The sequence below is a fragment of the Oculina patagonica genome, chromosome 10 (genome assembly GCF_052425735.1).
Source record: "Oculina patagonica isolate OP01 chromosome 10, crgOcupat, whole genome shotgun sequence".
In the NCBI taxonomy this organism is placed as follows: domain Eukaryota; kingdom Metazoa; phylum Cnidaria; class Anthozoa; order Scleractinia; family Oculinidae; genus Oculina; species Oculina patagonica.
In genome coordinates this window covers 7,140,302-7,271,616 of record NC_135767.1, presented here as the reverse complement: position 1 = coordinate 7,271,616, position 131,315 = coordinate 7,140,302, and the positions used below count along the sequence as shown (strand labels likewise).

Sequence of the window (131,315 nt, the reverse complement as noted above, 5' to 3'; positions counted from 1 at the left end):
TCTTAAAAACGTTCTTTTAAAGCTTGTCAGAAAATGCTAACTCAGAGTTTCAAAGGTAAGTGCAGAATGCAATATGGCAAATCAATTGACAGAATAATAATAATTTCGTTTGAGAATAAGTCAAATGAGTTTACTTTTCAGTTTGAAACGCTGTTTTTATGTTAACTTGCGTCATTTTATTTCCTCCAAACCTGATGTACGCAGGATGACGGTTGTTGGTGAAAGAACACACTGTCCACAAATGGGTCGTCTGAGAAACAGTTGCTGATTGTTTTTGGAGCCTCTCTCCTTCGCAGAGGCCTCTTTAGTTTCGTACGGGCTGGGAAATGGGGAGAGGTGAAAAGTAAGCGTGTGGAGCCTGGGGAGAATGGCAACAAAAGCCCCCCTATTTTTTCATTTTTCGTGTTTTTTGCCTTCCCCACTGAAGGAGCCTCTACGGATGAGAGAGTTTTGGAAGGGTAGTTGTTTTTTTGTGTGTGTGTGTGTGGGGGGGGGGGGGGGAGCGAAAGGGGGTTATGTTTCATTCGTGATCAGACTAAATACGTTTCAGCCTAGATAGTAAAAAGACCTCTGTCAAAGTGGACCATACACTAGTTTACAAATAATCTTTGGAGCGTGTGTATTTCCATTTTAGACGCAAAACTAACTTAAGACAAAACACATTTCAACAGAAAAATATTTATATTTCTAACTCCTCATGTTTAAGAAACCTTGTTGATTACAAAAGAACTGCAAAGCACACTACGCAGTAGTTCTTGGACCGAGTAGCCCAGACCTCAGTTACATCAGCAATGGCAGTAACTTGGTCACTTGGGTCTATTCTGATGTCCATATTGTTAACTGTATATGCATTTACATTGTATATGTACAACTACAAGTTTATAAACGTCGTTTAAAGGTGACTATGGCAACATTTTTGAGTAACATCTTTGGTGTTTTTATAAGTCCTTGAAGGGTCACTTTACATGAACATAGTTGCACATGTATATCCAGAGTACCATCTGTAGTGTCTCTAGAATTGTTTTAAAGCAAACCATGGGCTTCTGATTTACATACATGTATCTTTTGGAATGAGTAGTCCAGACCTCAGTCAAATCAGCAACTGGCAGTAACTTGGTCACTTGGGTCTGTTCTTATGTCCATATTGTTAACTGTATATGCATGTACATTGTATATGTACTACTAGAAGTTTATAAACGTTGGTGACTATGGCAAAATTTATGTGTAACATCTTTGGTGTTTTTATAAGCCCTTTAAGGACCTTGAAGGGTCACATAATCATAGATGCACATATATATCCTGAGTACCATCTGTAGTGTCTCTAGAATTGTTTTGAAGCAGACCATGGGCTTTTGATTGCACATGCATGTATCTTTTTCAGTGACATATTTAGACCAGCTGGAACTCAGTTTAGTGCAATTGTAGACTCCCATGAGCAAAACTTTTTTCAGGCGTCTTCAGTGGGATATTTGCAGCACCATCTAGTACTGTTGGAAACGAGTTGATCTTGTGTATACCATAAAGTATCCTAAGATCGATTATATGGAATATCTTCATATGAAACATGTAGTACATGTAAGAAGAATGTCCATTACCGTTCTTCAGTATCTTTAAACAAGTAGAAAGTATTAAGGTTCGCATCTGCTGTACTTTAAGATGTCTTGAAAGTACACTACGTCCTTTGAAATTAAATGTTTCTGGAAACCATCACCATTCTGTCTACTTTCAAACAGCAGTCTGCAATGACATGCAGAAACAAAAATAATAACTTAACCACATTCTATCAAGTCAACATTAAAAAACAAATTTCACTTTCTAACACTTAAGATGAAAGTAAATACAACTTACATTTAACTGTGACAGCCTTCGGGGAGGGACAACAGGTAGTGACCTGTGTCACTACCTGACCACTGTACCTCACTCTTTTAAGAGTGAGGTAAAACATTTTACTCGACAACAACAACAACAACAACAGCAGCAACAGCTATATTTCTCCTTCGGTCTTATGGGTCCTGATAATCCTTATTATCCGTATGGTCCTTATGGGTCCTTATGAGGGTGGTAAAAAGACAAAAAAATAACTTAAGGCAGAAAAATCTAAACAAAAACAAATTGAGCTATGCCTAACAACCTCATCATCCCTGTATCCTGAGAAAATAACAAACTGCAATGGAAAATCATTTGTTTTAAAGCTAACTGCTTATAGGCTAAGACAAACAAAAATGGGTTTATGGTCACTATAATATGACTCTAATGTACCAGAACTTTGAACTTGTTGTGGAATATTTGTATATATGTGGTCTATCTGAGTTTTGTAATCTGTTGTGTACTGTTTTACCAGCTGAGTGTAACCTTTCTGCTCGATCATATATCTCACAAGTGCTTTTTGTTCAGAAGAGGGTTCCATTAAATTGACATTAAAGTCACCCAGAATTATGACTGGAGTCTGTGGCTCAGTAAGAATAGTCTGATGTAAGTGTTCTAACGCTTCGATTAATTTGGAATGTACAACTTTAGCCATGATTTTGAGCGATAGATACCAACAACATGTACTTGACAAACAGGGAACTTTATAATGGCAACAGTCATTTCTGTATTGTTGTAGTTCCATCTAAAGGGATTGCAGGCACACTCTATATCATTTCTGACATACACAGCTGTTCCGTATGTTGTTCTAGTGCTACTCTTTGGATCATGGCCATTTCGGTAGAGGCGAAAATTAGCCATGTTATATGCTTCATCATTGTCTCTTGAGCATAAAGCTGATTCAACAAAAATATTCAAATGAGCTGCTTGAACACTATAATCACAGACTACATCTTCAATATGGAGATGCAAAGATCTTACATTCTGGAACAAAATCTTCAAGTTACTTTTACTATTTGATATTTCATAAAGAAAAGGGATGCATGGTTTTAAAGATGCTTTCGACCTTAGTCTATTCATTTCATCTGAAACTTTTTTGCTCACTGCAATTTTTTTCTCATTCAAATTTAAGACATGCAAACCTGAAATATTTCTAAGTCTGCTGAGACCAACGTAATGCATGTGCTCTCTTGTTGAAGCTGGCAAATCAACAACGGCTTCGTTAAGTGTATCACCTTGACAACGATGTATCGTTTTTGCTGCTGCTGGTCGTAAAGGAAATTGTCTACGAAGAACTTGAACTTGATTTCGTTTGTAAATTCGAAACTGTCTTGTGATTTCTAAGATTGGTGTCCAAGTGCTCTGTATTTGTACATCATATAAATGTGCATATTCTCTTCGGAAATGACGGCCAATGTGAGGATCCCGAAACAACACCCATATAATACTTGGTCTGGTCGAATCAGGTACTCTGTAGTCTATTTTTTCAACGGTACATTCAGCTCCATTGGTCATGCCATCAAGAACCGAAATATTTGTTGTTAGGTCATACTTCCCTGCAACATGAACAGAACAGACAGGATACAATCCCATGGTTTTGGTTGGATCATTTGGGATTTTTTGTTTCATTTTTTCCTTAAGTTCATCAGACAAATCTCCAATTATAACATCAATTGCAGAGATGTGAGCTTTTGGGTTTTTCGAATTATTGAATATTTCAATGTTATGATTGTCCACTGCTTTGTTAGTACTAAATAAGTGAGTGACGTCCACAGGATAATCACTACTATCTGTTGGCTTTACTTTTAAAATCCTTCTTTTTAGGACCTCTACGTCTTGCTTTGTGTGTTTCCCTTCTCTCAATCGATTTAAAAGCTCTGCAAATTCTTTGTCATCTTTTTGTCTCATGATTTCCGATAGTTCAAACATCTTAAAATGTTCTTGCCAAATATTTGTGGCTAATGCACTATAGGAATCTGTTGAATTCTCAAAAATCCATTTATCAAATACTGGCTTCAATTGAAACAGGTCACCAACAGTTACCAAATTCACTCCTCCAAATAGTTTTTCTGTACCCATGATCTGTTGCAAGCGTAAATTCAGAAATGTAAACATGCCACTGCCTACCATACTAATCTCGTCAATAAAAATAACTTCAAGTCTTCTTAACTGTGCTCTAATAGTGTTAAGTCTGTCTCTATCAAGTGTACAATACTGAAAACCTCGGTTGGCAGGTATCTTAAAGGCAGAGTGGAGAGTGTTGCCGCTAATATTAAATGCCGCTTTCCCAGTCGGAGCTACTTTAAGTACTCTGACTTCATCGGGATTTTCACCTGGTACACTATTCAAGTATCTGATCAAGGCTTCATACAGAGCATTAGTAACCGTAGTCTTTCCAACGCCAGCTCCACCACTTAAAAACAGTCTTAGTGCCTCATCGCTAGTTTTGATGGAATGCAAGACATGATAGAAAAATTCCATTTGTTTAATGTTAAGTGAACGAACAAGTTTTCTGAAATCATCATCAGTCATGCGTTTAAGCACAAGGTCTTCAGCGTCATTTGTTCTTGGAAAAATACCAATATCATCCATTAAATCATATTGATTGTGTTGTTTATTTGTGCCTGGATCAAAGCATCCAAAGAATGCACTTGGTTTTGCCCCTATTTCTCGATCCTGTTTGTCAATATGTTGTGTATTTGGCGCAACATCTGGAAATTCTTCAAGTTCATCATCGTCATTATTCTCTAAAGCATTGTCGAGCACTTCTGTGTGACATTCATATCGTTTTCTGTTCTGGGCTATGGTGTTCTTAAATTGCTCATATCGTTCTTGGTAAGTTTTACAGTTTTCGATAAGATCTTTGCTTTCATTTCTCCAACAAGTGTATAACATCAACTGCTCTCTGCTGTAATTCTCAGGGTCCTTGTTTTTGTTAAATCGTACTGAACGAATAATTTTTGGCTTGTGTCTTTTGATAAGTTTAAATCCACCTTTTAGTTCAAATTCAATACACATTTCTTTTCCATCGTCACTGAAATCGTCATCAACATTATCATCAAAAACATTTTCAGGTAGACAGTCATCAGAAGTAGAAGTTTCAATTTGACTCCTATGTTCTATTTGGCTTTTATTTTGCTTTTTACAATTGTACCACGCCGCAAAATCAGCTAGACATAATTCTTCCATTTGTTTTGGTCGTCTTTGATATCTTTTGATCAAGTTATCAGATTCAATATCTTCGGAATTATCTGGTAGTTCTTGAAGCTTATCCATTGTTTTCAGTAGGAACGTTCTTTCCTCTGGGTCGGATGTGTTAATAAACTGAAATTCACGAGATGACCTTCTTAAAGGCATTTGTAAAACCAAATACACTGCTTTTTGCGCACTAATCTCAACAGCATTGAGAAATTTGTTTCCAATATGTCTGACTTTGTTCATGATATCTTTATTACCAGAGCTTGCTTCTTCAGATGCTCTTCTCAGTAACTTGCTCATTCCTCTTTGTCCTTTAGTAATATATGACAAAATATACACAGCGCAAGCGTAAGGATCTAAGATGTACTGAATGTCCATATTAGCTTGCCAAGCTTTCAACAAGTTAGAATTGTAGTTATTAATTCTTATTTCAGATGGAGATCTTTTCAGCAAAAGTGTGTCACGCTTTAGTGAATATCTTAGAGCCATGATATATTCTTCTTCTGTAAAACCAAGTTTCTGAAGAAATTCTTCAAAATTCATTTCCTCAACGTATTTTAAGTTATCTAATAATTCGCTTACTTTTTCATAATTTTTCTTTTCTGAGCACTTCTCATTCTCGTCATAAAGGGGTTCTAAAATCATCGTTCTTGGCATTGGTGGTAATGGAAAATTAAATCTGCAAATCTTATGACCCTGTTTTTTGCAAGTCTTTGAGTGCCGATGTCTCTGCAAATTAACCAGATCACCCAGTTCATTTGAATCAACCTTACATGCAACATTACTTACTTACTTACTTAGGCCCATCGCTCCAGGTGGAGCATAGGCCATTGACAACAGCTCGCCAGCGAGCTCGAACTTGGGCTTTCCGCACAACATCTTGCCAAGCGAAACCCATAAACTTTAGCTCTGCTTCCGTGTCGCGACGCCAGCTGTTTTTGGGGCGACCTCTCCTTCTTTTTCCCTGGGGGTTCCAAGTCAAGGACTGGCGCGTGATGTTGCTTGGTTCTTTCCGCAGGGTATGGCCAATCCAGCCCCATTTTCTCTTTAGAATCTGCCTGCCAATTGGTTCTTGATCTCCTCGCTGCCACAGCTCCTCGTTGCGAATTTTCTCTGCAAATTAACCAGATCACCCAGTTCATTTGAATCAACCTTACATGCAACATAACTATCAACAAATTTAACAATATCGTTATTTGCGTTTTCTCCATATTGAGGAGCATTTTTCACCCAGAACAAAGAATGTATGTGTGGAGAACCACGTTGCTGGAATTCAACTCTATAGAAAAAATCAACTACTTCACCAATAGGCTTCAGTTGACTTTTTATAATGTCACGTAGAAATAATTGGACCATGTGTTCAAAGTTCCTCGCACATGTGACAGGATCACTTTTAATCAGGTCTGATTTCTTTTGCCAAGTCATATCTTGGATTTCATTGTCAGTATAATCTCTTTTATCGACAAGCCGTCCTAATATTTTTAGCAAATGAGTCCACCTTGTCTCTGCTGCTGAAAATGAACAGAACCACGTAGGTTTGCCAAGTTGACGGATCATTGCAAACAAGTCTCGTTTGCATCTCTCGAAGTACGGAGGTGACGCCCTAAGATTTCCAAATACTCTGAAGCCTTCATCAAGATGTATCAATTTTTCCAAAGACCCTGCTGATTTCAAATCACCTGCTGTATATTTTTTACCCTTCTTTTTGCACTTCCGAAGAGAGAGTGATGCACTCCCTTGAATTTGCTTGACTTGCAACTTCTTTAGCTTATAGAAAATGTTTGGTACACTTTGTGCAACCCTTCTGTCTTGACTTCGTAGCTCCCATTTGCAGATTGTACTATAATGCACAGGAACTAATCTGTCATTATTATCTGCTCTACGTTTTCCACAATATATAGTTGGAAATGATAGAAATTCAGAATCTCTATCAATAAACAGTCCTAATGGTCTGTTTCCTTCAGCAGGTGCAAAGCTCATTATGTTATCCCCATGTTCATTCATGTCTGGTTCTTAAAGCAAAGTATCCATAACTCCTGATGGACGTTCTCTTTCTTCAGACCAGTCATCATCACTATCACTGTCGTCATTGCAATCATTTTTGTTCACAAATGTATTTTCTTCATCCTGGTTCTTATCTGAATGATTCATCTCTTCAACCGTATTTGAGGTTTTGCTGTTTGGCTTTTCAAGAAATTCTGACCACTCCTCGTTAGTTTCATTCAATGTTTTCAGCCAACCATCGGAAACTTGTATACCTTCATTTTGAAATAATTGACTGGTCTGAACTAAATATTTTGCAGCTTCTAAAACTTTGCTAGGTCTGATATTTTGAAATTAATAGTGATGTTTGTACATGAGACGTCTCTTTAGTTTAATTGGAATAGTCTGTGATTCGTTTACTGGTCTTGGTAAAACATTAACTGTAGAGTTGACATTGGCTGGTACATTAACAACATTACCATGAATGCTCAACTGACCACCACTAGGTAATTCCCTTATCTGCATAAATGGTATCCGTGGTGATACAAGTCTTTCTTCAAGAACAGTCAGATTTAATACTTTCGGTTTATCGGGAAAGGTCATGTTGTTAGCTTTGGCACAACTTGGTAATTTGCCTTCTTTTAGGTTAGAATGACACGTAGAACAAATCCATTCAATATCATTTAAACTTTTGACTCCAGTTAGTGATATTGTAAGGATGTTTTGTGGACACACTTTATAAACATTTGGATTACATTTTGTCACAGATGATCTGTACCATAACTGGTCACAGCAAGTGCAGATATATTCTGGGCCACATTTGATATTCTTATGAAAAGTTTCAATTCGTTCAGTCATTGTTTGGTCGAGCGAACATTGACATTTTTGTTTCTTATTTTCCTGCACGAATTTATCAGTTCTTTTTCGTTTACAAGTCTCTTGTTGGAATTCTTTGTTGCCTGAACCCTTTGTTCGTTTTCTATTTTGACCAGGGTCTTTGCACTTGTTTTCGATGTTTATTTCAACGTCTTGACTATCTTTCACATTTTGGAGGCGAGCTTTGTATTTTGTGTAGTTTAGTTGCGCTTTTTCTGGGTACGTTTGCTTATACTTCTTGAAACCTCGTCTTTGGCATTCTTTCACTTTCTCTGGATTATTCTCCCGTCGTTTTCTTATTTTATTCATGTCCATTTCTTTGACTTTCTCTGGATTTGCTTCTTTATATTTAACAAAACCTCTTCTTTGGCAGTCCTTAACTTTTTCTGGATTATTTTCTCTTCGTTTTGTTATTGATTTTACACCCATTCCTTTGACTTTCTCTGGGTTTGCTTCTTTATATTTTAGGAAACCTTTTCTTTGGCACTCTTTAACTTTCTCTAAATTATTTTCTCTTCGTTTTGTTGTCGATTTTACACCCATTTCTTTAACTTTCTCTGGGTTTGCTTCTTTATATTTTAGGAAACCTTTTCTTTGGCACTCTTTAACTTTTTCCAAATTTTTTTCTCGTCTTTTTGTTATTGATTTTACACCCATTTCTTTAACTTTCTCTGGGTTTGCTTCTTTATATTTTAGGAAACCTTTTCGTTGGCACTCTTTTACTTTCTCTAAATTATTTTCTCTTCGTTTTGTTGTCGATTTTACATTCACTTCTTTAACTTTCTCTGGGTTTGCTTCTTTGTATTTTAGGAAACCTCTTTTTTGGCACTCTTTAACTTTCTCTAAACTATTTTGACGTCGTTTTGTTATTGTTTTTTTGTCCCTCTGTTTGACTTTCTCTGGATTTGCTTCTTTATATTTAAGAAAACGCCGTCTTTGGCATTCTCTACCTTTCTCTAGATTACTTTCTCGTCCTCTTCTTTTTGTTTTCTTGTCTCTTTGTTTGACTTTCTCTGGACTTGCTTGTTCATAACTTGTGAAAGCTTCAAGGTTTTCTCTCCTTTTTTGTTGTGTCTGCTTATTCTCTCTTTCTCTGAATTGCCTATCAGCCCGTTTCTTTTGCATATATTGCCTAATATACGTTCTACGTTTTTCCGCTTTATCATTAATAGGAGGAGTATCAGAATACTTTTGAAGTATTGGACTGTCTATTTGTGTAATACAAGCCTGTGTTTTATCATTAAATAAGGTTCTCTCTTCAGTTTCTACAGCTGGTAATTTACTTGGAGTAGCCATTTGACTCTGCTGTCCGTGAAATAAGTTGCATTCTTCATTCTCCATGGGAGCAGTTGAAACATAATGAACTTCATCCAAGTGTCCTATATAAATTGTTGCCCCGGGTCTTTCATGTGTATCGGCAGGATGTATAACATTACTCTCCGCAAAGTTTTCAGCACTTTCCGCGATATAAATTGTACAGTTTAATGCATTAGCTACAGCCTGTATAACGAGATTATCACACCAAGTTCCCTGTCTAGACATGTTATTTAAATTCTCCAACCAAGAATATTCAACATTGCTTTCAATAAAATGTTCAGGGTGATTTCTAAGATGCTCAATACCTACGGCTCGCACCTGTGAATGATAAGCTGCAGTACCATATAACTGATGTGAAACAGCTCTGAAAAAACAATCTCCAGCACCACCAACATCCAGGGGTCTTAATCCCAGCTGAGATAATCTGAATGCTAACACCATCATGGAAGTACTATGAACAGTTTTAACTGTTTTTGACGTGTCCACAGAAAAGAAAGGTCCAGGATTCGTTTCAACATCGTTAGCTAATCTAATTACCATTGGAAGGTAAAAGCGATACAACCACATTTGAGTGAACCAAAACCCGACATAATAATTCATTTGCCATAAACGTGCTTGTCTCTGTAATGCAGGCAAGTATATCGCCTCCACATAAAACATAAACAACAAAGTCGACCAAAACTGCCCTTTTACACAACGGGATATTTCTCTGGCTTTCAGAAAAGTATAGTGCAAACCCACGGCCACTCTATACTGCATGAGTGAAATCATGGTAAGATATTCACGTTACCTATCAACTGCTTCCAAATAACAAGATCAAGATATGAGCTTTAAGCTGAACTGAAATATGTCTTACCTTTACAGTGCGAATACTCGAACCGGGACAGTTGGAACAAAGTTAACCAATCACAACGCTAATTGAGAACAAAGGATGGCGACCATTTTTAGAAATGGACCAATAACCTCCAAGAACGCAAACAATAGATTTGCAACAAAATTTAAACAGACAACAACGTTTGAAACAGTTGCGAACCTCTCAGGAAACTTGCCTTGTATTTGATTGGATAGTTTCGATCCTAAATTTTCACTGACTGCACCGAATTTTCAGTAGCGCTCGTAAAACCGTAATCAAAAGTTGGCCTTCACAGGCTGAAAAATTCTTCAAAAGAAATTTTCTGATAAAATTGTATTGCTCTTCGTTGGTGATAGCACAGTAAAGAATAACGAAGGACGCTTTTATTCACGACAAGCGCGAAGACGCGAAACGGGATGGAATTGTTTCAAAGGACGTCTCAAGTGCCTATTCCGTCGTATGCAGTGTCTTGTGTCGCATGTGAGCAGAAAGTGAATAGAAACGTTCTAGATTTCATGTTTGAAAAGTCAGTTGTTTTCACTCTTCTAAGTTACATACTCGTGTTTGTTGTGATTATTTTTTGTTTCTGTCGAAAGACAAGGCAAGAAAGATTTGGGATGCCGCCACAGCGACAACTGACTGCATATTTTATTAATGGCAATTTTGCTTTCGCCGCTTGAAATGAATTTTCTCCCATAAAAGTTTCAGTGACTTTAGCCTGTGGTAATTTTTTAAAACCACAGAAAGATTGAAGACTAATTGAAGAAACGGAACAAATTCCTCTTTTACGAAAACCGTGAGTTTACAAAGTTGTAACAGTAGATAACCGACAGAAAATGAGTCCGTGAACAAACAAGCGAAAACAACATTCGACCTGATGTTTACATTTCACGTGGCCTCAAATCGTGTCAAAAAATGTAAAGTGGTAACTTGTGGACAGTTATACGGCATTGACCGACGATATAAGTATTCTGTTTTCGTGAATTTCAAAGTCATATGAAGGTGTAAAAGCAATTTGTTAACATTGGCGAGGAAGTGACTCGCATCGATTTCAAGGCAACAGCCTGGCGAAGCAAAGCTAGAGCGAAATGAAAATAATTACGGCGTGATTTTGATTTCACAGTCTTCATTTTATTCCCGGAGTGAAAATTTTTCAAACAAGAGCGAACACAGTGTGGAATATTCAATTCACAACTCCTGGCCGTGAAGAGAAAATTCATGGTTCGTAGTTTGATTTGTAAACTTTTCGCGAAGATGATATTGTAACATGTACATCTTGTAGAACTCTATCTATCTACGATCTCTATCTACGACCTCTTGAAAATTAAGGATCGAAACTAACCAATCAAAAACAAGGCGAGTTTCCTGAGAGGTCCGCAACTATTTGCAACGTTGTTGAGTTTTCAAATTTTTCTGTAAATCTATTGTTTGCGTTCTTGAACGTCATTGGTCTGTTAACGAAAAAGGTCGACATCCTTTGTTCTCAATTAACGTTGTGATTGGTTAACTTTGTTCCAACTGTCCCGGTTCGAGTATTCGCACTGTAATTTGTTACGAATTCTCACGCAAGTCACGTCTTTCTCCAAACTGGACAGTCTTCTCAACAGTCAAACTTCAAATACTATTTAGGTCCAACAATTACCACTCAAATACTACTCAAATACTTCGGTTAGCAAGCTTTTGCCCGGCCAAAAGAAACGCTCACGTACACGAAGCTTCAATTTAGTGTGGGCGCTTGCTAACGCGTAGTGCGTATTGTAAGTAAGTGAGCTTAGATGCAGATAAGCAGTGTTCAGCATAAACGTGAACACTGCAACACTCGTTAATGTTTCTTGTACACGAACTAATCAGCAGATCAGTCGAGCTTTCCTACCTCCTTCCACTTTCCAAAATGGCGGATCGTAAGAAATGTAGCAAACAACTAAATCACGTGACAACCTACATCCGGGAAAAAGATTGCCGTAATTGAAACGTCACACAAGCGGGCGATTAGTTGACATTCTAAGAGCACAATTTTTTAGTAAAGAAAGTTTTCAATAATTTAAACACTTTGTTTCTTATGTCAACTTTCGCTAACTTGATTTTATAAAAGACTATTGAAGCAGCAAACGTGATATTTGTGCTTTTCGTGCAAAGGTTTGTAACATGATACCTTTGTTTTTCTCTTAGACTGCTATAAGTCTAATTAAATTAACGCCACGTATTCTACAAGAATCATACCGCATTATCCCCTTCAGCATTTAGAAAAACAACTAAAAAATTACAAATTTTCAGAACAGTGCACGAGCAGAGCACAAACTATGAATTACAAAGCATAAAATGTCGAAATTGCGACTTTTCCCCACGAAATTGTCGCTAAAAATTGCGGCTTTTTCCCCGAAATTGTCGCCAAAACATTTCGTGCGCCAGATCATGCTCTCGCCACGGTCTGGTGAACACGTCACACGCTCACTCAAGCATGAAGCCGAGAAGCACGTAGTGTGAAGATTTCTTTCAAGAAATGTCGGAACCGTCACGAAACCATGTTCAAACACTAAAGAGGCAGAGGTTTTACAAAATAAAACGGAGGTTAGTTCAACCGATGGAGAACAAATCAAAGGAAAGGAAGTGACGGATGTAACATGAGACTGTTGTTTTTCTCGCAGATCGCTGCGATGTCTTTTAAGTCTAATTAAATTAACGCCACGGATTCTACAGGAATTCTACCGCATTGAAAAGCACACCACGTTAGGCTTTAATACAAAATTTCTAAACACGTCCCTGTTATTTTAATTTCCGATAGCTTGAATTTCAGTTTGATATTGAAACAGCGAACGAGATACTTTCGTTTTTGTCAAAAACATGTAACATTATACTTTTGATTTGTCGAAAACGGATGTAACATGATGATGTGGTAACGTGATTTATTTTCTGCAAACAAGGCGACATTGATTATAACACAGATATTATCAATTAATTATGAGATGCTAGATCACCTTTTCTAAGAAAACAGCGTTGCCATATCAAGAATTATTTCACATGAACTGCTATGACGCCTAGTTGTCTAATTCAATTAATTGTGGTTTTAACTTGACGCCACGGAGTCTACACGAATCCTTCTGCAGAAGAAACACGCAATGTTCGTGATGTAGACTGATCTGCGCATGCGTTTAGCACAAAGTATTTTGTTCCAGAAAGAATTGTACCACAAGGAGAGCATAGTGCTTTCTGAAACAAATATATACCTTGAGTTCTTCAATTGTAAGTATCGTAAATATACTCCCCGTTTTACCAAGGGCACACGGTCAGGTGCTCCCCATCCCCTACCCCCTTTACAGAAATAATTAATTAATTGATATTAATTAATTAATTAATTGGTGATTAAAAGTTTACACCGCGTTAGCGGTTTAGTGGTTTAGTGGTTTAGTAGTTTAGTGGTTTAGGGGTTTAGCAGACGCCAACCCACCAAACCATCACAATAGTGCATTCTGCACTAAAAAGGGTACTGAAAGGGGGGTATAATATCCCATTTCCCAGCCCAAACTTTGCCCAAATCCCATTTGCCAGCCTATTGTTTTCCATATTTTCCAAACCCCAGTCCTAGTTCTATCGTTTATTTATTTGTGATTCTCAGTCCCAGTAACCCAAATCCCATTTCCCAGTGAAAACTTGCCGAAATCTCAGTTCCCATTTTACCTTCAGGTCTCTCTCCAAAGAAGTCTCCGTTGAGGAGAGTCGCAGAGCACCCGATAGCATGTCCCCTAATCTTGCTCTCTGTGACAGCTACTGTCTACGTTTTTCATGCAATGCGTAGCAATGCGCAGGGTTCTTTAGGCGTCTTCGCGAAGGTCAACAGTGGGGAAATCACAAGGAAAATGTGTGTCCATCGATTGGCGAGGTTTTCTTTTCTTTCCATTTTCTCTTTAACAATTTTTTTTTAGACTGCTTGCACTTGGTCTCTTCTCTTAAGGCCCGACGAGCGTTTTTCCCCTGTTAACGCGAACGCAAAAAGGCCGCGTACGCCCGTCCAGATTTCGAGAAAAACAAACAAACAAACTGCAAGCAGTATAAATTGTTTTCAGTATGAACTTCTCCCACTTAAAAGCACTTAATGACGACTGTGATATCGATCGCAAAAAACGTCACATTTTAAATTTGTACAAACATTGTTAATGAGTTCGCGCTTGGATGAATGAAAGTAAGAGGTATGCTTTGCTGTATATTGTTTTGCTATAATTTTATATCGAACCGGGTATATATCGCTCAGTGCGGCCCTTTCGTTAGTGACAAAATAGTAAATATCTTTTAGTAATTCTTATTAATCATGTTTAGGAATTTTGTAAATCCGCCGGCAGGCATAGTGTTCAGAAAACAAATCTGAAGCAACAAAGAATTCACGATAACTCTTTTATTTTCAAGCCGCTGTTTCTTCTACACCCCTCAGTTCTTTTACAATTATTTGTTTTACATTACATTTTAAAATGGCCTGGACCATCGATAGACAGTGCGGCTTTTCGTTGTTGAAGCGTGGTGACTAGAAAGCCAACATCTTGCAGACAAAGCCTTTCTTATGGTGACAACGTAAATCATTCCAGCCACCATTGAGATTGTAATTGGCTATCTTAGTGCGCATCTCTCCACACGGCTCATTGGCATTTCCATTAGGTTCATTTTGCCACCAATTCGTGAAGAAAGGTTTCGAGTCATCACTCCAGGCCCAACTCTGGGTGTTTGTGTTCCAGAGCAGTCCGATCCAAACACTTGTCGCCCATGGAGCTTTCTTTCTCACGAGTTGCAGGACGAACTCGTTTTCTTCAACGCTGTTGATCTTCACTAGTTCTACGCCGTGGCCAAGGGAACGGCAGTACTGTTTAGCAGCGTGTCCATTCTGACCGTTACTATACACTCGGTAACAGTATGCCTGAAACTGCAACCAGCCACCCGGACAGGCACCTGGGAACAATTGAAAAGTTTTATTGGTTAAAAATAAATAAGGCAAAATGAAATGCCTGCGACGATCGCTTTAAGTCATCTATATAGGATAATAATATGAAGTACCGGTAATTGCGATTTTGAAAACAGGCAATACCGCATCCCATTGGCGACTCATTTCCAAACATTAAAGTTGCTTTGAGCACTTTCATTTAGTTAAAGTTTTTTACACTTTAGTAAACAGTATCAATATATTGGGGGTCACTGGGCTCGTGAGCGAAAAGCACCTAGAGCTGAAATTAGTTTTTTTTGATAGGTTGTATCGGTTCTATTTTAAGCAAATGAAAGATCATCGCAGTAATGTACTCAACCTAAGCAGTTGAGAAAAGCAAGCTTGAAAAAAATTCAGGCTTAAACGGGAATCGAACCCATGACCTCTGCGATACTAGTGCAGCGCTCTAACCAACTGAGCTATCAAGCCAACTGGGAGCTGGTCTCTTGTGGATTTCATATATTATTCATTTCATATCTTCTCCATCCACGGGTATATTACGAATCCTAGTTCTCACTATATAATATTAGTATAAATCTACTAGCGTTCTATCACGAATGCTGTTCTCTGATTGGCTACGCTACTCACTATCTATTCTGTTGTAGAAGGTGAGTAGCGAAACAGCGTGCGGTTGTCAACAGAATGGTCGCCGCTTTTTCGCTTTTAAATTGACCGTAAAGAAGGACTTGGATTATTCACTATTCCAGGCGATGTTGGAGAAGATAAAGACTGTAACGAAATATGTAATGAAGATTTAACACGGTAAGAAAAGCAATTAATATTCATTTACGCTTTTAAAAGCGGGCGAATCTATAATTTTATAACATTCAGAGATGCGTTTCACCGAGACATTTTGTGGAAATAAAGTTTAAAATGTCTTTGCAAACTAACACAGTTTCATCGTCCCATCGAGGAGCAGTAAAAGAAAGGCTAAACAGATTCGACCTGCGAGTTTTTTTATGCATCAACAAAATTGAAAGCGAATTCAAGGTTGCGGGCGACTCGTTCAACTTTTCATAAATTTCTTATCGTTCACGTTTCCTACATTTAAAACAACTTGACTTCCAAAGGGCCTTTGTAAGTCAGTCTATCTTTAAATTGTCATTTTACAATGAAAATCCGGCTTTTAGTTCAATTTCGAGCAAACGACGGTTTAAATAAATCGTGAATGAAATGCAAAGGCGCACACAGAAGCTAAACAGTGCAATGTGGTTTCTTCCTTGCGAACAACTCGCTTAACTTTTTTTAATCTTTTACGTTTTCGAATTTTAAAAAAAACTTGACTTCCAAGGGCCCTTGTACGTCAGTACATCTTTCAATCGTCATTTCACAATAAAAAACTTGGCTTTTCCTTCAGTTTCGGGCATATAACGGTTTCAATAAATCGTGAATGAAATGCAAACGCGCACACAGAAGCCAATGCAATGTGGTGCAGTTGTCAATTATCCGCGTGTTGTGTGACTTATTTACATCATTATTCAATAAAAACGAAAGCCTGTCTTGTTGTTAAGTTTTGAACGTCTAGTAGATTTATACTAAAACAATTAGATTATTCGCTCTCGATTTCTATGTGTGGTAGTTGATGAGGGCTTCGCCCTCATCAACTATCACACGATAGAAATCTCGAACTCATAATCTAATTGTTAAGTAGCTTTATCACCGCTTTTACTCCTGTACATAGGTTAATTATCTTCTTACCTGATGCACATCCCATAAAGCATAAAGCCACAATAAACAGTGGTACAACTGCAAGCATCTTCATCTTGGTTTTGATCTGCGAAAAAAATGTATATTAAGTAAATGGCCGGCCCCGAGGCTGTTCTAGGTAATGGTTATAACGTCATATGACGTTATTAAGTCAGCCATCTTGGATTTCACTTTTTTCACTATTTTTCTGCTTATTCCGACAAAAATCGTCCGTAAAAACCGGTTTATGGGTTTAAGGGCTTTTCTCGAACTGTAAACTTATCTGAAAGATCACGTTTTGCTACTAGGTCATTGGAAGGTAAATTATTGGCAACTGAGCTAATCATTTAAAGCTCATTCTCTTCAATGATATAGTTTTAAATACCTTATTACATGAAATTTTCGCGACACGTTAATTTCGCGATTCCAAAAAAATCGCGAAATTAAAGTGACGCGAGCAATTAGTGTCGCGAAAATAACATGACGCGAAAATAAAGTGACTCACATTTAATATGTCAATAACCAAGAAAGAATAAGTTCAGCACAACTGAAGATATTTTCAATGAAAATGGATGTTGTCGTCAATTGACTCAAGAACCATAACTCATGCACTTACAACCATGACCTAATTGTAGACATTGTGAGAACTGCTCTGTTGTTGCTATTGCCGAGATTTAGTCCCGCCCTTGCGTTTTTGTTATTTTCGACTGCCTTTTTTTGAAAACGTTTTGTTTGGTTGAGGCATGTTAAATAATATTGCCAAGAAAATGTTAATTGTGTCTTACGCAAAAACGCGAAATTAGAGTGATTCAAAATCCAAAATTTTCGAAAAATCGCAAAATTTAAGTGTCGCGTAATATGCGCACCTCAAAATCGCGAAATTAACGTGTCGCGAAAATTTCAAGTAAGGTACGTGATTCGTGAAATAGTCTAAACAATGTACCTGATTCGTGATTTGAAGGAAAATAGTCTCGTGATTCGTGAATGGAGATCCCCTTTTACCACCCTGCTCCTAGAGACACAGAAACCTGCGATGGAGAAAACACAGTTTAAATGTAGATAATAAACAACCACAGGGCACCTAGGTTCCTCAACTCGATCCACTTGTGTTTATATTATTCCGTAGAGAGGTGAACAATGACAAAGACAAAAGGACTTAAATGACGCTCTGTCACAACGACGCAATCACCGATATTAAAGCCAAAGAAAATTTGATAAAAGACTAAACTTTTATGGTTGTAATGAAATTTTTTTGGTTTCTACAACTAGTGGACTGCATTAAGGAGCTTAGGCATCTTGTCGACAAAGTAGGCGACACCAGACCACACCAGCATCTATCACTCTACGCACTCAATGAGCTGTGATTATTTCCAGAATATATTTTACATCGAAAACTGCAACCTACTGCTCATTACGAGGTTTTTGACGATTTTCCGAAGATTTCCGACCATTTTTCGAAGATTTCCGAAGAATTTCAAAATGTTTCCGAATGTGATACGAATATTTTCGAACATTTTCTGAACTTTTCCGAAAATGTTCTAAGATTGCCGTAGAAGATCCGAAGATGTTTCCATCTTAATATCGATAACCTTTGGCTCATTAGCTCTCATTCAGTATTGAAACATCGAGTGACGTGTCAGCACGTGCTTGGTGATATCAAACACACGTAAAAAATTATCGTAATTTTACACACGTTCAGGTACTGTTATTCTCGGTGGTCAAAATCCCAATCAACAACCGCAGTTTAAATAATAAAATAACTTTAGCTGATGTTAGCTTGTGAGCGAATGTAAGTTACCTGATTTTAGCGTGTTTAATTCACTTGAAGGCTGCCAATTTTTCAACATCGCTCGGCTTATTTTTAACACTGAGTTGATTTATTGCACTTGCAAAAACTGGTACGATTGCGATCGTTATAAAGAAGAAGACAGAAATCGAACACGTTCGAAGAATGATTGAAGAATACAATTTTCTGTAGCTACTAGACCTACTACTTTGCTTCAGTACAGTAAACACTTTTGATACGGTCTTCGTACTTCCTAATTTTGGTTATTTTACTTCATAGCATTTAAAAAAGAAAAACTAATAACTAAAAATAATTATACTTCAGAAAGTAAAGTGATTTTTACTTTTGCAATAAAAGGTGTTCTCATGAACCGAAATCGGCTTTGTCCGAGTAAAAGGTTTCAAATTGTGTCCAAATCCAGAATAAAATCAATTGTTATTTAATTTACACTTTCAGCAAAACAAAAGAAAATGCTTCGTTACATTGGCTAACGACAACAATAACAACACATATTATCAAGCGAATGAAATAATTTAAGGGAAACAAACTACTTGAAGCCTAGTTAGCAATAGTGCAACTTTACCTGAAAGCTATTTGTCCTGTCTGAACTTCTCAACAACTCGAGAAACTGTTCATCCGACGTTCCTCGCTAATGCTTAAGAACATGCATTCTACAACCTGATTGGTTTACACACCAAATATTGATTGTAAATAATATCTGTCGGAACATGACAGAGCATTGATTAATGTTTTAGGAGAGCTCCACAAAACTGCAGGTGTTAAATCAAGTCATCACGAGCGCTTGTTTCCACTGTTGTTTCGTGTTTAATATCACGAACTTGTTAACAAGCTATTAGCTTTGTTATTACAGTTGTTTCGTGGTATCATAAACTTTTTATTGAGCTTTTAGTTCTGAGGATAAATGTGAAAGACTGACAATCAAACATGCTTTTTTTGAAGATTCACAATCGTCCCTGTTTCCACACGAATGATATAAAGATAATCGTAGAAATTGACAATCCGACATTTTTTTCTAAAAACTTGGTACTAACAAGCGTTTAGTCAGTATGAGGATAGTCTTGCGAGACTGACAAACAAACATAACTGTTTTTACATTTACTATCTGCTATTGTGTCCACCCTTGTTTCGTGTTATCACAAGCTTGTTAACAAGCTTTTAGTTCTGTTATCACATTTGTTTCAACAGTTGTTGTTAAACATTTTAACAAGCTTTTAGATTCAAGGATAATCGTGAGAGATATGACAATCAAATATACTTGTTTTACCATGCACGTTCGGTCGTTTGTTCTCACAGTTGCTTCGTGTAATCACAAACCTCTTAACAAGTTGTTAGATATGACGACAGTTTTGAAAGAAAAACAATCGAACAGAACTGTTCTAACATTTAAGAACCTGTTAGGCTAAAATTTTCATTTTAAACCCTCTCTTTGTAAGAACCTATTAAGCCTAAAATTTTCAATAGGTTCTTATTTTACAAAAATTAAGGCCCAGAAGAAAATACAGAAAACAAATTTTAGTCTAGACATGCATGCTAGTACTTGGGAAAGATAAATTTACTGTATGGTTAATCTAAACTGTATTCAAGAAAATTATTTAATACAGCAATATACTCCATATCCCATATGCCCTGTAGTAGTCCGGCGGCATAGCTCAAAATTTCGGCTGAATTGTGCACTTCTTGTTACCAGCTTGAAATTTGGCACCCAGCGAGAGACTATCGAAGTAAACATTTTAAGCTATAGAACCACCTCGACAGAGACGCTGTTTCCATGGAAACTACATTTAAATGAGCTACCTGTGGAAAGCGATTTCTGCATGTTTAAGGGGAGATATGAATATGTCGGCGTGTAGGGATGGCCAGGAGCGGCCCTGCCGAGATGTACAACGGAATAAAATGCAATTGCCATGGTTACCGCATCTTAATTATGCAAGTTATACATCGTTTGCAAGTTCAGATCAGGAAATTGAACAACAAATCACTCATCATTCACACTTAGTTAATCTGTCCATAATTATACTCCATTTTCCAGCTTATTTTTACTAAATTATATTATAAGCAAACTCCTTATTTTTGTCTGTGTGTCTCTGTGTTGCTGTATTTTGTTATCTTAGTCCTATCTAATTTTTATTCATCTTGTATTAAAATTTTAATTTAATTTAGGGTGCAAATGAAGTGTTGTGTTTTTTTTTGTGTTTAATACTTCTCTTTAGAGGTACAATGTTGAAATTTGCCATGTGTTAATATGCCAACCTAGATAACTGCTGAGTTGATATAGCTTATCACCGTTAGCGGCTCTAGTGACATACACATAGCTATAGATATTGTGTCTTTCTAGATCAAAATGATGTCTGGAAACTATTATCTTAAACATTTTTTATGACACGCACAGACACACAGTGAAGTCCAAGGCAAATTAGCCTTTTACTGCACTCGCATTTATTGTTGCTACAGCTGGTCTTGCAGCCACAAAGGACGAACTCGTGACAGAACATTGCAGCGTCAGGAAGTGTGCACTGTATCCGTCGCCATGTTTTCTCGCTGAACGTCCAGTCCCATTCTTCTTGGTTCCTCTATCAGGTAAAGATGTTGATTATCGAGGTTGCCTCCGCGATTCTGGCAACAACTATTGCCTTTAGTTTGGTAAACAATGGACAATCTGCTCGGGAGGGGACTTTAATTTCGGCTGTTTCTTTCCTAGATCAAATTGACTGGTCTCCTCAAAAGATTGCCCAGCCCCTCTATTATATTTTTGACACCAGGGGTCTGAAATGATCCTTGAACCTTGTTTAACTTGCATTGAAAGTACTCTAGCCTGCGTCGCAGCCGGACGTGTCACAAAACCTCGGTATAGCATACTGAGGTTTAGTTTCGTCTGCAACGCTAAACGGCTAGGCTAAACGGGGTCGACCGCGCGAGACTTGGAGAAGGACTGTCGAAAGGGAGCTGGAAAAGAAAGGTTTAAGAACATGGGCAGCAGCAGCATCGGCTGCGGAGGACAGAACAGCCTGGAGGCAGAGAGCTTACGGCCCAATTCTCCACTTGGAGAACGGATAAATGATGATGATGCAACGCAGGCTAAAAGTACTCGTGATGGGGCAGCATGTGGGTGCTTGTCTTCATCACTATGTTCAAACTGTCTGAGGACCAACCTCGCTAGTTCAGGTCCAGATACCATCCACTTTAGCAACACACTTGGATTCTCTGTCAGGCCTATCGCCCCGCCGTCCTCTTTGATAAGTTTAATTTGTATAGGGATCGCGGTTTCTTTCATACTTCTCCACGTGCAAATCGAATCAGCTTCTTCTCCCTTCTGAACAGATTTCACATACTTCCTGCATTCCTGTTTCTGAAGAATAAAAAAAACTTGCTGCAATTTCCTTAAGAGTGTACCTAGTGCGCGTAATATGCGCACAGTTGAGAAGCGATTCCGCTTTTTTCCTGCTGTAGTGATCTTAGCTTGTGACAGAACTTCAACCCATCCACTGCCAGCGAGCCAGGTCCCGAAAGCCTTTAATGCCGCCTGCTCGATGTGAAGACAACCAAGCATGACTTGCAGCTTATCTTCCTATGTACGATTCTTCTGAGCCCACTCGACTGTTTTTGCTAAAGCAAAGAGCGGCTGATCGCAAGCAATAACCACAGTTTGATCCCCGGACTTACGTACTCTACGGCTTTGCCAATAGCAGTTATAGTGTCAGTTATCATCGCCTCGGAATGAGTGCAATCTAAAAAAGGCAGTAGAGAGCTTTTACACTTTTAACACTTGGGGGTACTAGCTCTATGGTGCTTGCACGAAATATTCGTATCCCCTAAGTGGCTTGTCCCTCCTAAAAGAAACAGCATTTTCTGTCCTACAGTCGTACTAGCAATACCACATCTCGAGTGCTTTTCTGGTTATGCGATGCATTTCCTTCAATTTGTTTTTTTTCCTACTGAAGCGTTTTCAATTTGGTAGTATTTTACTACCTTATTGATACTTATGTTTGCAGGACTTAATTTTCGCGATTTTCGCAAATTGCGAAATTAAAGTTCCCGCGACCCGCGAAAAATTTATTTTAAAGATTTTTATTGTATTTTTATGTTTTTAACGCATTTTTTGGCCAAAGTGCGAATAGTAAGTCCGGCGAATCGAAATATTCCCTTTCCATTTTCGCGAAATTAAGTTCTCGCAATATAGTACGTGGTATGACTTAGCCCATGAGGCATTGTGCCTCAAACGCGTCTCGGCAATTCTCTCTCCTGCATCTGGCTCTGGTAAGTCTATGTGAAGTTCTTTAGTCTCATAAAACTCTGCAAATCCACGGTTGCTCCGTTTCGAGTTTGCTGGAAATTCACTATTCTCGCTTGTATGTTCTTGGCAAAATACGCATTTGCTTCAGCATTTTGGCCTGATGATTTCTTCATATTTGACCTAAAAAGTTTAAACAACGGCCCAGTAATACCAGCTGGTCACTGAAAATCCGTTAACAATTTTCCCTTTTGCTGTGCTAAAATGCCACTGCGAAAATAATATTGCCAAAACACGGGCAAAGGAAGACAATTAACCGGCAAGTAACAAATTTGCATATAATTTTTGCACGCATAATTATCCACTAGTTTTTGTATTTGTTTGTATGAATGGCTCATTAATACATCAAAATTTATTTTTTTAGAAGTAAATGTTTAAATTGATACCAAATTTTTACTTTTTTGCACAAATGATTGAGTCATTCCTGAGTTACTAAAAGATGACGAACGTCTTCGCGGGGGGTCTCAGTGAGGAAAAACTTGAACACCATTTACAGGCAATACGGTGAAAACTGAGAGTGGTTCTATAGCAGAAGTTAATCACCCTGCATGTCTCTATTGATCTGCAAAATATGAGGTTAGTAACAAAAATGACACAATTTTTCAGCTATGCCGCCGGACTATAGTAGGTATTTGAGCTGATCGCTGGTGCCTCTATTAAATTAAGAACCAATTTAAGAACTTAAGGCCCGGGTAAAAAGTCGCACTTCACACGAGTCGAACCTAATGCAAATAACCAAAAACAATAAGTTTTGCTCATTTGCATTAGGCTCGACTCATGTGAAGTTCGACGTTTGGCCCGGGCCTAAGTAGCCTAAAATCCCAATAAATACCATTTCTATAAGAGCCTATTTAGGCTAAGTTGGAAAAATCTGGGTTCGATCTCATACGTTGGTTTTGACTGTATCAGAAACTTTTCAACGGTTTTTTTTTTCAAGACAATCGTCCTATGAAATTAACAATCCGAGAAAGCCTGCATTAGCATTCGCGTCTGGCGCTTCACTGTTTACAGTTGTTTCTATTCATCGTGGACGGGTTTTAACAAGATTATAGATATGAAGATAATTGTGAGAGACTGCCGGACAATCCAACACAGTTGTTTTGATATTCACATTCGACCGTTGTTTTCACAGTTGTTTCGTGGTATCATAAACTTTTCAAAAAGCTTTTAGATATGAAGATAATTGTGAGGGGGTGACAATCAAACATAACTGTTTTAATATTCACAATCTGCTATTGACTTTGCACAGTTATTTCGTGTTATCACGAGCTTGTCAACAAGCTTTTAGCTATGAAGATATTCTTAAGAGACTAAAAAAACAAACGTTACTGATTTAAAATTCACAATCTAAAGAAAATTTATTTTATTTTGGACATTTAATTTCCGCACACTTTTTATTTGATTTCGGACAAATTGTTTCTAAATTCACAATCTGCAATTGTTTTCAAAGTTGTACCGTGTTATCACGAACTTGTTAACAAGCTTTTAGCTTAGAAGATATTGTCGAGAAACTGACAATCAAACATAACTGTTTTAAATTCGCAATTTGCTATTGTTTGCTCAGTTGTTTCGTGTTATCACGAACTTGTTAACAAGCTTTTAGCTATGAAGATACCGTAAAATGCCGGTTATAGGCGCTGGGCTTATACAACTTCGTAAGGGTTTTTGGATGGGCTTATAAGTGGAGGGGCTTATGAAACGGGCCACGGGAGTGTTGATCGAAATACGTTAAGTTAGCCCTGTTTAGTACTGTCGTCCTCCAGAGGGGGGCTTATATCCGGGGGGGGCTTATAATCGGATGTTTTTTTTGTTTCCAGGTAGATGGGTCTAAAACAGAGGGGGGGGGGCTTATAAGTGGAGGGGCTTATAACCGGAATTTTACGGTATTCTTGAGAGACTGACAATCAAACATTAACTGTTTTAAATTCGCAATTTACTGTTGTTTACTCAGTTGTTTCGTGTTATCACGAACTTTTTAACAAGCTTTTAGCTACGAGGATATTCTTGAGAGACTGACAATCAAACATAACTGTTTTAAGATTCACAATCTACAATTGTTTTCACAGTTGTTTCGTGTTATCACGAACTTTTTAACAAGCTTTTAGCTATGAGGATATTCTTGAGAGACTGACAATCAAACATAACTGTTTTAAAATTCACAATCTGCAACTGTTTCAACTGTCGTTTCGTGTTATCATACTTGTTTTACCATGCACGTTCGGTCGTTTGTTCCAACAGTTGCTTCGTGTAATCACAAACCTCTTAACAAGTTGTTAGATATGACGACAGTTTTGAAAGAAAAACAATCGAACAGAACTGTTCTAACATTTAAGAACCTGTTAGGCTAAAAATTTTCATTTTAAACCCTCTCTTTGTAAGAACCTATTAAGCCTAAAATTTTCAATAGGTTCTTATTTTACAAAAATTAAGGCCCAGAAGAAAATACAGAAAACAAATTTTAGTCTAGACATGCATGCTAGTACTTTGGAAAGATAAATTTACTGTATGGTTAATCTAAACTGTATTCTAGAAAATTATTTAATACAGCAATATACTCCATATCCCATATGCCCTGTAGTAGGTATTTGAGCTGATCGCTGGTGCCTCTATTAAATTAAGAACCAATTTAAGAACTTAAGGCCCGGGTAAAAAGTCGCACTTCACACGAGTCGAACCTAATGCAAATAACCAAAAACAATAAGTTTTGCTCATTTGCATTAGGCTCGACTCATGTGAAGTTCGACGTTTGGCCCGGGCCTAAGTAGCCTAAAATCCCAATAAATACCATTTCTATAAGAGCCTATTTAGGCTAAGTTGGAAAAATCTGGGTTCGATCTCATACGTTGGTTTTGACTGTATCAGAAACTTTTCAACGGTTTTTTTTTTTCAAGACAATCGTCCTATGAAATTAACAATCCGAGAAAGCCTGCATTAGCATTCGCGTCTGGCGCTTCACTGTTTACAGTTGTCTCTATTCATCGTGGACGGGTTTTAACAAGATTATAGATATGAAGATAATTGTGAGAGACTGACAATCCAAAACCATTTGTTTTAATATTCAAATTCGACCGTTGTTTTCACAGTCGTTTGGTGGTATCATAAACTTTTCAAAAAGCTTTTAGATATGAAGATATTTGTGAGTTGGTGACAATCAAACATAACTGTTTTAATATTCACAATCTGCTATTGACTTTGCACAGTTATTTCGTGTTATCACGAACTTGTCAACAAGCTTTTAGCTATGAAGATATTCTTAAGAGACTAAAAAACCAAACGTTACTGATTTAAAATTCACAATCTAAAGAAAATTTATTTTATTTTGGACATTTAATTTTCGCACACTTTTTATTTGATTTCGGACAAATTGTTTCTAAATTCACAATCTGCAATTGTTTTCACAGTTGTACCGTGTTATTACGAACTTGTTAACGAGCTTTTAGCAATGAAGATATTCTTGAGGAACTGACAATCAAACATAACTGTTTTAAGATTCACAATCTACAATTGTTTTCACAGTTGTTTCGTGTCATCGCGAACTTTTTAACAAGCTTTTAGCTACGAGGATATTATTGAGAGACTGACAATCAAACATAACTGTTTTAAAATTCACAATCTGCAACTGTTTACACTGTTGTTTCGTGTTATCACGAACTTGCAATTGTCAACAACCCTTTAGTTATGTTATCACAGTTGTTTTGTGGTGTCATAAACTTTTTACAAGCTTTTAGATTTAAGGATAATCTTGAAAGACAGATAATCGAACCTATTGTTTCGTGCCGCGTATGTCATAAACTTTTCAACAAGTGCTTTATAAAGAAAATCGTGCTATGAGATTTACGACCCGAAACATCCTGCATTCGCGTTTGACGAAACTGTTCTAACATTTCACAGTTGTTTAGTGTCATTACGTGTTTGTAAACAAGCTTTTAGTGATGAGGGTATTCTTGAGCCAGACTGACAATCAAACATAATTGAAAGGATTCGAATAAAGCACATTGGCCCAGCGGTCTTCGCTGTGAAAATAAGGTACGCTATTCGTAAACACTGTAAACTTTCAAGCGTCTGCTTCGATTAGCATACGAAAATGAATAAGACGGAATACACCAGAAAGTCGAGTAATATTTTAAAAGTTGGACAAAAATCGAGTACCAGAATAATTTAAATCCTATTGTGTTATTTCCTACCCTTAACAAAAGGTAAAGATGTAAGAATCATCCGTGATAATATAGTAAAAGTGATAACACCAATAACAATTTCTTATCAGAGTCTGAGAAAATGAAATTCAAAGTTCACAAGCTATAGGCAAAATCTCACTATAGCCATTTTGTAAAATCGTCTTTAAGCGACTCAGTGGAACTCGAAATTTGTTTGTTGTTTGGTGTTGTTAGAAAAGATTTCTTTTGATAAAATATTTGAAGCAGTAACATAAACGCTTGCAATAAGGTGTAAATAATTTTGGTACACAATTTTGTCCAATAACTAATCGAATTCCTTGCGGAGTCCATATTGACGGAATTCATCAGGAAATCGAGTAAAATTAATTTTATTGGACAAAAATCGAGTACCAGAATAATTAAAATCCTATTGCGTTATTTTCTACCCTTTTTAAAAGCTAAAGATGTAAATAGTTAGAGAGCTTAAGCAACGTCGACGACAACGTCTGGTGAAAAATGGATTTATATTTTACTTGAGAATCTCGCCATTTTCCGGACGTATTCTACTTATTTATCGCTTTAAGAACAATCTCCCGCTGAATATTCTAAGACAAATTTGGTCATTTTACGTTGTTTTTCTACAGAAAATGGCTATGAAGTGTACCAAGACTCAAAACGCACATGCAGAGTTATTATTCTCCTCATTAAAGACCCCCCATTAAACCTTTTTTGGTGACGTTTTCGTTGCCGTTGCCGTCGCAGTTTACTTAAGCTCTCTAAAATCCGTGATAATACTAACAACACTTTCTTATCAAAGTTCACAAGAACCATGTAAAAGGATAAATGAAAAATCTCACGTGTAGCTATTTTGTTAGCGATTCACTGAGTGGAATTCAGTGGAACTTCGAAATTTGTTTTCGATGTTTGGTGTTGTTAGTAATGATTTCTTTTGATAAGATAATTGAAACAGTAACACAGAAGATTGCAATAAGATGTAAATAATGTTGGTACATAATTGTGTCCAATAAATACTCGAAGTCCTGACGGGTTCCGTCTTACCTTATTATAGGAAATTAACGATACATGTTATTAACGCGAATTTCAAAAATTCGCGTTAATTTAATTCATGTAAACACTTTTGCTATAAGCATTTATCCAGAAGTTTAATTCGCGTTAATTTTGTTACGCGTAAATTTTGTTCGCGTTGTTAAAATGCCTCGTTATATTCCTATAATAAGGCAAATTCTTGTCTTAAAAGGTTCGTGTGGAAACAGGGCCGACTGTGAATCTTCAAAAAAGACATGTTTGATTGTCAGTCTCTCACATTTATCCTCAGAACTAAAAGGCATAGTCTAAAACCGGGACTGGACTCTGGACTGGACCCTGGACTATGGACTCTGGACTCTGGACTCTGGACTCTGGACTCTGGTCAATTTTTTTTAAAAATATCTTCATTAAATATTAAAAAAGTTAAATATTAATACAAAACCAGATTGATTATCAAATATCTTTAATTTTAATTTTATTTTTATTTTTTAAAAAATATTTTAATTTTTTTATCTTGAAAGCGTCTTTCAAAATATCATGATAGGGATGTTTTGATAGCGACTCTAGTGCAGTCATGTACAGGGAAGCGTGCGCGTTTTTGTGCCTGTTTACCATTTAACACGGCAATAATAAAGGAAAAAAATATTTATTATTTTTACCTAGTCGGTCTAGTTTAAAATCTTGTGAAAACTACTCTCGTCCATTCATGGACTACGCCCTGTCTGCTCTCAGAGATGCCAATCTGACCTCGTTACCAGTGATGGATAAAAAAAATTCTCCCAATCTCCACTGCAAATACAATATTTACTTTTTTCTCCGTTTTCTGGTTTAAAGGTTGTGATGACTCGTGTTTAAAACATGAAACCAGTACAATTTCCGGCCAAAAAAATTATAATTCACTACATTGCGCGGCCTCTAGCCTGGTGCTACGTCACCGACAAAGGAAAGCGTCTTTCAAAATATGATAAGAATGTTTTGATAACGACTCTTGTGCAATCATGTACCAGGAAGCGTCTGAGTTTCTGTGCCTTTTTACCATTAAACAAGACAATGACTAAGAAGTCGGTCTAGATAAAAATCTTGTGAAAACTACACTCAGTCTATTCATGGACTACGCCCTGTCTGCTCTCAGAGGTGCCAAACTTTTTAAAAAATATTTCGAATCTTTACTTTAAAAGACAATCTTTACTTACTTCCCCGAATTTTGGTTTAAAGTTTGTGTTATGTACCGTGTTTAAAACATGAAACCAGTGAAATTTTTGACCCAAATTTACTACATTACAAATTTACTACCGGGCCTCTAGCTTGGTGCTACGTCTTTCAAAATATGATAAGAATGTTTTGATAACGACTCTTGTGCAATCATGTACCAGGAAGCGTCTGAGTTTTTGTGTCTGTTTACCATTTGACTAAGTAGTCTGCCTCGATAAAAATCTTGTGAAAACTTCTCTGGTCCAATCATGGTCTGCGCCCTGTCTGCTCTCAGAGATGCTTATCTGTCCTCGTTACCCGTGATGGATAAAAAAAAATCGCCCAATCTCCACTTCAAATACAAACCTTACTTTTTCTCGATATTTTGGTTTAAAGGTTGTGATCGATTGTTTTTGAAACATGAAACAAGTAAAATTTCCGGCCAAAAAAGAATAATTCGCTACATTACCCGGCCTCTAGCTTGGTGCTACGTCACCGACAGAGGAAAGCGTTAGAAATATCATGATAAGGATGTTTTGATAACGACTTTCGTGCAATTATGTTCCAGGAAGCTTCTGAGTGTTTGTGCCTGTCTACCATTTAACAAGACAATGAATAAGTAGTCTGTCTTGATAAAAATCTTGTGAAAACTACTCTCGTCCAATCATGGTCTACGTCCTGTCTGCCTTTTGTTATACCATCGTGCTTTTAGGCCTTATAAAAGGAAAATAAATATCCTTCCAACAGTTTGTCAAGAAAGCGATTTATGCTGTTCGCATCGATCGATACGCTCAACATAAAACATGCGAAATGTTCGAATTTAGATGGCAGAGAAAATGGCGGAGGATGACTAGGATCCTTTAATGTCAATTGAAACATAATTAGTAGCCTGGATCAGTGCTACCGAATTACCTCTAATCGAAAAATGTAAAAAGTTTGTTGCCGTTGCGTACCGATAATGATGAACAGAAATGAAACACTATCAAATGATGTTTTTGGTTAATAATGAACAGTTGTTGTTTACCTTATGTATCACACAAGTGTTTTGTCTGTTGATGTTGTAAGGATGGTGTTTATGCCGTTACGTTAGAAAAGATTTGCAATCTTTTGCGCCAGGATTTTTAATTTTTTGATACATATTTAATTTTTTTCAAATGTTCTGTATAAAAGATGTGAGTAAAAATAAAGTTGTGTTATGTTAAGCGAAGTGAATACATCGAATGAATAGTGTGTCACAGTTTAAATAGCTATGAAACGGAGTAGAAAGTTGAGATTGTATTTAAAAAGTGGAAATTGAGAGAATTTTATTTGTTCATCACGGGTAACGAGAACAGATTGGCATCTCTAAGGGCAGACAGGAAGGAGACGGGGCAACTGAGGGGGCAAGAAAGACCAAGAGAAAATAAAATTACTAGTCAGCCCCCCAATTGGACGAGAGTACAGTAGAACCCCGGTAACTCGAACTCTGATAACTCGAACAACCCCTCTAACTCGAATAAACTTCCATTTCCCTTGGATTTGAACCCACCTTTCAGTCTTATTCAATCGACCCCAATAACTCGAAACCCCGCTAACTCGAACTGTTTTTTGTTTCTAGACCGACTACCGATTTTTTCTTAATTTTGCCGTGTTAAATGGTAAACAGGCACAAAAACTCGGACGCTTCCCTGTACATGACTGCACAAGAGTCGCTATCAAAACATCATTATCATGATATTTTGAAAGACGCTTTCAAAATAAAAAAAAAATCATAAAATAAAAGTAAAAATATTTGTTAATCAATCTGGTTTTATATTAATATTTAACTTTTTTTAATATTTAATGAAGATATTTTTTTTAAAAAAAAAATTGACCAGAGTCCAGAGTCCAGAGTCCATAGTCCAGAGTCCAGAGTCCAGAGTCCAGAGTCCAGAGTCCAGAGTCCAGTCCAGAGTCCAGTCCAGGTTTTAGACTATGCCGAACTAAAAGTTCAATAAGAAGTTTATGATACCACGAAACAACTGTGATAACAAAGCTAATAGCTTGTTGACAAGTTCATGATAACACGAAACAACAGTGAAAACAAGCGCTCGTGATGACTTGATTTAACAGCTGCTGTTTTGCGGAACTCTCCTAAAACATTAATCAATGCTCTCTCATATTCCGACAGATATTATTTACAATCAATATTTGGTGTGTAAACCAATCAGGTTGTAGAATGCATGTTCTTAAGCATTAGTGAGGAACCTCAGCTGAACAGTTTCTCGAGCTGTTGAGAAGTTCAGGCGAGACAAAAACCTTTCAGGTAAAGTTGCACAATTGCTAGCTAAGCTTCAAGTAGTTTGTTCCTCTCAAAATATTTAGATTCCTTCGCATGGTTATATGTTGTTGTTGATGTTGTTGGTCATTGAAACGAAACCTTTTCCTTTGTTTTGCTGAAAGTGTGAAATAACAATTGATTTTATTCTTGAATTTGATACAATTTGAAACCTTTTACTCGTAGGACAAACCCGATTTTGGTTCGTGAGAACACACTTTACTGCAAAAGTAAAAATCCCTTTTCTTTATGAAGTAGAACTATTATGTTTTCTTTTTAAAAGACAATGAATGAAAATAACCAAAATCAGGAAGTACGAAGACCATATCAAAAGACTTTACTGTACTGAAGCAAAGAAGTAGGTCTAGTAGCTACAGAAAATTGTATTCTTCAATCATTCTTAGAACTTGTTCGATTTTTGTCTTCTTCTTTAGAACGATCGCAATCGTAGCAGTTTTTTGCAAGTGCGATAAATCAGCTCAGTGTTACAAACTACTCGAGCGATGCTGGAAACACGGGCGTCTTTTAAGTGTATTAAACACTGAGGTTTAATTTTACAACTCCAAAATGCAAAATATATTGACCGTTTGACCAGTTTGATTCAGCCAATTGACATCCGCTCACCAGCTAACATCAGCTAAAATTAACATAATTTTCTGTCAACTCCGGGCTCCGGCTGTGCATTAAACGACATAAACACCGTACTGTGGATGCAATGCATTCTGCTTTATTTTTATATTTGTGAATATGATGATGTTGTCATGTATATTTATTACTTTGAGTTTTTGGCTGCAAAGACATCTCACGGAGTTTTTTGTGTTGAATAGAAGGGCTGTGGTTGGGATGCTGCCGTGTCAAGTATATGTCGCTCGATTTCTAAGAAAAATTATATTCCCCTGAGTGAACTATTTACTTAGTACTCTCGTGAAAATTCTGGGTGATCATGATTGAAATTCGACGAGACCTCTGTTGCAGTTTATGATGTAAATACTGGAAATAGTCACAGCTCACTGAGACAGAGTGCGTTTTCGACAGGATGCCTAAGCTAATTATGAAGTCCACTAGTCATAGATACCACAAAAATGTCATTACAACTTTAGACATTAGTCACTTATCAAACGTTCTTTGGCTTTACTTTCGGTGATTGCGTTGTTGTGTCAGGGCGTCATTTTGTCTTTGTAATTGTTTACCTCTCTAAGGAATTATATAAACACAAGTGGAGCGAGTTGAAGAACCTAGGTGGCCTGTGGCTGTTATGCGTTATCTGCATACAAGCTGTGTTCTCTCCTCCGCAGGTCTCTGTGTCTCTAGGAGAGAGGTGCCGAAAAGGGGATTTCCAATCACGAACCACGAGCTTATTTTCCTTCAAATCACAAATCACGTACATTTTTACACCATTTCACGAATCACGTATTTTAATCTACGTTATTGAAGAAAATGAGCTTTAACTGATTAGCTCAGTTGCCTAGAATTAACCTTCCAATGACCTAGTAGCAAGACTTATCTTTCGGCTGAGCTTACAGTGCGAACATAAATCGGCTCATAGTTAAAAGCCGGCCCTCTACTAACCAATAGTCGAGCCGAAAGAACGCGTCCTCCATACACGGTCAATCTTCGGCTTCATGATTCGAGTCGTTTGTCAATTTTTGTTTAGTACAGTAGAATGATTTATGAGTATGAAATTTTATTTTCGGTTTTCACGAACAATTTTTGTTGGAATCAGGAATCCAAACAGGGTCCTCAAAATAAGCAGATCACGCGTTATATTGGACTGGCAATTCACGAATCACGGCTAGCGCTAGATTTGAACTGTTTTCACGTATCATGCGCTTTGTTCTTTTGCTCTCATCAAGTCGGCACGCATCACACTCGAAAGTCGTGTTACGAAAAGTACTACACAGATCCGTCAAATCGAGAAGCATCTCTTTCGAAAGGTTTGTTCCATTGCGCAGTATAGCTAGAAGGTTTGTTCCCTGTTTGCTGTGAATTTTGCTCTTAAAATGCCAGACCACGTTTTAGCATACAGTATGTTGCACAGTTTCCGGCCTCTTTAGTTTGTAATCGCTATAACTTACTCAATGGTAGACTTTTGTTAAAGTCCTTCGGCTTAATATTGACCTCTCGCGACCTGTAGTCGCTCGTTCTCTCGCTAAACTTATGAGGTCGACTTGTGGCAAGTTAAGCTTAATAGAGATGTCCATCAGTTAGTTGCTACATGTATTTCAAACACTGCACTTTCCGAATGGAGCACTCATTATACCATGGCATTGCTAAAAAAGCGAAAAACTACATCTAGCAGAGCAAAGCAAACTTTATGGATTTAACAGCAATAAAATAAATCTTGCTTTGAAACTCTTGCGTGAAATTGCTTCCTGCATTGGACCCAAACATGACCAATCATTGCAAGGCATTTTTTAACTGTAGACACAGCACGTCGGAGGATATCTGAGAGCACTCTTCATTTATCTCTGTCCAGAATTTTAATGTGCCATCGTTTAATTTTATTCATGATTGCAGACAATACGATCGAGCTGTAACTGAATTTCGACTTTGTTGGCATAATTCTTTGTTTAATAACGATTTTCCCGTTTTCTTTAGAAACTCCCTAAAAAACGTGAAATCCAAGATGGCTGATTTAATAACGTCATATGACGTCATAACCATCAACGATTCATGTTATATCGTAAAGCAAGCTCAGGGCTATCTACTTAATATACTTTTGTTTTGTCAGAATTAACAAAACCAAGATGAAGATGCTTGCAGTTTTACCACTGTGTATTGTGGCTTTATGTTTCATGGGATGCGCATCAGGTAATAAATGGTCTGTCATTAATTAATTCCCAAATCTACCGTTCTTGATAAAGCCGCAGTGATAAAGCTACTATATTGTAAGAACTTCAGAGAAAGTCTTGAGAAAGTCAAAGCCTTAAAAAATTGTTGAGCTTTAGAGAATCTCCACCGAAATTATCAGATATGGTAGCAGCTTTCGCCTCGGTTTTTAAAAACACGACGCTTGCAACCGTTAACGGTATTAAATCAGGTGTTATAATTTAAACGATTTTCCCACACTCTTTTACAAAATTTCAATTTCCGGTGACTCAATATAAATCCCCTGACTTTTCCATGACCTTCAAGAATTTCATTTTCCCCTGACCATTCTAAGAACACAACGAAAATTCAACAATGCAGCTCGTACAAAGTCAACTTCAAATGATTGGTAAATGTATTCAAATGTTGATTTGCTTTTAAATCGTCTAGCTGATTTCTTGAAACTAGATTCAATAATTTGGAAATTTATGTTGTGTTGCTTTCCGTGAGCATCTGCAATAGTATAATGCATGTTTGTGTTCCTGCATGCAACATGCACATGCGAAAGTCGTTTGCTAGCTTCTAAAATAAAATAAAATTTGTACAACCTTGTAGTCGGATTGAAATTTGATACAAACTTAATACAAGTTGTTTTTATTGAGATGCGTGGGGATTTTAATTTTCAAGATTGTGGTATTACTTACCGGTATACTTCATTTGAACTTTTGTTTCTCTTTCCATCAGAAAGTATTTATCTACTTTTCAAATGAAGTTATTTTTCTATACATCCATATATTCTTGAAGGGTTGCGGCAGCACTCCACTTCTCATTGAGAACCTTTAGTATTCTCGTATATAGATGACATGAAACGATCATTGTGGGCATTTTATTATCCTTTATATATTTTTAACCAATGAACTTTTCAATTGTTTCCAGGTACCTGTCCGAGTGGCTGGTTGCAGTTTCAGGCATACTGTTACCGAGTGTATAGTTTCAGTCGGAATGGACCCTCTGCCAAACAGTACTGTCGTTCCATTGGCAACGGCGTACAACTAGTGAAGATCAACAGCGTTGAAGAAAACGAGTTCGTCCTGCAACTCGTGAGTGAGAGGGCTCCGTCACTGCATGGGGTTTGGATCGGACTGGTCTGGCACGTCAACACCCAGAAATGGGCCTGGAGTGATAACTCGGATCCAGTCTACACGAATTGGAAAACTGGTGAACCTAACGGAAACGCCAATGAGCCATGCGGACATATGATCCTCAACAGCAATTCGCCTGTCAATGGTTACTGGAATGATTTATCCTGTTTGAATCGAATGGGCTATGTCTGTAAGAAGTTGGCCTCCTAGTCACCACGCTTCAATAACGATCAAAGCCGCACTAGTCATGTTTGGTGTTGGGAAATTAACGACTGTTCATCGATGGTCCAGGCCATTTTAAAATGTAATGAAGAAGAAATAATTGTAAAAGAACTGAGGGGTGTAGAAAAAATAGCGGCTTGAAAATAAAAGAGTTATCGTGAATTCTTTCGTTGCTTCAGATTTGTTTTTTAAACACTATGCCCGCCGGGGTATTTACATTTTCATTCGAGGATTTGAAGTAAAAAAAATTCCTAAACAAAATTGAAAATAATTACTAAAAGTTATTAAATATTTTGTCACTGACCAGCGAAAGAGCCGCACTGGGCGATATTCCCCCGGTCTGATATATAATTAGCCTCGCACTACGTTTTTATTTAAATAGCGTTTTTATAAAGAGTCAGTGACAAACCATTTAATGTGAACATAATATTCAATTTTATCAAAGCAATGTACAGTATAGCATGCCTCTTACTTTCATTTGTGGCCCAAGCGCGAACTCATTAACATTTTTATGCACATTTGGTATGTGACGTTTTTGCGATCGAAATCCCAGTCGCCATGACATGTCTTTCAAGGTCTCGAACAGAAACGAAGAGGAAACCAGGTTTTATACAATACTACAAACAATTAAGTGTCAGTCCGGCTTAAAGCGGTCCTCTTGACTTCGCGCCAAAAAAAAGTTTCCTTTTATTTTTTGCCTGTGAAAAGGCTTTGGTCCATACATACAAAAAGGCAATAAATTATTTTCTAGTTCTTTATTTTCGCTTTGCTACAGGCCAAAATTGAATTTTGGCCGACATGGGGCCGCCAACGGTAGTCGAAGTGCTGAATTTCGACCATTTTGTGAAGCGCGCTATGTCCACAAAAATGCACTTGACGAAATATCCTTTAGCACAAACTCTAAGACATCTTTATTTAGTTCACTGACGAAACGAGGAAAATTTTTCGAAAATTCTAAACATGCCAGCGCTTCTAAAAGACACCATACTCTGAGGTCTTTATTCACACGTTAAAATTTAGGTTAATACGGGAGAATAAAACTCAAAAGTTTCAACATAAATTGGATTAAAAAAGCACATCAATGCAATCTTCTAACCTCAATAAACCGTTTTCTACTTTCAAACCGGTGGGTATCTCCTTGGATTGCACGCGAGAACAAATTAAAATCTGCCATAGTCAGTGTGTTTACATAGTTGTCGATCGTGCCGAAGCTGATTTGCATAACCTTGCACTCGACGAGAAAACTCCCTCAACCGTCCAAACTCGATTAAATAACTTTAGAATATAAGGAAATTGCTTCTTTTGATATTCCTATACCATACAGACCCAGCGCTGAGAAAGAAACTGTGTTGAAGATGACCAGAATACTCGCGGCGTGCGAGACTCCACAAAGTAAATATTGACGGTTACACTGGTCGCACTTGTCCCAATTAGGCTTTTGTACATTATGCTTTTGTTTCCCCACTAAAATGCTCCACCTTAATGCTCCATTTTTCCCACTAAAATGCTCGGTCTCCCCCCAAAAAAGTCACTAAAATGCTCGGATAATGCTCATTATTCCACCGGTTTTTCAAAATTAATTTCAAAGTTTTTAACATGGTGTAAACTGTTAGCACTTACAAAAACGTAGAATTGTTGTTAGTAACAACAACAACGTATACAAGTTCATAAATGCGGCCAAAAATCATAATCCTCGAAATCATCTACAAGGCTAAGTACAGAAAGTAGTTGACTATCTCGAGAAAGTTATTTGTAGTTGAATTTTGAGTTTTAGTCTTCATTTTCTCTGAAAAAATTAATTTCTTTTTTATTTTCTCGAATAATGCTCAATGCTTTTGCCTTACTAAAATGCTCGAAAAAATGCTAGCATAATGTACAAAAGCCTAGTCCCAATAATGTAAGTTCAATTCGCTCCTGTAGTATCTCTAGGGAAAGAAGAAGAGTCGAAATTCAGCCATTTAATAAATATAAAACGTGTTAAAACGACAAATTGAATTCTGACAACGGGAAATAACCAAATCGATCATGCAAAGACAACTTATAACTTTACGTCCAAAAACATCACTTACAGGTTGCTTACTGAGGAAGTGTAGTCGCCAGATACAATCAACAAGCTTCAATAGAACTGTTTTATGTGACAAAAAGGCACTAATTTCAATTCATTCTTGATGTGTTTCATTCCAACAGACCCAAAGAAGTTGCAAAATGCGACCCGAAGCTGCGTTTGTAAGTATTCAGTTTGATATCGTCACTTTATCTCATCTGTGAGAAAAATTGTATGACCTGCCAAATTTTTTTTCCAACAAGATAGGACTGAGGCAAATGAAAAAGGAACCGATTTATTTTTTCGAGATATCCATAATGGTTGTTCAACTCTTTTGAGTCTCTGTTTCTACTTGGAAGTGGTGTTATCTGTAGCGCTGCAGAATCATTGTATTTTTTAGAGCACATATTCTGAGCACCAGGACATACTTGCAAGGGAACTAGTTGATTTTTATCTTCATCTCTCGAACAGCTGTCAGCAGTTTCGTCAGCAACTTATAACTGCTGCACTCTTTCCGCACCAAGTCCCTTTGTGTGGAAGTACAAAGTGAGCGCACGTGGCCTTTAGCATTGCGACATTGAATTTCGATAACGTGTCAGAAGGATTAAGGAATACAAGAATACCGTTATAATGTCTACTTTTTTTAGTTACATAGCCGGCGGAGGGAGGGGGGCAGGGTGCCTGACTGAAGTCCCCCAAACAAAAACTTGGAAGGCTCATCCCCACCCCTTCCCCCCCCTTCCCATATTTCAGTGCCGAAGGTATCGATAGCACAGTATAAAATAGATCAGTATTCAGTCTCGTGAACTTTGTACAAATCGTTTTATCACGATCACGCTAGGCGGTGTATGACTTTCAACGAGACTCCTTTTCCCGAAAGCACTACAAGAAGAGATCCGCAATCTGCGAAAATTGTATTTTACAGAGCCTGTGGCATCGACGACTTCAGAGCGTGCACCTTATGTCTCTTATGCCTTCCCACTTTTAAAGATTTTCCCCAAAAAGCACCATGAAGCAGGATCGTCGGAACTGCCTAGTTATGTATTGTCACAAATAATTACAGACACACCGGACACTGTAAAAGAAATTTTGGGAAACTTGAGTACCACGGAGGGGGGAAGGAATTTCACTGTGCTTGGCTTGGAGTACGACGAGTCCCCCTCCCAGTCACGTTTCAAAACTAAAACATCATGTTTTGGCCACTAATGTATACCTGCTCGAGAGATGAAGACAAAAAATCAACTAGTTCATCCCTTGCAAGTGCGTCCTGGTGCTCAGAAACATAGTGATGGTAGATTTTTTTTTTCGGGTGGGGGGGGGGGGGTTACCCAGCCCTTTTCTCGTGTAGTAGAAATTCCCCATATTTTCTGAAGAATAAATAAGTACAGTTATAAAAAAATACAATGATGGCATGGTTTCATTATATGATCCCTTCTGAAGCGCTACTAATAAAACCACCTCCAAGTACAAAAGAGTTGAACAACCATTATGGGTTTCTCGTAAAAATAAATCTGTTCCTTTTTTCATTTGCCTCAGTCCTATCTTGTTGGAAAAAATATTTGGCAGGTCATACAATTTTTCTCACAGATGAGATAAAGTGACGATATCAAAATGAAAACTTACAAACGCAGGTTCGGGTCGCATTTTTCAGTTCCTTTCAACAGTAAAAACAGTTTAGCACACTCTGTCTCTTTTTCGGAACACTATTCATTTGTTTTATTTTCTGTTCTGTCATTTGCCGATTTACTCCCAAATGCCCGACCACAGAGGTAAATTACTCTGTTCATTTATTCTTTTCTCAAAAAAGAAACTCACCTCGCATCACACAGCTAATAAGAGGGTCTCAATGGGGTTAACCGTTAGCCGTAAAACGGCCAAAAATTTAGCCGTTAGGCGTCAAAATTGGACAATTTTAACCGTTAGCCGTAAAATATGTTAACCGTAAAAAATCGGTCAGTAATTATAAATAAACTGAACTAGTTCACCTTATCGTGCCAGAATGGCCCTGAGACCTAAAATATGTTTTTCAATAATGGAAATTAATTTTTAACTTTTTAAAACAATGAAAATTAACTGTTAACTTCTGTTAACCGTTATGGAAATAAATTAACCACTAGCCGTAAAAAAGCCAAAATTTTAACCGGTTAACCGTGAAAGCCACCACCCCATTGAGACCCTCTGATAAGAATACGTTACAATTTGCGTGACATTGCAAAATACTGTGACGCAACCGCACTACAAAAGTTTCTGTTTAACGGATCTCGAAGCACATAACTTGCATTGTGGCTCCAAATGAACGCTTGTGGAATGAAACACATTAAGTATGAATTGAAATTAGTGCCTTTTTGTCACATAAAACAGTTCTATTGAAGCTTGTTGATTGTATCTGGCGACTACACTTCCTCAGTAAGCAACCTGTAAGTGATGTTTTTGGACGTAAAGTTATAAGTTGTCTTTGCATGATCGATTTGGTTACTTCCCGTTGTCAGAATTCAATTTGTCGTTTTAACACGTTTTAAATTTATTAAATGGCTGAATTTCGACTCTTCTTCTTTCCCTAGAGATACTACAGGAGCGAATTAAACTTACATTGTTGGGACAAGTGCGACCAGTGTAACCGTCAATATTTACTTTGTGGAGTCTCGCACGCCGCGAGTATTCTGGTCATCTTCAACACAGTTTCTTTCTCAGCGCTGGGTCTGTATGGTATAGGAATATCAAAAGAAGCAATTTCCTTATATTCTAAAGTTATTTAATCGAGTTTGGACGGTTGAGGGAGTTTTCTCGTCGAGTGCAAGGTTATGCAAATCAGCTTCGGCACGAGCGACAACTATGTAAACACACTGATTATGGCAGATTTTAATTTGTTCTCGCGTGCAATCCAAGGAGATACCCACCGGTTTGAAAGTAGAAAACGGTTTATTGAGGTAAGAAGATTGCATTGATGTGCTTTTTTAATCCAATTTATGTTGAAACTTTTGAGTTTTATTCTCTCGTATTTACCTAAATCTTAACGTGTGAATAAAGACCTCAGAGTATGGTGTCTTTTAGAAGCGCTGGCATGCTTAGAATTTTCGAAATATTTTCCTCGTTTCGTCAGTGAACTAAATAAAGATGTCTTAGAGTTTGTGCTAAAGGATATTCCGTCAAGTGCATTTTTGTGGACATAGCGCGCTTCACAAAATGGTCGAAATTTAGCCCTTCGACTACCGTTGGCGGCCCCATGTCGGCCAAAATTCAATTTTGGCCTGTAGCAAAGCGAAAATAAAGAACTAGAAAATAATTTATTGCCTTTTTGTATGTATGGACCAAAGCCTTTTCACAGGCAAAAAATAAAAGGAAACTTTTTTTTGGCGCGAAGTCAAGAGGACCGCTTTAAGCCGGACTGACACTTAAGACTGCTTGCAGTCTGTCTGTTTGTTTCGAAAACCGGAAGCGCGTACGCTACTACAATAGAACCCAACAAGCGATTAGGAGTATTTTCGCGTCTCGCCCCAACCCTTTCTCGTCCAATTCGCCTTTTCTGTTTTCTGCGTTCGTATTCGCAGAGGAAAAACGCTCGTCGGACCCTAAGAGAAAAGACCCAGAAAAGACCCAGTGACCAGTGCAAGTAGCAGTCAAAAACAATTTTGTGCAAAAAAAGGAAAAGAACTGCGCGAAGACGCCGAAAAAAAAAATCTGTTGACGTTTGCGCGTTGCTATGCATTGCTTGAAAAGCACTCACACTGTTACAGAAAGACTGGGGGGCATGCTATCGAGTGCTCTGCATCTCTCCACAACAGAGACTTAAGATAAGAAAAGATAATATAAAGCGTGAGAAGATTTAGCAGTGTACAATGTAAAACGCGCCGTGACGCTCCCGTGTGTTGACTCCAGATCTTTCCTTTTTTGACCTCCTGTTTTCCCTTGAGAGCTTCTACGGAGCGTGAAAAACAGTTCTGCTTGCCGTTAACGTCACTCTTGACGTACTTTGCAAAAAAGGCTTGAATTATTTCTTAATGTTCAAGTGAAAAACACCAACTAGTTTTCTCGACGAATGCAGCGCAGTAAGAATTAGTGTTTCAATCACTCCTCTCTAAACAGTCTTTTGTTTCTAAACTGATTTTAAAAGGCTGCACAAGCGTTATCCTCAGCTGATTAAAATAACGGTTTTGTACAGAGATATAATCATTACTGATTACCAAGCTACTTTAAGGGACTGTTTAGATGATCCCGGAAGGAATGACTTTCATTCGTTCGTCCCGGAATGAAGTTTGTTCTGCATTTACATGACAGAGTCGATCGGCTCAACCTAAGGCGTTTTCACTTGCGTGGCTTTCGCGCGAGATCAGAAACAAAGATGGCGCAGGTTTTGCGCGAACATGTTATTGTGTCCATTATTAGCCACATTTGCAATTTTAACAATTTTAACGAGCAATTTGACCGTAAGGCTGCTTCTTTGGGCCAAACAGGAAATACTATTTCGTTTTTTCGCTCTTAGTTCAACTGTGGCCTCCGTATGCAGTTTCATGAGGTGCGGTTTTATCTCGGAATGAAATTCGTTTTGTTTTTACATGATACCAAAATAAAATGTCATTCCAGAACAAAAATTTCATTCCGGAATGAAAACCGGAATGAACTCATTCCGGAATGACTTGACTTTCGTCTCGGTATCATGTAAACAGATACAGAGAAATATATGGGGATGGAATGAACTCGTTCCGGAATGAAAGGTTTACAGAATCATGTAAACAGGCTTCAAGTCATAATTTGCAAGATTTTGCAACACTCACAACCACATTACAAAGCAGTGTAATAGGCTATTTTTTTGGGTTATATGAATACTTCAAGGGAACGTCCACTCTGACAACAAGTTGAAGTTGAATTATTTTACTAAATGCCTAAATTCCAAATTTCACAAGACAAGCGAGACATAAAGTATTAAAAGCAAAAAAAGTGGTTAAGATTATCTCTTTTAAATTTCCTGCGTGCCGCCAGTTTGGATAATATGACGTGTATTACCGTTACTGACTTCTTCCTCTTCAAACATACTCAAGAGTACTGTCTGCACCGACAACAGCCATTCGTAAAATCTTTGTGTCCGACGCCATTTTGAATCGGAATCCCACCCAAACTCGGGAAATACGTCATGTTGGCCATAATCAAGTGTTTTAGCTCACATTTGCGGGGCATTGGGTAATTCCCTCCAAATTTCATAGCGTTCGCATGTAACGTCATCAGGCCATCTCCCTTTTTTTCGCCGTTTACTATCGGATGCGTTCCCTAAATTTGGGTTAGTCAGTCGGATTTAAAAAAAAATCCTGAAAAAAGGTCAAAAAACGGGGGCAATCTACTGGAATACGAGGCCCGGTTCCCAAGCATCATTGTCGTGGAGGCTGGAAACAAAAAAACGGGGTTACAAAATCAACCTGGTGGCAATGGGGATGAAAAAAAAAACAATTCGATGTCGTGGTTAAAATAAGCTGAGAAAAGCGTAATAAAGATGAACCACCAACGTTTCTTTGCGATCTGCCAGCATCCATGAGTCTTTTTTTAAAAAAAAAAAGAACGCTAAAGATATGGATCGGTCGGACGACGGTAAACGTAGAAAAAAGGAGCTAAACGGGGACGGCCTCAGTCTTCAGCGACTGATATTTAAAGGGCCGGACAGTCTACACCATTGTCTGAGCTGTAATTTAACAGGGGGTAGATCTCTAGCTTATTTTAACGCAAATTCTTGAAGTTATAATATAACCCTCAAAGATAGCCTATTACTCTGCTTTGTAGTGTGGTTGTAAATGTTGCAAAATCTTGCAAATTTTGCCTTAAAGTAGCTTCGAAATCAGTAATGATTATATATCTGTACAAAACCGTTATTTCAGTCAGAGGATAACGCTTGTGCGTCCTTTTTTTAATCAGTTGAGAAACAAAAGACTGTTTAGAGAGGAGTGATTGAAACACTAATTCTTACTGCCCTGCATTCGCCGAGAAAACTAGTTGGTGTTTTTCACTTGAAGATTGAAAAAAATTTCAAGCTTGTTTTAGAAGAACGTCTATAGGACGAGCCTGCCAGCCAATGAAATAACAGGAACAGTGACAATAATAGCAAGCAGAACAAATTTTCACGGATACCTGATCTCTCTCCTCCTTAGAAGCTCTCAAGGGAAGACAGGAGGTCAAAAAAGGAAAGGTCTGGAGTCAACACACGGGAGCGTCCACCGCGCGTTTTATATCGTACACTGCTCATTCTTCCCAAGCTTCATCTTAAAAACTTTCTTGTAAAGTTTGTAAGGGAGCGTTAAAGAAGAAGTCTGTGTTGCGGAGAAATGCAGAGCACTCGATAGAATGTCCCCCAGTCGTGCTTCATGTAACAGTGTGAGCGCTTTTCAAGCAATGCATATATAGCAACGCGCAAACGTCAACAGGTTTCTTTCGGCGTCTTAGCGCAGTTCTTTTCCTTCTTTCTTTCACAAACAGATAGACTGCAAGCACTCTTAATTGTTTTCAGTATTGTATAAAACCTGGTTTGCTCTCGGTTTCTGTTCGAGAACTATTTTCCACTTAAAACCACTTAATGACGGCTGTTTTTTTTCGCAAAAACTTCACATACCAAATGGCCCTTTTCACACTAGAGACGGACAAATCGTCTAGACGGACAAATCGTTTAAGTGTGAAAACGGGACGAACACGATTTTGGACGTACAAGTCGTCTGAATTTGTCCGTCGATTTGGCCGTCTAGGAAGACGATTTTTCGAGGACGACTTGGTCGTCTAGGTGGACAAGTCGTCTAAAAGCCGTTTTAATTTCACACTAGACGAAGAAATAATCAGACGACTTGTCCGTCTAGAAAATTTGTCCGTCTTCTAGTGTGAAAACGGCCAATATGCACAAAAATTGCAAATGCGTTCGCGCTTGGGCAATAAATAAAAGTAAGAGGTATGCTTTGCTGTATATTGCTTTGATATTATTATAAATCAAACCGGGTATATATCGCTCAATGCAACCTTTTCGTTCGGTCAGTGACAAAATATTAAATATCTTTTTTAATTAGTAATTCTTATTAATCATGTTTAGGAATTTTTTTACTTTAAATCCTCGAAAGTAAATGTAAATACCCCGGCGAGCATAGCGTTCAAAAACAAATCTGAAGCAACAAAGAATTTACGATAGCTCTTTTTTATTTTCAAGCCGCTATTTCTTCTACTCCCCTCGGTTCTTTTACAATTATTTGTTCTTCATTACATTTTAAAGGGGCATTGTAATGGATTTTAACAGATTTTTGAACAGCCAAAATATATATTCGTGATGTTGGAAATCTGAAAATAATGGTCCATTTTTTATTAACAATTGCTATATTAGATCACTGAAAACCTTAACAAGTGTCTTTGGCTCCAGATGGCTAGGATGGAAATGGATTGCAACTTGAAAAACTAAGGCTAAACGTTTTAAGTTTAATCTACGCGTCTTCCTAAAATGCACATTTATAGCCGGAGATTGATTTCTATCCGCAAATTAAGGTTACATCTTCCTTTAGATGTTCAAAGATGTTTTTCAGGGGTTAAGTTGTCTACCACTAATTTCAGAACAGTTTTGACCAAAAATCAGTGAAATCCCTTTGACGTAGCTCCTTTAAAATGGCCTGGACCATACATGAATAGGCGTAAATTTCCTAGCACCAAACATGACTAGTGCGGCTTTGATCGTTGTTGAAGCGTGGTGACTAGGATGCCAACTTCTTACAAACAAGGCCGTTAGACTCAGTACAGGGTAAATCATTCCAGTAACCATTAATATTTTGATTAGATGCGTTAGTGTACATCTCTCCACATGGCTCATTGGCATTTCCATTAGGTTCACCTGCATTCCAATTGGTATAGACTGGTTGCGAGTTATCGACACTCCAGGCCCAACTCTGGGTGTTGTAGCCCCAGTGCAGTCCGATATAAACCTTTACCATTGACGGAGCTTTGTCTCTCACGAGTTGCAGGACGAACTTGTTTTCTTCATCGTTGTTGATCTTCACTAGGTCTACTCCGTTGCCGAGGGAACGGCAGTACTGTTTAGCAGTATCCCACTGCTGACTGTTACTATTCACAAGGTAACAGTATTCTTTAAACTGCGACCAGCCACTCGGACAGGTACCTGGAAACGATTGAAAAGTCTATTGATTAAAATTATATAAAGCATAATGAGATGCCTACGACGATCGCTTCATGACATCCAATTTTGAAAACAGGAAATACTGCATCCCATTGGCGATGCTTTCCTCCTTCTCTTCTTCCTCCTCCTAGAATTGTGGAGGAGGAGGAGGACAGCAATAGAATTGTGAAGGAGGAGGAGGAGGAAAACAATAGAATTGTGGAGGCGGTGGGCCGATGTTAGAACGATGCAGGGCTGATGTAAGGTAGAATTGTGGAGAAAGAGGAGGAAAACCATAAAATTGTGGTGGCGGTGGTGGTTGTGAAAGAGGAAGAGATAGCATTTTACAAACTTAAGCGTATTGCGTATAAAACCATTGTTCGAAAACAATAATGACGGCTATAGATTATTTATGCGAAAAAGAGCTTGCATAACCACACACTTAATGGTCTGGATTTTGAATAAAATGAAAAAAATGCACAAACCCTAAACCGCTACTGTGATCCCAAAATAAAACGAAGCCTGTCAAACTGGTTATACTAGCCAAGGTAAAAATAGAACATGAGAAACCGGCAAACCGGTTATAGCAAGAAAGGTAAAAATAGACCATCCACAATTTATTTAAATCCACCGCATTTTTTTTCATGAGACTATGACATCACGCCAGTTAATGTTTTCCGCCCCTTGTTAATGAGAATCTGCCCCCAAAACGAGGCCTAAAACATCCCTATTATACTACTGACACATGGGAACGGTGCTTATAACTTCGGTAATTTGATTGAATTTATAAGCTAAATCTCGCTAGATTTGCAGTCTGTTTATCACGGCTTCCAGAGTGGTGGCCCATAGGTGCCATGCTCTTTTTATTTTTATCTCGCGATAAATCTGCTGTGTTTTATTTAGTTATCTCGAGGTAAGGATATTTTTCTACCTCGAGATAAATTTTTTATCTCGAAATAATTTCCTATCCCGAGATAATTTTTTATCTCAAGATAATGCAAATAATGTTGGAGTTGTTGCTTGTTTTTCTACTTTATCTGGTAATTCTCAAAAATCGTAGTACACTGTGAGCGATTGCGACATAAAGTATTAAAATAAGTTGTGTCAGCTTACTTGGTTTGTTGGTTTCTTTCTCTTCTTGCAACTCATTGATCTTGTTATTCAGTTCTTTTATCTTTGAGCAGGCTGGAATAAAGTATATATTACTGTTATACTATTTTATTATATCTATTTTATTGTGTTCGCAATATTCTAAACTTAGTAGTAACGATTATAATTATAATCATCATCATCATCATCATCATCATCATCAAAGTCATTATTATTGTTATCATGGGTAGTAGAAGAGAAGAGTTTCTTCTACTGTTCCCCGTAAGTACAATGGGGTTTGAGGTATTTTTGGAATTGTGAAAAGAGGATTTACTCTATTATGCTGAAACTTTCAGTAGCTGTTCATTCATCTCTTGCAAAAATTTTGATATATTAACCATGTGTCTATGATGTTTGACGTTGCCATGGCAACGTTATAATTACAAGCAGGTCTGGCCAAAAATCGTCATTTTTGACATTTTCTTTATTTTTTCCAGTATTTTAAAACAAAATTGTACGATTTGCTTAAATAACCTTGGGGAGGGGTCCCCCCCCTTTTACCACCGTGGGGGTATGAATTTGCTTGTACGTCTAAGTGTTACTACTGCACGTCAAAGGTAAGGTCGCAAGTGGCAAACATCAGGCTACAACTAGAGACTTTACCCTTTACTGTATGTACATGTGACAAATAATGGGATATTACATGAAAAAAAAAATATTCGCAACGCGTACATGTGTCTAGTGCTGGGTAATCGAAGGTCACGGTAGTGCATTAACTACGCAAAACGCACGTGTACATTTAAATCAATTAAAATTCGTCTTCTCCATAAGCGCGTGCTTTCACTATCACAAGAAAGCAAAGTCAATGTTCATTTTATTTTTGTGCATGTACAGACAAATTTGGGCAGACTTATCATTTCTTTGTGAAAAAAGTATGACTAAAAGAACGTATGTCAGGGCTGACTTAAGACTGAGCTAACTGTGTATACTCACCATTGCATTCTTCCAGTGCTTTTATCTTTTCTTTCAGTTCTACCACGGTGGTTTCCAATATTTTTGTCCTTTGTTTCAGCCGTTCTCCATGCTTGGCCAGGACGGGGTTGAATTCTTCCATCAAAATGAACAACAGCAGAGAAGTCACAAAAGCAATCTTCAGATGAGTCGACATTTCTGTTAAAAAAGAAAAAGAAACCTTATTATAAAGTGAAACGCTGTTTTCTACTTGACGAGAATGTATCACATGACGCGCCTTCAAAGAAACAATAGCTTGAACTTTGGCACGTGATCAAGTTGTGCGACTTGAAATGGTAAAAAAAAATCAGAGTAAAAAGTGAAAACCATAAACGATACGACCGTATAGTTACCGGAAGACTAAATTAGTGTGCGCATAAGTAATATTTACAAATTCAGTGTTCAATTCAAAAAATAAATGGGAAAAAAATATCAGTTAATGCAGAGAAAAGCCAAGAAAATAATATACCAAGGACAAAACAGTCGCAAATAATACACGCCCACAAAAAGAATTCTGGAAGGTCGGATATTTTCAGGTTGTGTGCTTTTTATGCGTTTTGATTTTTTTAGGAAATGGTGAAAAAATCAACTACACCGTTTTTCGCTTCCTGAAAAACTGCACTTTAACATTCCTCCTACAAATAAGACAACGGAGCCTTCATAAGTTTACAAAATTTGAATTAGAAAGCCGGGTTTTGTGGCATCTTTTTTAGTTTTGGCAATTTGCTGTTGGATACAGTCCGGCTTAAATTCCTTGTACTAACGGAATAACGGGTATCGATTTTCAAGTCCACTAACTTAATTATACATAAAAAAGAAAAAAAAAACAGCTCAAGTTGAAAATACCAACAAATTTATCACAATGTTTTATGAACTCAACAGGTAAGCTCACGTTTAGATATCCTGTAGAATGTCAGACGATTAAAGTTCTGCTTCACACTCACCCGAGATGCTGCTCTGATTTTCAACTCAGTGTAAAGTCGGTAAAAGGAAGTAATGCTTTAGTTTCAAAATGTTCCAAACCTGCAAAGAATGAACACACAAACGATTAGCTAGAAAACGTGTATATTGGAACAAGATAAAGATAAAAAAATGCACGAGAACATACTTCGCCGCTGGTTGCTTAAACACCAAGTATAATTCTGGCTACGAGCACGGGCAATTGAAAGAATCGTGGCAAGGGGAAAGCTGACAGGAAGTTTTTCTATTGGTTGCTTATGACCTCATGAGTTGTACTATTGGTTGCTCTGAAGTGGTTAGTTGCGACTTGTGCTAATCGAACAAATCATCTCCTAGGAATTTAGTCGACGAGTAAAAAATGTGATCTTTGCGCGAAGGGAAGACGGTTTGTTTTGTGCTGTGAAGATCCAAGTCTGATACAAGACTCGAAAGTAAACCCTGGCGCAAATAAGTATGAACTATTTAAAATTAAGTCAACCAAAGAGATACTGAAACCTCATACGTGGATATCACTTAGTTATTATTTGATTTTATATTTCAATTATTGCGTGCGGCTATAAAAAGGTGATACGTTGTTCGGGCCTGATGGTTGCCGAGCATTTATTTTCTTCTTAAAACGCTGATGCACGTCCTCGGAAGGTTACGTTGCTTGGATATACTCTAGCTATTATACATAATTCTGCTCAGATATGATCGATTCCATGGAAATTCTGCTCAGCATAAGCTGTTTTGCAGGCAATACTGCTCAAATGTAGCTATTCATGCAGTGGCGGATCCAGACGTTCAACTAAGAAGAGGCCCCATTTTGTTTAGCGGGCGGGGGAGTCATCAAAAAGTGTTTTCTGCCAAAAGGTATAGAGAGGCCCCGGGCCCTTCCCCTAGATCCTCCACTTCTATTCTGCTATTTGTTTTGCAGGCGTTACTGCTCAGAAAAAACTTTTCTGCTCTCAATTTAGCTCAAATTGGTCTTAGTTCTGCTTTCAACTCGGAGCAGAAATATTTGTTCTGTAAATTCTGCTCAGATCATGTATGATCTTATTTTCTGTAAATTCTGCTCAGATCATGTATGATCTTATTTTCTGTCAATTCTGCTCAGATCATGTATGATCTTTTTTCTGTAAATTCTGCTCAGATCATATATGATCTTATTTTCTGTCAATTCTGCTCAGACCATGTATGATCTTATTTTCTGTCAATTCTGCTCAGATCATGTATGATCTTATTTTCTGTCAATTCTGCTCAGATCATGTATGATCTTATTTTCTGTCAATTCTGCTCAGATCATGTATGATCTTATTTTCTGTAAATTCTGCTCAGATCTTGTATGATCTTATTTCTGTAAATTCTGCTCAGATCATGTATAATCTTATTTTCTGTAAATTCTGCTCAGATCATGTATGATCTTATTTTCTGTAAATTCTGCTCAGGTCATGTATGATCTTATTTTCTGTCAATTCTGCTCAGATCATGTATGATCTTATTTTCTGTCAATTCTGCTCAGATCATGTATGATCTTATTTTCTGTCAATTCTGCTCAGATCATGTATGATCTTATTTTCTGTCAATTCTGCTCAGATCATGTATGATCTTATTTTCTGTCAATTCTGCTCAGATCATGTATGATCTTATTTTCTGTAAATTCTGCTCAGATCATGTATGATCTTATTTTCTGTCAATTCTGCTCAGATCATGTATGATCTTATTTTCTGTCAATTCTGCTCAGATCATGTATGATCTTATTTTCTGTAAATTCTGCTCAGATCTTGTATGATCTTATTTCTGTCAATTCTGCTCAGATCATGTATGATCTTATTTTCTGTAAATTCTGCTCAGATCATGTATGATCTTATTTTCTGTAAATTCTGCTCAGATCATGTATGATCTTATTTTCTGTAAATTCTGCTCAGATCATGTATGATCTTATTTTCTGTCAATTCTGCTCAGATCATGTATGATCTTATTTTCTGTAAATTCTGCTCAGATCATGTATGATCTTATTTTCTGTCAATTCTGCTCAGATCATGTATGATCTTATTTTCTGTCAATTCTGCTCAGATCATGTAACCGTCACGTACAAAAATGTTGGTTTCAGGTCAGGATTTGAATAAAGATGTTAGTATTTATGTTGCCACTTTCAACAAATAGGCAGGGCCGTAACTTACATGCCTCGTCTAGAGTTTTACCCAAAATTTAAAACATAATACTTACTGTTGGGAAAATAATCCATAGATGAACAAGATTGATTTTTCTAAAAAAAAAATTATGGAGGGCATGCCCCAGAATCCCCTAGCAAGATTTTGCCTTGTCAATGGCAAAGGTCTAGTTACGGCCCTGATAGGAAAAATAAAATTCGTTTTTAACCAAATTTCAGCCTTAGGCACGTTCTTCTAAGGATGTTTTTAAATTTTGGTCTTTTTTCAGCCTCAACTTTCTTATAAAAAAGGTTCTTTAATCTTATACAAAATAAAAGAGTGTATGATCTGTTTTGCTGAAAATTCTGTTCATGGTCAGAACTTGTTTGATATATATTCTGACGTATATTTCCTTCCCATGATAAGCCCCTCCGAAGATACTCTTTCCTAAAGCACGGAAATTTTTATAACACTAAAAAACAGGGTTTGTTATTGGAATCGAGTTTACGGTATCCTTAGTTCCATGGAGGGGACTGGGCGTCATGGCGTAAACACGTTGCCTTCGGCGCTCCCAATAATATAAAGTATTTATTGTTTGCTTTTTGAACACCGAATGTCCGAAATAAAGCGGAAAAGTAGGAACAAGAGTCACTCAAGTGCTTCTGAAAGCCCAGAGATAAAAAAAAGCAAAGGAAATGTTGTCTGGCGAACAATCTTCGAGCGACGATGTTGATAGCCAGTCAAAGCGACTTACTGTTAACATTGGCAAAATGCTGGAGAGGCTGGAGAAACTTGACGAAAAGCTGGAAGAAGTTAATACTAAAGGCTCAAACATTGAAGTGGCTTTTAAGATGCAGTCCGACATTCGTAAGCTCAAAGAGAGACAGAAGCTAAGAAAGAACATGAAAGAGTTAACGCAATCCGCGAAAGCAGCATTGAAGCGGTGATTCTGACTATCGCTGAATCTGACGTCTTTAATTGACGCTACCAAACTTTTAAGTTTTAACTTAAAAGACTTAGGAAGAAAATAAAGAGCTTCACAAGAAATAACTCTACCAAGAACCTTAGTCTCGACGAAGAAATATGAAGTTTCTTAATATTCCAGAGGAGTAGTTCAATGCGGCTGCCGATGCGAAGAGTACACTACGATTTCCTGGAACAGAACCCAGGAGATGGACGACCCAAGAGGGAATTTAGAGATCCAGCGGGTGCATTGTAGAGGAAGATCAAAAGATGGAAAGCCAAGACCAATCCTGGCGCGCCTCCTGAGATATCAAGATAAAACCACTATTATGAAGTTAGGATGGAAGCTGCGAGACACCGCTTTTAACATGTTCGAAGAACTCCCACAACAACTGGTCACTAACAGAAAGAAGCTTTATTCATATGCCGCTCTACAAAGATGCTAAGAAGAGGGGGAAACCCGCGTTTTTTTAAAAAATCAGAACCAGATAAACTTTATGTTGAAGGTAAACTAGTACTCTTACCACAGTTTTCGGATTTTTCAAAATGCAAATTTTCTTAAACTTCACTTGTTGCTGAGGTGCATTTTGCATATTTAATTCATATCCTTTATAATTAGGTGCTAAAGCGCCGGGGCCTTTTACTTTATCTTTTGTTTACACCTTATAAAGAAATTGAAAGTCTAATCCCCAGGCCATACGGTAACTCTGGGCCATCATATAAAGTGTTTTGTTTTGTTTTATTCTACTTCCCCTTTTTGTTTATGCCACCTTTTCGTTTTGTCATTTCGTGTGTGGTTATTTCGCAATAAACGATCACTCAGTGACTTCTTGCGGCTTTAATAGTTGTTTAATTAATTTGGCTTGATATCAAGGGTAGTCTCTTGACAGCGAGGCCCTGTCTTGGTCTGTAGTTGGCTTAATGTGGGCGTGACTTGAAAGGTTCATCGCCAACATTTTGAGGCCTTTCAGATGGTCTGCAGCCGGGGTCAACCTGAGTGCAGCCTTTTCGGCGTGGACGTGGGCCAGAATGACCTCATGGGCTTTCAGTTGGTCTATAAGCTGCTTCGGTCTTGGTAGAAGGTTTATCGCTGACGTTATGGACTCGAGTTTCGTAAGGGCTGTCCTGTTCATCTTGTGTCCAAACGAGTCAACCAAGGCTGCAACCAATTTTTCTGGTGTAAAAAATTAAGCAGAATTAAAGACGATGACGATCACTTCAAGTCAAACATGTAGTATTTAGTTCAGTTGTGGTCGATATTTACATGTCATTTCGTCAAGCAAGTAAAGTAGAAAAAGCTATTTAATTTTTTTTAACAAAAGGAGAAGCATTCCGTCGCATGGAAAGCCACCGTGAGTTAAGGAGGCTCGATGTAGTTTTTTTTAGCCGAAGGGTGGTTGTTTTGAAAATTAAAACTATCTAGGAAGCCAATGTTCGATTTTTGCCAAAATACACCATAATGATCAAATATGACCAAATTTTAATTTTTTACTCGTCACTTTGTCACAAAGGTTACCATAGCAACCACTGACGTTTTCTTTTGTTCTCAAACAAGCTTGATTTTCTCGAAATCTAGATTAACACTTGGTATTTATTTTTTGATAATTCCTCTTCTCCCGTTTGACCGGAAATTTCTGTTCCATTCGCTACAACCAGACTGTTTGTTCACACAGCAAGGTCGACAATTAAGCCAAAGAACGCTAAAAGTTTACCCGTTGAATCGATTCAAATTAATCCAAAATTCCTGTCGAGTGTAGAAAGAGGGCGTTTCTTCTCAAGCTGCAAGAGATTTTACCTTGAACTTTCTCCAATGCTTCATAAGGACGAAAGATAAAGTAGAAAAGTTTTACCCTCGATCGCCATGTCTTTTTGTCACCCAGGCTCTGGCGGTGTTGTCAAAATGAATATTTTCAAAAGGAACAACTTCTTTCCGTTGCGTTTACGCTATAAAAAAAAAGCACTGTTCCATTTGTCGAAAAATTCTCACCAAAATTTCCATGTAATTGGAAAGCGCCCCGTAATACCAAATCGCGGGAAGTGCGAAAGTCGCTTCATGCTACGGAAACGAGAAGCAAGTATTGGCTAGATGGTCGACATCCTCATACCCAGGGTCTTCGTTCCCTTTGACCAGCGGTCAGGAAACGAGCGCAGAAGGGACGAAGACTCGAGGTACGAGGATGGATGGTCGACCACTAGACTCGAACTTCAGACTTAACTTTAATAAAATCAATGAGAATTAAGTGGAATTTACTGGGGATTGAGTTCAATCGATTTATGATATGGAAAAAAAATCATTTACCTCGGATATTCTGTCTTTGAATTGTTTGTTGTTTTTGCCATTCTAGAGCCACTTGCTCATTGTGTTTTAGATCCTGCTCGAGCTTGTTTAGGGGAACTTCTGAAATATAATATTAAGGAAAACCTCAATTAAAAAAGTAAGCTCTTTATTTATTTGTTTTTGTAACCAGCGTCTTTTCGACAAAATGTAGCCATGGTATTGAATCGTTATAACGCAATTAATCACCGATGATCACATTATTATTAACATTTGCGTTAGGGTATTGTGGTAAAATGTAGAGCTGCCAGTTCTCATCCATCAGTTAAACACAGTTCTGACCCTCTATTGTAACAAAAGTTACACGCAGCTCCAATAGGGAATGTAGATAAGGAACGAAATTTGGAACAGATAGGAAGGGAGTCTGTCTCGTAAACACGTAGCAAAGGATTGTTTTTTAACCTTGCTATGTTTTTACTGAAATGGAAGCTAAGTTGAACAATGATACCAAGTAGAGCTAGTTAACACACGGTAGTCGATTTAATGCTGTAGATGTGGAAACATGAGACAATATGGAGCACTTGGCTCGAAATTTACCTTTGTTTTTGTTTTTGTTTCTTCCTCGAGCTCTTTCTTCCAGCAGTTCCAGGTTGTTCTGGGGCTCATTTGTGGGTTCCAGATCCTGCTCGGGCTCATAGGTGGGTAAAGCTGAATGACATTAAAAAATAAGTTAAGAGTAAATTAAGATAAATAAAATATTTAGCTGTTTACTTTAGATAAATCATTCAAAGGTGATTAAGTCGAAACTTACCTTTGTTTTTGTTTTTTCCTCTTTCTTGCAGCAGTTCTAGGTTGCTCTGGGGCTCATTTGTAGGTTCCAGGTCCTGCTCGGGCTCATACGTGGGAAAAGCTAAGAAAAAAATTAAAACAAAAAAAGCATTTAGCTGTTTCAAATGGTCGAGTTAAAAGCAAAACTGTTGATAACTGCAGAAACAGGACAACTTTCTTTAATTTTACAAACATGTTTCGACGGTTACATCCGTCCTCTTTAGTGCAACGGTTGTTGTTACAAAGTGGACTTATATAGCGTACAATGTGAGCGTTATATTACGTTACATAACAAACGCCAATACATTTGATTTAAACTTTCAACGGAACTACGCGCGCACTTGTAGTTCCGTTGAAAGTTTAAATCAAATGTATTGGCGTTTGTTATGTGACGTAATATAACGCTCATATTGTACGCTATATAAGTCCACTTTGTTACAACAACCGTTGCACTGAACATGACGGATGTAACCGTCGAAACATGTTTGTAAAATTAAAGAAAGTTGTCCTGTTTCTGAAGTTAGTTAGCTGCTTGCTTTAGATAAATCCTTCAAAAGTGATTTAGACAAAAGTTACGGTCATATATGGGAACAGCTAAAAAAATAATAGAAATATTAAGTTAAATACACTTAAAAATATAGCTAGATCACTTAAATGTATAAAAAGTGATTTGATTGAGACACTCGCACCCCCAAAAAATGCGAATGCAGACAGGCATTTAGTGTTAAGTAGGTTAAAACCCTTTTCATTGTCACTGCCTGAATGTGATAATCAAGCAGACAAAACTATAACACTGATCCACATCGCGCCTTGAAAATCATTCGATCATGCTTCTCGACTGAATTCGAATTTAAGCATTTAAGAAACATCATATCATATCTAACAATGGAAATATCAACGGAATTTGACAGTAGGTTTGGTATAATTATGTCCTCATCGTGTATAGAGTTTTCGGAATCATTGTAAAGAAAGTTTTTATTTTTAAAAATTTATATATTTTTAAATGTGCATAGATTTTTCGGATTTTGGCTGGTGATGACTTTTCCTAAAGCATGCAGTGTAGGCCTCTCATCGAATTTTACTGTAGACTGCTACAGGAAAGAATTCGTTTAGTATTGAAGTCTTTCAAAGAAGTAAATAATCATTAAATGTTTTTAATCCTTCAAGTTCGAGTTTTGCTTAAAGTGCCTATGAAGTAAAAAATAAGTTTGCTCAATTTGCTTGTTTATGTCTTGGTAAGCACGAATATGCGTTTTTAAGAGATCAAAAGCGCTTTTTTTCTAGTAGTTTTTGAGCCTCAAAGTTTGGATTTCGCAATTCAAAGTGGGTCCTTTTCGCGCGCGGCCAAACGCTCGGGTTTCACCGGAAATGACGTAGTTGGTGGTTTTAAAGACACCAGGATTATGGCGTAAAGAGAGCAAAGAGGGCTGGCGAAAGCTATTTTTCGGCTTCTGAGTCAAACAAAGGCAATTGCGCAAACGAAACTGCAACAAACCTTTGGTGAAGTATTGCAGAGTTAATGGAAGCGAAATTTCCATGTGTATCGTAAAGTTATTCGTTCTGATGAAAACGCAAGAAGAAACGAATTCTGTTCCGTCGGCAGTTCAAGGATCGCTGTTCTCAGCACAGGCTCTTCCTTGCCACAAATGAAACGGTGGAGTCATGAAATATAGAGGACATTTATTAAAGGAATTATCTCTGTAAAGGATATGGTAACCTCTATATCATTGTGCTCTGACTAGCCAAAAGAAAGATTTAGCAGTCGCGCCAGGAGTCTGCAATATGTTACAGAGCTGGGTACAGTATGCGTGTTATTCTTTTATTATGAGACTTCGTTTCTCAAAATTTAATTAGTATGGTTAGTAGATCGTTTTATCATTCGTAAGATAGCAGTCGTTTCCTTTACCAAACACTTGAAACGAACGATCGCCAGACGCGAACGAGAACATCTGGGAAAGAAGCAAAAATATGGAATGTAAATTCGACTTGAGCGAGTTAGAAATGCTTGTTTGTTTTCAAGTAGCGCTCTTCGAATGTTGTCTTTCACGTCTGCTGAATCTATGTAAATTTCCGGCAGTATTCTAATAATGCTAAATGCACTTTTAAACAATACAGTGAGATCTCGCAAAATCTTGGACAAATTCTACGGCTGCCTACGCGAATTATTGATTATTGGCCAATAAACACGCACTGTAATCAGGATTTATCGTATCAAGATAAAGACGGTTGAAAATATACCATAGGGCTAACGTACCATAGAGAGAAAGAACTGCAGTTATGTTTATTCTTGAAGAGGACATTTTTGGTTTCGTTTGTCTAAAAGTGCTAATCTTGGGTTTGAAGAAGTGTTATCTTGCCGTGTTGTCAAATTTTAATTATGTCACTCAGTTTATACTCTCAGTGCTCTCACGCTTCGGAGAAATATGCCAGCCACTGTACTTTCCCACACAAGAACACGAGCTACCGATCGCTACTTGTATTGAAATCACCAAATCGTGAAATAAAACGAATAACCACCGGGATAGGCGTACTATAACCTGAATTTACACAATCGACAAGCACGGCAAACAGCGCTTGTGTCAATTCCGAAGCACATTGCTATACTGCAAGACCAGTCTCAAAAATCAAAGCCCGTCGATGTATTTGCTTTTGGAAACAATAACAATTCTAGTTATTCATTTGTATAGGGAATTTCTCATTTGAATCTGCTTCGCCGAACTTCGATTGTCCTCGTCGACCAGCGCTTGTGTGAACGAGCGCTTGATGACTTGATCGGCTTGTCCAACTGTAACTACTTCAGTCTATTTTGTGTCAGGATATTTCGTTTTGCGATTCTTTTCTTCTTGAAACACGCTCTGCCAAGTCCGCAGATGGCAACATATCGTTCTTTTAAGACATGATTTCGATTTATCAACGAAAAAGCAGAAACAATATCAGCTGAAGTAGTGAACTTCACTGTGTATCAACAAAATTTAAATGTAAACTGATCCATGGAACCACTACCTACGTCATCCGAGCCAAATTCGTTTCCAGTCTCTTGACCCACTGTCTTGTCTTACCGAGGGCACTTTAGGCGGAAAAAAGTCCGATTTCTCTCTCTTTGACATTATCCTTTTTTTAGCTTCACGGAAAGTAGACATAATAAGCTACCAAAAAGAGCAAAAATTTTTTTTACTTCATAGGCACTTTAAGAATAGAAATCATTTCACTTTAAATCGTTCTCAACCACAGCCTTAACAATAACACGGTTTAGGTTTTGAAGATTTTGTAAAGCTCAACACATGCCTTACAAACTTCGGTCTCTTCTCTTAATTCTTGCTATGCGTACCCTAGCTTTATTGATATTTATTTCATTTCTGCACCGTTGTGAATCATCAACAGAGATTACTACAAGCATAGTCGAAAAGCAATCAAAGACAAGCCATTTTCAATACCTGATACACAGCATTCCATGACACACAAAGTCACCATAAACAGCGGCAACATTGCAAGCATCTTCATCTTGGTTTGATTTTAGCTGTCGCAAGTTCTGTGAAGAGGAATAAAATTGAGAGGGCTGTCTCTGTAAAATCCTTATGACCATTTTTGGTAATAAAATAGATATTTCTCGGAAATCAAAACACATAAGTTATTTTTGACATACTTGGGCTCTAATTCTTTTCTGTTGATTTACAAGAAGGTCTCTTAGGGGGTCAAAGTTTCTAAGTTTGTTAAAGAGGGTTTTCTCTTAACATGTCTCAAAGGCCTTATTTAAAAGTTAAACGAACCAACCCAAAAGAGAATGAAAACTTTCCTAAATTTCTCCGTGTTTGCTGGAGAAGATGATGAGAAAGGAAAATCCAAGAGAAAAGTTTGCGATCCTAACTATCCGACACTGAGGGCTAAACAAACTCAATAATAAAAGTTAACAATTTTAACTGAGATTAACACTGTGCTATCATTTAAACACAGACAGCCGACAAGAATATCCTTTACCTTACTTGGCTCTTTTCTGTTTTAGGACCTTTAGGTTCACACTTGATTTTTGAAAAGCTCCTTTCTCGTCGAGCGTCGACCACCGTGGTCTGCGTCTTCTTGGAGTAACGAAGGTAATGAACACCTCCTTTTATAACGGCGTTAACCTCAACCAGACGCCGGCCTAGCCTGCGCTGTAAACAGCTCATTCGATTGATTTTGGCCCAGGAAGGATATGACACTATTTTCGCGGAAGGATATGACACGTTTGATTTTAGCGGAGGGAAGTGATACGTATGATTTTAAGGGAAAGAAATGATTCTTTTGATTTTACTAGAAGGTGATGATACATGTGATATTTCAGCGGAAGGTAATGATACTTATGATTTAACCGGAAGGTAAAGATCGAGTACGTATGATATTTCAGGGGAGGGAAATAAGTACTTGAATTACTTATAAGCAGGAAGGTAATGATACTTGAAATTTTAGCGGAAGGTAGTGATGCGTAAATCACTGCAGACTACTTTAGATTTGAAATTCAAATGAATTCATTTTCACACACAATATAATGAAATTGCATGGAAGCAATTGAACACAAAACAAATGTTATATACACTGCCTGTATATTTGATTTTATTCAATTTTAATTATTTGTTCTTCTATAATGTATTACCAAAACCATAAGTTAGTTAAAACGGCATTTCTTTAAACAATAGGCCTTATCACGGTTTCCGACGCCATCTTGACGAGTAGGCAAAGCGGGTAGAAATTACAGTGTTTGTATGGGAATCCGACGGCAAATATCTTAAAAATTGAATTCTGGACAACTTATGGTGTATATAAAGTAAAGATACCAGGCAAAAGTTTTTATTCGCCGAGTTTGAAGGATGTAGCTTGGCTAGAAAGCGTTCAGTTACGTTTTTAATTTCCCATACATTTGTCTATATTTTTCCCACATGATTGACGCGGTTCGCAGGAAAAATTACAGACAAATGTATGGGAAATTAAAAACGTAACTGAACGCTTTCTAGCCAAGCTACATCCTTCAAACTCGGCGAATAAAATCTTTTGCCTAGTATCTTAACTTTATAATTCAAAAGCTGTCCAGAATTCAATTTTTGTGAAAGATATTTGCCGTCGAATTCCCATACAAACACTGTAATTTCTACTCGCTTTGCCTACTCGTCAAGATGGCGTCGAAAACCGTGATAAAGCCTATTTCAGTCCCTTTCACACACCTTTATAGCTTAGCCGCGTAATTATCATTCTTGTAGCCCGAATGCGTTACAAACTCATTAGCCCATGCAAACAGTCGTCCGCCTTGATTTTCGTCGCTTGGGCCAAATGACTATGGCTGACGGCGAAAAATATTAAAGGTTTTGTTGTAAAGATCAGATCTTTACTAGTGTATTGAACCCTTTATTTTGGGAATTGTTAAAATTTTTGGAGTAATGGTTATGTAATATTTCGTTGAAACCCAAATATTTGTTAAAGCTGATTTCCAGTCCGTACTGCGCAGACTCGGGGTTTGTTTTCGTTTTTGTTTTGAATTCGTTGAAACGTTACACTTCGGTGACAGCATACATGAAGTTTTTTAGTCCGCCATTACAGTTCGTTTCGTTCAAGAATTTCCGATGAGCTGAAACGTCGGTTTGAAATAGCGTCAAGGTTCCTCTACTCGTTATTATTTGTTCTGCAAGGATATCTGGCGTTAATTATGAAGAAAAAGGTAAGTTTGTCGCGGAATTTTTAGTTTAGCTTGTAAACATTCCTTCGTGTGGGCTCACATAAACATTGCAGCCGAGATTGCGCAGCACGGACTGGAATTCATCTTTAAAAATGGAAACTTGCGTTTTCTAGCAGAGAGAAATTCGTAAACTGACTATGGGTCATGGATGGCCTTTCTCGTTTATCTTCTCATTCTTGATATAAAACAGTGAAGCCAGAGATATTTATATTTTTCCTTGGAGCAATTCCTGGTGCGTTAAGAGTTGCCATGGATTCTATGAGTCTTCAGGCGGGAGTGTATTAATGACAGGAGCTCGCTTCCTGTCATTAATTAATCCGTGTACCCTCCCTCTCAACTGTTTGGTTAGTTCCTCCACGTGTCGTCCACTATAGGGCACCCCCCGGGCACTCCCTTCCCTCAGTCCCTTCTAAAACAGATTTTAATATTAATAACATGGTTTTTTGGTTTATCGTCAATTTTAATTAAGAGAATAAGCTTAGAGGACGAACACATTCGCAAAGCTAGAGAGCTGTTCAGACGAGTGGTGTCCAAACTTTCACTGTGTAGTGACATTTCTACAACATATGCAGTCGCACACTCGCAGTTTTCGAACCATGGTCGACTGAATGTTGAGCCACTCTTGGGGGTGGGATGTTCCCTTGTTCCCAAAAAAATTCCCAAGTGTTCCCCTGTTCCTTAAAAGTATTTTGTCGATTTTTGTGATCCTTGTTCCCTAAAATATGAAAGGCACATCTTTTGTTCCTGTATTCCCAGCTTTATTTTCCTTTTGTTCCCTTGTTCCCAATTATTTTATGGCCATGTTCTCTTGTTCCCTGAAACCCCTGGAAGGGGCTCAATGTAAGACTAGAGCTGTTTGGGTTGCTTTTATTCAGTTGCTATGGCAGCCAACCAACCTTAAACACGTAAACGTATACTGTATTACTTAGCAACAGTCAGTGACAACTAGCTCAATGTTCAGTCATGTAGAAACAGATCGAATACTTCGCCATGACTAGAGGAAGATAATGAGCTACTCTACATTGCTTCGTTCAGGACCATTCCGGAGGTTGCACAAATGTTCAGTCAGACAGCCCGAGTGTAATCTGTATGGTTAAGTTTCATCTCTACCCCTGCAAAGCTTTTGTGTTAGCCACTAGCTGTTTGTGAAAACAAACTTACAGATTGCGTATTAGAACAAAAAAGTACTCAAGTTAAGTGCAATTAACAAAACTTTTTCCGTGTTCGTAAACCCCCTAAACACATCTGTTAAATATCATATTGTGTGGGCTGGTAAAATATTTGGCACATAGCAATATTAAATGTATTAATCTGCTGCGACGATAGCCTCTGTCCTACGAAGACTTTCTTTTGGCTTGTCACGCAATCTTTAATCTACAAGTGGAAAGTTTACGTGACGAGCCAAAAGAATATTTGCGTGATTTGCGTGACCACTGATGGTTCCCATTTTACCCATCCAATATAAGACTAAAAAAAAGAATAGGTATATTTTCTATACTTTTTGCCTAATGTGCTTCACGCCTTCGAAGCTTTTCGAGCTCTTCAAAGCTCTTGATTTGATTGCTGAATGTTTCAAAACAAAGCTACATTCTTGTGAGTGAAAACAAAAACTACTTGAGTTAAGTGCAATAATTAGCACAACTTTTTCCGTGTTCGTACACCACACAAACAACCTCCGTTTAATATTAGTTTTCATTGTATTGGTTTGTATATAACAATATCAAATGTGTTGTTCCAAAAAGGAAATACACGAATTATTTGTCCGTCCAACATTGACAATAACAAAATAAGACCAATTTTCTGCGGTGGCTGTATCTCATTCAGCCGAAAGCACGAAGTGTGGTCCGTGCTTGTGACCTCATCAATCTTTGCTTTACGTACCTCTGCAAAGCTTTTACGTAATTGATCATTAATTGTTTGATCAACACAAAAGTTTATAGAGATTTGATTTAGAGCAAAACAGTACTTGAGCACTTAAGTTTGTAAACCGCAAAAAGTTCCTTGTTTAATATCATTGGTTGTCAGTGTGTATAAAAATGTTTACCGCACATAGTAAAATCATTGATCTGCTGCGACTACTGACAAGAAGGGGCTTATTCTTGAAACTTGGTAAGTGAAGTGAGTTGTGTTCAGCTAAGCTTTATTCTTACACATTGCACATGCATGGTTTCTCTGAGCTTGCAAAAACGGCAAAAACCCGAAAAATAAATGAATATACAAACAAAAAAACTTTTTAAGTTACAGCGCACGCCGTTTCTAGCAACGGCATGTAGAGATTTTAATATACAGTGTAGTTGTTTATTCTGGGTTCCCAAGAATATAAATTTTTCGCTACAGTCGTTCCGCTAGTAAAAGCCAAATGTTACACGAAGGTTATTTTGGGCAGCCATGTACTCATTTTTATTTTATCACAATCAATTTTTGTTAATTAAATTTTAAATTGGGGTAAAAAAATAAAGTTGTTGTTGTTGTTGTCTTAGCACCAACGAGCGACCAACGACATTGTTAAGCGCCATTGAGCTACAGGAAATGGCGCTATATAAATTATTTTATAATTATTTGTTAATACTATAACCAATCCCTTGCGGTTAAAAATCTTATGTTTTTTGTGTTTTGTACAATTACTTTTGACGACTGGAATTTAACCAATTTCAAAAGGTTTAGTACAAGATAAAACGTATTTCGACTAGACTACATAATTCAAGGGAACGGAACGCAAGTCAAAACTGCACATGTAAAACTTAAGATATAAACTGGAATGCAATTTGCTGTACACCCGCCCCTACACTGATCCTAGTACATCTACAAAGCTAGTGAATCTCTTTCGCTGGGAAACAGGAAAAATTAACTGGAGCGAGAACGCGGAGTTCAATATGCAGATGATCGGCCATGTGCTGTTATTTCGGGTATCAGTTGAAAACAACGGACTAAATGCAAACCTATATATTTTCTGTATACCTACAATTAAAAGAGTTGTTTGTTGTAAGGAAACGCCCGACACTGACAGTCAATTTTATCAAACAGAAATCGTGTTAGCACAATATGAACATTTTGTGTTGACAAGTTTTAAACTAACATCAATTAAGTATTGGACTGCGGAGTGCTGAAAAGTGCCACTTGAAATCAATACACCTAATTGTAATGACGTTAACATATTAAAAAACAAAATAAAAAGGTAAACAGGAATTTTTCGAAAACAAGGCTAATCGTTATAACTTGTAGCATTTACTAGAAACTCACGAGTTTATATCTGTGCACTTATTAATTTTGTAATGGGATAAATTGATTTATGTGTATTTGGAGACGTTTTGAGGCCATTTCTTCGAGTGAATTTCAAACAAACGACAAAATTTATTCCTATTTGCCGTTTTTTCTATGACAACGTTATCGCAATTAGGTGTAAATAGATCAAAAGATAATTGCAAAACACATCGGCTTTTCAAGATTACCTCAAGTGTGCTGACGTCGCATGGCAGCTTTGTGCCAATGAAAATGCACAAATAACTAATTTTCCGTTCTCGTCCAATTGAAGTGTCGAGGTGCTTCTTTGTAAGAAAAATACATTCCCTTCATTGCTGTTCAATCATTTCAAGAGTCTTGTCTTAGTTCATCAGCAAAATAGTAACACCCTACACTGATCTACATCTACACAGCTGGTGAATCTCTTTCGCTGGGAAACAGGAAAAGTTAACTGGAGCGAGAACGCGGAGTCCAATATTCAGATAATAGGCATTGTGTTGTGGTTAAGAGCATCACTTGAAAACAACGGACTACATGCGGGCCTTTGCATTTTCTTTATACTAGCAACGTTAAAATTAAGAGTGTTTTTAACAGGTTTTACTGTTACTATGGTTACTAATGACATCAAGAAATAACTACAATCTGTTTGCCATTGATTGGGCAGTTGTTTGATACAATTTTTGTAGCAGTAACTGATAAATATTTTAGCACTGAAACACCAAAGTACAAGAGCTGGAAAGTGCGAAAAGGCTTGAAAATGTTGTTAGCCTCCTTAAATCGCACGTCCTCATCCCACCTTTAAGAAGAGAAGGCCAGAAACCCTGTAGAAATTAAAAACATTTTGTCAGCAACTAACTAAGATAATTAACTTTAGAACTGAAACACGAGCCACCAGCGAGTGTTTTGTTAATCTCTGAATTATCGCAAATGTCTCAAACAGAAAACTGATTTTCAACCATTTGAGCACTGAAGTAGAAAAGCCAAAATATCCAGCAAAAGAATTGACTGTAGTTACGAATGCGCTGAAAAGAAGGGTTAATTAACAGCGGGGGCAGCTGTAGTGTTAATTATCCCTAGTTACCCAAAATGGGTAAAAGAATCGTATTGCCAGAGACAGCATACTTAATGTTATTACACCTCACAGAACTTGCAACAGCCCAAACGAAACCAAGATGAAGATGAATGCAGCTTTGCCGCTGTGTATCGTAGCTTTGTGTATCATGGAATGTTGTGTATCAGGTATTGAAAATGGCTCGTCTTTGATTGTTCCCTACTATGGACGAAAAAAACGATCTCGATGATCTACCAAGACTGAATGCACGATTAAATTCAATGAAGAAGCTATGGTATAGGAAGAATTGGCCTGTAAAATACATGTTGAGCTTAGAGAACCTCCTCCTGGTCTTTGGTTGAGAACGGTACTTAGATGCTAAAGCTAAAGTGAAACGATTTCTTTTCTCTACCACAACTAGGAATTGGAGGATAAAAACTGTTGCTGAGTATTTACTCCTTTGGAAGACTTTAAAACTTAAGGAGTCGATCACTGCAGCTCTCTGCAGTAAAATTCGATGAGTGTCCAATACCATTACCTCAAGACCAAAATAAATAAAAAAACTATTTTGATCCAGAATCTACTTCTTCATTTATCCAGTGATTTTTTCAGTATCTAGTTTTGTAGTAGTGCATTTGGGTTAGTTTTATAGTTGCTCTGCTCGATTCTTATATTATTTTAGGCTGTGACAATGAGGAGAGTTTTAACCTGCGTAACACTATAAGTGTCTCGGCATTCGCATTTTTTTGGGCGCGATTTGACTAAATCACTTTTAATAAGGAATTTAGCTAAAAAAGGCCCTGCCAGGGGGGATCCCATGTCGCTTGAATTGTCTAGAATTAAAAATATCCCGTGTCCGAGTCGTTGTTTTATCGCACTTCCCGTCGTTATCGGTATTTGAATTGAAGGAAAATTGCTTGTCCTTGTCGGAATTTAGTTTTTTCCCAAAGGGTCGTCGTTTGTCTCGATTATATTTTTATGTGCTGTCGCTACTTTTTACGCCGTGTCACTTGTCGGAATTTAACCTGGCAGGGCCTCTAAAAAGTTTAATTCTTCATTTGCTTTAGTGTTTTTCTTAACTTAATTTTTCTATTATCTTTCAGCTGCTCCCTTTTCTGGGCCAAAGCATGATCTAGACCGACGAGGAGCTCTAGGTTAGTTTCTTTTTAAATTTTGAGGCAAGTTTCTTACCTAAAATTGTCTTTTCACATGGTAGGTTGCGTCATCGAATTTTTTCGATACCGGTAGGTAAGATAAAGTGTGTGTTCGTGGAGTGTGACATCTTATTGGCAAAACTTCTTATTAGAACTGCGACTTGCCGTGCAATGGAGAGATGAATCGTAGTTTTCGCGTAAACGAGTACCGGGACCTATTTTTCTCTCCTTTTCTGAGTTTAGCGAAAAACCTTTTTCTGTAAAAACAAATTTGTATTGTAGAACGGCAATGGGAACTTAACCAGTACTAGTGCTGATATGGTAAGGAATATGTGGGGTATGTTCAAGGTCTTCCTGCTCCTAAACGAATACAAGAACTCTCCTTTTAATTTCTATAATAAAGTTCTCTTAAAATGAACAACCAATAGGCAAAGTTTAAAAGAAAATCTATTGTCATTTCTATTTCGATGAAATGACCTAAAACTCAATGAAAGCAATTAATTTTCGTTTTCAGGTGCCTGCCCTCTAGGTTGGACTGAGTTTGGAGCTTACTGTTATTTGGTGAGCGGTCAGATCAAGTCTTACTCTGATGCTAAACAATGGTGCAGCGGCCAAGGAGCAGACCTGGTAAAGATCAACAGCGCTGAAGAAAACGAATTTGTCCTGCAACTCGTGAGACAGAAAGCTCCATCGCTGAAACAGGCGTGGATTGGACTGGAGTGGATTACAGACAGGTTCTACTGGAGTGATTATTCAGTTCCAGTCTACTTCAATTGGGCTGCGAATGAACCGAATAGGAATGGCGCAGAGCCATGTGGCCACATGTGGGTTTCTGGGCACCGAGACGTGGACCTTCCATACAGAGCATCGGGTTCTTGGAATGATCTCGCGTGTCACGTGCGCTCTGACCTTCCTAACGGCCTCGTTTGCAAGAAACTCCGGCCTAGCTAGTTGGCAAGCCAAATTAACCAACGATTAAAGCCGCAATTAGTCATAAGGTGATGGTTTCCTCGTTCATTTATACAGAAAAGAGGGTCTGAATGGGGGTACTTCGATAACACTAAACGCTTAAATTTTTGGCTCTGTAACGTGAAACAATTACATTTTAGGCATTTTAACACTAACAGTAAAAAATTCACTGTAACAGTAAATTTTATCCAGAAAGAAACAAAAACGACTCCAAAAATGACAATAGTTTTCGGCCATTTTCCGACGATTCCCGATCATTTCGGAAGATTTCTGAATACTACCGAAGATTCTCGTATACTGCCGAAGTTTTCCAAAGACTACCGAGGATTTCCGAGGAGAACTCACAGCACAGGCTCAAAGTTCATGAGTGATTTTATTACCGATTTTCGAAGAGCAGATAAGAATTTACAATGCTAAAAGACTGAGTTTTTCACGAGAAACCCTCCAAACACTTAACAGTATTTTCTCCGGAAACAGTAAACATTAGAAAATTAGCCAATTTAACAGCAAACACTAAAAAATATGGGCAAATATCACTAAACACTAAACCCCATTCAGACTCTCAGAAAAGCGTGGAATTCTTGTTATAAGGACATTTTAGAATGTAAACGATAATAAGTAAATTGTATAATTAAAGTAGCAAAAGTAATTGTAAATGACAAGGTTTAGAAGTTACAGCGGCTTGGCATTAAATGTCGCGTCATTTTTAATGGATCTAACTCAATTGTACTACTTAACAAAAGCACTAACACTTTCATCAGTTGAAATAAATCAATTCAGTTGCCAATAGTGATTTGCTGATTTTATTTCGTATTTTTGTTATTTGTGAATGTCGCACAATATATTTTAAATCCATCGCAACTTGTGAACCAACCAGGGAGGGGGAATTTGGATTTGGATTTCTCTTCGATACCGGGAAATGCATTTGAAATTAAAACTTTTAACGTTCAGCGTAAAACGACAAAAAGTTGCGATAAAGAGACACTGCTCCATAAAACTTTCGATATAACCACTCATTGACCATTTAAACCTTACATCAAGACACGAACCTTTCTCACCATGTTGAAGTACCGCGGCAACTGAGACGTTACCAGAACGAATGAAAACAGAAAAGACAATTTAATTTGCATTGTTACAAAACGAATTACCTTTAGCATGAGTTCGAAAACAAACCGTATTGTCTTATAAACTTAACCCATTTGTTCGGATCGAAACTGACCAATTTCATGAGAAGTCCATTCGCCCTTAAAAACAGTTTTTAATAAAGGGCATGATCCTGTAGTAGCCTAACATTTTTCGATTATAACTGAAAACCTTTAAGACAATTCTCCGCATTTACTTGTTTTTTATATATCTAAGTTGAAGGCAAGTCTATTGGGCAAAAGTAACTGCTGTTACTTTTATCCTTTACAAACTAAATCAATAATATGGAGTCAAGAAACGAAATATTTTCATTAATTTTTGGTTTGTTCTTTTAATTCAATATTATTTTTCTTGTAATGGTAAAAAGTGGGGGGGGGGGGGGGGCTGGATTGTCTGTTTTTCCTTGTGATTGGCCAGGAGCCTGGATTGGCTCAATTAAGTAATTACTTTGGTTTTGGTTTAACGACACTCAATCGAAAATCGCTTAAAACTGATTTTAACGCAAATTCTTCGAGTAATCATAGAACAATCTAACAAAATAACTTTAACGTTTTTAATATTAGTTTTATTTCTCAGCAGAGATTTACATATCCACACTAATGACGTATTTTTCAAATATTTCACAATATGTATCAAAGCCTTAATCGATTTTGCATCATTCAAACCAAATTATAATATTATCTATCTAACGTTTCTTTAGTTCAAAGAATGTTGCAAAACGGCTCAATTTATTACTCATTAAATATTACAAAAATATACCATTATACTGGTAAATTAAGATATTTTAACACTCAATAGCAATTTACGTAAAAGCTCTTCTAAATCCCCCCCCCCCCCCGATTACTTGTGTTCCCCTCGCCAACTATTTAACAATTAGACGGCAAGCTCGAGGTTTCTATCGGCTGATAGTTGGCGAGGGGCGAAGCCCCGAGTCAACTATCAAAAGCCGGTAGAAACCGAGAGCGAGCCGTCTAATTGTGTTAGCATAACCCACTGACCGATCTTTTGAACTCAGAATATCGCTAGAATTGATTTATTGAAGGTTTTGATTGATAAAGTTAAGCGAAAACTAAGCGCGCGCTCCGAGAGCCTTCTACGGATCGATAGTAGGCACCTGTGTAGCCAATCAGATTGCGCGATTACCAATAGTAGGTCAGTGTGGTTATGCTAATAGCCGATAGAAACCTCGAGCTCGCCGTCTAATTGTTAATTAGCACGCAGCTGAATTCAGTCTCTCACTGTCGATTGTTTGAAGTAATGGTAGTTCCCAAATAAAACAAAACAACTTTTTCTCCATTTGTAGCGAAGCTTAGGCACAACATATATCTAAGTAGCGAATTAGACGGTACGATTTTGCCTTCGATTATCGTATGCGATACGCTTGCGCTATGACTACAACAGAAATCACGTCGTGTAAACCAACCTACCACATCCTTACGACAGACGTCCGCGCCCGTGTAAATGGTCCTAAGTCAAGTCGTAGGCCTGTCGTAATCTTGTCGCATACGAGAACGTCGTAGCGTGTATATAGGCCCTTAAGGATCTTACCTAGAGATCATACGAAATTGTTGATATGAGCAGGTCCTGACTTTAATCTGGGAAAGGTATGGTCAGCGAGGCTATGTAACGTCACTATTATGTGAAGCAATAATGTCGTAAAAACTTTTCGAATACACACGCTACTTTGTGATTGGTCGTTAAAGAATCGAAACTCTACGGTCGCTTCTACGGAGATTTGCCCAAAACAAATGTCTAGAATTGATCACCGTTGGGTAAAAAAAATTTGACATTTTTCGATATCAAGATATAAATTAAATACATATTAAAAGGGACTATGTCACGGATTTTAACAGATTTTTCAACAGCCAAAATTTTTATTTGTGTCGTAGGAAACTTTAAAATAAATGTCCATTTTATTAACAATTGCTTTTTTAGAGCACTAAAACTGTTGAAAAGTGTGTTTGGCTGCGGTTGGCTCGGATGGAAATGGATTGCAATTTGAAAACGTTAGCCAATATTTTCAAGTCGTTTTCGCGCGCCTTCAAAAAAATCGATATTTATTGCCGAAGTTTGATTTCTATCCCCAAATAAAGGTTATATCTTCAGTTTAAATATTCAAAGATAATGTTGTAAAGTTGCCTACTACTTATATCAGAACAGTTTAGACCAAATATCTGCGAAATCCCCGTGACATAGTCCCTTTAAGAATTCGATGAAAGCTTACATTTCTGACTTAATTATGCCATAGAAGAGAAATTCGAGCACAATTCGCGATATTTTTTCCAATGTCAATACATTCGATGATTTACATACTAATTACAGCACACATGGAGGATAAAACTCTAAACTATGCTCTTATTCCAAGGGTGGGTCAAAACGACATCAGGCGAGTCCTCGTCAAACTTGATCGGTGTGACTTGGAAATGGCTTACAAGCTCATCCATTGTTTTGAAACTGAGGCTGTCTTCCATTGAACCAAACTGAGTCACAAGGGAGCCACTCGCCTTGTCGTATCTGAAGGGGAGTTGCCTAAACGATGGTCCTCCCTCGGGCGCCCGCACTGTCAGAAAGAATTCTTTGCTGCTATCTCCCTCGCGGACGAGGAACGTGCCTGGTTTCACCATTGAAGAAAGCATTTCTTCAGCTTCTAGCCTGGTAATCTTTTCGTAGAAGTATGGTTCATTGCATACCTGCAAATCGAAGATGTGACCTAAGTTATACAGAACTCACCTTGCCCGATTTGTCCTATTGTATACCACGAGAAAGTGTTGTGTAACTAGTTTATGCCATGTCATAGAAAATACGCTTACTAAATTTCGTCGAGAATAAGATCGCAGCGCACGATGGGAAGGTTGGGTTGAATACCGTCGAATATACAACGGCTTTCCTGCATTCTGATTGGCTGTATTTTCTATGGCATGGTATAATTAACAATTATTCCACGAGCGCGCGTTGGATATGAGATGGTAGATAGCCAACGAGGCGCGTAACGCCGAGCTGGCTATAATTGTTTTATTAAAAACGCCCAAAGAATTGCAATATTTGAGCTCCCAGCTATTTTCGTTGACGCTTATCGGCTACCAAATTTGTGGTCAATGGTATATGAGTTCATATACCATTGCCTTTTATCCAATCAAAACTCAGAAATTTCAATATACCATTGCTAGTTTTTAATAATCGCTGATACCCGTCGTCCGATTTTGTACCACGTGATGCGTTTTGCCCAATGAGCGCGCGCAAAAATTAATGGGTGGGTAAAAAAGGCTGATATTCTCCCAGCACGGTCCGAACGCTTGATTATATGACATAATAATTTACTAACCACGGCTGCTTTCTTGTTGTTTTTTGGTTTGCCAAGATCAACTTGCACCATAAACTGTTGTCCTTCATCGTCAGATACATCACAGTTCTCATCATACGCAACATTCAGATAGTGCTTTTCTGAGCGAGAGATGTCCTTGACAGACCTGTCTCTCTGAAGAATAGATTCCTCGCTGTCCATTCGAGTCATTACCGCTCGTTGTTGGAAAGAGTAGTGGAAATTGCGAGGTTTATTTCGCCTAAAGGGAAAATAGAACACAGATATTTAAATATTTTTCCACTGGATTACTTTACAAAGAAGAGCTTTATATGATTCTCTCACAAAAATTCGCGCGTTTTTCAATTGGCCAGATTAGTTTAACCTTGTAACTGGTTTAAAAATCACGCGCCACCGACTCGACCAATCAGATGCAAGACCAAAACTAGTCATGACTTGGTCACGTGTGTTTTTCCACACTTGGCGCCGGTTACGTATATTTGTTTCATGTTCTTATTGGTTAATTGTGTTATTTTGCGTTAGATTTGTTAGATTAATTTCAATTGGTTTTGGTTTTTCGACACTCGAGTGTAAACCGCTGTATTGGGTAGTGTTGCTGTAAATAATGCATTCTTTTCTTCCAAGTCGGTTATTTCGGAACCACACCACACCAAATTCTCCATTTTTCCCTTTCAAAGAGATATTTTTTCCACTTCAAGCTCACCTTTCGTTTAACGGTTTAGAAAACTAATTTGTTAGCCTGCGAGCAGGCCCAATAATGAGGCCTGATGCTCGAATGACGAAACCGCGACAACGAGCTGACAAGCGAAGCAACGAGAACGAATTTGAAGCTCCCACCCCAGTTTCCTACCAGACTCGCTTTCCCTCCGCCCCAGTCTCCTTTCCTTTGTAGACTCGCACACGTGACACTCCGCACGCGAGCTTGCTTGTAGGCTACAAAAATATTTTCATTCTCACTTTTTTGAGATTACAACTGCAACAGCAGCTACGCAGACAATGAGACAAACTAAGCCAACCGTCAGTCCCACGATTAAACCAAGCTTTGACTTAGGTTTAGCTGTAAAAGAGAAAAGAGAAAAAGATAATGAGCGAAAAAATCAAAATAAACTGTTTTTAATCTGTCCTTTAACAAGTAAAGATGCCCAAGCAATCTGCCATACTGATATAAGACGCGACGGACCGCATATCATAAAGCCGGGTTTGCAAGGACAATTTTAATGTGACAAATATATTTGATCGTGTAGATGACACAACAATTATTTGTCTGCAGTCCAAAGTTTAGTGCGCCAGTAGACCAAATAGACCTTGGACAGCAGAGATACACACAGAGGTACGCGCGCACAGTGCCCAGTGAAAGTTTGGGGGATTGGGGATCACATATGCTGACGCAATATTTGTCACATTTTTTTGTCAATTCGTCTACACGAGCAATTTTCGTATGTGACAATCTTTATTTGTCACATAAAAGCTAACACGCCAGCTTGTCAACAAATATATTTTCGGTTGTCACAAAAAAATTGGCCAATTTTTTTATCTACACAAGCAAATATAAATTGTCACATGAAAATTGCTCATGTAAACTAGGCTTCAGCCGCAGTCGAGGGCACTCTCTACATTTATTAATTAACTTTTCATGTAAAAATCGAAGTATTTCATGACAGTATACTGATGGATGGTGTTGGTTTCTTCGCTATTTTGACTTATGCTTGCGCTAAACAGCAAAATTGGTTTTTCCGTTTTTTTTGCCGTGTTTTTGTTTTGATGAACACCTTTGTTTTAGCCAATCAACCTCACAGCGCATGCGATATCCAATTTGTGTTAAAAAAATTCTGTACATGAGGCCAAGACATATCATAAGAGCTTCTTATTCAGTTTCCAACATACACAAAAACCATCTTCAAACCAATATGAAGTTTATAGATAAGCCTTAACTGAAGCAGCTATGACATAATGTTACGAGGATTTCGCAGATTTTTGGTCTAAATTTTTCTGAAATTAGTGGTAGGCAGCTAAACCCATAAAAAACATTATCTTGGAACATCTTAAGGAAGATACAACCTTAAGTTTCGGAAAGAAATCAAGCTATGGTTATAAATATCGATTTTTTGATGACGCGCGGAAACAACTTGAAGACGTCCATTCGTGCCATCCGCAGCCAAAGATGCTCGTTACCAGTTGCAGTGCTCTGATATGGAAATTTTTTTTTTAAAAATGGACAATTATTTTTAGGTTTCCTGCGACACAGATATAAATTTTGGCTGTTCAAAAATCTGGTAAAATCCGTGACAGAGTCCCTTTAAGACAACATGCCATGTTGTCTTATGCAGAGCGGCGGCTCTTGTGCAACGGAGGAAAGCTTAATTTCCCTCAAAATGTTTGAGTGAATATTTTAGTGAACTAAATCTTATTCATAATTACCTGTCAGTGGTTCCTTGTAGCCTGAAAAAACAAACAAAAAGAAATGCAGTTTTTAATGATCAGATATATATGAACATACGGCCCTTTTTTTGCATTTTTAATGCAATGCAGTGAAAACTGGTTTTTGGCCTGAAGAATTGCATTATGGTAACTACACTTTTGATGTACATTATAAGCAGTGGAGTGGTCTAATGGTTAGCGCGCCGGGCTCCGAAGTGGACCATCCGGGTTCGAGCCCGGACCGGGGTCACTTGTGTTGCGTTCTTGGGCAAGACACTCTACTCTCATAGTGTCTCTCTCTACCCAGGTGTATTAAAGGATACCAGCGAAATAATGCTGGTGGGGGGGGGGGGGGTAACCCTGCGATGGACTTGCAACCATCCATGGGGGAGTAGAAATACTCCTAGCTGCTTAATGCTATCGAAACCGGGATAATCTCGGGCAGTATGCGCTATTTGGCTCGAAGCTGCCCGTTTTTAAGCATTATAAAGAGGTTCGTTTTATCGGAGTTCCAATGTAATACTCTTTTAAACAGCTTTTCTCGTTTTTTTTGCATTGTTTTCTTTTAAAATCACCCCAAACTTCAGGCCAAAAGAAAAACCGATAGCAATTTCGCAAATCTACAGCCCTTCACGCAAAAACAGTTAAAACATAGATGGGGCGCGAGGCAGTCATACATAGACTACACAAAACGAATTCAAAGTAGAAGAAAAGAACTTACTTTCTTTAGCACTTTCCACTTTAAAGCCATATTTCTCTAAGCCCTCGGCTTCTCCATTATTGATCATTTCAATAATTTTACTGGCGTCTAAGTCGCTTCCAGACTCGCTGTCTCGAGCAAATAATGTTAACTTGACCCTGTAGAAGAAAACAAAACAATGTTTAACTAAGTTACCATTGTGTTATTTCAACATACAAATTCTCCCAAGAAAACTCTATTTATATTTACTATAATAAAGTAATAATAAAGTATAACAAAGGCCCTATTCTCCCAGAGGAGAAATAAGGAAGCAGATGGATGATAATAAGTAGTGAGAATTGGACGATATCTACGACATCTTATCGCCATCAAGAGCACATCACTAGGAGAAGCAATATTCCGTGCATTTGAGAAGCAGTATTCCCAAAGGGTATTTTTAGAACGACGTTTCTGCATATTCAGTAAGGCTCTTTGCACATAAAAACAATATATTACCACCCCACAGTAAATAACTAGCACTGTCTTGAAGAAATTAAGCTAAGATCGTTCTTGCCTCCTTCGCTCCATCATGTACGTGGTTGCGTGGTCACGAAGCTAGTTTCCGTTCCAGTTTGGAGAAGTGTTATGTGACAACGCAACACATCTTCGTGTCACGCAATATTTGTCTCCTCTTCATGGAAAAAGCCTGGAGTGATGTTCCAAACAAGAGCTTCGAAGGAGAGTGAGAACGCTTTAAATTCGTAGGAAAGATTTTCAAAGCAGAGAAAGCTCTTATTTACAGGCGCAGTTTGACACAAGCCTTTACTTAAAGCCTTTACTTAAAGCCTTTACCTAAAGCCTTCACTGTAAACTAAATAATATTACAGTGTCACCATGATTTAGTGCTACTTGAAAATCCATGGGAGGTGTTGGTATTAATTGGAAGTCTACTAATAGTGGCCTGGCGTTGCTAAAATGTACTGTACTAGTCATGAAAATTGTCAAAAGATTGTTTGGCTACGGACGGATAGGACAGTAGTGGTCTTAAACTTTAAAAAATGGCGAGCCGACGTTTTCAATTCTGACAGTGTTACTTGGAAGAAAGTCACTTATAAACCATTGATTACATTTATTCACACCCTGTAGAATGAATTCGAATTTATGCCTTTTTGTTGTTCAAAAGTTATTTTGTGATGCACCCTCATAATTCTATCATAGTTTGCACAAAAACTTATAAGAATTCTCGTGATACTACCCCTTTGAAATTGGATTTTTGGGAGGGACTAATTAAGTCAACACAGAAACCCATAAGAGTTGAAACGTGTAACGCGCGCGCACAGCGTTTAAATATTCATTTTGCTAAGTACCATATTTGGAAACAAGGAGAATTTGTACGCGAATGCTTTATACACGTAATGACACACGCAACAAAATTTTTGGTTTTGCGGTAAGTTGCTTGAATTTCGACCTAAACGCCGTAAACTTCTTACAGAAACTAAAGAAATTCATTATGTGTATCGAAGCGAAGTTCTCCAGACTACTTCATGAAGATGAAACAGGAGAATTTAACTTTATTCAACCAAGCTTGTTCAAACACAAGATTACGCCATCGAGCGCGAGCTGGCGCGCGCTGTGAATTTAATCCAAATATAGTAATTTTGATTGGTTAAATGTTTCTCGTGATTTTCCAAATATGGTACTTAGTGTAAACGAATGTACAAACGCTTTGTACAATGCGAATCATAGGGAGTTACACGTTTCAACCCTTATGGGTTTCTGGTCAACAACAACAGGTAAAGCGACTTACTCTAGCGGCTCAAGAGGAGGACTGGTCGTTGGTGGAATCGGAGTTTTCATTGCGTCACTTCCGCCGCAAGACTTTGATCTATCAGCGTCAAACATCAAACCACACACAAACTGTTGCGTATTTTGCGGCTCAATTGGCTTCATTTCCGGTGGGCAGAGCAGTACGAAACGAACCTGTCCTTCCTTGTAGCTAATAATACGGACAGAGCATGCGCCGTAGTCCACTTTGTTAGCATCAGCCCTTCTTATTCTTCTACCTGTAATACTCTGTAAAAAATGAATAAAATAGAAATATTAAAAATAGAAAGCATACCATATTCCTTGTTGGCAGAAGTAAAAATGTTGCAGTTTAGTTTTTGTATTGCTAAATAAAACGGTATCCTGCGTTCTGATTGGCTATCTGACCGGGCATGCAAGATGTGGCCACCTTGCGCACTCGGGATTTCCCGCCATGTCCCGCAAGAAAAATGACGTTATTACTTTCATATAATATATTCTTTATTGACCAAGATTGTTCGTTACAAGATGACTGGAAATCGGCCTCGTTGTTATTCTGTGTGCGGTTATGAAATACCTAAATTTTATGCACTTTTAAGGCACATATCAAGAATTATTTTCCCATTAAAAAGCAACGCGCAGGTGATCGTGTTCTATCTGGAAATATTCAAAACATAATATAACATAAAATAATTTTATGTGATAGGTAAACTTTTTCGCACAACAGATAATAAGAAAATTACTATGAACCCGAACTTGATGTGCGGATTTGAGTGTAAAGCCGTTATACATTTCTTAATTAAGTCATCTTACCGAATTGGCGTTGTTTGGTGCAGACTTGATTAAATTCTCAATTTCTTTTTCCAGATCAAATTTACTAGGGCGCTTGTCTCCAGCCAAAACCATGGCCATCTCGAGTTGTTTATCGACACATTGAAATCCACCAGACGATCTTTCAGACAGCGCACAGATCTCAGAGCTTTTGCATGGATTATTGTCGCAAGCTGCCTTCTCTAGTTCACAGTTCTTCCCTGTCTTGGCCGATGTACAGTTACATTTGTACGAACCATCTGTGTTTGTACACGAGCCGTTATAAAAACAAGGATCTACAAAAATGGAAAAAAAAGATTAGCTCTAATTTCTGTTTAGCTCGACTCTTTGTAACCTTGCAGAGATCCCTACCACACTTTATTTTCAACACCGAAGAATTATTTGCAATGAAGAGCAACTGCGCTCAAATGGTCAAAATGTGTGATAATTGTGAGTCTCAGAATTGTTATTCACCTAATGAATGAAAACAACTTTGAAGCCCAGATAATCGTATTGCAGTTTAATGTTCCCCCTTTCGAGAAACGGAAGAGGGCCACTGGTTTTTCAGTTTTTTACTGTTATGTGTTCACCCTCTATAAATAAAGTTGATTATTATTATTATTATTATTATTATTATTAAGAATTCGGTTGTAGCCTTTAAGTCTTTTATAAGGCAAAAAAAAAAATGGCTTGTGTTAGCAAAACTACAAAGGCAATCTGTTGTTACGCTATGGTCTTTTATTATCTCAAAAATATTACTTCATAATTCGGGAACTTCATAATTCGTGTAAATCAGCCTTTGCCTAAACTTAAACACAGGTAAAACGAGATCCTGGCCTTTACAGGAAAATCATGTACTGGGAAAATCAAGTTTGCATGGGGTGCTGTTACAAAAAAAATAAAAACCAAAACCAATAACCAACAAACACCACTATAACATCGTGACATAACGTTTTCAAACTCAAGGGAATGCATAGGGGAGTGTTGCGTGACGTCCCCAAAAACGGCGTGGGAACGAGACTAACGATGGATACATACCTCCACTGCACTCATTAATGTCCAACTCACAGTGGTCACCAGACCACCCCGGTTTACACAGGCATTCATATTGAGAGCCCTTCTTGGAACAGACGGCGTCGTTTTTGCAAGGATTTGAATTACACGGGTGTTCTTCGCATCTCTTGGGAGCCGAGAAACCAGTGACCTCCACGTTCGCGTTCAGTGCGTCGCTCAGAAGTTTCTTAAAACAAAACAAAAGGCGCATAAGTTTGCAAACATTTGTAATGAGCCTCTCTTAGGGGTTTCAGGGTTCAAGGGAACATAACCATTAACTTTTTGGTAACATGGGAACAAAAGGAGAACAAAATTGGGAACACGGAAACAAGAGAATATGGGAACAATAGGAAAATGTTGTTGGGAACAAGGGAACATGAACACCCCCCCCCCCCCTCCACCCGGGAGGCCCTCTGTAGTGAGACCAGCTTTGTTTGGAGGCACAAGTGTATTAGTAAAAGCTTGCTTACTTTGAACTTTTTGATGTCAAATATCTGGCATGTTCCTTCTTGATTTGGATTCGTCACAGAAAGTGTCATTGAGACCAGTGCCTTTTTGCCTGGAAACGAAAGAAAAGAATAACACAGTCAGCGAAGATATGTCACGTTAGCTTATCTGTAGTTTGTAACGTAAAGAGTCAGTACCAGCTCATTGAATTTAAGCGTTCTTTGTCAGAGTGCAACGACAGAAAATGTTTCCATTCCCCTGCGGGAAGCTACCCATAATTGCTTTTAAACTGAAATAGTTTGAAATGAGCTGAGAATCCTTCAAGCGAGATAAAATCCTTTATCTTATGTAACAGGGCAATTAGGAAGCGGCAAGAGCACAAATAAAGTTAGTAGTGAGGAACATTCTTCTATAGCTGTTTGTTTACGATGTGTGTCTAGTGTACCATTCACACCAAAATTGTTTTTTTCGTTGAAGTTGCTAACTAATATTTCTCGTCTTTAAATTTAGTACAATAAAAGAATAAGGAAGAGTTTACTTGAACACTAGTTATATAAAATTTAGCCCTCAGTTTTCTGTAGCTGATTTTCAATTAGTTAAACCTGGTTTAATTAAAAAGGTTTTGCTGGTGTGAATGGGTTTAGGTTCAATCAGAAAGCGTTGTCTAAACCTAAGTTTCCCCTTATAGGTCCCTTCACCATGCCACGTGGGGCTCGCCCCATTTCTCCTCCTTCCTTTTCATTTCAGCTAAAGACATCAACAAGGCTTGTGCCACTTGGTAAGAACAATGCAATAACAAACATGAGTTACACCCCACTACTCACCAAAAACCTTGAGTATAGCCCGGTTAGATCTCGCTTTACCCGCTACATTGGTAGCTTCACAGTAATACCAAGCCTCGTCCTGAGCCAGCGCGTCCTTCAAAACAAGCTCTGGCAGGGAGGGATCTATGTCGTCACTCTCTACCATCTTGATGTTGTCTTTGTACCACTGAAACGTTGGTTGCGGGTCTCCAGACGCGTTACACGACAGAGTCACCTCACCACCGAGCTCCACACTGCTGTTACTTGGGTGTGTCACGATCTTTGGCGGATCTAAAACAAAACAAAAGCAGATATTAATCGTATGTGTAGTGTATTGCGTGACGTTGGCCTTTGCACGCCATACGGACCTATCAGTTTTTTTGGCCAACTTACCATTCACTGTCATGTAAGCAACACTAGACTGTATCAGGCCCGCTGAACTTGAAGCCAGGCACGCGTAGCCGCCTTGGTCTTCTTCAGTCATTTGTTCAATGACGTAATCGCCGAAATTATTCCAGTTAGAGACGAAGCGACCGTCTTTCATCCAGCGGTACTGCGCTTGCGTGTTACCCTTGGCTGAACATTTCAACTACAAGAAAATCACAGAATTAATGCATTCTTCATTGATTAAAAAAAAATAAGAGAAAAAAACCCAAACCGTGATAACTAAAACTCAGTGGCGCAAAGTCATTTCAAATTTCGTAGTTAATTTTTAGCTACAATCTTGGACAAAACTGTTGAAACACTTAGCAAATTTTCACTAACTTAGCTAACAGAGTTCAGTTTTGCAACCCCTTCCCCTCATTTCAAAGTTATTAATGCTCCGTTTTCAAAACAAAGTCTGTCGAAATGAAAACCTCAAGAAACAACTTTGAGTAGGGGGAGAGGGTGATAAAATATTTTTACCCGCTTGCTGGTCAGGACATTTGTGAAAAATGCGTGAAATGCGTTTGTTTCAACTAGTTTTGTCCAAGATTCAGAAGCCTATAGAAAATCTTCTTTGCATAAATCGGCTTTGCACAAGAAATTAGAAAAGTAACATTCTTGGGAAAGTCTTCAGTAAAACACAGGAGTTTTCATTTTTTTCTTAATTTCTACTAAAAAACGACGCGAGTTTTTACGAGTCAGACTCCGAAAATCTTTAGTCAACAAGACGACACGAGGAAACAAAAATTGAACTCTCTTTTGTGACTGTGTGCGGTTATTCCATTTTTCGGCATTTGTAAAGTTTTCAGGCAATGATTCCACCGTCGTCAAGAAAAATTTGTAATTGAGATGCGTAAAAAGTTAACAAAGTTCCTTACTTGATGTTTCTCGCCAACAAGGCGCGTTGCTCTGCTCGGTGATTCTACGAATTTACATAAAGTGTCTGCCTTTATAACGCCATCCTCAGTGACTCTAAACACCATAGCATTACAAGTGATTCTGCAAATCAAAAAAGAAATGCAAAGAATGAGGTAATTTGTGACTATTTTTCTTACAAGCTAAGAGAGATGAAATAAGGTAGTCATGAAGTATACGCCACTATTCGCCTCTACATAAGATTTCTGCTTCCTGAATAAGAGCTGACTTTATATTTGTTTTCTCTGGGCATTGGGTTCAAACAGTGATAAAGTTTAGATTGGAAATAAGCAATTTTTATGACCTTCTATCTCTTATAGAACTGGCTTCCGATTTACTATCTGTTATGAACAAAGACAGGTTGAGTACAGAAGGAAGGGAAGGGGGAGAGAAGTAAATTGACAAGAAGGGAGGGAGGAGAGTATGTAGCTAGGAGAGTAGGTAAGGAGGGAAGGAGGGAGAGTGGTAGGGAGGGAGGGAGGGAGGATGGGAGGGAGGGAGGGAAGGAGGGAGAGAGGGAGGGAGGGAGGGAAAAAAGGGGGGGGAAGTGAGAGAGGAGCGTCAAAACATGTTGTTGATAATGATTCCATTATGTAAAGATAACGAGAAAATAAAGTTTGATATTCCCCAGGAACACATTTAAAATTTATTCAATGACCAAAACGAGCGACTTTATACTACTGATCAAACTTTTCTCAGGTTCTCAACCATCTCCAACGTGACACTACACTAGACTATGACAGTTACTTCGATACATACCTTGATGTGATAATAACGTCAATAGAGCTGTTGAGACTTGGAGTGCCCATGTCATAAGCTTGCACCGTAACTTTCCACTTTTTCTCAACCTACAAAGAGAATAACGGAGTTTAGTCACGCTCAGCAGGTCACGTTATGACCAGGTATGGATGTCTCGCTAGGTCACGCACTTTCGCACTCCCTTATTATAGGAAATTAACGATACATGATTTTTTGTTAATTTTATTTATGTAAACACGTTCACTATAAGCATCTAACCAGAACTTTTCTTAAACTCGCATTAATTTTATTTCGCGTAAAATTTGTTCGCGTTGTTCAAATGCTTCGTTATATTCCTATAATAAGTTATTGAGTAAATTCGATTTCTGTTGACCTGACAAAAGTTTTGCAATCGCTGCGATCTTGATCTTCTGTAATCCTGAAAAAAACTACGAAGTATTTACGCTTTGCAACTATTAAGGGCCCATTACAGTATCTCGTTGCTAAGCTACGCGGTTGCCACGCAAGTGCAATTTTATTTCCGGTTTTCTCGCATTCGTGATTCAGCTTAGCGGCAAAATTTTACGCGAGTTTAGTTCCCTTTCGGTTAGAATCATATTCCAATCACGGAAATTTGTTCTGCAGTAAAAGCAAACTGGGTAAATTGAAATAAAAAAAGTTTGTCATACTAAATGATTGCAAAACATATACGAAGCCTGAAGCAAGTATCCGAAACCGCCGAAATATTTTTAAAAGTAGTGCCGACTGCCGATGCATTAGAAAACATGCGAATGTGCGGCGCTATCGTATTTTCATCAGTTTCCCCTTCAACTCACTGAAGAAATCTGTGAAAGCTACTGACAAAAATTAAACCACTGTCACTAGAACTTAACGAAGCTCAGAAAAAAAAGACAGCGATTCATTTCGTTCGCGAAACGAAGGTAAGATAATTTTTACGCAGTTAGCGCAGAAATATAGGAATGAACTCGATTTATCTGCCGTAAATTGCTTGCAGAAACTGCTGATTATGATTCGTACAACATTCTAACCACAGGACAAATTCAGTAAGGTACAAAACTGCGAAAACTAAACTATATAAAACACCTGTATAAAAACATTTCAGCTTACAAACGTTAACTGTTTATTCAACCGAACTATGAATTGTAGCCTCCTTGACAAAACATGATTACGCCGTTTACGGCTAATTCGCAAATTACAAGCCGAAAATAAAGAAACTCACACTAAACTCTTTTTAATACTTACGACCGCCTTTGTTTACATTTGTCTTAGCCTCTACATGTTAGTTGAGCGACAGTAAACGTTGTTAAAGCTGTCCGAATACAAGCAAGTAGTAAAGTTTGCCGTGTCGAAAAATTATAGTTTTTGAAGCGTACGTGAGCGGGGGGAAAGCCAACTTAGTGCAGCAATGTCAATTACGATGATTTCAACCAATCATTCACCGTATAATTTTACTTCCGGTACGGACGAAATGCGAGTTTTTCTCGGAAGGAAAAAAACGTACCTTCTGTTTTTTGCAGTAAATCGAAAGAAAATACATTTTTCTTTAAACGTAAGCATGCGTTTCCGGAAAATCAAAACAACATTTAAGTTGTGTTCAAAAACGTGGTCAAAAGAACACATTTTCTTTACTTATTTTTCAAGTTTTTGTGCTAGCGGAAAACGCATGCTTACATTTTTTAAGATAAACGTACTGATTGATATAATACTACAAACTATGAATGAGACCGTAAGTTTCTTGCGTAAAACTCAGTTTTTTGTTCTGGGTCACGTGACATTAGACGTGCACCGATGACGTCATCAACTGACTTGCAGTCGCACTCTAAAACTCCTGTCTAAATTTGGTTAAATAAAAGCAAAGATATATCAAGTTACAGCCAATTGATATCTCCCTAGCAACGGCCCCAAAAGATACTGTAATGGGCCCTTAAAGGAATCACCGAAAGAAGATAGGCCTAGCGTGACAGAATCTTTTTGCATGGCGTGACTTGAAGTACGTTTACTAACAGTTTTCAAAATGAGCGTCTTATCAGTTGCAAAGGAATGCATTAAATACTTTTGACGAGATTTTCCCCTTCCCTTGTATTTTTTATTCATCAGTAAACCTGTTATGGGTGATAACTAGAGATAGATCATTTCATTAGGTTAAAAAATAAGTAAAAAAGAGCCGTTGTTTTAAATATGAAAATTTACGTCAGTTTTTTTTATTTCGCAAAACAGTTCATTACCAAAAACTACCTCAAAACGTCGAGCACTAGAAGTCTCACCTCAGTTTGTCCGAGAAGTCGGAACTTTACGATTCCACCCGAACCTAGATCGTCGTCGACCGCCTCAACTTTGCCAATCTCGATGTCATTCAGGCTATCGAGCTCGAATTCGTAAGAGGATCGACTGAAGCGAGGAGGGTTATCGTTTTCATCAGTCACTATAATGTTGACAACAGCTGTGGCCGCTAATTTGTCCTCTGATCCTCCTTCGGCTGTCAGGAAACAAGAAAAGAACATGTATTCCATGTATTTGTTTTGGTGGGAGGCGTGGTGACCTAATGAATAATATATTCGACTCCACGATCGAGATGCAGAGGTTTAGTCTTCGTGTATTGTCGTTCAACAAAACTTTTAAAATCCTTACAGCGATTCCCTCACCCCCTCTTCCCCCTAGAAGACATAATAATGAATGAATTCTCTATTTTTGTGGAGGACCTGGTGCTTTGAATCTAGGCTCTTGCTCGGCCTAAAAATAAAACTAACACCAGCTACCTACAAGCCAGTCCAATTGTAAATCCTTAAAGTAAGACAATTAAGATCATTGTTGCTGTTGTTGTCAGTTAGATGTAACACAAAAAAATCACCATCCCAAACTCCATATTAAAGGGACTGTGTCACGGCTGAGTTAAGTTTATTTTATTAAGTTTTGCCAAATACTTTCTATAACTCTCTTAGAAACTTAATGTTTGCGAAGAAGTTACTTCTATGGATCTAAATTACAAAACCTAGCTTCATTAAACCAAATATGTCTCCCGGGCGTTATAATTTAAAGTTACAAGCAAACGAAAATACATTTGAAAACTGTTCAGCTTAAAAATTAACTTCAACTCATATCGCAATCCTATTCCATTTTCTTCACTTTTGTCCATCCGTACCTTCTTTTGTGTGTTATTGAAATGTTACCACACAGTTTAAAGCGGTTATTTTTATATTTCACCGTATTTAATGGCCATTTCTGATGCTTAAATTCGGTTAAAATCTGCGACACTGTTCCTTTAGTTATTTCAGAAACTGCACCACTATAAGCCAAGTTAAATTAATCAATGCTTTCTTTTCTATTGTTTCCTTACCCTGATTGCCATCTCCACCTGTATTGTTCACACCACAGTCTTGGCGACCTGCTCGGACCACCAGTCGGAAAGTGTCGGTGACCTCTCGGTCAACTCCGGCTGAGCTCACTCTCACGAAACCTGCAGCAAAAATAAAATTCATCCATAGTCATTTATCATAAATGTTATCGATTGTTATTAATTATGAAGGGAGCGAAAGACGGGAAGATTTACAGTTAAAATATGATTGAGATGAAAAGAGAAGACAGACCATATTTCCTATAACCAAATTCTGAATTTTGTAAAATATTCTTCGCTGCGCGTCGTTATTTCAACTATCTTCTCGGTGTTTGGAAAAGTGACGAAAGACACTTTCGCTCTCGTATTTGATATATTACTTCTTGTTTGATTGTAATGTTTATCTAAACGTCACAGAACAGGGGAGGAGAGAATGTCGGCACTTTTCTTTGACGGCATAGCGGTGCCGGGAAACGGTGCAAATCTGTTTCAATCAAGCCGTTGCTAGAAAGACGTCACCTAAAATTTTGTTTTTTTAGGGAAGGTTTTAATATCAATGCATGTATGCGTATAGAATACCAATAGTGGCGGTTTTTGGGTTGGATGTTTCACGTCTGATGTTTTCTGCATTTTCAGCCGGATTTCTCAGCTGTTGAGTCGTGTAACAAAGAAAGTTTCTCCCCTCCCCCCGTCACAGAATCACTCCTCTATAAAATCTCAAATCACGTTAAGGCCATCCCAATAAAATGTTTCGTTTTCCATCGCCCAACCGACCCATTGTTTTCGAAAAGTAACTGAAAAAATAAGATGCACTTGTCACAGAGCAAGTACTTCACCACGATCTTTGTTTTGTCGTAAATAAATCGATCTCGTTATATAAAGACTGTTTAACATTGATAAGCTAGGAATAACGAAAAAAGACCACGTTCGAGTTGACTTTGAATCGGTTTTCTTACTGCAGCCCGTATTTCCAACCAGACCTTCAAGTGTTCATTCTGTTTTTTTTCCCGCCGACCGACCCACTATCACAAGAGACGGGGCGATGGGAAACGAACATTTTATTGGGATGGCCTAAAGAAAAAGTAAAGATAAGCAGAAAAAATTAATATAAATACATAAATATCTGCATTTCCATACCATGTCTATCAATGATAAATGCGCCTCCTTGATTTCCGGTCCAAATAGCATACATCATCTTTTCATTATCCTTCACATCAACATCAGTAGCAGTCACTTGGACTATACTCTGATTGAACGGCAAATTCTCACTAATGGTCTTATTGTACACTGCGGGCTCAAACTTGGGACAGTTGTCATCCACATCAATGACAGTGATCGTGACGTCAGCTGATGACGACAACCGCGGATCACCGTGATCGCTGACGCTTATTTTTAACGTGTACCGATCCTGCTTCTCGCGATCTAGTGATTTCTTCGCTGTAATTTCTCCCGTTGTTGAGTTGAGAGCGAAAACATCCGAGTAAGCCATTGTGGTGAAGTTGAACACGAGCTCTGCATTAACTCCGACGTCAGCGTCTGTGGCAATAATACGCATGACTGAGGTCCCGGCAGGCGAATTTTCCAAGATGGCGCCCTGAAGTGAAGACGTGTTGAAGAGAGGTCTGTTGTCGTTCACATCAATCACGGTTATTAGTAGTTGTACAGATGTGCTCTGAGGAGGCTTGCCCAAGTCACTTGCAGTGATAGTTAATGTGTACGAGTCACGCTTCTCCCGATCCACCTCTTTAGAGACGGTAACAACACCTGGAGCAAAGATACAAGATAAGGTCAGATAAAGGTGACATAAGGTGAGGTGAGGTAGAATAAGGTAGGGTAAGCGTTATATCCTGTGTGACTTACACGAAGTAGTTGTTAGATGAAGTAGAGTCAGAAAAACCATGTGCTTTTGGGTGTTACATTAAGGTATGGTATGGAAACGTAAGGTAAGTTTACTTGGAAGGGAGTGGCAGAAGTCTAATTGCCACTCAACTTCAATTTTCTAGCAGTAAGGGACAAGAGTTATTGCTACGAGATAGGAATAGCACCGAGATAGCACCCTCCCCTTGGGTGGTCCATCGCAGGGTCAGCCCCTGCTAATAGTTCCTTGATAACCATTTAAGGCAGTGAGTGTGTCTAAATGCTGCCCAGCGCTGGAGGCATTGTTATTCAATAGCCTCCTACCCATAGTTTATTCACAAAATTGGTAAATTTACGCTATGCCCACAAATAAAGAAACGGTGACATGATTTTGCCCAGGAAGGGGGTGAGAATTATTTTCGCGCAACGTGTCACCGCTTAGATGACAACGACTGAATTGTATGACTGTTAGTGTAGGTGTCACAATATAAACGATACTTACCAGTTGCGTTACCGATTTCAAATGTGCCTTCGTCATTTCCGGCCGTAATGCTATAAATAACTGCTCCGTTGAGTCCAGCATCAACGTCTACAGCAAGCACTTCCTCTACGACAGTCCCGGATGTAACATCTTCAGACACATTCACGACGTACACGGACTGTCCAAATATGGGTGCGTTGTCATTTACATCCGATACAGTCACGTGAACAATGATTGACATTGAGCTGAGCGGCGGTTGTCCATGATCGGTAGCCACACATGTAAGAGCATAGTTTGAAATATTCTCTCTGTCGAGCTTTCTATTGGTTCTTATGATACCAGTGTCTGGGGCGATTACGAAGTCAGATCTGTCATTACCAGCGGTTATTTTGTAAGATATTTTAGCATTGCTACCGGAATCTGCGTCCATAGCCTTGATCTGTGTGACAAAGGATGAAATATCTGATGCCTCAGAAATAACAGTCGTGAAAGAAGAAGAGTTGAATTCAGGCGGGTTGTCATTGGTGTCCGTCACGTTTACAGTGACTGTAGCAAAACCAGCTCTAGCAGGTTCACCACCGTCAATCACTTTTATTGTGATTACGTATCTGTCAATCATTTCTCGGTCCAATACGTCAGCGGTGGTGATCAGCCCTGTGGTGAAATCAACACTAAACGCGTCGCTATGGTTACCGGGTTGTACCGATTCAATGGAGTATGTCAGCTGTCCAAAAGGATCTACGTCCAACGCAGAGACTGTAACAACAGATGTCAAGACGGGGGAATTTTCTGCAACACTGGCGACGTAATTTGTTTGTTTAAAGAAAGGATCGTTATCATTCTCATCGATGACGTCAATTATCACACTCACTGATGAGGTGTATTTGGAATCTGTGGCAGAAACTTTCAGGTTGAATGCTGGCGTCTTTTCGAAGTCTATTGCTTTAGTTGTGTTAATAATACCAGTTTGTGAGTCTATAACAAAGTACGATTGAGAATTTCCCGATGTAATGCTGTAGCTGATCACTGCATTGGAACCGTCATCTTCATCGCTTGCTTTTACTTGGACAACGTTAGAAACGGCAGCAACGTTCTCCTTTACAGCACCTGAAAAAGAAAATCACGATTAGCATTTTACACCCGCTTTCAGTGTTACGTGCATATATAGCTATCTTTCTACATCCATCTTTCGACATCGTCTTTGGACGTGCTGTTTGAAAAGACAATCCAAACGATGTATACCGTTGTTGGTTTCACGCAAATGGTCCACAAGTTAGAAGGTCATACTAGTGGGTTGTGATTGGCGGATTTCGATCCGTCTTGTTTGTTTAGCACGGGTGTAATATGTCACGATGTTTTTGACTCATTTTTCAGTCAAATATAGCTGAGTTTAAAAAGCTTTGAAAAGGAGTTGATAAAAAGTAGAGATAATAAAATTTTGGATGACTAAATTTGTCAAAAAAGGTATCAAAAATAATATCAAAAATTCCAAGTTAACGCGGACATCATTTTTGCTCAGTTAAAAAGGGGAAATGACTGAGGGAATTTTGTACCTTTTATTGTGAAATAGACTTGGATTAGAAATTTGATAACGTAACAGATCTCGTTTCTAAAAACACCTCGAAAAACTTCAGTGAATTCTGTAAAACGAGCCATATTTGTCACGTGACATTTAACAAGTTGCCACGTGACAGTTGAGAAATCACGCAGTTTAAATACATTTGAAACAAACTCATGTGTAACTGATGAAAGTTGCAAAATCATGAACAAAACTGACAAAAGTATACAAACCTCGGAATAATTTAGTATCAAATACAGGTGGATTATCATTCTCGTCTTCGACAGTAATGTAGAAGTCCTGCTTGGTTTTCATTGCTGGTTTGCCTTGATCGGACGCCATGACCGTTAATGTATAACTTGCTATTTTCTCTCGATCGATTTTTCCATTGACAGTTATCTTGCCAGAAATGGTGTCTATCTGGAAGACGCCATCCTCGTTGCCTTCAACAATGGAAAACCGTACTTGACCATTGCTACCGGCATCAGAATCTGTTGCAGAGATCGAACCAACATCGGTTCCTGTTGCGGCATTTTCTACAACGGTGAAATTTGCCACATTGACGAAAACGGGACTATTGTCATTCTCGTCCAGAACAGTAAAATTAACACGTACAAAGTCGCGTCTTGGGTTCGGAGCATTGTCTGATGCGCTGATGAGCAAACTGTAGGAAGCGACAACTTCTCTGTCCAGATTTTGATTGACAGATAAGAACCCAGTGGAGTTGTCTATAGCGAATGCATCATTCGTATTCCCGGATACAATGGCGAAAGTGACAAGTCCGTTTGAGCCATCGTCCGGGTCTGTTGCCTTTACACGTAGAATGTTCGTTTTGATGGCGGTATTTTCGAGTACAGACGCCTGGTAGAACTGCTTTGAAAACTTCGGCGTGTTGTCGTTTTCATCAAGGACTGTTACAGACACTGTCACTGTCGATGAAAGAGAAGGTGTCCCGTGATCGCTTGCAGTGATGACTAAGTTGTAAGACGAGGCTTCTTCGCGGTCCAGATCCTCGGATGTTGTTATAACTCCGGAGTTAGAGTCGATTGTAAACTTCTTGTTGTCGCCCGATGTTATCTTGTAGCTGATAAGGGAGTTCGAACCCTTGTCTTTATCCGTGGCGGTAACATTAGCGATCATTTGCCCTGTTAGTATAAAAAAGCACATCAAATATTTAAAAAAATTAGCTCGCTGTGTATACTTTTAGGTCTTTGGTTATCTATCTACAAGCTTCATAACGTCATACGTCAACCAAATGACGTCATAAAATGACGTCATAGATTCTTACGAAGGCGAAAAAAAGGAAGGGGGATTTAGCAGATTTGATATGCTATATCTTGGATAGCGCCTCTTGAAAAACATTCGCTCAAATGTTTAAGGCTTGCCATTCGTAATCCGTCTTCATTTATCCGAAAGTTGACACTCCTTGTTTCTTCCAAAGAACGAGGATTTATCTTTTTTAATAGAACTCGATGTACCTGGTGTAATGAGGTTTATGTATTTCACCCCTGACATTCATCCATCTCCTAACATTTTACCAATACCTCACCCCCTCCCCCTAAATCAATTTGGTTTAACTTGTTGTGAGCGGTATAGAGCAGTTTTCAACTGAGTATTGTAAAAACAAAACCAAAGTAATTACTCAGGCACATCACGAAGCAAACCGACAATCCTGTAAACCAATAAAAACTCGAACCAGATACATGTAGCTGATGCGAAGCGCGGGAAAACGTGCGCAAGTGAGACACGATTGGTCTTGGTTTTAGTTCTGATTGGCTAAGAAAAAGGCGCAAGATTTTTTAACCAATCACTAAGCGTAGTAAAGCAAAACCAAAGCAAACGCAAATTACTTTCGACACTCAAGTGAAAACCGCTCTATAAGTTCGACTAATCGTATTTGGAACTGCTTGGCTGAATCTCTTTCCTGGGGCTGCCTTTATCCCTGTTACAGTAAAACGGCCCGAAAAAACATCATACCTGAGGGAAGATTTTCCATGATGTCTTTGGGATAGCTGGCTTTTGCAAATATCGGAGCGTTGTCGTTCACGTCAATCACCTGAATAGTTGCATTGTGGGTAACAGATTTTCCGCCAGTGTCTGTAGCTTTCACGGCCAAGATGTACTTTTCCGTTGTTTCACGATCAAGCTTTGCCGCCACAGTTATCAGTCCACTGGCATTATGAATTTCAAACGCGCCACCGGTATTTCCGCTCAGAATGTGAAATAAAAGATCGTTTCCGTCGGCGTCTGTCGCGTTCAGACGGACAACTCGGGTTCCTATGGCAACGTCTTCGCGAATCTTCGACACTTGCAATCCGGTCTGAAAAACTGGAACATTGTCATCAACGTTCACAATAGAGATGTTAACTTGCGCAGATGCTGAGTTCGGAGGTGATCCGCCATCTTTGGCAGTGACAGTGAGCATGTAAGAGCTGGTTGTTTCGTAGTCCAGGGGCGTGGCAGTGTGGATAAAACCGCGCGAATCGATGGTGAAATTATCTCTGCCGTTTCCTTGGAGATCGAACTGTAGTCGGCCATTAGTTCCTTCATCTTCATCCGTTGCCTCCACCTACAACAGAAATTACGCTTATAATATTTATCAGTCTAAAGCTAGGCTATACTCACAGCACCCGTCAAAATTATGTTTGAACCGCCTTTTACAGCATAATAAACAGTACCACGTGAAAGTACTGCGCAATAGCTTTCATTTGAATGGACATGTACTGGGGTTTTATCCAAGGTCTTATAGGAAAGACCATCGTGTACAACAAAGTGAAGAGAGCCACATGCACAAAAATTACTGCCTAATAGCTTTTACTTGAATGGTCGCACACTAGGGTTTCGACCAGAAACTAAAAGGAAGACATTGTACAGCATAATAGACAGCACCACGTGAAAGTACCGCTCAATAGCTTTCATTTACCCCAAATGGCGACACACTGGGGTTTCATCCACAGACTTTTAAGTTAGAAACACCTTGTACAGCATAATAAATAGTACCACATGAAAGTACTGCTCAATAGTTTTCATTTGAATGGTCACACGCTACAGGTTTAAGTTGCCAGACCATTGATATCTTCCATTCACTTCTTGCCTTATATAGCCATTGGATTTGCAGTCATTTTAAACATACTGATTTATAGTAACCGCTAACCTTAAGGACTGTAGAACCACGTGAGGCATCCTCTCTTATGCTGCCATAGAATGTCTGCTGACTGAACACGGGCCCGTTATCATTGACGTCATCGATTATCACGTTGACAACGGCGCTAGCTGACAGCGACGGCGTCCCAGAGTCCTTTGCTACCACTGTAAGCGAGAACAGGGCCTGAGCTTCGCGGTCTAGTGCTGACTTTACTGAAATCACACCGGTGGAGGGATCGATCTTAAAACTGGAAGAACGAAAAAGATAAAAACAATAAGAGACAAGCTGGGGTGATTGGTGGCAAATGAAATGGAATAAAAACTGTCGCTTCTTCGCAATGCAAAGTAACAGCTCATTTTTGTACAATTAACTTATAACAATAATAATTTAATAATAAATAATTTAAGTTAGGTTGCGAAACTGCTTTAGCTGAGATATCTAAACAAGGTCACACTGACATTTATGTGGTTTGTTGTAATGGGTCACTGAGATTAGAACAAATGATGAACCATGTCTACTACCTGTGTTTAACCTCAGCGACAAATTGGGGCTTTCCATTCTCTTAGAGGCACAATAACCGCGTTAGCACAAAAAAATCAATTAATCAATCAATCAATCAATCAATCAATCAATCAATCAATCAGTCAGTCAGTCAGTCAGTCAGTCAGTCAGTCAGTCAGTCAGTCAATCAATCAATCCGGTAATCAATTAACCAACAAGAACAAAAATACAGATGCGCGTGACATTTGTAACCTAAAATGCTAACTCAATTTTTTTTACACAAATTGAGATTAATCCTCCAACATGAAACCTATGATTTATTATACTTAATGCAGTCGAAGTACGCTAAAGCAATCAAGCAAATGGGGGCAATCAAAGAGTTAAATAATCTCTCCTCACCTGTCGCCAGAGTTTCCGGCGAAAATGCTGTAAGTGACCATCCCGTTAGCCCCTGCGTCTTTATCTGTGGCTGTTACACCACCAACCTCTTGTAACTTCGTTGCGTTTTCTAGCACGTGAAATGTGTACACAGATTGGTCGAATATCGGTCCGTTATCATTTTCGTCCAAAATGTAAACTGACACAGACGTTGTAGCGCTCAGTGACGCTTTGCCAGCTCTGAACAGACCGTCCTGCGCCTTAACCGTCAGGTTGTACACTGAAATGGACTCCCTGTCTAAAGTACGCTTGGTGGTAATTTCACCCGTAGCCTGAGAAAGGAAAGTTTTAAACTTTAGAAATAAGGGACAACGAACAACAAATGTAAAGCAAGGAAGAACAAACAACGAACTGCGAATAATAAGCAACGAGTAAACGAGCAGCGAGCGAGCGACGAACAACAAGCGACGAACAACGAGCGACGAACAATGAGCGACGAACACCGAGCGACGAGCAACGAGCGACAAACAACGAGCGACGAACAACGACCGACGAACACCGAGCGACGAGCAACGAGCGACGAACAACGAGCGACGAACACCGAACGGCTAGCAAAACACTTAAAACGAACAAACAAACGACGAACGAACGAATAACGAACAAACGAACAACGAACAGACACGAATAGAGGTGGACTAACGAAGGAAATAATTTCTTTAAAAAAAATTTCTGTTTAAAGTGACAGAATAATGAAATCAGATGAAATTTCGGTTGCAAATAAAATGGATGGAAAAATTATTAAGGATTTTTTTCTGAAACTGTAGCGTACTTTCTTTTTAACTCACCGTATTTATGACAAAAGCATTCCCAGTGTCGCCTGATATAATGGAGTAGAACAGTTGACCGTTTGTACCAGAGTCTGGATCGCTAGCGGTGACGTAACACACAGCAACGCCACTGGCCAAGTTCTCAGCAACTGTGCAGTTATACAGCGACTTTGGAAACGAGGGCGGATTGTCATTGACGTCATTAACTATCACCATGACATCAACTGATGACGTCAAAGGAGGGCTCCCATGATCACTTGCGGTCACAACAAGGGCATACGAAGACTTGGTCTCGTGATCAAGGGTCTGATTAAGTGTTATTTTACCAGTCTTTTCGTCCAGTTTAAACATGCCTTCTTCATTACCGGTCTTGATATCATAAGTTATCTCACTATTGTTTCCCATGTCAGCGTCTGTAGCGAATACTTTTACCACTGAGCTCCCGGTAGCCGCGTCTTCGTCAATAGATGCACTGTAGCTTGGCTTGCCGAAGAGCGGTTTGTTGTCGTTCACATCCGAAATCGTTATTTTAACGGCAACAAGAGAATGCTTGGACGGATTTCCACCATCACGAGCTTCCACATTCAGATTATAACTGCCCATGCTTTCCCTGTCGAGGCTTTTGAAAACACTGATGACGCCTGAAAAGGAGAAAAAAATGTTAGTTCACATTTTTTTATCCGCAAGAGTATCAGTCCCCATGACCTCTGCGATTTAAGCAGTGAATGTATCGAGCAATCATTCCAGTTAAAACTAGCCAGTGTTGTTTTGGAGCGCACATTTGGGAAATGCGAAAGGCGCAAGCGCCCAAAAGCTACGCAGACTAAGTTAAAACCTGTAATGTTTTCTAAGACTTGAGTTGTTTCATAGCTTTACCAATGTCTTTATATATAAAAAGAAAAAAAAAATTCACTGTACTTATATACCACACTCATGCAGTATTCTCAATTTAAGCAACATTTGTTCGAAAAGGTTGGATTATTCTTTCAGTCAATACTTCAACTTAATTAACTAATACTTCAACTAATTAACTATTAAATGTGGCTAAATATTTACGTAGCTAAATATAATTTAGGCAAAGTTAAACTTGAGCGGAGCTGGCCAGCGGTCTCCGCCTTTGCTGCACGTGGCCTTCGGGGTGGCCCTTGGGGGCTTTTCAGGGGCCGCACGATGTTGTGTTTGCTATCAGCTTTGCCTTCGCATTATTGCCTTGCTTGCTTTGCAAAGTGCTGATCTTATCGGATCATTCGCAAAATATTTCTGCTCCCTCCCAACCCGCCCTCTGGGGTAGCGGACAGTATCGGTGGTCTGTTTCTGTGTCAAGTAGGTATTACCATAGGTAAGTATCTCCACTGAGTTTACTCAGTGTGACGGTGTCGGTTAGTGGCTGCTGTTTTGGGTGGTTCCCGCTGCCAGGGTTGCCATGGATACCTCCTTTTTATGCTGCTTGCAGCTGGCCCCCACTAACCTTTAAGGCACCAGCTCCCAAAGCTCATCATTAGCGACGAGTTTAACTCCGTCTTCTATTAAGTCTTGTCATTACTTCAGTACCTGAACCAGTCATCTGTTTTTCTTGTGAGGGAACCTAAGCTTACAAGCCCCGTGGTTTTTTATTAGGTTCCCTCGCCATTTTGTTTCTAATCTTATATTATATTGTAGTTTTGTATATTAATTATTATCTTGTATATTGATTTTGTATTATCTATTTCTTCATAATTATATTTTTTGTTTGTGTGGCAAAATAAATAAATAAATAAATAAATAAATAATAAAAAAAAACTTCATGTAAATCTGATAGGGAGTTCTCCAATCGGCGAATCTTTGTTTACATTGATTGTCTCATTTGCATGAGCGCTTCACCCTCTTTTAGAGCTACAATAGTTTCAACTCTGACTATCGAAAGGGTATGATACGATTATAAATTCGAGCCCGATGTAGTAAACACTTTTTGTTTGACGCGGGTTTAAAAACTGACTTTTTTTTTTACAAAGAATGCATGGGCTCATTAGCGCTTTTGCCACCCAGAAGTTCGTAGCTTTTGAAAGCCAAACTCTCCTTCAATGTTACAAGCAAAGACCCCCCCCCCCCAAAAAAAAAAAAAAAAAAAAAAAGTTTGCCGATTACCAAGTCTATGAAGCTCTTAAACGTCTGGAATCAAGTCGCATCTAGCATAATATCTCTGCGAAAAATGAAAACCGTGACACTAACGCCAGTCTGGATATCAAGACCTATATAACAACGCAGATTGTACTTACCGGTATTTCCATCAATGGTGAACACACTGCCCAGATTTCCATCTTCAATTTTGTACACAATCCTGCCTCTTGGCCCAGAGTCCTTATCGGTCGCGTACACCGCACCAACCCTCCCGCGGACAGCTGTCCCCTCGCTGACAGTCCAGCTGTAGTCGGACTGGTTGAAGATGGGGCGGTTGTCGTTCACGTCTTCAATAATAACCTTAACAGGCGCTGTAGCTGATAGTGCGGGGTTTCCATTGTCAGCTGCTTCTACCAGTAAGTCGTACTGTTTCTTGGTTTCAAAGTCAGGCGGGTTTTTAATAAGCAGATAACCTATAGAAGAAAACAATTGAAAAAAGATTTAATTTCTGTTGTTATGATATGAGCGTGGGACAGAGAAAATTCTGGCCAACAACAGCAACAACAACCTTTTGTTTGTAGAATAGTGTACCTTATTACATGAAATTTTCGCGACACGTTAATTTCGCGATTTTAAAGTGCGCATATTTCGCGACACTTAAATTTCGCGATTTTGGAAAAATTTTGTATTTTTAATCACTTTAATTTCGCGTTTTTGAGTAAGACACAATTTACATTTTCTTGGCAATATTATTTAACATGCCTTTGAATTAAATAAAACGACTTCATCAAAGGAACAATGACATCAAAATTTACAAAAACGCAAGGGCGAGACTAAATCTCGGCTATAGCATCAACAGAGCAGTTCATGCTAGTAGGTCATGCTAGCCTTCCTTTAGTGGTATTAAACTTATTCTTTGTTGATTATTGACATATGTGAGTCACTTTATTTTCGCGTCATGTTATGTTCGCGACACTTATTGTTCGTGTCACTTTAATTTCGCGATTTTTTTTAGAATCGCGAAAATCGCGAAATTTACGTGTCGTGAAAATTTCATGTAATAAGGTACTGGCTGTCTGGAATAACCATAAGGGTTAGAGGAGCTAGCCAGCCAATTAAGATGGGCGGGGGGGGGGGGTGACTTCTGCCTGAACGGACATTCATGTTAGTTTTTGTTTTTTTTTTCGTAATCGTTGTTTTAAGTAACACTAAGTTCTTATTTGCTCCGCGATTGCTGGTAACGAAATCGTCGCAAAAAATTGAGTGAACTCCGTGCGACGCTTGGCAATTTCTTTTGGTGCTTGTATGGGAACAAAACTGCAAGACACCTTCCAATCACAAACCACTGCTTAGTGTGACGTAGAAAGGGTACATAGTATTAGCTTATTATTTTACCCTTTCCGTCGATTTCAAAAGCGTCTCCATCGTTGCCTTTCGTGATAGAATACGTTATTTCTCCGTTGGCTCCAGAATCCAAATCTGTAGCTGATACCTAAAATAAAATAATTGCCCATCTAGTTAAAGTTATGTAAACCTCGAGAAAAAAAAACGCACTTTCTTTTCCAGACACTCCGACCAGTAGAACCTCGTTAAATAATTTATGGTGTAGGCAAAATTGCAGAATAATTGTAATGAGTAAATTGTACTTGAAGCTGTCGAAGCGACCTTTTAAGTTAATTCTGGGAGATATGAATTCTAAAAGACTTCATGATTTTTTTCCAACCTAGGCTTTCAAGCACCTCCTAGCTCCATGAAACAGGTCAGCAATATATTGTCCCTTTTAGCCTACAAGCGGTTCATCTTTCCCTCTTTCCCCTAGCTTTTTTTTCTCGAAAGAGACGCGAAGAATGAGAATAGTGGAGGGAATCGAGAAACTGCTAGCAGTATCCCTTGTGTAGTTAAAAATGACGGACGGAGAAACATCAAAGTTTTAAAAAAGGCAATGCAACTGGGTCGAAAGGCAGCTTTCGCAAGGTCTCACATGAATGGCTCGCTACCCTTCGAGATAACAATAGAACAAAAAAACAGGAACAATAACCTTAGCCCCCAGAAACAATAGCAACTGCTACACTAGAGGACCATTAGAATAACAAACTTACGAAAGCTGGTACACTACTGATGCGGATGACGCTTAGCTTAAGTAGACAAGCTTCCTCTTCTTTCGCTCAACTCTCCCCTCCCCTCCCCCCACCTTCGCGATCGAGAGAAGACGGTAATACGACCCGAAAAATTCCATACTGACGGCGTAGCTGAACATAGATCCGTGCCGCTGATTGGTTGTTGCTCGGTTATGAATTTTCGCGCGCAAATTATAACCAATCAGAGAAGTACTTTCTGTAATGTTACGTCATCAATGTGGAAATCGCAGACGCCTCTTGAGCGGTGAAACATTGGGAGTGTGAAAAGATGCGCTGTTTGTTCAGGCCAAAGAGAGCTTTGATGAAGTATACCTTAAAGAAAGACGTTCCCTTTGCTGTATTCTCTCGCACTGTGGCTCTGTACGAAGACATGCTAAACACTGGCGCGTTGTCATTCTTGTCTTGAACTTTTATTTGGAGCTGCCCGAAAGAGGACAAGGGCGGGTTTCCTCTGTCTGTTACCCGGATGTTGAGTGTATAGGCCGATCTGTAAAGATAAGAATAATATGAGGGGAGTTAACTCATGACCTTAGGCGCTCTTTCACTGCACGTTATTTGATTTGGTAATGACTAAGTTCAAATGTTTCACGTGAGCAATGAAATGCAGCTTGTTTAGATCTAATGCTTGCTCTTTTTAATTTAGCTTACATTATTTTCGAGTATTCAATATTCTTAGGCTGTGTGCTATTACGTCAGACTAGCGTGCTCTACATCACTAGTATTTTTATTCATAACATTTATTTTAAGTTATACAGCCAATTAATTATTATTAGCAAAAAATAAACACGGACATTTTACGAGTTGCGTAGTTTTTGAAAAAAAAAAGATGTGCGTTTACCTTTGAACTGACTGTTCAATCATCAGATAAGTAATTTACTAATCAACTGCTTTATTTCCTTGTATTTAACGATTTTTTCGTCTTTTTTGTCTAAAATTTCGTCATTGTGCTTCGTCCGGTTTAACTCTCGTTCGCGCGCATACACATTAATTTGTTTTCGCTGTGTTCTAAACCGGTCAATTCGGGCTCCTAAACTGTGTCACATTTTGCGTATTGTCCAATGGCATATTGCTGTAATAATAATTGATCGATGTTTTTTTGCATGTTAGGCCTTGATTTATATCCTATGAATCGTGTGGGAAGAGTAAATATTCGGGTTTCTTTTTGTTGTTTATGGCCATGTCCTTACCTTGTTTCGTAGTCCAATTTACGGGCAAGTGTTAACGCGCCCGTTTTTGCCTCGAGATTGAACGAATTTTGCTCATTTCCTGAGTCAATGTAAAATCGCAGAGCAGCGTTGACACCTGAAAGACACAAAATGGATCTCTTTGAACGTTATCAAATTTTACCCCTCGAGGGGAGTACTAACTTTTACACGCTATATGGGTATGGGCCGCTGGATGGGGTCCCACTTTTGACCTTTCAGTCAGTGATGGGTTTCCCATTTGGACCTTTTAGTCTAAGATGGGGTTGCGTAATAAAGCCGTTGATTTCTTGATCAGCAGTAGTGGAAGACTTGCTCTTTAGGCAGATTTTCGTTGGGCTCATGATCAACACGAGTCTGTTCTCCCTCCCTCACTCAATCCTCCCTCGTGCACAAGGAGCGTCTGAGTAGGATTCCTAATGGAGAACTTATTTCATGACAAAAAACAGCAACAAATAAATTAATTTGAAGTACTTTTAAAAGCACCTTAGTTCCATATTACACATTCAAAGGACTATGTCACGAATTTTAACAGATTTTTGACCAGCCAAAATTTATATTTGTGTCGCAGGAAACCTAGAAAATAATAGTCCATTTTTATTACAAATTGCTATATTAGAGCACTGAAACTGTTAACGAGCATCTTTGGCTGCGGATGGCTCGGATGAAAACGGATTGCAACTTGAAAAAGTATGGCTTACTTTGTCAAATTGTTTCCGTGCGTCTTCAAAAAAAATCGATATTTTTACAGCCAGAGCTTGATTTCTATCCACAAATTAAGGTTATAACTTCCTTTAGATGTTCAAAGATAATGTTTTCATAGGTTAGGTTGCCTACCACTAATTTCAGAGCAGTTAAGTCCAGAAATCTGCAAAATCCCCGTTACATAGCTCCTTTGAAGTATTGCTTACTGACCTGTGTCCTTATCGGACGCACTAACAACAAATAAAGTTTCCCCAATGTTCTTATCTTCAGGCACGTTTTGTGTTGCCGGTAAGTTCTTGATCTCCGGGTTGTTATCGTTGACATCTAAGATTGTAATGTCCACCGTCGCAGTGTCCTCTAGCGGGGTCTGCCCATGATCCCTTGCGCGCACAGTCAGAGTGTACGATGCTTTGGTCTCTCTGTCAAACAACTTTTTACTGGAGATGGTCCCGGTCTTTGGATCGATTGTGAATGCGTCCTTGTCGCCAGGACTGATTAAACTGTACGTCAGCTCAGAATTTGTCCCTGCGTCCGCATCTGAAAGAAACATTCAACAGAACATGAATTCGTAATGTTTTATTTGCGACGGCATTACAGACGTTTGTTAGTAAAATTTTGCTTGACATCCCCAAAATTGCCTGGGAAATAGAGCCCGGCCGTTACCTCAATTTTCCGTAGCATAAAGCGACGTTGGTGTTTCTATTCCCCCTTGATGGAATGCTAGTCCATCCTAGGGTTATCCCCCAGCATTAAATTTGACAGTACTCATTCATAAACTTGGGTGGAGAGAGGCACTGTGAGAGTAAAGTGTCTCCTTTAAAAAAAGACCCCGGCCAGGGCTCGAACTCGGACCGCTCGATCCGGAGTCCAGCGCGACACATAACAAAAACAAACAAACATACGAACAAAAAGCAAACAAATAAGACTGTGTAAACAAGAGACTCACCAGAGGCCGAAACTTGCAAGACAGTGCTACCTAGAGCAACATTTTCGTGCACAGAAGCCTTGTATGACTTGAGCGTGAACCTTGGACTCATATCATTTTCATCAAGAACTTCGACTTGAATTCGCGTTGAAACTTTCAGTGCAGGCGTCCCGCAGTCTTGCACAGTAATCACGGCACTGTAGTGCGATTTGAACTCGCGATCCAGTTTTGAAAGAACTGTGATCTGCCCACTGTTACTGATGGCGAAAATTTTCGAGTTTTGCGACTGTTCTGTGATAATCTTGTAAGTTAAAGAGCTGCAACTCGTGTCGGGATCTTTGGCTTGAACCACACCAAGCTGAGCGTTTAGGTTGTTATTTTCCTTCACCGAGAATTTACAAGTGTTATTTCGAGCGCAGCTTTTCACAAAATACGGAGGCTCATTCACATCTTGTACAATAATTGTAAGGGTTGTAGTGTCGCTTCTGCTAGGCTGTCCGCCATCTTGAACTTTAATTCCAAGTGTATAGCTATTTTTGCTTTCATAGTTTAACACTTGAGTTGTCCTTACTTCTCCGTTATTGTCAATCGTGAATTTGTTATCATCATTTCCTGACGTAATGCTGTAACTCAATTGCCCGTTAGTTCCAGTATCTTTGTCAGTGGCCGTAACCATAGCAACAAGCGTATTGGCGGGTTTTTCTTCGAGTACGGTAGCGCTATACTGAGCCTGCGCAAAGACAGGTGAATTGTCATTAATATCTTCCACGTTGACCAGGACGACCGCGCGGCCTTTGTGACATCTGTTCTTTACGTTTTGACCAAGGACAGTCAAGCGATATGAGTCACGTGACTCTCGGTCCAATTTCCTTGTTGTTTGAATGAGCCCTGTGTCTTGGTTGATTGTAAAACTTCCTTGATCGTTCCCTTCAACAATGCTGTACTTGAGCCTGAATAAGAAGAAGATGTTTCAATAGTATTCATTAATATTTTACTTATTGATAGACAAGTTTATCTACGATGTTCTAGGAATGGATAAAGTGTTCGCTAAGTAAGGTATTGCTTGGCTAAGAAGCGAGATTTTCTTCCACGTTTGCTTTTTCTTATGAGGTTTTAAGAAATTATTTAAGTGTATGGACGGCGATGGGCCGAGAGAGAGACGAAAGCAAGAAGGGTGGGCGGAAGGGAGAGAGCTAAGGGAGGAAAGGGAAGGGGGGGGATGGATGGATGGGGGGTAGGGAGAGAGGGAGAGAGGGGGAAAGAGGGAGGGAGCGAGGAGGAGGGAGGAAGAAATGGGGAAAAGAGGGAGGGTTAGGGTTAGGGTCAGGTGAGAAAGAGGAGTAAAAGAAAGAAAAACGTGACTAAAAAATATTGGACTTGGTCTATATAGAGTCGAATACACATGGGTTTGTGTCAGCTTGAAATGTTTTAGTTTTCTAAATATATCAACTGCTATTATCGCGGTTAAAATCAAATTCTTTCAGAAACACATTAAAGAGACTTAGTAACAAGTGCAAACAAAAGCGTGGCAACGCGCGCTTAGTGCTTCTCAGTGACGTGACAGTATTGAGTATACATACGTGTATGAGTATGGCGTGAGATCTTTATCCAGCACAGTGACAGGCGCAGTTTGTTCCTCCTTGACACTGGTCACATAAGTGTCTTGTGAAAAGAGAGCATCCCACATGGACAGCTTGAATTTATTGCTTTGCTGTTGACCTTGGACAGCTACATACACGATCTATAAACAAATACAAATGTTGGTAATTTTAAAACACAAATTAATTTTACCATTTTCTTATCCGGAAAAAAATCATTTGGGTTAACACAGCATCGAGTAGAGTATACTGATTTTTAACATTTCACCTTCCTTTCACTGAAGCTGAGATTACGAGTCGTCGAGGTAATTAAATTATTTCCAAATGTTCAACACTTTAGCCAAAATTTGTAAACAGCCAATTGGTCAGCCTCCTGCTAGTTTCTTTACTACTGCTCTACAAAATAGCTCTAAAAATAATTTTTGAACATAGGTAAACGAGAAGTTTTATTTTGAGTTTCGTAAAAATACATTAAAAGGACCTCCATCGTTTCAGTAACTCCAAATGAGAAATTATTATTTTTATTATAATCTTACCTTGTTTGATGTCGACAGCGAGAGAGAAATGGCGCGAGGAGAGACGTTGCTTTCGTTTTTGGACGAGGCCGGATCCATGGGGCCTGGGTTGGTGCTGGTTAGCGATGCATAGAGATGTGAGATTCCTGGAAAATTATGGGAAAATATTTCCAAGTCTAACCATGATAAAACCATTTTTATTTTTATTACGTAAAATCTACGGTTTGAAATGTTAATGCCCTAAATTCGGAATCAAACATTCATCATTTTTCATTCTTGTATATTTAATGTCCAAATAAGAATAGTTTACTAGGATATTGGTATCAGCTTTTTAAAGCAAATCTGGTTTGTCCAAAATTCAAGTTTTACGGATTTTCAGGGTTTTTACATCGTTGAAATGGAAATATCGATTTCCCTAGGAGATACTGCACGATATATCAGACTTCAACTTGAGACCAATGTCTGGTGAAAATTGCTAAAGAGATTGCAACAGAGCTGATTGAACATGTTTTGTATGGTTTGAAAAAAAAAACTATTGAAACAATTTAATTAAGAAGGATTTGGTGTTGACCGCATTTAGTGATATTGTTACTACTAAACGACCTAGTTAGAAAGTTTGAGCTTGACACACGTGCTTTTTAAGTAGCTCACCTTCGATGTCCCTAACTTCAACAGATATTCTGTTATTCGCCACGGTAGTAAACTGTGTCCTGAAATATTTAAACGTGTCGCTCTCAACAGTTGTGATCGTATCGTCACAGGAAGAGATCGAGGCACCCTCTGAAATAAACAGGACAAGGATAAAATTAGTGCCTGAGATATTAATTAAAAAGAAAATTATGATAGGGTAGGTAGAGATAAAACACAGGGAGCTAAAGAAACAAAAACACCTTTAATGATGCCTTGTAAGTGAATTTGCGATTTAGAAGTATCTGGATCAAAATTGTCTTTTAGATAGAATACGAGTTTGCTACATTTGGGTTAGGGCACTTTTGTAGCTCAAAATGAATCATCGCGGCTCGGCTTTTCTGAAAAAAAAAAAATTAACCAGAATTTAGTCAGTTAGTGTTGCGATTTTGAAGAGGACGGCAACGAAATGTACCAAAATCTACAATGCACGTGAAACGCCGGTGGAGTGTTTCTTGAAGTTCATGCTCTTTATCAGTTTTCTATTCCGGATGTTGAAAGCGACGGATGAGTTTTGCTTGTTTATTTTGTTGTTGTTGTTGTTGCTGCTGCAGAAATTGATTTAAGTTTATGTACGAATTATTTTGATTCCTAAAGGCGTTGAAAACCACGGACAGCCATTTGTGAATACAGTCTAAACTAGCCAAAGAACGTATGAAATTTCCAGTTTAAATCCAAGGAAGCTTCAAAGTTTACCGAGGTAGATAAACACCCAGGAGGTAGTTTCAACCCAAAGTGGAACAGGGCATGATCAAGAATTCGAAAGATTGTGACTAATTGCGAACGATAGTGTGTGTAAAAAAACAAAAAATCTTGCAAAAAAAAAAAAAAACGGGGGGGGAAGGGGGGTTTTTTTTTTTTTTTTTTTGAATGAAAAAAGGGGGGTTTAACAAACAACAAAAAAAAAAAAACGAATTACTTTCACACTCAAGTGAAAACTGCTCTAACATGAAACCTTTGCCCGAAATTGGCAAAAATGGGTAACATCTGTGACGTAGTTCCTTCAAATCATTTACTGAAATAACATTGAAATCAACAGAAACGTCAGAAGCTGAAGACTAGTTTTCTCAGGTAGGAAAAGAAAAAAGGGGTAGCAATAGACCAATAAGGAAAAAAGTTAAGATTGGGGGAAAGATAGAGAAGAATTCCTAACGAAGTATCTTAACATTTAAGGCGGCGGTAAATGTGAACTTGAGTGAAATTTTAGGAGGTTTAAAGAAAGGAAAGGAGCAAAGAAAATTGTTTTTGAAACACCACCAGACAGTTGACCCCCACGCAAGAGCACTCCAGGTTGTCAGGGGGACTAACTTGTGTCCGTCTACCAATTTTAAACTTCAAATTCTAATTTTAAAATCACATTAAATCTCCAATATTTCTTATTTCTCTAAATTTTACTATTTCTTTGAGAAAAAGTATCTCCTCCCAAAATTATTATGCCCCTTCTTCCTTCAATAAAAATTTACAAAACACCGCAAACATAGACTTGTGAATACGAGTAGAGAGTTTTTGGATTGCTTGAAACGCTAACAAGATATTCGAATGCATTAAATCCCCGTGACACCTTTAAACGGTGGAAAATTGAGACGGCTTTCGCGTGAACGTCCCCGCCTTTAAGGCGTGCTAAATTTAAAATGCATCACTTACCATCACACGACACTGCACTAAGCTTGTCCACCCAGCCAGCCAGGTCGTTAAAACTGCTCATTCGAAACACATGTGTTTTATCAGGATCTGTGGCTATTGTATTCAGCTCTGCAGGGTTCACATAATGCCCAACACCAATAGAGAAGATATTGACACCTAAGTTGCGGAGCTGTTTGGCGGGACCGGCCACAGCGCGCCCATTGGAGTAACCATCAGTCAGTAACACGGTAACCTTGGGAATTCCTTGATCTGGTCGCATACCCTTCGATAGAAAAAAATCATTGTTAAAGGGACTATGTCACGAATTTTACCAGATTTTTGCTCATTTTTTGTTACTAAATACCATGACAGCAAAAAATTTATATTTGTATCATAGGAAACCTAAAAATATTAGTCCATTTTTGCTATATGTGAGCACTTAAACTGTTAACGAGCATCTTTAGCTGCGGTTGGCTCGGATGGAAACGGATTGCAACTTGAAAAAGTAAGGCTTACTTTTTCAAGTCGTTTCGGCGCGTATTCAAAACCCGCTTAAGGCTGTTATATCTTCCTTTAGATGTTCAACGAACAATGCCTTTTTTATATTTCATAATTTGCCTACCACTAATTTTAGAACAGTTAAGACCAAAAATGTGTGAAATCCCCTTGATAAAGTTCCTTTAAAAATGAAAATGTGACTTCACAAAAAAACAAATAAAGCATTTGATGAGTTTTGTGACAAGTAGCTCGATTTTACCACGAGCGTCAAAGTGCCCTTATTGTAGAACTTGTTTTTGCATTGAACATCGTTTCAGCATCTTCGGAGACTTTTCATGTTCACTGGACGACCTTATTTGCTTTTTTGTTTTTTATATCTTCTGTTTAGAGATTTTCACTATCAGGTATTCTTGTATGTGTATAATATAGGCCTGAACAGATTTGAAACGAAAAGTTTTTTGAACCCCTTGTCCCCTCCTCCCCCTCGAAATTAAGCGTGAAGGAAAAAAGCGTTCATAATAGAAATTTCACATATTTTTTGTCGAAATTTGGGGGGGGGGGGGGGATTAAAAAAAAAAAAAAAAAATCTCCCCCCAAGAAAATAATGGTCCGTCCCACTGTATTTTTGATGTTGACAGTATTATTGGTAAATCAATGTTGTTCGCACTCGACTCAGTGGCCTACTTGACTAATCGACCTTAGAAGTTCACAACTCACTTGAGATGTACTGAAAATGTTCCTGCGCACAAAATCCAAAGCATCTGCCGTGTAGGTCCAGCCCCCTCGATATCTTATGTTCCCCACTGCAGTCTTGATTGATGACTTCGTGTAATACGCTTTCAAATTAAACTCAAGCTTCGAATACGTTGAATACGTCACAACAGCTACGTGTGTCCCGGATGAACCGATATTGAAGAAGTCCACAACATTCTTGACAAAGTTCTTCACTTGGCCAAAGTTGTAGCTTCCCACACTACCCGAACTGTCCAGTATGAAAGCCAAATCCACTGATGTTTGACAAACTGGGAAAAAAGGGGAAAATGTTAATACTGCTATCCCAGGCTACTGCGAAGTCATTAATCAGATTATAAGGTGGCCGAGCGTGAAGAGGGATGAGAAAATGACTTTTAAGGCTATCAGTCCATCAATCAATCAATCAATCAATCAATCAATCAATCAATCAATCAATCAATCAATCAATCAATCAGTCAGTCAGTCAGTCAGTCAGTCAGTCAGTCAGTCAGTCAGTTAGTCAGTCAATCAATCGTTGGGATATTTTCCGACATATTAAACGTCTTGTAAGCTAGAAGCTCGTTCAACAGCTAATTATTGTACACGAGCGAGAAGCTTTATGTTGAATTTTAACTTGCTTCCCGTGTGCACGGCCTGACAAAGAATTTCAATATCTGTGATGCCTAAACAGTCAGGGGAACAAGTGCCAGTTGATGGCGACATCACTTCTGCGAGAAATGACTGAGCCTGCGGTTTTGGTCCCACAAGGTGCTAAGCAACATGACGTATTTATACGCGCGACGGCTTTCGGAGTATTCGTGAGCGCTCGCGCTAGTTTTTGATTGGATAAAATAATTCGGAAATTCTACGAGTGCTTCAACGAAGATTTGCCAAAACTGGCACTGACTTATTCCCTCGACTGTATAGGAAATTCCGCTGTTCAAATAGTATTTCGGCTTCGAAGATAAACTTGTGAAAGAAAGCTGGGAGTGAACATCCCAGGGGTTAAAACATCCCATGGGCTCCTTAACACGAGGACAACGACCTCCCTGCTTTCAGGAATCCAGGGTTAGTGAGTTTACCATATATTGTAACTCACCATCTCGAATGACACTCGCATGGATATATGAACTTGTTGCATAATAAACCCAGTCAAATCCAGACTGTACAGCCAGGCCTGCTAGGGTGGAGAGCTTTCTTCTGTCACCGTCAGAAGTCTGGAGACGAAGAGCGCGTCCTGGAAGACAAACCGTCAATAATCAGTTATAAAACGAGTTGCTATAGTAGTGTTAGAGATTATATTATAACAATATTAACTCACTTGTATCTTTATGACGTTATTCAGAGCGTGACTTAACGCACTATTTCATTCACGCCATTGTGGGTCCCTATTCAATAGTCACGCAATCGTTATTGGCTTGTCACGGAACGGGTGAGGTAACTGAGTTGCGTGACAGTCTTATTTTAACACCGTTTTACGACCAAAAAACTTGTAATTTTGTTTGACGCAAACAATTGTTGTGCGTTTTTCCGCGGCTAAGTTGTCACAAGAAGTGGTAAAACAAAATACGCAAGGGATTAGAAACGAAATTTCAACAAGGGACTGTAAGTCAATCAAAAATCTCCAAGACGCAGAAGAGTTTTGCGTAGGCTTTGCGTAAACGTAGACTTTGGCTTGTCACGCAATCATTCCTGTTGCGTGAAGAGCCCAAAGAAAGAAGATTGCTAAACTTGAATCTCGGGCGCCTCTCAAGGCCATTAAATCCCGCTTCTCGCAACCACATACTTTTCAAAAGATGTTCAAGAGGCCTAACACACGCAAAATTAGATCGAAAAAAATGAAACTTCATATTTTCACGTATGTTATTGTAAATTTGTGAGAAAACAAAGCGGTTCCGGAAGGTTTTGATTTCAAATAACCCAATTTATTTTAAGGTCAAACACGAGTTGTCACAGGTTTTTAAAGAAAATATCAGTTCGAACTTCAAACTATTTATTCCCCGTACCACTTGCTATTATATTTCTTTATGTGTTTATAGGAAGTGTCATTTGTGAGATTTTGGTTTTTAGATCGAGACAATGACTTTCTCTCCATAATCCTTTGGTTTGACAGGAGAAATTAGAACTTGATCGTGGCCGTTTTGAAAGGTGTAAAGCCGGAGGAAAATTCATTTTCTGTTCATAAAACAGCAAGATAATTCATTGAGCAAGAGAATCTAACTGGCTGATCTAAACTCCGTGCCTTTTTACAGCGCGTTGTTGATAAAATCTTTAGGTCAAGTTGCATAATCCTGATTAGATATGACATCTTTCTTTCGTCAAAACTGCAAGTTGGCACATTTCATAACTCGTTGACCCTAGCTTTCGGGAAGTTGTGAAATGCCATGAAACTGAAAACTTTCCAAAACTGAAAACTTTCCATTGCTTCTGGGTACAATTAGTTTTATAACCACAGGAACAAAAGATAAAATTCACACCCAATATAATAAAAAATGCGGATTTAAAAAACGGTATGCTGTACTAAGCGAATTAATTGTTAATTAGCGATTTAACAGTTCAAGTTAATGATAAACCCGACAGCAACTTTTATAAATGAATGAATCAGGGCTTTTTTTTTTTACTAACCTTCGTAATGAAGCGATATCGGAGCTTGAGCCATTATTTGATCCGTCCAAGCGAGTAACACCTTCAGTTTTACATTGCTCCACTGTTTTCTCACCCTAGAGCCCAGCACATCCAATTTGCTCTTTGCCCGAGCAGTCATTCGTCGACAATCGTCATTGGAAAAGACGACCTCGCTGTTCGTATTCCTCACAAGGATTTTTCTAAAACGAGCAGAGTTTCTTCTAATGACATCTCTGATGTTTCCACATGTATCGATCTCGTTCGCGTTTGGGTACCTCTGACCTTGTCCGATCGATCGAAGTGCACCGTACACATATTCTTGGCTGATAAAACCTAACAGTAACAGTTTAAAAATCGCTGTTGCCATGTTGAACGGCGGCGATATCTTGGCGAAATAAAACGGCTTTGATTCTCTGATGGGACAGTATCTAACTTGTGATTTATAACGAGGCAGCGATCACTGTAAAATGTCCAAGTTTGGGAAGATTGCTTTTGTAAATTGATTTTAAAACTGTCTTGCTGTCCAGTTTCTAAGGAACTGCCCCCAAACTGTAACTATATATATGGTATTTATACTAACGCAATAGGTGATGATTGTGTGGTCACTGGGACAGTTTCCAATTTCAGGACACTACCGAGATTCCTTTTATGGACAATAGGGTTCCGGACCGGAGAACATACTTAGAAGCACTCCCCTTCTAGCTCAACTAAGAATAGAAAAAAAAAATCAAAAATAGAAAATATCAAAATAAAAAAAGAACGAATAAGTAGAACGAAACTTACAGCACGTGCGGGAATCTTTTCAAACTTTTTCCCGTAAGCTAAAGTTTCGCCTAATATGGCTTATAAGCTAACAGTGTTGTCTCTAAATCTCGTGATTTATCGGTTGCAGGTTGCGACATGAATTAAACGCCCTGTTCCGGTAATTACCACTTGTCTTTATTAACGGAAAATGTCAACAAACCGAAATTAAAGGAAAACAATTGGCCTAGTTACGGGGTCACAATCGATGAGAAAGCAGAAAACGAGAAAGAACCATTCCTTCTGCATAAATTAAAGAATAATACATTGAAAGGCACAAACGAAAATGATCTGAGATTCGTCTCTTTAGACAAGAAGATCCGATGTTCTTGTTAACCCTTTAAGTCCCAGGAGAAATCGAATTAAAATTTTTCCTTGTAAAATCAATTCTTGCTCTATTACCCCTGTCATGAAAATTTAACAAATGATCAACATTGAGAATCGTCTTGAATCAGAAGAAGTAATTCTCCTAAGTCACACTTTGATTGAAATGTATGGCCATGGAGACGATTTATGAGAATTTTCATTTTAATCACGGGACTTAAATGGTTACCGAAAGGTTAGCTGGTAACCTTATATGAAATGAGAAGGAAAAAGAGTTCCAAAAGAGAGGATCTTTGCATAGCATCGAGCTCCCTATGCAAGCATCTGAATAATGGAACTTTGTGCAAGACATGCAATCAAATGTTCGATTTTATAACGTTGTAACGGTCGGGAACTGACACCCTCGAGATAAAATTATTTTCCAACCGGAGGGCAGAATCATGATTTCTCGAACCTCCCTGAGGGAAAGCGAAAACTGCTTTGAGAAATCGGGAGTTTCGAGAAACCTACTGTAAAATACGCGGAAAACGACTTATGGAAATAAAAAATTAATTTTTGGCGGAGAGATTATTTAATTCTTCCACGAGAAATATGGGGACAGAGAGGGACTCTCCAAGTCTTATTTTCTCTTGATTCTTCGGTACTGTTTCCCTCTTTGTTCCCAGTAACCTGCGAATACAAGCTAATACAGCCGCCTCTCATTCGCTCCCGCTAGACAGAGTCAGTGAGAGCGAGCGAATGAGGATGAGAGGCGGCTGTATTCGCAGGCTGTGTTCCCAGGCATTCCCGCTCGTTTTTTTCAATGCTGTATTCGGCAATCGCCTATAAACAATAAGAAAGAAATTTTATTTTCTTTGAAGCTGGAAAAATTTTGAAAAACAAAGAAGCTTAGAAATTTCAAATACTCAGGATCACATCTAACAAGGTCAATCGCGGTGGCATAAGCGTGGGTGAACAGTTTCTAAAATTTGACGGTGTTTCTAATTCTTCCTACCAATCCCTCCCCTCGAATAATTGTGCGTCACTGCGCGGGAAATCGGTCGGAATCGCTAATTTTGTTAGTTTCCCTGGGAAAAAACTTGGGTAAAATCCAACGACAAAATAAACGGAAACTCGTCGTTATCTGGTCGACTTTCCAGACTGTATCGGAAGAAAAAGAATAGCAAATGAATACAAACATTCTTTCCTCGTAATTCTCAGGTTTTTGTTCCAACTGGCAAAATAAAGGCCCCTTCGAGCGAAGGACCTATCGTGGGGGCGAGTAAAGTATTTGATGAAAGGGCTTGGGAAGCCCAATTTACTCAGCAGAATTACTCAATCTTTTATAGCTGGAATGTCAGTACAACTTGTTTCGGGTTTCTGCTGTGATTAATTAATTTAATTTGACCTTCGAGCTTCCGATATGCTTAATTTTGAAACGCTAGATGCCGAGCAGAAGTTGGTGGTGGCTACGGAACTTATTATAGCACTTTTTTCAGTTCGCTTTCGAAACATTCGGCTGAAAAGTTTAAAGTGGTATTAAAAAAAACCCTAAAAAAATTTCTTAGCGTGAAAATATTGTGAATGCGATTAGTCACAGTCACAAACAGCACATCAGCTGGGGCTTACGATAAAATAAAATAAAATAAAAAAAAAACATGAAAAAAAATTATGACAATAGCACATTTGCACGATGTCGTCATTTGACTACAACTACCAGAATTCATTTCGCTTTTCTTTTATTATTCAAATTTTGAAACCGCAGTGGGGTTTGAAAAACAATTGTTCTAATTAGAATGATAAAAAGAAAAAGCGAAGGATTCTGGTAGTTGTAGTCAAATGATGCCATCATGCAAATCGCCTATTACCGGTGTTAACATGAAACTCTTTCCCGACCGTTCCCTCCCTCGTAACAATAACGTCACCGCTGTCCAAATCAGTCACTCTTTCCCGGCAGAAATCTCATAAAATCTTGTTAGCGTTCAGCGTTCGGGAAAACGGCGAGATTAATCCATGGAGAAAATAAACGGAAGTTCGTCATTAATTAATTATAACAGGCTGGTCAACTGCCCAGACTGTACTGAAAGCGGAAAAAATGGCATGGGCAGTTAAACTGCTCTGTTCTCTTCCGGGGTTTTACTCCCACTAGCGACATATCCCCACGGGCAGGGGACGGACCGTGGGTGTGAGTGACGCTTATTTCTGAAAAGGCCTCGTGTGAGCGCATTTAAGCTAGAATTTCAAACCTTTTATGGTCTATCAATTCCCCTTAATTTAGGTCTCTGTTCGGGGCAGTTTATAATTAGATGCAAAACGTCAATAGAGAACTCGTTCTGTTTTAGTTTTCAGCTCTGTGCATGTGATATGTACCCTCTACTGCGTAGCATTTCTGCCCTGCGTGACAACTAAAGGGCTATTTTAGACTTTCGATTTTATCCCACTGTTCCGCCTTGGCTGGCCGGTAATTATTTTGGTATCGTCCAAGCCAGGATTTACGCATGTCCGATTATGGATACTTGCGTATTTGTGGCGAAGCCACTAGCCTGTCTATACATAATAAGTGGTTTGTTGTTTGTTTGAAACACTGAGTTCATTTATACCTTGCTTGAACTATTTTAGTCTATCCCATCGGCGATTGTAATGTCATTCCTAGTTTATTTATCATTTCAGGGGGCATTATACCTGAATTTGAATGAAATTTAAGAGGTTTAAAGTAGGGATTGAAGAAAGAAAGAAATTTTGGAAACACCACCAGACAGTCGACCCCCCACGCAAGAGCACTCAGATTGTCAGGGGACTGTCTGGTGTCCGTCTTCCAACTTTTAACTAAAAAATATAATTTTAAAAACACAATATTGAAATCTTCAATATTTCTTATTCCTCTAAATTTAACTAATCCTTTGCGAATAAACTATCTTCTCCCAACATCCCCAAAAATCACCCAAAAAATGCAAAATACCGTTAAACATAGATATACGAGATAATGAGAGCGTTTGTGGATTCCTTGAAACGCGAACGAGATATTTCAGAAAAATTTGAACAAAAAAAAAAACACCCTCAATATAAAATACAATCAAGAACTAAAAACCAGTGTAAGCTTTGAAAAAGTGACCTTCGTTAATAATTTCCCCTTAAACTGTGTCATTTTAACGAGGTTTGTGTCAAAATTTCAGCCCAAAACCTATCAATTTATAAACAGATGATGTAGAAAATTTTAAGCCTTCCTACAGTATAAGAAAAGTGTACATGAAGGAGATGATTTTTGTTAACCTGTACTGTATTATATTAAGTGTTTTCATCTGAGCACCAAAATTCTACAGTCTAGACTGTTAGTCATACAAAGCTGCCCTTTTCACACATTTTAGACACAAAAAACATAACCTTCTATGCAAAGTTTGGTACTACGTCAATGCTTCATCTAGAATATTCAGTTTTAAAATTAGACGTCTTTTGTAAAAGCGAATGACATTGCTATAAGAACCAACTTTACTTACTAAACAATTTTTTGTGGCCGCCATATTGGTGTCCCAAAAAGGGACACTAAATGAATACTAAATTTCATAATTTTCTCAAAATTATTTTCTAAATAACCTATGTAAAAACACTTCAAAATTTTACTTTAGACCAGCCTGCTTTATAAATCTGTTCGTTTCCTGATGTTTTTTTGGAAACATACTATCACTTTTTTGTAACATTCATGAAAATTATCACCAATATGCAGAAAAACATTTTGTAGAACTGAGGTAATTGTGTGTGATTTTCAACGGACAAGACATACACTGGCTTGTATGTTAGTAGTTTTATTTCTTAGTTGGTGGAGGTGGGTGATGGGATTTTATCCTCAAACAGGCTTCGTGTGAACGCAATGTGATAATGAAGTGAGGGCAAGCTAAAAATACTATAATTGAGGCCAGAAACATTCACATTCATTCATTTACAAAAACGTTTATTGATAAATTTACAGTCGCTATAAAAACTACAAAACAACCCTTTAAAAAATCATCAGTCAATCAGTCAGTCAGTCAATCAATCAATCAATCTACCAATCAATCAGTCAATCTGTCAAACAGTCAATCAATCAACCAATGAAAACACGTCCTGCGTGTTTGGTTGATACAAGAAATACTGGAAAATATCATAACTGCACTGCAGTCAATAAATTACAGAATCATATCTGTCACAAGAAGTAATATAAAAGGTAGGTATAAAATCCTAAAATCCATTAAAGCTATCCAAACGAGTATAATATACTTTTTAAAATCTCACAGATGACGATTTATTTTGATGATGATGGTTTCACAATAATTATAAAAACAATTAAAAATCAATGTACATTTAAGTTTTTCGTATCTAACAGGTTTTCTCTATCTTAGTCATCCTAAATATTCTACATTCTAAACTAATAAAATTCTCCTACAAAACTGTCGACTTTTTTTACACCTATTAAAAACATTTTTATTTTGACGGCCTTGCATATTTTGTTCAATTTTCATGTATGTAGAAATTTAAAAATGTTATCTACACGGCATATAGCTCCAAAGTTGATTTAGAGTTACAAGCTCTGATGATCACTCGAATTATTAATTTGTTGAATCAACTTTCATTTCATTCGAAACGTTCAGGTACTCTCTTGCATTATAAAGACTCTGAAAGTGGACATAAAATATTTATGTGCGACACAATCAGCTAATTACATGCAATATACAGTCATTAGACATCTTGATTCAAGTTCAAAAGAAATCACTAAACCATCCAAAAGCGAGCTGATTAAAGTTCCTTGGCCGATTCTTGCATTTTCTTCTTCAAAGTTCTTTAAGAAGCTTCCACGTCGCTTTGGTTTCTATTTTTCATAACAATATCCCCAAACCTGTAGATTAATTTTTGTCCTTCTTCGTGGAACATAATTTGTCGGTCATAATAATATCGTAGGGCTCGACTCAACTTCTCGTAGGTCATGTTTCGCTTGTTTTTCTTCTGGCCCCAGAGTTTAGCAGCTTGCTTGGAGTCCACAAATTTAAATGTTCCTTCTTCTTTTGAAACCCAACTTACGCAGTCGCTTTCGTCCTTGTCGAGAAGATCCTTGAGAAATTGCCACAGTGTTACTGTTTTTCTCACTGGAAGAAAAAAGAAAAAAGAAAAATGGTCTTTAACACGGTGCACCTTGCAAACACTTTACAATAACAGCATGCATTTCGCATTTAGCTCAAGAACGACGTTTTTTGAACGATATTTGACCATTTAAACGAAAGCTATTGGACTGTACTTTCAAGTGGTACAGTTATTTATACTGTACAAGGTGGTTTTAACTTTTCCGTCTGTGGATGAATCCCAAGTGTGTGATGATTCAAATGAAAGCTATGGAGTAGTACCCTGATGTGGTACTGTTTATTATGCTATACAAATTCTTACTTTCAAATTCTGTGGATGAATCTCTAGTGTGTGACCATTCAAATGAAAGCTGTTGAGCAGTTCTTTCAAGTGGTGCAGTTAATTATGCTGTACAAGGTGGTTCTAACTTTTAGGTTTGTGGATGAAGCCCTAGTGTGTAACCATTCAAATGAAAGCTATTATGCAGTTCTTTCATGTGACACTGTTTATTATGCTGCACAAGGTGGTTCCAGCTTTTTACTTTAATTCTGTGGATGAATCCCTTGTGTGTGACCATTCAAACAGAAGCTATCAAGAGGATCTTTTATTTTTTGCTGTTTGTTTTTCCATATTACTTTAAAACGAAATTTAAACCTTTTTTTTCATTTTTCAAGTTGAGCACCCCAGAAATGAAGAAGAATTGATGAAATAAAAGTTACCTGTTGGTCTGCTTTGCCTTGCTGTTGATCCCAGGATATTGCGAAGTGCGTAGCGAGGGTGAGAGCGACGGGTAGGTCGTTCTTCTGAAAAAAAAAAAAAAATGTTTTGAGTCTAAACAACTGACAGTTTAATACAATAGTAAATGCTTTGAGCCGAGGAATATCCGTTGTTCGTTTGGTGTGATCTTCCAGGTATAAGGCTTAAGTCCTGACTCTCAAGACGTCGACTTCCAAAGCAATCAGACAAGGAAGTACGTAGGTAGGTAGGTAGGTAAAATCTTTATTTAAAAGTAAATTGATAAAGCTTCATGAAAACGAGTTAGAACGCATTTTCTCAAAGCTGACCCAAAGCCACCCCCACCCCCCTAAAAAAACAAACAAAACAAAAACAAAAACAAAAAAAAAAACATCATACTTGACGTACAATAAAAGGTTCCTTTTTGCAGCTCAAAATATTATTAGCATTTTACTGTTGTCAATTCAACGTTTTCTTTTAGCTTACCATCCTTTGGCAAAGTTTCTTCGTCTTTTGAAATAGGTTCTTGTCGTTGTATTTCGTCGCTTTCCATCTTTGTCTCGCATTCTGAAAGAACTGATAAAGGAAAATGTAAGAATAAACATGACTGACAGATTGCTGTTTGATATACCTTACGTTAGTACAAAACTGAGCAAAGTGGGCTTTCAAACATTAATCGTCGAGGTTTTAGATAATCAGTGTGTAACACTACTAAACACTACTAAATCGTTTGGGTGATAATATTATATTAGTGATGATGCTATTTGGTACTCGGAGGGAATATCCTGCCAAATGCCACTGAAGCTGAATTCATACAGTCAGTATACAGCGTAGATCCTTAAACCAGTCTAGATGATATTATTTCCACACGAGTATGGTAACTCAGCTCACGCGGTCATTGATAAGTCTCCTTTTGTTTGCACGAAATCAAAACTTCGGGTTCTGCTTTCTTTTCTTAAGTTACAGCAAAATACGGGTAAAAGACGTTTTGCCTGTCCTAATTGTGAACTTACTGGTGATTTTGCGTCTTCAGTTGCTTAACTTCAAACTTCAACTAACTTTAATTAGTTTCTAGATCCGTTTCTAGACTAGCTTTTTCAAAAAAATGTTCTTTGAACAAATTGCCATAAAGAAAGCTTCTGTGTAATACAGAAGAAAAAACTTATGTAAGAGTGACTTCCGCTTAGGCTGTCAAAACGTCAGTCACCAACAACAGTTCTTTTCAGAACTACCCTCACTCGAGACGATCACACCATACGAACTACAGAAAAACGTATAGGAGTTTTTTTACTGCTGATAAAATAATGAAAAATAGTCTCACCAACCTATAAACGTTGCTGCTGTTGTTGTTGTTGCTCTGCTGTTGCTGTCTGCTGCTGTACCTCTTCAGGAGATGGCCATTCGTGCACCTCGCATTTGATCCTCCCATCTTCTTCTAAGCTAAAACTATCGGTCACACAATTTGTTTCCTGTTTGCTGAAATCTTGCGTCACTTCTGGTTTCTGGGTTGGACTCGGCTCAGGTTCTGGCGTAGGTGGGGTATAAAGGGGAGTGATTTCTATGTCACTGAGATCTGTGTGCTCATTGCCATTGTTTGTCACAATATCAGGTATAACTGGGAAATCCATAGGACCCTCATCATTAGCTGATAAAAAGAAGTGATACGGGAACTCCGTGTCGTCCATGTCATCGTAGAAGTTATTTGGAAGAGGCCAGATTGGTAAATCGTACAAAGAAGAGACAGGGGGATATGTTGCCATGGTAGCCATCGAAATGAACTTGCCTAGAAAAATGAAAACACAAGAATGGTTTTAGAACAACTATGGATATCCTACAGAGCTGTTCGACTCCTTTGTGTATCTTTATCTATATTTGTAATAGGGCTGTGCGGATGTGTCTTCTAGAACAAATAGCAGGATGGATCGAATTGACAGCGTTCTTAAACGATCTTTCTCATTTAGATAAACTTAATTCCAAGAGCATTCCTGATTCACTTAGAGACAAAGGCGAAGACATTAAGCTATGGAATGTGACCTTACCATACCCTTGTTGTGCTATTTTTTCCAAAAGAGGGAGAGCACTTAAGGCCTTTCAAAACTAGGAAACATGTTTCCAGAAACACTCGTAGCGCGCGCATGTTTCCCCAATGTTTCCCAGTTTTGCCACCCGGGAAGCATTGTTTCCAGCGTCAATTTTTGTTTCCAAGAAGCAAAATTTGCTTCTGTTTCACCGCAGAAATATTCCCTGTTTCCGTACAGCATGGAACCATGGCAAAACGATGAAACAATTATGGAAACATGTTAATTCCTTGTTTTGCCATGCAGGCCTTTGGGAGGCGCGGCAAATTCACAATTCCCAGGGGCAGAACTGAACGATAAAAGAGGTCTTTTACTAATGTAATAGATATATCTTCAATTTTTATAGTTGCAATGTGTCTTTTATTGTTATATTGCCCAATTTACTTTTTTAGCAATATGCGTGTGAAAATACGATGGTAATAACTTAAAAAGCAAAACCATTTGTAAAGGGACGTTAAAGGATCCCACGACACCGTTCGCCTGAAGTGAAAAGTAGAGAGCAACTAAAGCCTGTTTCAGTTAAAAGTATTTGTTACCGACAAAGGGGGGTCATTTATAACATTCTTTTAATAACAATAAACAAGAAAAGATAATAATACTAATATTCTATTCAGTAATCATAAATCGTTAGGCAAAGAATATTAACACTACAAGGCTTTCGTAAAAATGATGTTACCTTTCCAATTCTTACAAAACTGGCATGTTCTTTCAACGTAACAGGCCTAAGGTAAAAATCGGCCTTATCACGAGTAATCAGTACTCTGAAAGTCCTTGTTTGTTGCTGTTTGATGCTGTAACAGGAACTTAAAAACTAGTTTATTATCGATGTAAAATGTTGTCGATCTTTGCACTGCAAATTTGTACCGAATCATCAATGATGGTAGGGTGCTTTCACGTGTCTTAAAAAAATGCGCTAAAGGAAAGATGAACTTTTGGGGGTTAAAATTGGTTAAAAATTAAAAAAAATAAAAATAAGAATTCACAGGCCTTCGCTCTGCCAAATTGAGGACATAAAAAATTTCAGCTATTGAAAACTGTTCTTAGGTATTTTTAAAGTTTTTTGCATAAAGGTCAATGAAATCAAACAACTGAAATTGTGAGATCAACAAACGTCGTGATATCGGATCTGCTCGAGTACTAATTAGTGCACATTATGCGCTAACCAAAAGTGTATTTTACACCTTTTGCCTACTCAAAAACCCTAGAATGGAACCGTTTTTCTCAGGCTGAAAAACGTTACTCTCTATGTCACATCGACCTTTTTTTTTTTTTTTTTTTTTATGTGTGTGCGTTGGTGGGGGGGGTTTAAAAAAATTTTGAATTTTTAAGAAATTAAAGGGGGCGAAACAATGGGAATGAACGCGTTTTAGATATCCTACTGATAAACGGTTACGGAATTAAATATTTAAGGAGCGTCATAACGTTCATGGTCTGTCCCCTAAGAATTGTCCGTGTGTGCTTCGGCGGCCATTACTTTAATTGGGCGTCTTGAAACGTGTGAGGCTTTTTCTTTGAAAGACCTAGTCTAGTTTCACCATTAAGCACTTCACAGTGAAGTAGAGACTAAAAGCAGAAACATAAGTGTTACATATTCGGCCTTAAATATTGCTCTCAAAGTGAAATAATCTGAAGGGTTGCTTTGAAACAACGCAAGATGCCTGATTTCACCACTCCATCAAACGTTTTGTAGCAGTGTGCTTCTCGTCGAAGAGTTATGCATCGTTGTGACGAAAATGCCTACCGACTTTCGATACTTCAGTTGTGAAATGTTCATTCATTCTCTGATATTTGCATTACTTATTCCGTTTAAGCCCAGTCAAGAAAATTACAGATAATTTCTTCCTATCAATTCCACACCCCAAGAGACTGTGCCTCTGATCAAAGCCAGAAAGCGTTTCATTGATTCGAAGCATTCCCGACTTCAAAAATCTTCGTTACGGCTATCCGTGATACTGCTAGTTCATTGTTAATTCTCCGACGCTAGTGAATTTTCTCGGAATTGTCTTTCGATAGTAGTTTATCGAAAGCCTCTTCTGAAAAAGTAAAACAGCAAAAGTGTTGAAGCTAAAGCTCTTTGAATTTGATGAATGAAAGTCAACGCGTGAGCCGAGCGGGAGAGTAGAGCAAAAACCACCTTAGTGCCGTGAGCTGGTCTTAGAATGAATTAATTCATTATAAAGACCTCTTATATCAAAAACTATGTATTTCATTGAATTGTTTTCCACGACCTCCAATATCTCCTGGACGAGGTAAATAAGCAAATTAAAACCGAAATGTAACAGCGTTAAATCTGCAAGAGTATATACTATTATACTATGACAGAACTGATAGCCCAAAACAGAGGGCGAAAATTGAGCGTAAAACATTGCTTTTAGGCGGAAAATTGTCTAAATGTTACTTTTTCCCCGTTTTATAGCAAGTTCTATTTAAAATAAACCTATAAAAATGAAAAAGTAATGTTAAAGAAATTATCCATAAATTACTTACAGACGTGACTGACTTCACTCTTGACCAGTTGCTTTTGGATCCTTGGTGTGAATCGAAAGGAGAATGCTTTCACAATACTGAGACACAATTATACCGATCTGTGAAACATATATGGGTGTAGAAAGCAGTTCGAAAGTTAAATAGACTCCGTACCTCTTGAAGAAAGTAGATAAGACTGACGTTTCATCCAATGAATGAATCTTTCATGACGACAGATTTTATGAATGAATTAAGTTATTTTAAAGTTCTTTGTTTTGATTAAGTTCCTGTTTACTTGGCAGGGAGAATCCCGCTTAAGGCTTATATGACGTAAACGCACTTTTAGCTTCGTTCAAGCCCGAAATAAGTTCATTGTTTTGAGAAATCAAACCTCGCTGCAAGCAATTATTCTTTCGTGAAGGTCGAGCTAATGAACTGACTTTGAAGTATACTGGCGCCTTAAAAAATGTTTTATTTACTTTCGCTTGCTAATTAAGCGTGAAGCATTGAGAAAACGTCATTTTGTTAAGGCCTCGTATGTTTCGAAACTGGCGGGATGCTTGCATAGATAATCCATAAAGAATGCTAGTAATTATACGTTGATAGTGAAACTACTCTTCATTGGCAAAATGGTACAAAACTGGGTAAAATTGTCAAAAAGTTCCGTAAATTCCTATTCCGTAATGAACCAAACTGCGGTCAAACTTGCCTCGGCAAGTTCGGTCTCGGGTCGCGAACGAAACTTTGAGTTTTGCGGAAGTTTTGCTTTATCTATGAAGATAGTTTCGGACTTGCATTAATCATTTCTTACTATACAGTTACAAGAAGTTCCTAATCTATTGCACATGCAACAGAAGTTTAAATTCATGCCAAAATCTCGGCGAAATATACGTGGTTTTGGCGACCTTTTTCTAAGTCATTCAATAGGTTAAATAACTTTGATAAACTTTTGTTGGAATACATTTTGTGGGTAAATACGTTCAAATGAAAAATGCATATTTCAAATAATATTACATAATAAATTAAAATTACTTTCGTCATCTTGGTGCTGGTATAAACCGACTACAAATAAGTATGAACTTGATAAAAAACAAAAAAAAAAACCCCAACAAATTTTAAAGGAAGGAAAATATATTAAAAGGGAACGCCTCATGAAACGTTTATGATACATTCATAAACTTGAATCTCAAACTTATTCATTCAGAAAGTTTGGGAGCCAGTAGAGAGAACTTTGAAACAAGTAAAATGCAAACAATAAGTTCACTAGCCTGCAATGCTGTCGTATTTTAGCGAGCGAACGCATTCTGATCAGGCGGAGCCGGCGCCATCTTGGATTCGTACTCTGTAGAGGATTGGTGAGAGAAGAAAACGCGTCCCAGGGAGAAGGAGTGAGGCTAAATGTACAGTAAACATGGCGGCGAATCTTCTCGATCGCTACCTAATTATAATAGTCTCGCGCGCAAACGGAGAACGCTTGCACTGAAGGCTATTAGTTGTCGTATTGTTTATTATGCTGCACAAGGTGGTTCTAACTTTAAAGTCTGTGGATGAAACTCTAGTGTGTGACCATTCAAATAAAAGCTATTGAGCAGTACTTTCATGTGGTACTGTTTATTATGCTGCGTACAAGGTGGTTCTTACTTTTAAGCTATTGAGCAGTACTATTTTATGCAATACTTGTATTATGCTCAATCTACAAGGTGGTCCAAGGTGGTTCTCTAAGGATGGAATTAAGCAGTGAAATTAATTGGTCACACACAGTGTGACCAATCAAATGAAGCCTTTGAGGTGACAAGGTGGTTGTAACCTCAACCCAGTCTGCAATTTCAAAAGTGAAATTTGGGATTTTATTTCTGTTTGTGGCGCGAGTTTTTTTGAACCAATCACAGATAAAGTTGTGGCACGTGCAAAAAGCGCACGTCAAGGGGTTAAACTTGATGACGTAGTTTTAAAATTCGCCACATGGACTAAAGTTTGCTTCGTTAGATCAGGTTTCGGAAGTGAGCTGACTTAGGAACGAAATCCTCGTCTTTAATTCGTTTGGTCTGGCTAAGTTTATATGATTCTGGTTGGGGTTAACTGATAGCTTAGAACTGGCCAAAATTTTGACTGTCGCCTGAGAAATCTGCAAATCCTGCAAAATTAACTGAGAGCTAAAAAGATGGGGTAAAATTTAACTGGTAGCTGATAAATCGCAAAAATATTTAACTGAAATTTCAGCACCCTTATCCAGACAATATTATATTGATAACGATTAGTGATTCCGGCTAAACAATTTAATACCCTAGGCTTTGCGTCATGCTTCGTAATGGCATGACAAAATCTGCTTCACTTTTTGGCTAGCTCTGTTTGATTGCATTCACAAAATTTTTATGACGTTATTTAGTGTCAAATGTCAACTTTATCTTGAGAAAACTAAATTTTTTGTCTTCTCAGACGTTGTGTTTGTATGTTTAAATATTTGTTTATTTATTTACTTATTTATTTATTTATTTATTTATTTGCTTGTTTGTTTGTTTGTTCATTTATTAAAAGAAAATCGTGAAGAATCGTTATTGTATTCTGGATGCTTTTAGTAAATCTGAGACAGAATTTTGTGCACTATACGCCATTTTTGCTGATCGCAACAGCAAACATATGCATTATGGCGGTTAAATGAGAATTTTTTGCAGAACTTGAGTGAATAAGATAAAATTCACAAGAATCTACGCGCAGAAGCCGTTTTTACGAGCACTGCCATCAAGCAGAACTTCACAGCTGAATTAATCCAAGCCTTTAATAGTCTGCAAGCACGAATTGTAACAAGTTTTTTAACGCACGCGCCCGTAAAGATTATCAAAGCAATAACTAATAATTTCTCTATTTAAAAGCAATGAACACCCACACATCACGGGTATAAATTGTAATTACCCGCCAATTACAACACTATTTCGAGAGCTGACGTCAAATAATGTTCATAATACACCGGCTTTTATTGTCTAAAATTTCAACTTGTCCCTCATCGGGCAATCGAATTTTGTTTTCCAAGGAAATAATGGCAAATAAATGGATGGGTGGCCAATTCACCACCTTCGACAATCAAAATAGTTAGCGACGCTATGGGTTCTGCTCAGAAATGCGTAAAGGCATATTCTGTGACCCCCGGGCGACCAAATACCTTTTAATATGTTGCAATATGTACAGCAAACCTCGCAAAACTCTAAAACATTTGCGATAATGAATAAAGCCGGTATATCGGCGGTATTGAAAGCAATTCCGATCTAATGATAAGAATTGTGAAGATCATTTTGATAGTTTGTAGCCATTACTTACTTATTCAGTGTTTAGAATTTATCCTTCTAATTATTGCCGTAATTAAAAAGACGAAGAACTGTAGGCGATCGACAACAATGTGTAGTTGTGTGAAAAATGTTCCCAGCTAAATGCAACACTTGCAAAAGAAAATTACAACTTACCTTGTATTTGCAAAACGCAACACCTTCTTGTAACAGTAATGTAATGGTTAGAGATAACGAATGGGTCTCGATCGTCGCAGATCCAACAGTGCCAGACACTTAAAGATTGTTAAGTTATGGTGCCTTCTTAACTTGCAGAACAAGTGTTATTTGGAGGAATGAATTCATGAAGGCTACCTGAGCAAAATAGACCGAAAAGGATTGCTTATTCTAAGCGGTACTGTTGCAGACTGCTGCAGTGACTTCGTTCGGAGGAGTTAATTAAAGAACCTGTCACGCTATACTTGAATGCAGTTTGAGATCTCACGCAACCCAAGGTCAAGTAAAGTCACAATTGGTATGTTTTCAATTTCTTTGATTCATTAATAAACGACTCTGTTTATAATTTAAGACTGATTTAATAATTTTATCAAACAAAATCACGCTACTTTGTGAGCAACACAAGCAATACCTTGTTCACCAATTTATATTATTCAAATACTTATTTTGATTTATTTCGAGTGCATATTAATGCCTGTAAAAAAGTGAAGGGCATTCCTTTAAAATGCAAGCTCTCTGCAAATTGGGTGCCAGTTCTGCTCTGTCGATGTCTGTGAGACAACGGTGTTTAAAAACTTTAAATAATTTGCAAATTTGCATGACAAAAAAAAATTGAACACATTTTTGCTCACGTTTCTTATGTTTCGTGGGAAAAATCTTGCACGTGAAAAAAATGGAATGGGCGACCTCTCAGCAGACCCTTGCCTTTATTAAAACAAAAGCCATGTTTCTAGCAGAATTTATTAATTATTACATATGATTGACAGTTGACAGTTTCTTCCGCTTCCAAAATTAGAAAACAGACAGTCTTTCCAATTGGCAGACACATTCCGTAAGAGACAATGTCGATTCAGCAGAGAGTTAGCGCTCTGCATGATTGCTTGAGAATTGAATGCACCCAATGTTTTCAGTTACCCCGCTGCGAAAGTAAGTGCTTTTAATTATGCCAGCTGTAAATTTGCCAATTAAGTTTTTTTCTGCCCTTTTACGACCGAATTAACGACTTACAAGGCACCAAAGCCTTTGGGAAAGTATGTTCGAGGCTTAGCACGCTTACCTAACAAAGAAAAGGTTTTGCGTGTTACTCATAATATTTTTTGACACTCGTCAGCTAAATCCATCGTTTGCGGTGAACGGAGGGTTAAAGTTTGACCTTGTTTCAGATCCTTTCAGGAACAAAACTAATTGTTTCAAATCTGAATTTGTTATTAAGTTGAGTGCTATCTTATCTTGAATCATTTTGACATATTTTATATATTCCTTGACGCCATTCGTAGATTTCCTTGCATTTAGACATCCGTAGTTGACTTTATTTCGCAGACACTCAATTTATTCCCATAGCGTGATGAATATAATGTCTGACAAGGCTGACTGATTTTAATTAATTAAAGGAATGAGGCGGCTGTATTCTCAAGCTAAAGAAATACAATTGATTTTTTTCCTGAATTGTTCAAAACATAACCACTTTCGAACCGCTGATTGCCTTCTGAGATAACTACTTACAAGATATTTGTTGTAAATCAAACCTGGCCGGCTAAATAACTGATGGTTCTCTAACAAATTTTGTCCGTATTTAACAAAATCTGTAGAGATACATTTTAGCTAATTTAGCACAATTCTCCTGTTCGCGGAAACATTTTCTGCGCAGTAAAGCAATAAGGATTCGACTTTTCAGCCAAATATGTAAGCTTGCTTTTTAACGAAACAAAAACAAAGAATTCAGTGCATCGAACCTATTTGGGAACTGTCAGTTTCAAGTAGACGGTTGTAGAAAGCTTGAATTTGTTTAAGCTATATTTACATATCAAGATTTCGGTTCGTAATTTAATAACTAGAACAATTTAAAGGGGGATTCTGACTCATTAACACTTTGTAAGTTTGTTATTTGCCGGATCCGTTCGAAGTGGTCCCGCCATTTTGAAATTAAAAAGGGAAGAATCAATTTTTGGCCTAAAAAGCAGTACTAGTTTATCGAGAGAGAAACTTCATTTCTAAAAAAAGATTACAACCTTAAATTAATGGTAGCAGCTTAACTCGCAAGTCACCAGATATCGAGTTAATCCTAAATCCTTTCCAAGAAAAACAGAGCCAGATTTCGGTATAAAAACGGCTTAACACACACACACACACACACACACACACAAAAAAAAAATCATGTAGAAAGGCGTATTTTGTGATAAGTTAGAATTGAACAAGCGAGCATTTTCAATCCAGGCTAAACTTAATTGTCCAAACAGTTTCCGCGTTCTATTTCAAAATTCTCTAGCTCAATTTTTTTTTTTACAAATTTTTTTATCAATTGTAGACCCTTATTGAAGACATTGAAGGTTACATGTTTGACCTCGTCTAAGTAAAAAAAAATGTTTATTATGCAGGTGGAATTCGAAGTCTGATAACTCGATATTTTTCTGTTTCTTCCTTAGCTTATCTTCCATTTCAGTGGTATAAATATATATGTATACTGATGACATGAATTCAAAAGTATCTATTATTTTCACCATCTTTTTATCATTTTGTCACAGTATTTTGTTCAGTTAAAAATTTAGTTTTGATCATGGCATCTCGTTGAAATTCTCGATTGTGTAGTAAGTAATTTCGAACTCAGTTTTAAGTTTTAAAAAATCGGTATTTTACATTTTACTGCTGCCGATACATCGCCTATAAAACATATATTTGTCTCACAAAACTAGATTCTTTTGAAACTAGCAAAATCAATATATTAGATTCGAGAAAGATTTTATCAGAGAGTACAAAATAAAGGAATATGAAACTGACCTTAAATCCTTTAAAGTCCAGCATATTTTCATCAATCGATTTTCAGTAAACTATCTAGAAAGAACTATACCCATAAACTTGTGCTTGACTGAATAAATGCGACTAGATCCCCTCACACATATTCAAATTTACAGCCAAGGTTTCAAATTTACTCATTTAAAAATTATTTTTAAGAAAGTAAAGGAAGTTGAAACTGTATTGAAATATTAGAAGATATATATTTCAGCAACCAGAAACTGTTGCAATGCGGAAATATTAAGCTGAATTCAACAAACCACTGTTATCATGGTAAACCAACACACTGATTTTTCTGCTAAAGATAGAATCCTCTTTACATGCCGGTTAAAAAATCATTTTTACACTGGAAAGCTTATATTTGCGAGTGAAGTTATCATTTTGCATCAGATACAGATAATGTATGCAGCGTTTAATATGTCATGGTTTTTCCTGCGCGCGCAGGCATTTTATCAAAAGAGGGAGAACAGGCTTATTCTTGTCCAGAGTCACTCGAATATTTTTAGCCCAAAGGGGCCTTAACTCGAGAAAGCCAAATAAGGATGAAAGAGTGCAAAGGTGCTATTCCCAGTACTTCACAGCAAAGTAGTAGTTGCAAAGTTCTTTCACCTATTGCGACGTTTAAGCGCAATCTTGCGTCAATTTGCTGATTCAGAAATACAGTCTTGAACATTTATATGATTCTCTAAATGACCGGAATTTCATTTTTGATGTACAATAATTGATTTATCTTGTTTAACTGCACGGTGACATCTCGCATTCTTGTATTTTAAGATCAGCTTACAGATGTTTCTTATGAAATCCTTCAAGCTATCAAGGAGTTTTTGACCTAGTGGGTAGATTTACAAACGCACACCGCGAGAATAGCATGTCTTTAAAAATCTTTAACGTTAAGCTGATTCAAGAACGATCATTCGTGTATCTTAAGATAAATCTGGTTTGAACAGAATTGAATATGAAAACATCAATCCAAAGTTAGGCACCGATTTTATTTTCTGTTCACATCAGTCGCTATCAAATTTGAAGGCCTAGTAACTGCTGCTTGTAAAATTTAGGTGAAATAGCAAGTGCAGTCGTGCAGGAATTGAAACCTGGAAGCCTGTCTTGTTACTTTGCCAAATCAGTCGTACGAGCAAAGAGTTAAAGACAAAAATCTACAAGAGCAACTTGAACGATACTGAGCTACAGCTTTTTCTATTTAATGGTTTTTCTTGCTAAACGAGAAACAAATTCCATCATACAAATCGATCGAAAGATTGAATGAAATGATTACGAGGGGGCGTATACCAATTCATCTGCAACTTAGTCACGAGAAAGAAACCACTTGTGAAAGGGAAATGAAATTTCCTTGAAAAACTACAACCAGACGTACAGAAGGAACTTATGGCTCTATCACATTAATATAGGTGCTGTTTTGACTAAATTATCAAGGCTTACCTTAAGTGAGCAACCTTGGTTCGTTCTCTACTGCAGGACTCTTCCGCTCACTACAGAAAACCAAACCGGTTTGCAGGAGAAAGTTAAGATCCGTTTACTTAACCTGTAGAATAGATTCTTTACATTCCCTCCCACGATTTTAATTCCCAAGACACTTTATAGGGACTGGATAAAGATCATTTTGGACCAATCAGAGAAAAAGAAGAGCCTTTTTTATGCCGATGAGTAAAGCGTGTTCTAACATGAACTGTTTCGAAATTGTCTGCAGACTGCGGAAGCTTTCTTATGAACGTTATTTTTGCAGCTCAATAAGCTTCCTTTAAGGGCCTTAATAGTAATTTTTTTGTGTAACTTTAATCGTAGTATTTTTATATATAGAACATTTGTGCAGGGTTGCAAAGAGCTCAGCTTCGTGCAAAATTATTGTTGTAGGCAAGATGCTTTTTTTAGAATCAAGGGAAAGAGTATTATCTACGTTGAGATAAATTGTTCAAATGAATGAAATGTTCGCACTATCAGATTAATTAACCCGTCAAGTTGGAATTAATATAGGTAAATAAATTGTTTAAGATCAAGTAACGGACTGCTACCATATAATTGAATTAAAATATAAGAAATCCACTAAAAATCTGCAGCGGAGTTTTTGTGAGTTGTTCACAGAGTTCCTACGACAGAATCATGAAGATTTAAAAGTGTTTCCGTGAAAAAGTTGACAGTTTTGGGTTTTGTATCCTGGAAGGGGGTTAAAAGGGTTATTCTGAATAAATGCATATAATTGTTCTGAAATCGACGGAAAACCCAGCTTGAATTCCAATTTACTGAGATAGGAAGATATAAGGGTACGAAGATGCTTTCAAGTAACAAGGGTGTTCCAATTTGAGGGCGAATTAGACGGAGTATGACTCAGTCCTGATGCCGTGATAGACCAACTTTAAGAGCTCTTTCAAGTATTCGGGGAGCTTAGTTCTTTCCTTTTCAATCAAGTACTTCTGGTTAGGAGGGGGGTAGGGAGAGGACAAGGGAGGGGGGAGGGTTACAGAGGTAGGGGGTATTAGGGACGGGTCATATTTCATATCATAAATCTGTTAGCGCCCTTGCCAAAAAATAACTGTGTTTGAGGGACAAATCATAAAAAACATAAAGCTACGCCTAAAAAAAACAAATCCTGATTTAGATTTTCTTAAATACGCTGAGGGGCTTTGGGATGAGGCTAGGTGAGCTTGGGCGAGAGGGGCCTTTTCTTAACTTCAAGTTACAAAGGGCGGGTCTTTTTGAAGAAAAGGTTTACGGGCTAGAAGAGGAAGATGAAGATTGTTCTAGTTTCTGTAGCAAAAAGTGGCCAAGAATATTGCTGCTTCGAAATTCCCTATGCGTTTTGTCACAATACCGATCAGAAGCCAACCATACTTTTGTGCGGAGAAAGTAGCACGGCTTGTAAGAGTTAAGTGTCTTGCCCAAGAACACAACATATGACCCGGCCTGAGACCCGGCCCATCCAGGGCTCGAACCAGTCCTCTCGAGACCTCTCGTCTAGTGCACTAACTATAAGGCCACCAAACCACTCCTATTTAGATAGTGGACATTAAAAGAATGGTATTTTCGGGACATTGATTTAAATAATAGCGAACTTTAGATAGCAGTTTGATTACGAGATTGAATCCCAATAGCAGTTTCGAATTTCAATCCAGTTTTTACGTTTTTTTTTACGTTTCCAGGGCCCTCACTCCTCCCTGTTGCTGACCAGTTGAAAAGAAGACTATCGGTACGAGACTGGCGTGAAACGTGATAATCGAAAACAAAAGAACTAGGTTTAAAAAGTCGTACTCTTACTCAGTACATATGGTATCTCGTAATTGTACTCCGATCTAAAGGTCGCTAATAAGGGACACCAGACAGTTTATGGACAAGACATTTCATTTATAGGTCGTTACACACGCCAGTGGACCACTTTCCACTCCATCGTCACCCTTCCACGCTTGATGGATCTGGTGTCACCTGTAAGATTTTTAGATGACGACTGCACCTAACTTAAAATTATTACGTCTAATTCAAGTGATGATAATGGTCTTGAACTTTTGTTAACTGAAAATGCTTCCGGAAGAAACAAACAATCCCATCGATGTAAAGCACTTGGAACCCTCCCTTTTTTCTTTAAACAAGCGGTACAATCTCCCTGCAGAGTCTTCACTTTACTTGGTCAGCGGTGCCGATTTAACGCTGACCATGGGGGAATGAAGACTCTAGCTAAGTAACAAGTCCAGACTAGAGGGATTAGGCGCCGTTAAAAGTTGTTTTGATCTACATCTAGGGGCGCTTGCAACGGAACAGTCAAGCTAAATCGAGTTGACATCGTATTAAGTGGGCACCATTTGTTAAGCAGACAGTAATCAAGGTCCCTAAATTTATTTCCCTTATTTACTGTAAATTATACCTCTTTTCTCGGTGCCCTGGCCCCCAAAAAGTGTCTAAAGTGAAAATTTCGATCGTTTAAAGGTCTTATTAAGAGGACACTGGCATTCAAAAAATGTGACGATGCTTTAAGATTTGCCGAGACATTGCAGAAGTATATATTCTCGTCAAAATGGAAAAAAGGTCACTTCTTACTGGCTAACTTACTTCAAATTGTGAAGCTCCAGAAACTAATAAAAGCAATCGCGAATCGACGTTGTCTTTCAAGACAACTTGCTCTATTTACCGTTCAACAAGAGAACTAACACTTTGTTTAATATTTTTCATTTTAACTTAAAATTATGGTTATATTGTTAGATTGCCTCCTTCACATCTGCCTCATGTGCATGTCTCATTTGGTATAGATCAATCTTGTTTGATCACGTAAACGTTAAGGTATAGCATGTAACTATATGTAACACTTCACTCAATTTTCGATATGTA

General features: G+C 38.1%; 6 protein-coding genes across 6 annotated transcripts; 1 reads left to right on the top strand and 5 right to left on the bottom strand.

The window, feature by feature from the left end:
* Nucleotides 1-2,493: 2,493 nt before the first annotated feature.
* LOC144628684 (uncharacterized) lies at nucleotides 2,494-5,442 on the bottom strand. The gene is made up of 2 exons (XM_078486817.1): nucleotides 4,749-5,442; nucleotides 2,494-4,577 (listed from the first exon to the last, which is right to left on the bottom strand). Exons 1-2 carry the CDS (start codon nucleotides 5,440-5,442, stop codon nucleotides 2,494-2,496), a joined length of 2,778 nt encoding a protein of 925 aa, XP_078342943.1.
* A 9,023-nt stretch (nucleotides 5,443-14,465) lies between these two features.
* LOC144628204 (perlucin-like protein) lies at nucleotides 14,466-19,205 on the bottom strand. The gene is made up of 4 exons (XM_078486268.1): nucleotides 19,112-19,205; nucleotides 17,686-17,770; nucleotides 16,755-16,830; nucleotides 14,466-15,025 (listed from the first exon to the last, which is right to left on the bottom strand). The coding sequence occupies exons 3-4, from the start codon at nucleotides 16,816-16,818 to the stop codon at nucleotides 14,607-14,609; spliced, it is 483 nt and encodes a 160-aa protein (XP_078342394.1). The 5' UTR covers nucleotides 16,819-16,830; nucleotides 17,686-17,770; nucleotides 19,112-19,205; the 3' UTR covers nucleotides 14,466-14,606.
* A 15,047-nt stretch (nucleotides 19,206-34,252) lies between these two features.
* Nucleotides 34,253-35,859, top strand: LOC144628037 (perlucin-like protein). The gene is made up of 2 exons (XM_078486091.1): nucleotides 34,253-34,336; nucleotides 35,270-35,859. The coding sequence occupies exons 1-2, from the start codon at nucleotides 34,273-34,275 to the stop codon at nucleotides 35,683-35,685; spliced, it is 480 nt and encodes a 159-aa protein (XP_078342217.1). The 5' UTR covers nucleotides 34,253-34,272; the 3' UTR covers nucleotides 35,686-35,859.
* Nucleotides 35,860-45,176: 9,317 nt separating this feature from the next.
* Nucleotides 45,177-49,084, bottom strand: LOC144667124 (perlucin-like protein). Its single transcript, XM_078528512.1, has 5 exons — nucleotides 49,069-49,084; nucleotides 48,905-48,983; nucleotides 47,943-48,119; nucleotides 46,974-47,045; nucleotides 45,177-45,863 (listed from the first exon to the last, which is right to left on the bottom strand). The coding sequence occupies exons 3-5, from the start codon at nucleotides 48,115-48,117 to the stop codon at nucleotides 45,442-45,444; spliced, it is 669 nt and encodes a 222-aa protein (XP_078384638.1). The 5' UTR covers nucleotides 48,118-48,119; nucleotides 48,905-48,983; nucleotides 49,069-49,084; the 3' UTR covers nucleotides 45,177-45,441.
* Nucleotides 49,085-69,691: 20,607 nt separating this feature from the next.
* Nucleotides 69,692-109,752, bottom strand: LOC144628271 (protocadherin Fat 4-like). Its single transcript, XM_078486342.1, has 35 exons — nucleotides 109,232-109,752; nucleotides 107,706-107,843; nucleotides 106,592-106,896; nucleotides 105,398-105,659; nucleotides 103,718-103,846; nucleotides 103,088-103,212; nucleotides 102,534-102,694; nucleotides 100,975-101,903; nucleotides 100,239-100,565; nucleotides 99,309-99,423; nucleotides 98,434-98,608; nucleotides 97,379-97,475; nucleotides 96,142-96,456; nucleotides 93,905-94,527; nucleotides 93,081-93,391; nucleotides 92,190-92,427; nucleotides 91,013-91,604; nucleotides 89,269-90,180; nucleotides 87,499-88,584; nucleotides 86,277-86,903; nucleotides 85,143-85,262; nucleotides 84,073-84,284; nucleotides 81,809-81,897; nucleotides 81,013-81,133; nucleotides 80,102-80,297; nucleotides 79,730-79,999; nucleotides 78,929-79,017; nucleotides 78,444-78,645; nucleotides 77,409-77,701; nucleotides 76,600-76,865; nucleotides 74,835-74,971; nucleotides 74,114-74,134; nucleotides 72,653-72,752; nucleotides 71,699-71,936; nucleotides 69,692-71,066 (listed from the first exon to the last, which is right to left on the bottom strand). Exons 1-35 carry the CDS (start codon nucleotides 109,596-109,598, stop codon nucleotides 70,719-70,721), a joined length of 10,536 nt encoding a protein of 3,511 aa, XP_078342468.1. The 5' UTR covers nucleotides 109,599-109,752; the 3' UTR covers nucleotides 69,692-70,718.
* Nucleotides 109,753-114,784: 5,032 nt separating this feature from the next.
* On the bottom strand, nucleotides 114,785-124,384 carry LOC144628415 (uncharacterized). The gene is made up of 5 exons (XM_078486514.1): nucleotides 124,158-124,384; nucleotides 117,492-117,941; nucleotides 116,645-116,734; nucleotides 116,143-116,226; nucleotides 114,785-115,449 (listed from the first exon to the last, which is right to left on the bottom strand). Exons 2-5 carry the CDS (start codon nucleotides 117,925-117,927, stop codon nucleotides 115,148-115,150), a joined length of 912 nt encoding a protein of 303 aa, XP_078342640.1. The 5' UTR covers nucleotides 117,928-117,941; nucleotides 124,158-124,384; the 3' UTR covers nucleotides 114,785-115,147.
* Between the last annotated feature and the right edge of the window lie 6,931 nt (nucleotides 124,385-131,315).

Bases quoted from the DNA above. Each gene is read 5' to 3' on its own strand.
- LOC144628204 (XM_078486268.1), bottom strand. From the start codon at position 16,818: ATGAAGATGCTTGCAGTTGTACCACTGTTTATTGTGGCTTTATGCTTT. The intron at 15,026-16,754 runs GTAAGAAGATAA...AATTGTTCCCAG, and splicing joins CTTTATGGGATGTGCATCAG to GTGCCTGTCCGGGTGGCTGG.
- LOC144628415 (XM_078486514.1), bottom strand. From the start codon at position 117,927: ATGGCTACCATGGCAACATATCCCCCTGTCTCTTCTTTGTACGATTTA. The intron at 116,735-117,491 runs GTTTATAGGTTG...TTCCTTTATCAG, and splicing joins ACAACAACAACAGCAGCAAC to TTCTTTCAGAATGCGAGACA. The intron at 116,227-116,644 runs GTAAGCTAAAAG...TTTTTTTTTCAG, and splicing joins AGAAACTTTGCCAAAGGATG to AAGAACGACCTACCCGTCGC.
- LOC144628684 (XM_078486817.1), bottom strand. From the start codon at position 5,442: ATGGACATTCAGTACATCTTAGATCCTTACGCTTGCGCTGTGTATATT. The intron at 4,578-4,748 runs GTTGGAGAAATG...AAGAATTTCCAG, and splicing joins GCAGTTGATGTTATACACTT to ATGTTGCGCCAAATACACAA.
- LOC144628271 (XM_078486342.1), bottom strand. From the start codon at position 109,598: ATGGCAACAGCGATTTTTAAACTGTTACTGTTAGGTTTTATCAGCCAA. The intron at 80,000-80,101 runs GTAAGTTGGCCA...GTTTTGTTTTAG, and splicing joins TGCTTACATGACAGTGAATG to ATCCGCCAAAGATCGTGACA. The intron at 79,018-79,729 runs GTGAGTAGTGGG...TTTCGTTTCCAG, and splicing joins GGCTATACTCAAGGTTTTTG to GCAAAAAGGCACTGGTCTCA.
- LOC144667124 (XM_078528512.1), bottom strand. From the start codon at position 48,117: ATGTCGACTCATCTGAAGATTGCTTTTGTGACTTCTCTGCTGTTGTTC. The intron at 47,046-47,942 runs GTGAGTATACAC...ACTTTATTCCAG, and splicing joins AGCACTGGAAGAATGCAATG to CCTGCTCAAAGATAAAAGAA. The intron at 45,864-46,973 runs GTAAGCTGACAC...AATCGTTTCCAG, and splicing joins GAAAGAAACCAACAAACCAA to GTACCTGTCCGAGTGGCTGG.
- LOC144628037 (XM_078486091.1), top strand. From the start codon at position 34,273: ATGAAGATGCTTGCAGTTTTACCACTGTGTATTGTGGCTTTATGTTTC. The intron at 34,337-35,269 runs GTAATAAATGGT...AATTGTTTCCAG, and splicing joins TTTCATGGGATGCGCATCAG to GTACCTGTCCGAGTGGCTGG.